The sequence below is a fragment of the Meriones unguiculatus genome, chromosome 11, assembly GCF_030254825.1.
Source record: "Meriones unguiculatus strain TT.TT164.6M chromosome 11, Bangor_MerUng_6.1, whole genome shotgun sequence".
In the NCBI taxonomy this organism is placed as follows: domain Eukaryota; kingdom Metazoa; phylum Chordata; class Mammalia; order Rodentia; family Muridae; genus Meriones; species Meriones unguiculatus.
This window is the reverse complement of record NC_083359.1, coordinates 108,832,752-108,976,930: the sequence shown is the minus strand read 5'-3', so window position 1 is coordinate 108,976,930 and position 144,179 is coordinate 108,832,752. Positions and strand designations below refer to the sequence as shown.

At 46.9% G+C, this 144,179-nt stretch overlaps 3 long non-coding RNA genes across 3 annotated transcripts; all 3 read right to left on the bottom strand.

Moving 5' to 3' along the window:
* Window positions 1-33,684: 33,684 nt before the first annotated feature.
* LOC132646427 (uncharacterized) lies at window positions 33,685-38,954 on the bottom strand. Its single transcript, XR_009584690.1, has 2 exons — window positions 35,447-38,954; window positions 33,685-34,182 (listed from the first exon to the last, which is right to left on the bottom strand). It is a non-coding gene; the product is annotated as an uncharacterized LOC132646427 (long non-coding RNA).
* A 22,516-nt stretch (window positions 38,955-61,470) lies between these two features.
* Window positions 61,471-119,973, bottom strand: LOC132646426 (uncharacterized). The gene is made up of 6 exons (XR_009584689.1): window positions 117,393-119,973; window positions 93,080-93,233; window positions 90,711-90,943; window positions 83,202-83,278; window positions 67,660-67,754; window positions 61,471-66,720 (listed from the first exon to the last, which is right to left on the bottom strand). It is a non-coding gene; the product is annotated as an uncharacterized LOC132646426 (long non-coding RNA).
* Window positions 67,768-80,409, bottom strand: LOC132646428 (uncharacterized). Its single transcript, XR_009584691.1, has 3 exons — window positions 76,531-80,409; window positions 75,857-76,293; window positions 67,768-72,134 (listed from the first exon to the last, which is right to left on the bottom strand). It is a non-coding gene; the product is annotated as an uncharacterized LOC132646428 (long non-coding RNA).
* Window positions 119,974-144,179: the final 24,206 nt, after the last annotated feature.

Sequence of the window (144,179 nt, the reverse complement as noted above, 5' to 3'; positions counted from 1 at the left end):
GACTCTCGGGCCACACTCCATAATGAAGAAGCCAGAGTGGTGGCTCTAGGCAGCAAGCTGGAGGCAGCAGCTGAAGCAGAGGCCTGGAGGGACACTGCTCCCTGGCTTGCTATACGGGGCTTGCTCAGCCTGCTTTCTTATACAACCTAGGACTACCAGCCCAGGGGTGGCTCCACCGACGGTTGGGCTGGGCCCTCCCAAGCCCCTCCCCCATCAGGCATTAATCAAGTAAATGACCCCATGGCCTCGCCTACAAGCCAGTCTGATGGAGGCGATTCCTCAGTTGACACTCCCTCTTCCCAGATGACTAGCTTGTGTCAAGTTGATAAAAAGTTATCTAGCACAGTATCTTTCCATTATGATTAAAACAAAACAAAATAAACAAAAAACAAAACAAACAGAAAACCGACTTTAAATAACAGATCACCTTCTGGGGAAATGTAATCCTAGCTTTTAATGAGTACAAAGCCCTCAAGACATTTGTTGCTGTTGTTATTGCTGTTCTGTTGCCTCTATGTGGTGTGAATCAATTAGCCATCATGGGCTAGTGACCGGCCAGGCACAGATAATTGCTCTGTTGCTGACATTAACACCTTCTCACGCTCTCAGGACGCTCATGAATCTTGCTGTCTCCGCAAAGCCCAAAGCGGAAGGACTGTACATTCTGGTTGTCCCCACATCTGCATCCCCCTACACAAACACAAGTATTGCCCTAAACACTGCATTTAATTAAAGGCCCTGTGCGGTGCTGTCATAGGGAAGACGGAAGACCCCCCCACCCTGCCCCTTTAAGGCACTTCTTTGTGGTGAGTAATGAACTTAAAGCCACAGCTAAAGGACAAAGGCTATGAGGAACACTTGATGCTGGTGACCCCGGAAGAGGGAATTACAAAGCACGGGTGGACCTCTGCTTTTATGAGTTAGCATGAAGTTACACTGAGGTCTGGAACCCTGGCGTTTTTTCTCTCCAAAAGGTTTGTTGTGCAACTGTTTCCTGCAGACAGCCAGGAGGGAGCAAGGAGCCTTTTCAACTCTAGAAACACAGGCAACTCACAAGGATCAGGAAACTTAGGAAACTCACAGGACTCATAAAGTGCTCGGTCAGTAAACATGACTCTGGAGTGTCGCTGTCCTGGGATTTGCAGTGTGTCTATAGGGCAGCTTTTGTGACTCATCCACCATGACCAGGTAAGTGACATTGATAACGCAGGAGCCCATGTCACCCAGTGACAGTTAGTAGCCGCAATAGCTCCTTCCCTGTGGGAGAGAGAGACTTAACTCCTACAAAGCCTGGTACTCTGCCTCTTCCCTCAAATCCAAACCAGCTTTTCAAGAGAGCTGTCCCCAACTACCAGATTCCAGAGGCTGAGGTCAGAAATCAGAGCTGGATGTAGCCGGCTGGGGAGAAGCCAGGAGAAGGCATTCTGGTTCATTTGCTGCATCTGAGGAGGCGAGCCAGCCTCAGCAGTGCTCTCAGGACATTTTAACTAAAAGAGGCTTTTCCTGGGACAGTCCTTTCTGGAAGGAGACCCCCCCACACACACACACAGACACACAACAACAAAAAAATCAAACAGGCAACAAATAATTTTACCATTATCAGGTAATACGTGTTAATTGCTCCGCTTATATACCAAGGCTGACATACCATTAGAGACCGGGTATGCATTGTAACTAGAGCATTAATAAATTTAAAATGCGCCTATTAGGATGACAGCTTTGGAGGTGCAAAGGAGTAAACAGTTATCACTTGGCAGCAGCCGCTCTCACCCCATCTGCCGAGACTGCGCATACATTTTCAGCTTCCTGAGCAATGATTAGGCCTGTCAGAACCTCTTTAACCTTCTAACTGCTGGTCCCCACTGGCCGTAATTAGAGACTAATGAATTCAGAAGATGCAGGCCGTGAGGAAAACTGCCTTGACAGTTTGTGTACAAATTAAGCCCCAATTACTTCAAGCATCTTTTGCATTGTGGATACAAGTCTCTGTTATTATTTTTGAATATGGTCATTTCAGGAGAATGAAGAACTTGGCTAATGTATTTTGTCATTTTTATGGCTCGTCATATAGAACAAACATACTGGGGTAGGTCATGAATTTGTGAAATAAACTATTGCAGATTATAAAAAGAAATTAATTTCATCTTGGGAATACCCTACCACCTTTTTTCATCCTCCTGTTGGACCTACTGATTAATATGGCTATTGTTATTCAGACGCTGTATTCTGTGGAAGGAGCCTGCCTACCCAGCAGGTTGTGTGGGTGTAGACCCAGAGGAAGGGGCGTGTGCAAAAAGGCATCTCGCTGTGGCTGATCCTGCTGCAAGACTGCCTTGAGTGTCAGAAGACACTGGCCTCACCTGCTAGCCTGCCCTCTACAGTCACGGCATGACGCCTATTGACACCAACAAGTGTGAGTTTTAAAGCATAACACCAAGGTTTTCTGTCACACTTGTTTAAAAATGATAGTGGAATATCACCCAATCTCGCCATGTTTTCTCTATCATGCTGTCCAGATAGTCACTGTTTGTCATTTAGGGACACCTTCCTGTTCTATACTGTATACATTCACTTAAGAACCCTGCCTATATGGTTTTAGAAAGCCAGTGGGGTGGGTGGGCATTCCTGCCTGGTGCTCATTGCCCTATGGCCATTGCTTTAGCTAAAAGATGCTGCTGCCGCAGCCATGGCTACTGCCTCCCAGAGCTGGTCTTGCCATCTGTGTTGGTCATACTGCTCCAGGCAGCTCAGAGATCGCTGTGCTGGCAGGAGAGAGGGGTTATCTTTGCTGACAGCAGTTGCCACTGCAGTTGTGCATGCAGGAAGACCGTCTTCACTCAGTTACTGGGCTTCTTCTCCCCTCTGTCTCCGTCACCGCAGATCCAGTCCTATCTAAAGTAGATAGATTGACACCCTCGCCTCAAAACACAAAAGCATGTCTTCATCTGAAATACAGGTGAAGATTCACTATCTGTGGCAAAGAAGCCTCTGCAAGTGTGCTCAGAAGAAGCACAGTGACAACAGGGCATATCCAGTTAGGTGCACTCCCATCACAGCATAGTTAGGAGGGCGTTAGAAGGATTAGCTAAGAGTGGAAAAGAGCACAGGATGTGGAAGCAAGGGCTCAGGGTGGATTAAGGAAGAGGCCACAAACCATGGAGGAGAGGTGGCCAGTAAGAGTTAGAAAGATTCAGGCATTCCCTCCTGCAAGATCCAGAAGGACCAGCCTTGCCAACACCTTGAGTTTAGGCTTCTAAGGTCCAGAAATCTAAGATAATATACATACATGTTGTTTTAACCCACTGAGTTTATGGTAGTTTGTTTCAGTAGCAATAGCAAACTACTATTTTTTTTCTAGAAACAAAGATTTGTGCTATTATTATTATTATTATTATTAATTTATTGCAATTCATCCTGCACAAAGTTTTACTTTGTATCTGGGATTGAAATAAGAAACTATTTGTAGCCCTTCCACATCCACTGCTACAAAAAGCACCGGAGAGGAGCAAGTTCAGGAAGAAGAATTTCATAGTGCCAGCAGTTTCTATCCGTCCTAGAAGGGAGAGAACCAAGGTTGGGGCTGGGGAGAATGCCTGCTTCAACCAAGTGTGGTCTTCTCCCCTCCTCAGTCACCTGAACCCCAAGAGTGTGGGCTGGTGACACTCACACTCAAGGTGGCCCTCTCTTTAGCCAGTCCTCTCTGGGAACAGGAAGACTTCAGGCCTCCTCCCTGCTCTAAAGAGCAGAAAGAGGCTGTATCCAACATAGGCAGGACAGTGCTGCAGAGTCCAGAACCCCTGTGTGAGGAGACATGGTGGGCTTCTTTCAGCACTAGACCCTGACTGACTGCTGAATCAGCAACCCAGGGGCTCCTGTCTAACCTCTGGAGCTGGTGCTGCAGGCCTGGGGCTGGAAATCTCAGCCCCAGCGATGAGACTACAGATTATCTCTAGCAAGATCAACAATCTTGCAAGATCAGGTGCAGCCTACACCCTCAACAGTGATCGAGTCTTCAGCCAGATGGGACCCTGGGGGTTACAATGTGTTCCTGACGGCTCTTCATCGCTCCTGCCCAATGCCCTTTCCCTCTCTTTTCCTTCTCCCTCCTACTTCCTCTTTTCCCCTCCTTTTCTTCCTCAGGTTTCTTCCCCTCTTTCTTTCCTCCCTCTCCTCTCCTACCATCTCTGTGTCCATCTCCATCTCCCTCAGTCTTTGTCACACACACACACACACACACACACACACACACACACACTTACGCCAAAATGATATCCTAAAACCGAGAGGGTAATTTTCAGAGTGTCGCTGCCTCCTGAGTACAGGCTGTCTAAAGACAAGCATTCTCTTTACCCAGTGTCACAGCCCCATCTCCACGCTGATGGAAAGCTTATCACAAAGACATCTCATCAGTGTTCTCCCAGGGCTGAGAACACAGCATCCATGGAGACATTCTGTTCTCATTTGCTTTCTACAATGGACTGGGCAGGTGAGAGGCAGGAAACAGAATAAAGACCCAAAAAAGAAACCGCTCAAGAAAAGATGATGAAAGTTATTGGTGTAATGTTCTTGTAGAATGCATACAATTTACCCTTGTTCATTCAAATGCTGATTTCTCTACCCCACTATCTGGTTTCAATTCAGACATTGCTTTGTGATGTTTATTCTAAGCATCGCCTGTCTCAAGTTTGTGTAAACATGCTACCATTTCTTCTCTGTATTTTCAGTAAAACAACCAGCCAATGCTGAGCAATGGAGAAAATAGGGTGGGACATCCTGGTCCGGAGGAAAGGAAAGAAGCAAATGGGGAGAGTATGAGAGAGCAGAGATCAGCAGGAGAAGACTTAGAACCATGAGGAGCGATGAACCTGACCTAAGACATGACTAAAAGCAGTGTAATGGGGAAAATATGAATAGGAGGAAACTATGCGGGCTTGGAGGTTTAGGATGGAGTAACTATTGCCCAGCATTATGCTCTATGTTAATTAAATAAATCCTAGACTCTGTGTGGTGATTTGGGTAGACAGCTGGTTTAGGAATAACCACTGTTTAACTAAAAGATAAATAAAAAATAAATATTAATCATCCACAACAGAAGTGATTAGACACAAAGGCACTCTGTATTTGGGTTTTGTAAATTAAACAAAGTTTCAACTGGTGCTAAAGTAGGAACCTGGCAAAGGTTCCTCAAACTCCATATGGAAGAGGATGTTTGAGAATGTAATGAAGAGACTCACCAACATTGAAAGCATCAGGAGCCTTGGTGTGCTCCATCCTCCTCCTCTCCCTTCTCCTCTCCTTCCTCGTCCTCTTTCTCTTCTTCTTCCTGTTTTCCTCTCATTCCCTCCTCCGCTTCCTCCTCTTTCCCTTACTTTGCCCTCACCTCCCTCACTTTCTAGCTGTGTCCATGGCTGACGAGGCCCCACCACCCTGCACCTCCCCTGCAGCTGTTTCACATTATCTGCTGAGCAGTGTGATCCCTACGGACACATCTGTCTTAGCAAACCGCCCTTCTATAAATGAAACTGGCCTTTACTGCCTGTGAGCCTCTGGCCTAGTCTTACGCTATTCTGTTCTGTCCCACGCAGCACCTCTGGGTGAGCAGCACTAATTCAAAGCTTTCTAATGTGCAGGAACCACAGCCTGGAGACCCTGGCTGGAGGCCGCCTTTGCTTTCTCTCTAGGTTGCAGATGGAGAGTAGATTAAGCCTCAGCTGACAAAGAGCAAAGGGGGTGTTTTGCTGGCCAGGATGGAATGAAGCACTGGACCACTCCTTACACAGCCTGTCTCCGTGAAGCTTGCTGCTGGAGTTTCCCTTCCATAGGGTCAACCTTTAAAAAGTAAGAGGAGGCATAGCACTGCCTGCAGGATGATAACATCCCCTGAAAGACACTGGCCTGTAACTGTTTACAGAGCCCTCTGACAAAATCCAAGCTAGGACTCTGCTCTCTCTATAAAAATTTAAAATCCCATTAATTGCCCATCTGGCCTGTTTCCTAATTTTGCATCTTTCCCTGGACTAACTCTTCAGAAACAAATCAGTGTTAGACAAAGGGATTCGTGATGAAGAATTGCTTTTTGTTCTGATTTCAGGACCAATTCCTGCTTACTGCGGCCCTCCAAAGAGAAGGCCCAGGGACTGCACCCAGAGACAGGCTGTTTAAGCATCCCTGGATGTGCAAATCAGGAATCTCTCCTTATGTGTGCATGTGGGTGTTCATTGTGTGTGTGTGTGTGTGTGTGTGTGTGTGTGTGTGCGTCCCTGTGAGTGTGAGTGTCCATGCGTGTGTGAGTGTGCACATATGGGCTTTAGGATTCATCTCACTTAACAGCTCTTTTTTATCACACTGCATTGAGTTCATTTTGCTTCAGCAAGTTGGTCCTCTGGCTGATCAAGCAAATGCATCTGGTTGGACAACTGCTCACACATGAGACAAAATACTATTTTCTTAAGACTCATCATTCCAGAAAATGTGATGCCCTCACTAGGTGACATATGTTTGCTCAGCCAGAACTGTGGAGAGCCTCAGGGCTGCCAGCTATTTCTCCTTCTGTTTCCATCTTTCCTCACACCCTCCTCATTTCAGTACCCATTCTGTAGGAACCTACAGAACTTAGCAAGAGAAGAACCATTGGTTTCCTAGCATAGATCAATTTCTGACAAGGTGTTGGGCATCAAACCCAGGGCCTTACACAGCCTAACATGCAGCCATTGCTCCAGCATCCTTCTTTCTTCATTTCCTGAGTAAAGTGTGATGTCTAGAGCTGAAGCAATCTCTTTCAGAATGGTAAACCAAAATCAAGAAAAGCAAGAGTTAATTAGCTCTGAGATTTCCAAACTATCCAGCCAACACTTGCAGGCCATTACCTCAGGTGTTGATTTTTATGACTGAAGTTTTTATTAGTCAAATGCTCTGCTGCTTCCATCCTCGATGAGATACATGAGATATTTGTTAAGATCTACAGCTCAGGGGTCCCGTGACATATCAGGGATGTGTGAAAAAGCCCGCCGAGACAGAGGCTGGCAGCGGGACTCCTTCTGTTGACTGGCCTGATTCTCTTAGCTTTGTTCATCTTCTGTCTCAAGAACTGAGACTCTGAGTACATATGAGGACAACTTTACCCACTAAAATTCTGTGCTTCAAACCTCTGGATAAGATTCCATAGGATAGCTCAGCCAGCTGTATTAGAGAGCCAGGCTCCCTCAGGCCAGTCTTAGCATTGTGACATCACACAGAGGACGTCCTGTTGACAGGACCATCTAGTCTGAACCTTAGCTGGCCTTGGTGTATCCCCCTGGTGTGGCCTGTCCTGCCAGGGATAGCCGGCAGTCAGCCCCAGGAATCCTCTTGTCTGTGCTTCCAGCCTCCTGGATAACAAAGGAATGCTGACTACCTGGCTTTAAAATGCTTTTATTGTTATTTTTTCTTCTTGTTTTTGCTTTTTGTTGTTGTTGTTTTATTTCATTTTATATGTATGAATGTGTTTCCTGTGTGTGTGTGTGTGTGTGTGTGTGTGTGTGTACCATGAACATGTCTGGTGCCTGTGGCAATCAGAAGAAGACACCAAACCTCCTGCAACTGGAGTTACAGATGGTTATGAGCCATCATGTGGGTGCTGGGAACCAAACCTAGGTCCTCTGCAATAGCAACAAGTGCCCTTAATCACTGAGACATCTGTCCAGCCCCAGTTTTACCTCTGGCTTTTAAAATGTGGGTTCTGGGGACCAAACTCAGGTCCTAGCATTTGCCAGGCAAACACTCTGCTGACTGAGACATCTCTCTGATCCCTGTACCTGAAGGATTCTAATCTCCTTCTTGTTATCTCCTCCAGCTGCAGCAACCCTGTATCTCTTCCTCCACTCTGGGTACCGCAGCTTCCCTTAGTGTCATGGAGTCTTCTCTGAACACCAGCCCCCAACTGAGCACAGATTCCATCACCTCTGCTTCTGAACAGATCCTCCTTTGCCAGGACCTGGAAAATGGCAAGTCTGTCACAAGTCCTTGTGATCATCCGTGCCCCTCTTCATTCAAGGTTTATACTTGAGGGTGCGGGTGTGGGGCTTCATGAAAAGCAAGTACCTTAGTAGACCTGTAAAGCACCAACAAGGGTCCTGGGCTGTACCTAAAGGAATCAAACCAGAGCCAGAGGGAACATGAAATCTCCTCCCTCCATCATGCTTGAAGGAGCCAGGGTGTATCCTGAAACACAAAAAAGATGTGTCTTCCTGGCTTTATTTCATCAATTGGCATTCCTCCTTCCCCTAGGTCTTACCATGGCCAAATTCATGAAACAGATGTTCACATTTAAAAAAATTCTCCCCTGAGTCAGTGTGGCTGTTTATCCAATTTCCACCCTGCCATCCAGACTTAGGCTCTGCCCTCTGTGAGGCGCCAACAAAGCGGAGTGTACAACTCTGGTCCAGGGAGGAGCTGGAGAGAAGAGAGGGAGGGGCCTGCAGTGGGAATCTGGGGACACTGCCCCTAACAGGATGTGGGGAAGAAGGCTCACCTTCCCACAATAGCCCCTGTTTCTCCCCACCCTGGACCTGGTGCTCCCATGAGCCCCTCTTCTCACAGTGGACACACAGCCTCTGGGCTGCCGCATTGCTCCATCTGTCCTGCACTGTCTCCCCAAAAGAAGAGGAGTGGTTCAAGCATCCCAAGGCTGTAAGCCCGAGGTGCTGTTCCATGCGGAGCGGCCACTTGCCCCGGCCCTCGCTGGGCTGTGGGTGAGCACCAACACCACCACAGCACCCCCACCTTGCTCCTCTTCAGACCACTGGGTTTGTCAGTCTCCACTCCTTGGCTCCAACATCATCGAAGCAATTGTCTGTGCGGGGAGGAATGAGGAGGGGAGAACCTTCTCTGTGCACTTTACTGCATCCCAGGGCCGAGCACTGGACGCTCCCATCACAGCAGCTGTGCAGAATGGCACCCAGGGACCTACCATCAGATTGTTTTTTCTTAAGCATGATCACCATGTATGTTCACAAATAAAAACATGAAATGTTCTGACAGCCAAGCAAAGCATGCAGAATTACTCTCCCTAAGCAAGAAAACACGAACATTATCTTGCCACTGTGCTTCGGAGGAAACTCCTTCATTCCCAGACTCTACTCCCACCCCACCCCCATCCCCAGGTCTGGTTGGGTTCATCCTAGGAGACCTGTTTCTGCACCAGGGAAAGACTCCATTTGTAGAAGGAGGGATACATGTTTTAAGGACTTTGGGGGGTGGGGTGAGGGTTGATGATAAAATCAGACTTTCCCAGAGAGGATGTCAGAGGCAGTGTGTTCAGAAGCAGCTGGAGAGAGGTTGATGGGAAATCAGCAGACGCCTCTCCACAGCCCCGTGAACCTCACTGCCTCCCAACCCTGGTCCTTTGAGTCTCAGCCTCCAGGTCTTCTGGCTTCTTCATCCTATTACCATCATATTGCTGTTCCGCTCACAGAGATCTTGAGACAAGCCAGACCTGCCTTTTCTTGGGCCACTCCAGTGTGCACCTCCTCCCATTCCCAGCCTGTGATGGTCTTCAGGCCTGTGTCCACCCATTGCTGGCCACATCTTCCTCCGTGCTGGACTCTGGGGCTCTGTCTGATGCCGGCAGCTGGGTTCCTTGCGGCCACATGGCCTCTTGGTCTTTAGCATGAATGAAGCCCTGACTCTTATTATACAGGAGCCCCCAATAATGGCTTCCATAGGGGCACATCCTGTAGCAAACAAGTGCAATGGAGTGCTCTCCACAGGGGGAGCCCAACAGAGACATGGATTTTTTGTAGACTGACCCCCCCCCTGGGGTCTCCAGGAAGACGGCTTCCTTCTATCTCTGACACTGGCATCTCTTTCTGACTAATTGGCAGGGCGAGATATTTTGCTAAGCAGGGTTAGGCTGAAGGAGCCTTTAATTTTATTTCAAATTGTAAAATACCTTCGTGTTTGAAAACTTAAAGGGGCTTATACAGAATTATTGTGAGACTCTTGCCTGGTGTTCCTTCAAGCCATGGAGCCCAGTTCTCTCTCACTCTCTGTCTCTCTGTCTTGCCTTTCAACCCCTCCACTTCCAAGCCACAAGATGAATATTTGATCTACCATATATTTCTCTCTTGACTCTGACACTAAACAATAGAAGCAATCAAACATTTACAGGCCTAACCCTCCAAAACCAAACCCACGATTCAAATGAAACTTTTCTTTTTCAGGATGGTTTGTCTGGGTCCAGGGACAGAAAGCTGGGTAACAGTGTGTGCTTGTCAAACGCGTTTTCCTCACCATCACATTAGAAGAGGGAACGTGGCCCCAGGCTTACCTCTACCTTAGAGGCCAAGTAGCTAAAAGAATATGTTGTCACAGAATTTATACCTGTTTTACTCGCGTGACGTATTTGAGTAGTCCGGATTCTACACCTCCCAGGCCTATCCAGCCTCTCCTCGTCACCGCACAGCATTTCAGCTACAACACCCACTCTTGAAAGCCACACGACTGAATTTTAAAAGTCACAAAATCGTCTCACTGTTTTAAGTAAATTTACATTTTCACGTTGGGCAGCCTTCACTGCTATCCCTTGCATTCATTCATACATTCTGTTACCAACAAATTAGGCATACATAAATCAATTGGCTAATTTATGGAATAACATTTTTGTCTATGATATCATGGACTGGCCAATCTATAGAACCTACCAGAAGGCTGATAATTCATTCAGGGAGGCATTATGTCTCCCAGTCTTGAGTTTGAAATGTGTAATGTGGAAAGCAGACTGTGTTTCCACATAGAACCTCTCTGCTTCAGGACTCCTGACATTTGCTCTAAGACTATTCAGTGGATTGAATGAGGTAGAGCCAAAGTCCACTTGGAAATGTTCCCCACATCTTAGGAAAACCCTGACAGTGACAGCTGGGCTGCGGTTTATCCTATGCCTTCTCTCATCACACATATGCGCTGACGTCAACCTATGTAACGAACAAAGCACTCCAGCTGCAGGGACATAGCTGTGAGACACTGGGGCAAAAGTGACAGTGTTTTTCATCAAATGTGGGGAATCCCTTCATTTTAGACAAATTTCCTGAAACATCTAAACCAGAAAACCCACTGGTCCCCAAGTCCTTAAAGTCCTCTCAGCACAGAATCACAGGACAAAGTTCCCCAAGTGCTTTCCGTGTCTGGAAAACATTTCAGGGCCATCCCACTAAGTTCCAGAAGAACGCTGGGGAAAGTAACCAACTTCATTTGAAAGTTTAAAACAAAAAAAAAAAAACAAAAAACCACGAATAGAATAGACTAGAATAGAATAAGCTGAAATCAGTGCTAGAAAGAAATTTGCTTCCATTTGCTGTTATTAACAAAGTAAAACATATCCTTTTTAAGGATTCATTCATTTTTAAATTTTATGTCTCTGAATGTTTTCTGTCTGTGTGTATGTCTATGCACCTTGCATGTGCAGTGACCAAAAAGGCCACAAGGGGGCGTTGGATCCCCTGGAACTGGGATCTAATAGAAACAGTTGTGAGCCAGCATGTGGGTGCTGGGAGCCGAATCCAGGTCCTCTGCAAAAGCAGCAAGTGCTCTTAACCATTGAGCCATCTCTCCAGTCCCAATATAACTCTTAAATACCGTAGCTTGTGAGAGGAAACGCTTAATGTCTTCATTGGGAGGACAGCCATGCCGGAGAAAGGTGAGTTTCTCCTCACCACCTCTTTGCCTTTAAATATTATTTTTATGATTTCTTGGCATAGGAAAAGACTCTTTAAAAACTGTGACCCAGTGTCAGAGAGAAAACAGATGGATCTTTTAAGCTAATGGCTGTCGTTGAAAACTCCTTTAGTGATGTTCAACTACAAAAAGGGGGAAAAAAAAAGGAAGGAAGAATGAACTTGGAAATAAACGACCTTCAGGGAAGAAGACTATTCATGCTAATTAGTAGCTCTCTTCCTATAGGCATTAGGCCATGCCTCGAAGAACAATGGGCGCATTGTGGTAAACATCTAGACCAGCCTCAAGTACAGTTCTCAAAATTTTAGAGAACTCAAGCTGGGGAGTTTTTCATAAGCCTGTGACTTGCTGCTCCGGGTGCACTGAACAATGCTGTCTCTCCTAATGGCTTTTAGCTTTTGCCACTGCCAACTTTTATATTTAAAATCCATACAATTATGGACAATTTGTGAGCATTACGAGGCTTTTCTTTTTTGCACCAAGTCTTACTGATTCAAGCTAGCTTTTAGCCTTAGCAAATCAAATGCATTTTGCTTACAACACTAGATTTGTTCTCACATATTCCACTTCATTCTTATCATTAGTATTCCTTATTATGCATATTTAATTTAAGAATGCATTTTCTCCATTAAAAAATTAGAATAAGCTGAAAGATGTTCCGGAAGGGGAAGCATTTGCTACAGTTTGCTGTTATTAACTGTGTAAGCCCTGACGGGTTCTTCCTGAAGTTACCAGCATGAGACAGGTTAAGAACCAGAAAATAGAATAAGCCAAGAATTTTTTCTTGAAAATCACATAATGATAGCATATACAGGTGTCGAGTTCAAATAAAATAATGGTTAAAAAACAGAACTTCTGTTCTGTGTGAATGGAGAAGGGACATAAATTTGTTTGAGTTCTTCAGCCAATTATCATGAATTAGGTTTCTCTAAAATCCCATTCAGGCCTTGTGTGGTGGCACACTGCTATAATCTCAGCCCTTGGTGAGGGATCAAGGATCAGTTCAAAGTCATCCTTGGCTACACAGCAAGTTCAAGGCCCTCCTGGGCTACGTGAGACCATTTCACAAGTATGCGAAGCATAGCAGCTGGTCCAGCACTGCAGCTTGAGGAAACAAAACCAGGGAAGAGAGGTGTGCACTTAGGTTCTCTGCGTGCACAGGAGCTTCAGAGACAATCCCCCAAACGTCTGCACTTTAGGGACCCCCTCCCTTCCAAGACTTAGCTTCACACTGAAGCCCTTTAACAAAAGAGCCAGATTTGAGGAAAGAGCGAGAGAGAGAATGAAAGTAAGCAGCCAGTTCAAACGTCTTTCCCAACTTTTCAACCATTGACTGGAAATGACCAGCCAAGAAACAATCATGTCTTCAATACAGCGCCTTGCAAGTTTGCCTCTGCCGCTCATGGTTACTAACTTAACTAGTTGTTTGGAAATCAATAGACCAGACAAAAGAACAAAGGACTCAGGTGCTGCCCTTATGTGAGCAGGGTGGAGAGTCTCCTCTTCCTTGCCACCTCACAAGGTGGCTCTGCGAAGCCCCCACACCTATGTGACTCTAGCCTGCAGGACACAGCAGGACGCAGAGAGCACAGCCCAATTGTTAACACCGATCTCGCCTCTGTATTCTCATTGGCTTACGACCTTCAGATCTATAAAGTCATCAGCTCAGTTTGTCCCTGTTATGAAAGCTAAACAGCCCCGGATCTTTCTGACATGCTGCATAAGAGGTGCCTCCCTGTAGGCCCACGAGCTCATCTTACTGTGGATACAAAACCTTCACCCCCACTGCCTGGATCAGAATTCAGGTGCCTCTGCTCCCCATCTCACTGAAGCTGCACCTACTCACTGTCTGCCTCAGTTTTCTCTGAAGAATGGGGGCAGTTCCTCCCCTGCCTCAGCCCCTGGGCATGGTCACACCTTAGAGCAGCATCATTCGTGCATTTCCGGATCCTGTGCTTTAGACGTCCCTAGGAGACTTCTCCCCACCCAGCAATGGCCTCCCCAGCATTTGGGTGGTCTCCATTTCTTCCTGAGCTTAAAAATAAAAAGAACAGTGTCCCATCTGGACTCAGGTCAGCCCCTCGAGCTCTCTGCGCAGCATATTCACCGGTCAGACACCATCATCTTACTCTTTCTGGGCCCTGAAACTCTCAAAGAAACAAGAATACTCAGGGCCAATAAACATGGTGAAAATAAAGACATAAACAGACCAACTAATTAGCTGACTAATTACTCTCTCAAAGCTATGTTTTTCTTAGTTCTGCTACAACCCTGATCAAAAACGAAACATCAAAAATGAGGAAAGGTGTTCTTTTCTGTCATCTTGGCAGTCAACCAAGGGCACAGTGTGCGGAGTGCTGGTACCAGCATTTGTTCAGTGCTCCTTAGCAAAACTGTGCACTTCTTCTGTCCACTCATTATTACGTCGAGTGACCTACTCTCTCAGATATTCTTTTTCGTTTTAACTTAAACAGAATCAGATGACCTTCTTTCCCTTTCTTTTCTTCAGCCCCTCCCAAGTCCCTCCCCTCCAACTCCTTCTATGTCCCCCCTACCTTTAAACTGATAGCATCTTCTCCACTCATTATTATTGCTAATATGTATTATATCTTACATATATGTGGAGAGAGATAAAGATATCTGTCTCTGCATAAATGTATAAACATGACCCGCTGAACCCCTTCTTGTTGCCTCTGTGTGTATGATTTCAGAGCTGACCACCTTTCACTGGGTACCAGTCAAGGTGCTCATCCCTGGGGGAGGCTGACTTCCTTCTCAGCAGCTGTCCATTGCCGTAGTTCCTTGACTGTGGGTCGGACTCAGATTTTCTCCCTTCTGCTTCAGGGATCTTCTAGAAATCTAGATAACAGAATGGTAAACTCATACCAGCAGCCTGTGGCAAAATTCTGAGATTCTTAGTCAAAATAACAGAAATAAATCCCATTTGTTGTCTGTCGACTGTTTTGTGTTGTTTGTTGGTGTTGTTTGTTTGTTGTTAGTGTTGTTGTAATGGTTACCCAGCATATTGTTTTTAAATGAAGAAATATGTGTCTCTGTGACGTAGCACTCACATGAGGGTCGGGGGCATCTCCTGGGAGTCAGTTCTTCCTGGGGATTGAACTTCGGTTTCCACATTTCCCACTGAGCAGCCCTGCTGGTCCACTTCATACTATTTTTAACAATCTGTTTTAGGGTGAATGTTTCACTCCTGTGCGCCATGTAGATGGATTTTACAGCAAAGATAAAAGCCCGTGAATTGATGCCTCTTGGCCCTCTAGTGAGGACTACGTCTGATTAATCCTGGTGCCATCATGTCATGTATTCCACCCTCTTCTCTAAGAAAGCCATAGCTGCCGCAGTACAGTCATCTAAGACTGATGACAGGACAACGGCATTACTAGCAAATGCATTTGGCATAGCCCTCAGCTATGGACCCATCCTGACATTCCACTTAGCCGGCTCATGAAATTCCCCTCAGCTAGGCTACACTTTCTGCCAGTGGATGGCCAAGGGCCTTCAGTGCAGATATTATATGCAGAATAATATGCCACTTAGCGAGGGAGGCTCTGGGCGGCTCCACGGGGAAGGGTCTATAACACTGTGGCACTTGTCCCCCATCAGCTGGAGAGACGCCAGACACTTGCCCAAACCAGACAAAGACCCATCTGTCGTCAGACCTAAGAGCCTCTCTTTCCTCTTCTCTGCCCCAAAAGTCTACTCAGGCACAGGACTGAATAAAGACGGCGTCAGCAGTCAGCAGTAGCTTGCTACAGGAGCAGGTGAGCATGGGCGCTCCCTAAGGTCTGGAACCTTCTGCCCTTATTTGAGCTTTTCTGCTTCTGCTGAATTCTTCACGTCTCCATTAGATTCTATAGACTACCAGCCCAAAGCTGCTCACCCCAGCTCTAGTGCAGGCCGAGCCATGTTGCACACAAGCCCTGAATCCCCTCTCTATTCTTGATCTCATGACACAGGCATTTCCCTTCAGCAACGCTCCTGAACTTGAGACTCTTCAACACACACATGCACATGTGCACACACATACACACACTAACACCCATACACTTACACACAAACACAGGCAACATGTACACATGCACACACACATACTAACACACATATTACACACACAGGCAATACACACACATACTAACACACATACACTTACACAAACATACAGGCAATACACACACACACACACACACACACACACACACTTGTGGGTGAACATGCCAAAACCCACGGAAGCAATTAAAGACGACACAAGATCAGGAAGGACAAATGAGCATGAGCCAATGCATGGTATTTGTGTAGCTCTCATACATCAGAGAATACAATAACACAATAGAAGGAAAATAAGATTTACTATCTTTCCCAGTGTCTAGTGTATACATTACTCACTGCAACTATTCAAAGTGAACCATTTGTTTTTGTCAAGAGTGAACGTCAGTGAAATTGTCAGCAGGGGCAAGGCAGAATGTATTCAAAACTCCCCAGATTTCACAGTATCCCCTGATTCTGTGATACATTCTTGGTTGTCAGTTTGACATTCCTGTGAAAAGGGAACCTCAACTGAAGAATTATCTCCCTTGTATGGGCCTGTGGTCATGTCTACGGGGCATTTCCTTGATCGATGATTGACACAGGAGGGCCCAAACCACTGTAGTCTTGGGCTGTATGAAAAGAGTAATTGAGCAAGCCATGGGGAGCAAGCTAGCAAGCAGTTCCTCCATAGTCTGCTTCAGTTCCTGCCTTGCGTTCCCTCCTGTGTCCCTGCCCTGGTGTCCTTGTATGATAGACAGAAGCCTAAGCTGAAACAAACTCTTTTTCATAACGGCAGAAAGTAAAGGAGGGCATCTCCCATTTCTCCCTCCCTTGGTCATCAGTGACCACTGACTTGAAGCTATGAGTTAGTCTGTGTTTTCTGGATTCCTATATAAGTGTAATTGCTCTGCATGTGCCTCTTTAATCCCTTCTGGTTCTTTTCACTTAGCAAGATAACATTGTTTAACTCCTTAAGTTCTTTATATATTCTGGATATTAGCCCTCTGTCAGATATAGGGTTGGTGAAGATCCTTTCCTAATCTGTAGGCTAACAAATCAAGTAATCCAATTAAAAAATGGGGTACAGACCTAAACAGAAAATTATCAATAGAGGAACATCGAATGGCAGAGAAACACTTAAAGAAATGCTCAACATCCTTAGTCATCAGGGAAATGCAAATCAAAATGACCCTGAGATTTCACCTTACACACATCAGAATGGCTAAGATCAAAAACCCAAGTGACAACATATGCTGGAAAAGATGTGGAGAAAGGGGAACCCTCCTCCATTGCTGGTGGGAATGTAAACTTGGACAACCACTTTGGAAATCAATCTGGTACTTTCAGACAATTAGGAATAGTGCTACCTCAAGACCCAGCTATACCACTCCTAGGCATATATCTAAAATATGCTCAAGTACACAACAGGGACATTTGCTCAACCATGTTTGTAGCAGCTTTATTTGTAATAGCCAGAAACTGGAAAGAATTCATATGTCCCTCAATTGAGGAATGGATACAAAAGTTGTGGTACAATTACACAATGGAATACTACTCAGCAATTACAAACAAGGAAATTATGACATTTGCAGGCAAATGATGGGATCTAGAAAAGATCATCTTGAGTGAAGTATCCCAGAAGCAGAAAGACAACACATGGTATATACTCACTTACAAGTGGATATTAGACATATAATACAGGATAAACGTACTAAAATCTGTACACCTAAAGAAGCTAATCAAGGAGGAGGACTCTGGGTAAGATGTTCAATCCTCATTCAGAAAGGCAAACAGGATGGACATCAGAAGAGGGAGAAAACAGGGAACAGGACAAAAGCCTACCACAGAGGGCCTCTGAAAGGCTTTACCCAACAGGGTATCAAAAGATATGGTGAAACTCATAGCCAAACTTTGGGCAGAGTGCAGGGAATCTTATGAAAGAAGGGGGAGATAGAAAGTCCTGGAGGGGACAGGAGCTCCACAAGGAATGCAAAAGAACCAAAAAATTTGGGCCCAGGGGTCTTTTGTCAGACTGATACTCCAAATAAGGACCATGCATGGAGATAACCTAGAACCCCTGCACAGATACAGCCCATGGCAACTCAGTGTCCGAGAGGGTTTCCTAGTAATGGGAACAGGGACTGTCTCTGACACGAACTCAGGGGCTGGCTCTTTGATCACCTCCACCTGAGGGGGAAACAGCCTTATCAAGCCACAGAGAAAGACAATGAAGCCAGTCCTGATGAGACCTGATAGACTAGGGTCAGATGGAAGGAGAGGAGGACCTCCCCTATCAGTGGACTGGGGGAGGGGCATAGGAGAAGAAGAGGGAGGGAGAGTGAGATTAGGAGGGAATGGGGGAGGGGCTACAGCTGGGATACAAAGTGAAAAAACTGTAATTAATAAAAATTAAAATTTTTAAAAAGATAACTGTGATTATTCCACATTGATGGGTGTATTAACAAGTCAAGGTTTTGTTCTTACTCCTTTTCATGGCTGAGTAATACTCTGTTGTGCTGATGGGCGGTAATTCATTAGTCACTTGTTGGCAGGTGTTTGGGGTATTTTCCCTTGGGGAGTGTTTCAGTTAAGCCACCATGATAGTTTTGCATAAGACTTCATTTCTTTGAGGTAAGTGGAATGGATAGTGTGGTAGGAAGTCAGCATTTTCCTGTGTCAGAGTAATAGCATCTTTTTATCACCGTGCTCCTTTTCTCCAGTGGTGTGAGGGCACCATGGCTGTGCCACCTCCTCACCAAAGCTTGGGTCCATGTGTTTTTAGAGGGACACGGTGCCATCTCAGGGAGCTTATTGCCTCTTCTCACGTGTTTGTTGTCGCCCTCCCTTTGTGGAGTCTGTTCAAACCTTTTGCCCTTTATTCCAAATTGAGGTATGGTCTTGTTAACACTAGGGCTTTTCATGCATTGAGCATACAGCTCTTTCCATAACCACAGGTACCACAGAACGGACACTCTGCAGCTGGCATTCTTGTGGATGGAGACCTTTGTTAGAGGGACGAGAGCAGCACATTTTGATAAAGTCTGATCCTCATCTTCTTTCATGATGGCTTAAGATTCCACATCTTACTAAGAAAACTTGACTGTCTCACCATCTCCCAATTTTTCTCTTATGCTTTCTTCTAGAAATTTTAATAGTTTCAGCTTTTACATTTAGGTCTAAAATTACTTTAAAAGCGTAGTAATAATATTGCCAAGTTAGCAAGAATCGTTCTAGTCAAGTACCGCTGTGACACTGACCCTTGGTCTCTCAAAGTCTGAGCTCCCAGCTCTGGCCTGGTTTCCTTTGGTCTGAGAGGACAAGAAAGGAGATGAGAGTCTGGCTAAACACACTGTGTGAGCACTTGGGAGCCTTTTGCACTTCAGATTTCATTTTCCATAGCTTTGTATGGAGAAATGAATGCTCTGGAGTATTGTGAAAACTTTCCCATCACATTTTTAAGACAATCCTTTAAAATGAGGCAGGGAATCACATCTACTTAGCTCTGAGCCGTCTGTTTCGGTTGTTAGCAGTGCTGTCCTGAGTGAACGTGGTGAGGCTTGAGTTCTCTGATATTTGTTGGGGACGGACTATGGCTTGTGGCTATATCTAACCAGACTGGAACATTCTTAAAGAATGCTGCCATTGGCAGGCCTCCCAGGCTTACAGAAGCAGATCTTGGGGGTTACTGCTCATGGTGGGTTTTGTTTTTGTTTTCACACAGAATCTCCTGTGTCCTGGGCCACGCTGAAACTCTTGGCTCCGTGGCCAAAGATGACCTTGGACTCCTGATCTCCCTGCCTGCACTTCCACGTGCTGGGGGCACAGCCACACTTCACTGTATGCACCCATACTGTTTACATGGGGATGGGTCATCACCAATCAGCTCTCAGGCCACAGACACCGAGGGGACCAATGGGTGAGTTCTGTGACAAAGACGTGAAGAGAGAAGCAATGAATCATGACTGGTCAGCTCTTGTGGACTGGAGTTTGCACCTCTGAGGGGCATCATCAGCCACATGATTCATCTCACTTGTTAGCTTGATAAAATCTAGGGTCTCCTGGTGACAGGCTCTGGGCATGCCTGTGTGGAACTATCTTGACAGGTTAACTGAAGCTGGAGGTCACCATGGCTATGGGTGGCACCATTTCCCAGGCTGACATCCCAGACTGTGTGAAGAGGAAGAAGAAGCATGCATTGCTCTCTGCTTCCTGAGTGTGTGGACAGGATGTGACCAGCTGGTTCAAGCTCTGGCTCCTTGACTCCTCCATACTCTTCAATAATGGACTGTACCCTGAACTGTGACCCAAAATGGGCCCTTCTCGCCTTTGTCAGAATATTTCACCATGGTAACAAGAAAAGAAGTGATGACTGGTTGGAAACTTGAGAGGTCTGTGAGGAAAGCCGAGCAGGAGCCACCATGGAGTGGAGGACAGAGGCCGAGGAAGCTGTGCGGGCAGGCTGAGAAGCCTTGCTGGGGTGACTGCTGATGCCGACCTGGGTTGCATGGAGCTGTTTCCCCAGCAGTTAGTCACTCCTGCTGGCTTGCAAAGAGATCAGCATTCTTTGCTCGCTGTCTTGAATCTCTGTCAGTGCGTACATGCAGGGACTACCACAATTCTCAGCTGTGACAGGAAGTTTTCTTTCCTACTCAATTAAAACATTTTTTTCTCTTGGTTGACTTCATAAAACTCATCTATAAAAGGTAAAGTCATAGCTGGACCCAGCATTCAGGATGCTGTGAGTTCAAGGCCAGCCTGGTTTGCAAAGCGAGTCAAGGACAAGCCAGGGCTACACAGAGAAAACCTGTTTCAAAAATAAATAAATAACTAAAAAAGGAAAGAAAAAAAGGTAAAGTCATTATAATTTTAACTACTCAGCATAAAACATTTGGGAATTTATAGATAACTCACATTAAATTAATATGTCTCATGAGGGACTATCATCTTTCTATAACACTGTACTTTGATTGTTATGGACATAACAGAACACCGAGTTTCATTTGGTTTTTAAAAAATTATCTCTCAGTAAAATTTTTCAATTGGTTTTTATGTGGCTTTTGTAGAACTTTCATTAAATTTATACCTCTGTCTGGTAGGCAGAATATTCTTCTTCATTATGCTTTTAACAGATCATTTCTGGCATGCAGTAAACTTCCCATATATTTATCTTGTAACTAACCATATCTCTAAACTTTCTAATTACTTAGAAAGAGTTTGTTTGTTCTCTTTAAGGAGGCAATCATATTATTGGTAAATAACAAGAATTTTTTTCTTCTCCAATAATAATACCTATGTTGTTTGTTTTTTGGGTTTTTTTTTTCCTGCCCCTTTTACTGTAGTAGCTCTGGAATAATGGTAAACGAGTAGTTATGGCAACATCCATTGACCTTCCTCCTAACTTTAGTGAGAAGGCTTCTGTGATTTCACGCTGGAGTGTGATATTGGCTGTGGGCTTCAGAGAGAAATCTTAACTTGCCTCAAGGTAAAGAGTTTGTATCCCTAGGTTACAAAGAGCTTCTAAAATTGATGGCTGATGTTCAGTTTACACACTTTTGTCTTGATTAGCTCTCCCCAGACATCCCTTGTTCGACTGTGAGGAAGATATACCAGCTTTCAGCCTGAAGCTCTTTTTCTTTTTGTCAGTGGTGTTTTGTTTTGACATGCTATGCCATGCATGTATACATGTGTGTGTGTGCAAACACGTGTGAAGGTTCATGTGAATGTGGAATGCAGAGGGTCATCTCTGAGTATTCCTCAGGAGGCATCTACCTTGGTTTTATGAGATGGGATCTATCACTAGGATGTGGAGCCCAATTCAACTAGCTGGGCTTTTCTTTTCTTCTTTTTAATAATTTGTGTGTGGAGGCGGTGGGGGGGGCTATTTACCTGCATGTACAAACCTGACAGCAGCAGAGGCCAGAAGAGGCAGTGAGGCTGCCCAGGACTGGAGTTCCACTCAGATGTGAGTCACCATATGGGTGGTAGGAGTCAACTCTAGGACCTTGGGAAGAACAGCCAGTGCCCTTAACCCCAGAGTCATCTTTCCTGAGAGTGCCTGGGGTCCAAATGAGGTATTCACAGGTTTGAAGCAAGAACTTGACCAACTGATAAATCTCTCCAGCCCCTGATGCTTGCCCTAACTAGACCATAAGCTCTCTCTGGAGAGACAACTGCTTCCACAGAGATAGGGCCTCTGCATGGCCCTCTACCTAGGACACAAAACCTTCTACTTTGGGTCACTTGGGCCACCTACCATCTGATGATGTTTTATGTTCCCTCAAAGCCATGCTGTTCTTGCCTATCTTGCTGTCATCACAGCAGTGGGACGTATGTACACTCTGGCTTGGCTAAGGAAAACACAGCACCTAACAATACATATCCAAATGGGATGTAGAACAGATAAAAGGCTGATGTCATGCTGAAGGACAGGTGGGGTTTCTTGGGAAACTGTAGGTGAAATCATGAACGAGAAGGTAAGGAGAATCCGCTAAGTCCTGGACTTGGGGACTCCTGTGTATTTGACCTTAGCTGGTCAGGAGGACAGTCTCACACTGACTTAGGGCCATGGGAGTTGCTTCTCTTTCATCACTGGGATCCAGTCATTGGTTGGTTTGTTTTGTTTTGTTTTTGAGGCGAGACTGGATGGAACCAGAATTTGCTATAAAATCCGGGATGGAGTTGAATTTATTTTATACTTGTTTATCTATCTATCTATCCATCCATTCATCTATCTATTCATCCATCTATCTATCAATAATCTATCTTCTATTTATTATCTATCTTCTATCTACTATCATCTACCTAACTTTGATCTATGTACCTATCTACCTATTATCTATCTAAAATCTATCTTCTATCATCTGTCATTTATCTTCTATCATCTACCTTCTATTTATCTTCTAGATACTATTTATCATCTGTCTATTTCTTATCTATCTGTCTATCTATCTGTCTATCTGTCTGTCTGTCTGTCTATCTGTGTGTGGATATGCACATGTGCAGGTTAGAAGTAGTATTCTCTTCTCTCCTACCATTTGTATCCCAGGGATCAGACTCATGTTTACAGTCTCTACAGCACATGCTTTTACCTACTGAGCCATCTGGACAGGGTGTCCTTGAACCAATGATCCTCCTGCCTCTACCTCCAGGTGCTAGGATTGCATACATGCACCAATATACCTCATTAATGCAGTGCTGGAGATTGAACCCAGGGCCTCATTCATATTGGCAGGCACGTTACCAAACGAGCCATCTCCTCGGCGCAATCTACCTGTAAACCTCACAGCACCTACATCCCTCTGGGCCTCTGTAAGCACCAGCATTACCAGCTCCTTCATGTGACTCCTCCTCTACACAAACCTCTTTTCTGGCCATTGTTATCCTGACTATCAAGCCAGACTGGGGTTCCCTCGACCCTCCTCACACTGGCCTTCTTCTAAGGCCTCTCTCCGAACTTTTCCCCTTCTCCTCTGCAGCCCTGCAGCCCTGACCCCATTCTTCCTGTGCAGATCCCCTGCTGTAGCCTCTGCTCTGAGGGTTTGCTCATGAGCTGCTCTTTTCCTGACCTCTTGGCTTTTCCACATACTGCCCACATTTCTCCTTCCTTAAAAATAAAACTTGTCTGTGCTGATCTTGACCTTGTCAAACATTTCTGAGTATATTCATCAACTGAGATCTTCTTTCTGGAAAAGTTCTGTTAAATCACTTTTGTGCTGAAAACCAAGAATCCTTGCTCACCCTTGAGATGGGGACTGTCTCCTCCAGTCCTTCTGTCTTGAAACTCTACCAGCTCTGTCCTCTCTTCCCATTGCCCTTTGCAGTATGGTCCAATCTTTCTATTGGCAAATCTGTCCTCCCTCCCCCACTAGAAACCTTAAATTTATCTTTGAAATTGCCTCGGAAATCCCCTATTCACTGAACCCCTTTCCTGGCCCCACTACTACCTGACCCTGTTAACGTCTCCTTTTTTCCACATTCCTGTGTAGACTTCCATCCTAGCATCTTCAGACCTGTTTATTCAGGCCTGTCTGTTTCCATGTAGTTATTCCTAAGCTTAGGGCACTCTTTCTCTCATTGCTTTACCCAAATGATACTTTCCTAGCACAAAGATCAGTAAAACTGTCTTTGCCTCCTCACAAGAAACAAACACAGAGACATGCCGACAGACAGACAGACACACAGGACAACCAGCAAGTACATGACTGCCTTAGTCATATTTGTCTTAGAGCCACAGAAAGCAGACAGATGCCCGTGGCTGATGCTAACAGTTTACTGAAGACCTTAAAGTTTAGCAGTGATAATGAGCAGCCAGCCGGCCCTCCAAAGGAAGCCTCCTAGGACCCATGTTCTCTCTTGTCTGTGTCACCACTTTCAGTCAAGTTCACTTCCAGATCATTCCTCTGACAGCCCAAGATAGTTGGCAAAGGGCAGAACAGCTCATGCACACTCTGCCGGCAAGCTTCTATAGTTCCTGTCAGGCAGGCCCCACCCACCCCTGAACTCAGCCCCTTGCTTGAAAACGCAACCAACAGATGTGTGGGAAGAGAGGACTTCTGAAGGCATGGCCTTGGCCACATGGCAGAGTCCGGGGAGGAGATGTGTTCTTTCCTCTGACCCAGAATCCACCATTCATTAAATCCCAGTGGAGCCAAGATGGTTCCTGACCTTTCCAGAACCTCAAGCACCCAAGAAGTGCACACACGAAAAGACCCCTGTGGTCTGTGGTCGCAGCCTCACCACATGCAAGGTGGGACACCTACGTGGTTCTTCTCAAGAATTCTGAGGTTCGAATACCCCTTCTTAAAATGAGAGTCCGGGCATGGAGATGTCTCATCATTGAAATGCTTGTTGTGCAAGCATGACAGTCTGATTTTCACACTCTAGAACACACATTTTAAAAGCCAGGTTTGGTTGTGGCCACATGTAATCTCACCTCTGGGGAGATACAGACAAATGGGACCCTAGGGCTCACTGGCCGGCTAGCTTACCCTATTCTGCAAGCCGTAGGCCAGTGAAAAGACCAGGACTCAGAAACCAGGGTGAATGTTTCCCGAGGAGCCAAAGTTGAGGCTGGCCTCTAGCCTCCACATGTATGCGTATACATTTGTGCATGTGCAAATGTGACATACACACACACACACACACACACAATGAGATTAAGTTTCTTACAAATCATGTGATGTAAAATGCCTCACTCAGTCCATGCCACATAAGGACCCTAGCTTCCTGTTCTAGAGGGCTACTCAGTGCATGTGCTATGCTACCAGAAGAAATGGGTCCCTTCTGTAGGTTTATTGTAGAGGAGTCGCCCAGTGGGCTTCTCTTCAGTGATGCCTGAGACTCCTTCTGCAACCCTGACTCAATGCTTGTCTTCTCTCCAAGACATGCTTAATAAACAGATTCAGCACTGGCAGTGTGACCCACCCCCACTGAGCTCAGGTTGGGCCCATGCTCCCAGCTGGCCTGCCCTTGCCTGGATTCACTCCTGACTCCCCGCCAGGCCCCACGCCACCTTCCCCAGTCACTCCAGGCCCATCACCAGCCCTTCCAAGCATCCTCATCCCTTAACAGAGGCAACTGAGACACCATCAGCACTGAGAGAAGAGAGAGACAAATGGTTTCCTCCTTCAACCCTGGATTTAAAATGACTGACTCTTATCTTCTAAGAGACAAGGAAGTAGAGGGGAAATGGAAGAAAGAAGAACTAGAAAGCCAGGAAGGTCAGAAAGCAGGAGGTAGAGTCCAGAGTGTTCTGAACTCAGGGCAGAAGCCGGGGAACAGTCCCTGCCTGAACACAAAGTAAGCAAGGTACTCATCAGAAGCAGGTGAGGCTATGGCTCCCCAGGCAGGCACTGCACTCACCTCAGGATATTATTGTCCCTCTCTTTGCTCTTCAGAGCAACCATTGAACCAGCTTCTCTTCAATCTTTGAGAAAACCAGCTACCGGCATCCCCAAAATGTCCTTTCCTCCTTGTAACTGTCCCCTGATTATGTTAGTCGAGTTTATTTGAGCCCGTTGGGAGACTCCCAACACTGGGAGGCATGGATTTTCTTTTTCTTTTTCTTTTGTTTTGATGAAATGCTCAACATTGAAGGTGGTCTAACAATCTACACTTGGGAAGACTGATTTGCCTAGCTTTATTTATTTATTTTGTTTTTGAGTTCTTTGTTTTTTGCAAATGCATCAATTTAGCAGGGTTAATTTTTACATAGCATTTTTTTCCACCCGATGTTGAGATGGCTCAAAAGGTTCAGGCATTTGCCCTGCATGCCTGGTGGTCTTAGTGTGACCCCCAAAACCCATATAAAGGCTTGGAAGGAGAGAATCGTTTTCAAAAGATGTCTCCTGGACACATGTGCAGTGTCACCTGAAGCCACTCCATGCATACATAAACAACAACACTAAAGCATTAAAATGCTAGCAGAATTTTCAAAAATAAATGGCAGTCCTTCCTGAACACAAGCCTCTGTGCTCACGCCATGCTGGGGTATGGCCTGTCCATTTCTCCTCTACTTCCTATGTCTTAGCACTCCACAGTCGTAGGAGACCCTCTCAGGACTCTGCTTGAAGCCTTGTGCGCTCTTCACCGAGGCCTGTGTTGGGTCATTTCTCATGCTACTAACACACAATACGGACCATGTGGCTTAAACTGCAGAAATCCTTTTCTTCCTGGTTCATGGATACGGGGGCTAGAGAGCCAAGGTCTAGTTCCCAGCCCGTTTGGCCTCTGCCTGGCTTACAGCCAACTGCTTTTGCCTCGTGTCCTTGCACAGTGAAGGACAGAGATGGCAAGTGCTGAAGGAGCTGGGTCCTGCCATGATTCCAACCTCAGGACGGCCGCTCGCCAGGCTGCTCACACCTGTCACTGCGTGGGTCAGAGCTCCAGCATGACCGGCAGAGGACTCACTTCAGTCCGAGGCACTAAAAACCAAATACGCAGCAGATTTGATTTGAACCGAAGTCACTTGCCCAGTGTCAGAAAGGAATGATGTTTTACTGGGTTGCGTCCTCTGCCGCTCGCACTGCTGGAGCCTGGGGAGGGTCCACTGAAGTTCTGTGTGTGTTCTCACTTGTGACTGTTCAAATGTGCACGTGCACATGCAGGTTAGGGGCTGACAGGCATCTTCCTCAGTTTCTCTCTAGCTTCTCTTTTGAGGCACAGCACACACTTCACTGGCCCATCAGTTCCGGAGAGTACACTTAGGATTCAGTAGTTACGGTCACTAACTGAAACTTCTCTGAGAACAATTGTGAAAGAAAAATAAAGAAAACACGGTGCCTTGGGAAGTGCTAAATTCTAGTTCTCATTCCATCAGAGAAGCACAGAAAACATGGAGCCTTGTAATGAAAAATATTTTCTTCTTCATTCTCTATTTCTTCCTTTCCTACTCTGTCACACACACACACACACACACACACACACACACACATACACACATGCACGCACGCACGCACGCACGCGCGCACACACAGACACACACACACGTCTATACTACCAAATTGTTTCATACTTTCTTTTCTTCTCACTCCTTCCTCACTCCTCTCCTCATCATTCTTTCTTTCCTTCATGGTCTCATATAAATCAACAATTTTGCTCTAAGAGCTATAGATTAATTGAATTTCCACAATCTTTACTCTTCGTGCACATATAAAAACCTAAATGCTGAGGACAAGCATATAGGCTCAAGACTTTGGAGGAGGAAGGTCAGGAGTACAAGGTCATCCTACAATGCAAGTTTGAGGCTAGCCTGGGCTACATAACACCTGTGTGTGGGGTAGGGTAGGGTGTGAGAGAGAGAGAGAGCGAGCCAAGAATAAACTTTCAATCTCAAACAAAACATCACAAACATTTGTAGCTCAACTGCTTCTTGTTGTATGACTTTGAACAGACTACTTAAGTTCTTCAAGGCTCCGTTTCTTTACTCTAACATGGGCCTAACAGCAGTGACTTCCTCAGGAGCCTGTCTCCAGGGAAAAATGAACAAACGCATATAAAGCGCCTGCAGGGGAACTAGCTTCTAGTGTTATATCAGTTCTTACATTGGTCTTCTGCTCATGTTGGTTGCCTAACCTGCACCTAGACCTGGGAGCAGGAGCCACTTGGTGCCAATTCACGGGGCTCCTCACAGGTACAGGTGGATTTGGGGTGGGGATGGATACAGGTGAGGATTTTGGGCATTGTGAGCCGGGTCCTGCTGGACACACAGGGCCCCTGTCTTTCAGGAAGCTTGTGTGACATCAGTCTCTGCTCTGATAACTAGTGGCTGTCCCTTTGTGCATCTAGGACCCCTTCACATTGGGTTTAGGAGTCCTTGTGACAGGAGAATAAAGAACTCTCCAGGAAGCTTTCTTCCCGAGGAAATGAGCTTATAGGAAGGATGGCCTGTGATAACCCACACCCTCTGTTATCACCCAGGCAGTCTCATCCCCTTCTTTCCACGTTGCAACCAGGAGAAGAGCCAACCCCACCCCAGCCCTTTCCATCATCACTGCTTTTGCAATAGCCAAAAAAGGCCAGGCTGTAGTTAGAGCCACTCAGTGCAGAGCAGCAGGTCATCAACTGAGACAGCAAGCTGGCAGCCAAGCCAGAAAGGTCTGTCCAGATACAGCTCCTGGTTCGCATCTCCCAGCAATGCTGTTGTCATTGTCCAGTCCCTTTTGAAGAATGCCCATGTTCAGATGACCCAGTACCTAGCAGGAAATTCACTCTTATAAGCCTGGTTCTGCTCAGGGACATTGTCACAAGCACACCACAGATGGCACAACTGACCACCCAGGGCTGGGCACTGGATACTTGGGGCCTAGCACAAGGCACAGTGACTTCTCAGAACAGGTGAGGACTCTGCCAAAGGCTGTGCCATGTTGAGGCAAGATTCAAGTACTTGTTCTTCTGTCTACAGTGACAAGCCCCACTCCCTCCAAGTTCTGTATATTTGACATCCTTTATTTGATTTGGTTTCCTCTACTGCGGGGTACCAATGGTATCAAATGTGATGATAACACTCAGAGGCAATCGGTCTTTTTCTGAGAGCCCGCTCTGTCCCAGTTGGTGGGCCAAATGGGTTGTATAGAGCATACAGATTGTATCAGTCAGTCTCAGTCTGTTTCTGCGGCTATAGCTGGAACCACAGACTGAGTAATTTACAAACCATAAGGGTTTGTTCCAATCACAGGTGCTGAACTTGAAGGTCATGGGACTACAGCCAGAGACAGTCTTCTTGTCAAGTACACAGTACAGGACACCACGGTGACACCATCTCCAGCACCTCATAGACTTCTAGGAACCAAACACTTGCCACCTCCACACACCAACACACCATGACATCCAGGTGTGCTGTATCCCATGTACTCGCCCACAGCGAATTTTCTATAAGGGCCCTACGATTGTCCTTGCTGGAAGAGGAGGAAACCAATGCTCTAGGAGGTTAAGTGAGAACTACAAGCAGACACGGGGCAGGATGGCTCAGGCCACCGGGAGAGCCTGGCTCTCAGGGGTTCTTCACTAAGAACATGATGTCCAAATCCGCAGAGGGTCTGAGCCACTTGCTTAGCCATCAGTGCTCACTGTCCCAAGCCTAAAGAGGTCGGTCACAGCAGCCAATCAGCTGTGCCCACGGGCCAGCATCTGCACACAGACACAAAGGCGTCTTCTAAGCAGAGGCGAGCTTTGGGAGCCCAGTTGGAAATGACTAACAGGGTTGTTTTCCTTCTGCGGCAGGAGCTGGAATGTACAACTAGTTAGCACCAGTTCTACTGGCGGCCCCGGCTACATAATGCAGGCTACAGCATTTGGCAGGGCCTCTTAAATTTGGCACACTCCGTGCTCCTCCTGGACCCACGAGATAACATAACCAAATGTTTTCTGATGCTGCAAGAAATGAGTATTTTGCAGGTAGAAGGAAATGCAAACATCCCCTCACCTTCCAATCCCAGGGGCAAAATACCTCACTCTCTCTTGACCCTCTCAGAGGTTAGATGTGAGCAGGAGCCCAGATAAATGGTCACAATGCGAACAGAGTCGTGGAAATAAATGCATCTCTGATCTATGTGGGCTGGTGATGCCAAATACACCATCTGCACCATTTCTCAGGATGAGTACAATTGTGCTTCCCTGCATGTCCCGGGCAATGAGAGCGCGGCCATGTTCTTCTTTTTTTCTGAGTATGGCATGCATCATTTGATGCTCTTGGATTTTTTTCAGGCACAGACAATGGGCGGCAGTTGTGTTTTCCTAGGTTAGGCTGAGTTGGAACAGAGAAGCAGAAGTCCACAGGACATAATAGGATGTATGTGTAGGACCTGAGAAGGTAACGGGGCTGCTTGAAGCTGCAGCTCTGCCCCCTCTTCCTGCTCAGCTATTGAGGTGCACCTCAGCCAAGGCATCATTAGCTTCTGATGGTGTCGGGGGCCATGTTAGCTCCTATGTTAGCATGCAGGGGCAGGTCAAATACAGGGCTCACCTTAAAGGGACACTTGGCACGCTTGGCATGAATTATGGATAACTTCTTAGACAAAGAAACAAAACTCGGGTCTATAATCAGGATCATTTTCAGTGTGTCACAGGATACAAGAGACCGTACCGACAGACTAAGGATCATCCAGCTGCAGTTTTCAAAACAAAAGGAAGCTTCTGGGTCAAACATTGAAAATTATTTTCAGCAAGGAGCTGGATGGTGAATATTTTTTGTTTTATTTTAATTTTGTTTTTCTGGCCACTAGAAGTCTTCATACTTTACCTCTGCCAAGGTGACCAGAAAGTCAGGGACGATGTTAAGAGCCACAGAGTTTGACTGCACTTCAGTGACCTTTCATTATTGCAAGAATAAGTGGGCCCCAGCCCTCTGGCTGCAGCTTGCTAATTGCTGGTCTGCCTGAGTCTTGTCTCACTGAGATCTGCTTGGGGAGAAAACATTGTGTGTGACGGCGACCACCACCCTCCGAGGAGAGGAAAGGGGTGTTCTCCGCTTCACCGCCTTTGCTTTTGATCAGTACTGTAGAGAAAGGTTTCCTTCAATCACGTAGCACAGAAATTATTTTTATCAGTTTTTCAATGTAATCTACATACTTAACATTGAATCAGATCAAAATCTTGTGGGAAATTTATAATCTAGGCAGAAGTGTTCCTAGAGGTGAGATTGACCAGATATAGTCAAAATCATAAATTGATCTGATTACATTTTATTTTTCCCCTGGGATCAGAAAAGTAAATTATTACATTATCTTGTATCATTGCATTTTATGGTCTGATATTGAAAATGAGAAATGTGCGCACACACACACACATTACTTTATAAGCTATTTTGTTTTCTTAGCTTAAGGAAAACAAGTCAAATGTGGATATGCATTCTTTGATATTCTTTTTCCGGCTAAGAGTCTAAAATGTGCTTACTGTTCATTGAAGGGCAAATGCTCCCTCACAGAATATATGGCATACAAGCTTTGAGCCCTAAATAACAGAACCGTGTGGAAGGGAAAAAGAAGAAAGCAGAGTCTCTGTGATAAGAGCCAGGCAGAGAGGAAGCACAGTGGTCAGAGGGGACAAATAGACCAAAGAGGGTGTTCCATGAGAGTCCAGCAGGAGCCACAGGGAGGGGGACATTTGAGCTGGCCATGGAAGAGTGATGAGGATTTCTCTGTGAAGATAAAGAACACACGGAGGTCCTTTAGGAAGCGCTGAGCGTACACTGTACGGGGTTGCATTTTGCACACATGTGTTTGTGGTGTGCATGCATGTGTCTGTGTGTGTTTGGGGGTGCACATGTGGAACATCTTCCCTGATCACACTCTACATTACACATGGAGGCAGGTCCTGTTGTCTGAGCCCAGCACCCTCCTCTTCAGCTAGCCCAGTCACCCCTCTTGTTCCAGGGGTCCCCTGTCTGCATCCAGGGTGCTGGGATGAGAGGTGAGCTGCCATGCCACACAACATTTGCATGGGTGCGGGAGACCCTCATGCCTGTGTGGCTGAGCCCTCTCCCCAGCCTGAGGGGAGATCCGGCCCGAGTCCCCCTCAGTAGAGCAGTGGCTAGCTGTGGGTCAAGCCGACAGGGGCCTGTCTAAGGAAAGCGACCACAGAACCAGCTGCTTGTTGACTTTATTCCTCGTCATAAAGTAACGCACCACTCTCCTCTCGTAGAATACTTTTTCCTGCTCTGTTTTCATTACTGTTCTCTTCATTTCAGTCTTGCTCCCACCAAGCCAAGCCCAGAAACCAGAATCTTCCGTCCACACATAGAAGACCTGAATTGTTTCCCATCTTGGCACTTTAAGTTGAGAACAAGACTCAGAAGATGCCCCAGTCATCGATGTTGATAAATACCATCTGTGGCAGAGGCTCTCTCTTCAGTTCAGCTTTTCTCCTTAAATGGCTCTCTCTCACCTGCTGGGTGGGATAAGCAAACTCGGGGAAGCTGAGGAAAGCAGACAGCACTTTGGATGTGGGTTGAAGCACAAGTTGACGTTACCGAGATCAAGTCGCCGCCCACAATCTCTGAGTTGTGTCATGGAGATACAGGTCAGCACACCCCAGCAAAGACATCCTCACACCTGTAAGCTATGGCGTCTGGCTCCACGCGAGGCAGCCAGTGTAGAACGGCTGCAGGAGCGCAACGTTTAAATCCCTTTACAAGTCAGGACAAAGGCGGCCATACTGCTGAACTAAAACATTCAAAAAAAGATGAAGTCTTTTGCACACCCTGTGGAGCAAGGTAGGGTTTTTATTAATGCAAGTTCTAAATGTGGGTTAACCCTCCGGCGAGCCAGTTTCCCAAAGCACTGGATTGTGCTCAGGTCCCTTTCAAAGCAGCACACCCCTGCCATTATTCTGAATATCAATTGAACCCATTCCAAGTCAGGACACAAAACAAGATTTAAGGCAACTACAGCTGTCAGCCCTTACATCTGAATAACTCATGGGAGATTCAAATATACAGACAAAATGCTGTAAATTGGTCTTCTCGGCGAGCGTGGCTCCCTCTCTCAGGCCTTTTAAAAAGTGGTTTTGTTATTTTAGGATGAAAGAAAGTCTTGGCCACAAGTTGACCATATTCTTGAGGACAAATCTGATCAGAAATCAGACCTACATTTTTGACTCGTGTCCTAGGACAACCTTCAAGGGCATTGGCCTTGGGAGAGGAGCATGTAAGAACGTGTCTCTGCTTTATTTTGTATTTCTGTTTCAATGACTGTTTATCGTAAGAATCAAGGAGCTGGCTAATCAAGTGATATATAGCTGTTGTTCACGATAACTTCGAGAGCTGAAGGAAGCAACCACCAGGAGCCATAGCATGTGTCAAAACAGCCAATTGTTTGTCTCAATGCATCTTCCTTTATCTTCCAAATGTAGTTTGGCAACAGAAAAAGAAACATCTCCCCCACAAGAACCCATATGAAATATTGTCTTCTCATCCAACTTCAGTTTTGTTCTGTTTTCCGTTTGTTTGTTTTTTTAATGGTTGCTGTATATTTGAGCTATACCTCTTTGTTTTAAAGGGCTCAGAGAAATGAGCTACTTTCACATCTAAGGAGATAAATGGTGCTATGAGGGGTATTAAAAATTTAAAGCCCACTTTACTAAGTATATTGTCAGCTGAGCACACTGAATCTTGCATAGTGCACGCACACTTACGCTGTCACCACACGAGCGATGGTGCTGGTATACTCTCCTTGCTCTTTGGCACGCCATTTAATTGTATTGTGCCAAACTGGCAGGATCGTGCAGTATGTTAGTGTAAAGGCCCCACAGTTTAGGGATGTCTAGAAGTGTTAACTATACACTGTCTAATTACACAACCTTCCTGTCCCAGAATGTGATTTCAGAAAGCGTCTCTGACATATGGGGAGAGGGTAGAACAGCTGGTCATTACGGTTTCCTCAAGACTATTTAGCAACACACTTGAATGTAATTAAAGGGAGACGCTGAACACAGCACTTGTGGTACAATGTATTTTTAATTTCTATGGCATGTGGTAAAAGTAAATAGATGGAAGCATTCAAGTTTCCCCACTCAGCATCCAACTTGTCAAAGATGCCGCACGCGCTTGGCTGACTGCAAGCAGGTCCTGGAGTGAGTAACAGGCATCCATGCGCGGTGCTCAGGAGGTTGCATTGTGGCCATGCTCAGAAGAAGCGTCCAGTGTCCAAGTGGATCTCACAGACAGAGATGAAGTGAAAGCACTCATTCATTCATTCACTCATTCATTCAGGCGGGCACCCATTTATCCATCAGACAGACGTGTCATTGCGTGGTGAAGGTCCCCTCTTGCCCTGGTGCAGCTCACTGACTCACTGAAGGCTGTGATAGGAGTGGCAGGAGAGAATGTCAGGTCCATACTGGGGCTGTCTCTCGACAGGAGGTGATGGGATTTGTGAGTATTTTGGTGTGAGGTCTAGAGAGCGATCCTGGCAGAAGGACTGCCAAAGTGGAGGCCTGCAAAGGAAAGAGAACACTGATGAGAGTGTAGGCTTAACAGCAGGCAACATTCGGAACGTTTTGGCGCTGGGGTAAAATGGCCTCCATTAGCACCTTAAATCCTCAGTCAGTCTGTGTCCTGTTGTCCCTTACACTTGAGGAGCTGTCTTGTGTCTATGGAATAGAATACTGAACCACTGATACACGTGAGAGCGTGGGGGACTCTCAGAGGCAGCATGCTGAGTGCCAGAAGCCATGCTGGGTGAGGGGTGTTCTGACTCTACACCCTGAGGGAATATTCTGGTGGGAGACAATTAAAAAAAAAAAAAGAAAAAGAAAGAAAAAGTGGAGTATCACTCCAGACAGCCAGACTTTATTATAATCACAGTCCAACAGGCTCATGAGGTAATGTTAATATTCCCATTTCACAGTAAGGAAGCTGAGGCTCAGAAAGCTGAGCAGCTTTTCCAGTCGCGAAGCATAGGCTCACAAATACAAAGCTAGGGGGTCAGAGGACTAAGTCAGGCCCACGTGGCAGAGCGTGTTTTCCCCCACTACGTAGGGCTAATGCCTCCTCGGAGTCATGTGGGGGGGCATGCAGCGTCACGGAGGAGAGGGAATCACGAACTACGACTACAAGCAAAGTCTAAGCAGATCCCGGGCCACAGCTGGGTGTCTGGGAATGCTCAGCCTCTTCCCAGCCTCCTCTGAAAACCTTGTACTGTACTCACGTCAGGGCACAGCGTTTATAGCAGAAAAAATAATAACAAAAATAAAGAAGAAGGAATTTGAAACAACCTATTTTACTCTCTACACAGACATGGAGAAAATGTTTAAACTTCAGCAACTAAGAAATTAAGGAAAAACACTCCAGGGTAACAAGGAGCTCAGCTCTGCTCTGTTCTCCTTAGCGTGAGTGACTCCACTGGCACCCGCTGTTCCTGCCCATCCAGCCTCATGGCCACCATCGGGGGATGAGACCTGCTGGTTCCTTCACTGGTGCTTATGGACGGCTCTCCACGCTGGAGAGGGCATCACTGACAGAAGGCCTGGTTTTCTCTAACAGGAAGAGCAGGGCTGGAGAGAGAAACCCCCACAGTCCTCCCCATGCCCTGCTGTGGGGCTGGACAAGCACTCTGGATGTAGCCTTTTGGCCAAAGAACAGAAGAACACTAACTGACCCACGTGAGCCTTGAACCCCTGACCTCATTAGCATTGTTTTCTCCCCACCTCGGCTAACCAACAGCCCAATTCCGAACATTGACTCAAAGAGGGAAGTCACCTCTTCACCTGGGGCCAGGCAAAGCCCAGCCGGCTGGGCTTTAAGAGCGTGTGGCTGCAGCGAGATAACCAGGACACGTTCATTCACAAGTTTCCCAAGACACTACCCTTCCTTTCGTCTTTGCCGAATGAAAAACTGCAGTCCATATGGCTCCCGGTCTGAAAGGCGATGGAGGTGTGGGGGTGCACGGGGGTCCGTCTCCCTCAGTGTCAGTCATGGCTGCCATCCATCCCTGGCCCCCTCTTTGGATCCAGTTCATACCACGGCCTTGATGAGGAGGTTCTGATTATGAGCAGAACACGTCTGACTGAAGACTGTGGCTGGGGAATTTCCAGACTGGGCTTTTCAAGGAAAAGACTCCAGGGAGCTCTGTGTTTATGTGCGCCTCATATGTGTGCTTCTTAGGTCCACAGCTTCCAGCAGTGTGACAAAGCAGTCTGAGAGAAACAGCTTTAGGGAGAAGGGGCTTCCTCTGGCTCGCAGTTCGTGGGAACAGTCCACCCTGGCGAGGAAGTCAAGGCAGCAGAAAACAGCTCATCACGTTGCGCCCGCAAACCGGCAGCAGACAGCAGCATGTGCCTGCTGCTGCGGGGGTCCTTGTCTTCACCTGCGATAGGCCAGGACCCCAGCCAGGGAACAGTGCCACAGTCAGTAGGTGGGTCCCTTCACGTCAATCAACACAGTGAGTATAACCTCCCACAGGCTTGCCCGGAAGTCCATCTTCCAGGTAGGGCTAGATTCTATCAAGTTGATAACACTTGCCATCACAATATGCATATATAATCGTTTAGGATTCATGTGTACGTGTGTGTATGCATGTGTAATTACATCTAATTAATTTTTTTATAGATTTGGGTTATTCCAGTAATATCCTGAGATGTAGTGGCCGCGTCAGTCATGTCAGTCAGAACACGATGCTAATAAGACCAAAGATGGTGGTTCAATCCCTGGACTAGTAGCAAGGTTTTTCTCTAGTCATGGGCCTTCGTCTTGGCTGAAGTCAACAAGGTCCCACACCAGATGATTGACATGGTGATGACAAGGAAAAGTCCAGTTTGGACAGTTCGCTGAAGAGGCACCCTCAGTGTGTGTGTGGGTGTGTGGATGTGGGGGTAAAATGACTAAGCCCAGTGGCAACAGGGCACTTTGTGTCGGTCGCGCTTGCTAAGGCAGCGTTCTTTACTGAAAGAACGACAAGACAGTTCTCAGAAACCAGAACTGACCCCTCCAAAAGTGCTCTTCAGTTCCTGGCTGTATTTTAGAGGAGTTCTCCTGTGGAGTTCGCTGTTGACCCTAAGATTTTAGCAACTCCGCTCTACTCTTCCCAATGCAGAGCAATATGGAGCTTCCCCTCAGCTCCCACCAACTAGGCACAGGCTTCAAAGCCGGGGGAAAGCCTGGCTCATGACTGGATTTGATGTGCCTGACAGTGCCCCTCCATCTCATTCTCCTCTCTTTCCAGGATCAGAGAAGACTGCGTAGCTAAGCACCTTGAAATCCGCTCTGTCCAGGATGGGTAGTCCAGGCTAACACAATAGGAACAGAACACTCCAAGATCATCTCATTGTTTATACTCAGCCCCCTAGAATCAGTGGCAACAAGCTTACAGGCAAGCCTGGGCCTCTTATTGAGAACTTGACCATGGAAGGGGTCATCCTGGGGCTGGAGGCTGTTTATGAGGGGTAGAGAGGCCAGAGCTCCATATCACCATCTCCAGACCTTAGAGACCACAAGGAATCAGCCTTTGTTGCGTTAGTTCTTTCCAGAGTCTGCCTGGCTGGCTCAGATGGGAAGAAAGTGCTTAGCCATCTTGGGTGTTTATATAGGTACCTGAGTCCCGGAACCTAAGTGCTCCCTATGATGACACAGGCAGTCCACTTAGCTGAGGGTCTCCCTTTCATAGGCCCTTTTACCCGTGGCCAGCTAAGGTTTGGAAATGTTAAGTAGAAACTTGCAGAAGGACACAATCCTATGTTTCACATTGCATGCTGAGTTGGGTGATCCAACCCTTTTCCAGCTGGCTCACTCCCACCGGGGATGGGCATGCTCCCTTTGCCCACAGATATAACTGAGATTATCTTCTCCTTAGTCACCTGGCAGCCATTTTGGTTATCAAAGAGAGAGAGTGCGCGAGAGAGGCAGAAACAGAGGCAGAGACAGAGAGAGACAGAGAGAGACAGAGAGAGAGAGAGAGAAGATATCATAAAGCATGAGTTCATGTCACCTTTATTTTACTGAACATTGTCCCCAATGTGTAAGAGTGGGGATGCTGGCAACTTGGAAACACAGAAGAGAAGCCATAAAGTGCATTCTTTGTTTTCAGAGATGGATGTACTTGACAGCAAGAGTAGAAGAAAACCATAAACTGTAGTTGCTGACATCCATGTAAGAGAGGATTGTCCATCTGTGAAACCAATAAGAAAAAGAACTCTATGCTAGTTTTGTGTAACAACAAAAAATACAGACATGATGCAGCCAACACAGGGTCTCAGTCAGGACAGATGATGCACTAAGTCTGTGTGTGCATGCTTAGGAAAAGACATAATGCAGATTAAATTCTAGTCTCAGAATAGCCTCCCATAGACGGAGCACACCTCCTGTATTGACTACATAACTGGACTGTGCCTCAGTTTCCCTCAACATCAGCCTGAAGTAAAGTAAGGACTTGACAGTTTCTATCACCGTAGTTTTTGGATTCTCCTGCTTTCCACCTACATTTGTATAACATCCCCTCACTTGGCTTAAACTTAGACCCCTCCCCCCCCCAGACTGTGATGCCTTCATATGATTCAGCCTTGGGCTTTCCCCCTGCTTGCTCCTTCTCCATTTACTTCAGCTATTGGTTGTCAGGTTAACAATGCATGCTATAAGGAGCCCACATGAGTTTCAATGCCATTTGGCCTTATAGCCAAGGATAGAATTAAGTTGTGTGTGAAATCCCATGGCAACCCAAGAATGAAGACATTCTATAATAAATCCACTCCTACAGTAGAGCTGGGAGAGGCCAAATTCTATACTCATCCTGAAAAGGTCCAATCCTTCAGTGGATCATGGACTCAGGAAGAAATTATCCAAGGACTGGGGTTGCAGCTTACTAGGGAGGCATAGTGACAGCTCACTCAGGAAAAGTGCTTGGCTCACAAGCATGAAGAGCTGAGTCTGGAACCCTAGAACCCAGACTGTAACCTCAGCTACGGTGAAGAGGGAGGCGGAGACATGTGGGTCTCCAGAGCCCACTGGACATCTAGACTTAGTCTTCTCGGTAAAGTCGCAGCTAATTAAAGGCCCTGTCTCAAAAACAGTAGAACCGGCTCAAGGACCTACATCCAAAGTTGTCCTCTGATTTCCACATGCATAACACTATGTTACGTGTGTACCTGCTCACACATGTGCACACACAAAAATGCACCTCCCACATGCTCATGCAAATGCAAACACACACGCACATACACAGACATTTCAGTGGCATAAGGCAATACTCTATAACTTTACTATAACTTCCTGTTTAGTTCAGTACCAGGAGGGTCAGGGTCGACCACTACTGAGGTGGCACATGCGCTGGTGCAGACGCTCGACTGACAGTGTTGGAGTCCTTGCTGCAGCGTGAGAGAGGGCAAAACAGAGCGCCCACGTCCAGGCGCATCTCAGGCTTGTCCACGACTCCGGGTGTTAGCCCTCGGCCTGAGGGAGTCCTCCTGATTGCACTGCATCACTTTAGACCTGTGTGGCAAGCCCAAGTGTGTCCTGAGGTTTGTTCGGAGAGGGATGTGTTTTGGAGGGTGGGCGGGACTTTTGGCATGTTGCCAAGGCTGGGCTCTCAGCTCAGGAGTACAGTCTTCACAATGAAGCTCACTTGGGTCAGACCACAAGGAGGGGAGTGACATTTTCCAGTGAAATTCCTTCAAAGAGGCAACTGATAACTCATGATCTTGCACAAATACCGTCAAGTTTCTCAGTACAGAGCATTTCCAGGTTGGTAGACAGACGGCTGGGTGTGGGTTTTAGCCTGTCTTTAGGTCCTTGCATGTAACATGGTATTGCTGCTTCTTCAGGTGGTGATTCCAGCAGGGAAGCACCACGCCTGAATGTCTCCCTCAGCCAGTGTCCAACGGGAACTCACTGGGTGTTCACTGTGAAAACAGAAATTGGGTTTTCTTTAAGGAGTCGTTACTTTTAGTGCAAAAAGCCAATACAAGCCACACCAAAGCCTTACTAATCCCCAGGTACTTTTGTGCACATGACCTCAGGGCTGCAGAGAAGAGAGATGGGTATCAGGAGAGAGTCAGAAAAGCTTCACACAGCCATACACACGCACACTCATGCTCATGCATGTACTCGCCAACAGGCTATTTTATGTAGAACTGGTAGGTAGGTAAACATTGGATAGAGCCACAAAAAGGTCTAAATGACAAATAGACACACTCACTCACATTCACACACACACACTCACACACACACATACATATCCTGAGCAACATCTTTATAATAAAGTGTGACAGGCAGCAAGGCTTTGCCGGGTGAGAGAAGAGACGTGTCAGAGCAGTTGGGCCTTGTAGAAGGTAGCCAGCCTTGGCAGGTAGAGCACCTTAAAGTTGATATGGGTAGAAAGTATAAAGACGCATAGTAATTTACAATCATGCCAGAATGATACCAGCAGAAAGGAGGCAGCCATGACCAGGCACCTTCGTCTAGATCAGAGCGATCGACCCTGAGAAAGTCAGCTGACCAAAAGGTGGCCAAGTGTCCCGGGGCTCGTCAGGGAGACTCTGGTCTTAAACATCAAGCTTCCGAGACTATCGTACTATGGATCTGCAACACCTCCCAAAGCCGCACTAAGTAAAATCTTGGCTCCCAGCTTGGCACTACTAGGGTGTTGGAGACCTCAAAGGGCAGGGCCTGGCGGGGCTTGTCTGGTGGCTGGGGTGTTAAAGCAGAGCCGGGGGAGCCAGTGGAGCCTGGTCTGTAGTGCTGAGGCAGTGTTCTGAGTGATGGGGCTCAGTGGCCAGTTTCCCTTGTGACTGAACACGCCACCCTGGAGTGCAGAGCGCTGGCGAGTGTCCTGGGGCCTTTCCTTCTCCCCAAGCTCTTTGTAGCCAATGACTCTTGGCTGGGGAGGTCTGAGCCCTCTGCGCCCTGTCTCAGCTTGGAGTAACTATTAAGGTACATGCTGCTCCAGTACAACCTGAGGCATGGCCTGCAACCACTGTGGAGATTGCCTCCCCGCCCCTCTGCCTCCTCTCCATCCCTCCACAGGTGTTGTCTCTGACAGAGATATTCCAAGGAGCCACTCCAACCTGCTCCATCTCAAAAGAGATTTCCTCAGGAACAGACTCCAGGGTGTCGCTGTCAGGAGCAGTCTAAGGAGCAAAATTCTACAAGAGATTGGAGGTTGGGTCGTCTGCTGGTCAGCTGGCAACAAAGAACCCAATAAGGTATTAAGCTCCATTCGGACAAACTCCAGGGGGCTTTGGTGATCCAGTGGCTAAGATGTTCAGTGTGATGAATAGAGGAGTGAGGCCAGTCACATGAGATGAACTGGGTTAGAAAATTTCAGGTGTCTGGGAGCCCTAGGGAGCATAGGGACTGTAGGAATGATGGAACTAAATGGCCATTCCTCAGCTGCTCTGAAGGAAGCTGCTGGGAGGCCAGGTCACTAGTCACCAATGTTAGGTAGGATGCCCAATGACCGGCCTGGAAAAGTTTTTAAATTTTTCATCCCTTATACCCAAAGATCAGAAAAATCTAAGAATTAGGCCCTGCGGTTGGTTCTAAAGGTTGAGGGTTTCAGAGCAGGTTGGTGAGTCCTAGCGAGTCCTCTGCACAGGCAGCACAGAAGGGCTTGAGTGCTGAGCCCTGAGATGTACACATGCTGTACTCGCCTGATAACCGCACAGACCCTTCCGACTTGGGGGCATGGGATGCACCCCTTTCTCTATATGTCTGCCTGGACAACATCCAGGCCAATTCCAGTCTAGCTCAGCTGTGTCTGCTGAGGGACTGGTGGCCAAGAAGGCATAGGGTGAAGGGGCTTCAGGGCCTAGCCTGTGGTACCAGCAGGAACAACTGGAATTTGAGAGAATTTGATCCCAGTGGCTTAGGAGAGCTGGGACGGCGTTACACACTATTCAGTGATGAGGGATCTGGTATCCAATGAGGCCTGGGAGACAGAGATAACCCCTGCTGGAAGGCTCTCGGGCCTTGAGATGACCCACACTAAGTGACGCGATGATACTCAAACACTGTGGCACTGACAGATGATTCAATTAAACAGCTCTAAGCTGTGTGTGTTAGAGTGATTGTGCCAGGTATGGTGAGTCCTGGGACACACCACCAGAGCCCACTTCAGGAATGCATTTACTCCCCCAGCTGTCTGGCATACTGCCAGCTGACAAAGCTCAGCCAACTGTTCTCTGTGGAAATTGTCCTTGGCCAGACAGAGGTGCCTTCCCCTTGGCCCCACTCTCTTTGAGGGGTAAGCAACCAAGTAAGAGAATGAAGGCTGCAGGAAATCAGGTGAGTCCTACAAAGATCTCATTTGGGGATGGAGAGAGAGTTCAATGATCAATAGTGTCCACTGTTCATAAAGAGGACCCAAGACCTGCTCTTAACATTCAAACCAAGCAGTTCATAACTGCCTGCAACTCCAGCTCCAGAGAATCCATACCTTCTTCTGGTCTCTTACCTACACTTGCATGCACATAATACACACCCACACACACCATTAAAACATAAAAACTATGCCTTCAAACGATCTTATTTCCATGCCTGCTAAATTACACACACCTTCCCATGGCCCTATCATATGGGACTGAATAAAACGCTCTAGATTCCTGTGTCCTTTTCCTTAAATAATTCTCTGCAGAGCTTTGTAGCTTCTCTAACCTGTGCCCTCAGGGGTCATTTAAATTGGCCATCAAATCTTATTCTAAAGAACTCTCCCTGACAGAGGTTTGCTAGGACAAGCGGTTACCCTTGAACAGGAAGCATTGAGTGGATGCGGAGCTGGTGTTCTGAGCTCAGGCAGGCATTCTTCCTTCCCCGGGTGAAGGCTGTTTACATACTGCCCAAGAAGTAAGAAAACATCTCTTCTATGCTCTGCGGCCTTGAAGGCATCGCTGGTGTGCTTTTGCGTCTTCACTGGCATCTTTCTCTCAGCCTGCTCAATGGCACCATCTGAAAGGAGGGTTGTCTTCTCTCTTTCCATTATTCGCCACAGAACAGTGTCAGCTGGTGCATCTATCCAGGGACAGACTCAGGGAAACTTGGGAGAGAGCTGTTGCCTGCTGCAGCAGAAAACCATGCTTACCCGTGAGCCTTCCATCATCAGGCCAAGACACTTGAGCTGGAGGCTGAAGGATTCAGCTCAGAAATATGTAAGTACTGGTTATTTAGAATGAGCTTCCGGAACACCCCAAAATAAAAGAAGCCCTGTATCTTAGTTTCATTTATTGCTGCTGTGATAATACACCCAGTCAAATGTAACACACAGTTCTAGGTGTATTTGCCCATCATTGTGGGGGAAGTCAAGGCAGGAACTTGAAGCAGCTAGCCTCATTACATCCACAGTCAAGAGGAGAAAGCAATGAATGCATGTATGTTTGCTAGTGCTTAGCTCTCTTTCTCCCTTCTTCTGCAATCTAGATTCCCCTGTGTAGGGAATGGTGACACCTACAGTGGGCCATCTGCACGCTGATCAAGATAATTTTGCATAGATGTGCCCACAGGCCAGCCTAATGCAGATAACTTTTCATTGATACTCCCTTCTCAGATGATCCTAGGATGCACCAACTTGACAATTAACACTAGCCATCACATCCTGAAATTACCAAGGGCAGCCATGTAGATGCTTATACCAAACAAGCACAGCTTGGTTTTGGCAGTGACTCCCTCAGTTCTCTTGAGTAAAGGTGTTCCTCTGTAGGAAGCAAACTCAAGTTCAAATGCACACCCACATTGGCTCTTCCAGGCCCAGAAGCAGCAGCTTCCCTGGATGCACAGCAGTGAGCACTCTAGACTTTCACCTCAACGGCCATGCCCAGCACGTAGCCTTCCACGGCATGGTGGGAACTGGCACCAAGCAGGGTGCTGAAGGGCTCGTCTTGATTATCATATTGTGTTGCTCCTGACAATAGAGCACAATTTCTCCCAGCTACTGAGCTCATGCAGATCAAGGCAAGATCTCTTCGCTTCTGTCTTTTCCTCCTCTGTCACAGCAAGCAGATTCTCCTGAGACTGGAAACATTTGTTTTCTCAGCCCACTAACTCCAACTACAGTACATTTCCTTCTTATCATCGTTATTTAGTCTGTAATTATTCCAGTCTACTAACTCCAGCCGAGGTTGGGGAGAGCCGTGTCTACAGCGCATAAATCACTGACTTTGGGTCCCTCGTTGTCATTAATGAGCCCAGGACATGGGAGTCCCCAAAGGATCAGCTCCCTCAAATTCCATGTACATTGATTTTACAACCCAGAGAGGACAAAGGAGGCTAGGCTGCGGGCAAGGTCTTTGCCATGAAGATCAGAAGTTTCGTTTAAGCCCGTGGTGATTGCAGCTTCGATTTATTTGCTTGTCCTAGCAGGGCTCACGGCAAGCTAATTGGGCAAAGTGTTATAAGACGGGCATCCACAATACTAAAGAAATGAAATTCTAATGGAGCACAAACCCACCCATTCCTGGAATGCTCTGGCACCGAGTACCCCTTACACTGATGCTCACCTCTGTTGGAACTTACAGGGACTCCACCTACAAGGCACACTCTGGAAACACCCCATCCTCAAACACATTCCATTTTATTCACATTCTAGAGCTGCCTTTCATTGGCCCCTGAAGAGCAATTGTTGGTGACACATATGTGTGTGTGGGGGGGGGGGGGGCGATGCCCTGGTTTGCAGAGCACATTGATTGAGGCTGCCAGCTACATTGTCCAATTTTATGTGCCCTGAAGAAGCACTGAACTGCAGAACACTGGTCACCACATCAGGGGTGGGGCGGGAGTCAAGGTAGAAAGTTGCACCAAAGCCCTGGCCACGCAGAAAACGGGACAAGAGCTGTGTGACCACCTCAAAGCTCAGAGTGATTCGCCATGCAGAAAACTGCATTTCCATTTTCTCCTGGTCTCATAAGAAACCCCGTGCATTGGAAATTAGGCTGCTGCAGACATGAGGATTCGTGGCAAAGCGACCCTCTGAAGGCTGGGCTGTGACTTAGCTTTGACTTGGCAATCCATATGAGGGGAAGGCAGCCTGCAGTGCCCCTGCCTGGCTTTGTGGAAGTCATTTACATGCGCTCTTTAGAAGTGCCCCTCTCTCACCAGCCCTTGGGGATGTCACAGATGGCAAACAGGGAAGGTCCCTGAACCCCAACATCTGGCCAAATGGTTCCACGTAAGGAAGGAGAATTCAATCTTTTACAGGAGTCGGTTAAATGCCCATCCTAGCTCTTCATCCCCTTTGCTTTAGGAACAATTATCTTGACGTTTTAGACAGATCTGGAAGATATTCAATATCTAAGAATAGCTGGCTCAGGGTCACATTCTAGCACAGATAGCTACATATTTGAAGCTACTGAGTAAGAAGAGAGACTTCAGGAGAAGATGAAAGGAAAGCCGACAGGGAGGCAAGCGAGGCAACGAAACAGTCAAGTCACTGTTTTATTTTATCCCCCATTTTATATCCTTCTCAAATGAAGATTTTTTTAAAAAAAATTCATTGAGTCTATTGATAAGAACCAGTTAAAAAAGAAAAAGGCTCCCATCAGAGGCTCAAATAAGTAACAAAGCTAACAGAGGCTCAGGGACAACCCTCTCAGAATCGCACAGCTTGCTCTTCCACATATAGTATCTTGAAAAATCTTTACTACCTTCAAAGATACAGCCCTTGGCACTCAGCACCAGGCCTCCAAGTTTAGAATGAGGACCTCCATATTTATGTTCCCCAGATGGTGGGATTTATAAACGCACCGTGGGGTGCTATTGAAATTAATAATTTAATTCATTTCAGCGATGGCACTGCAATTGCAGTCATTATAGCAGTGGCGGTTAGCGGAGCCTCTCGGTCCTGGGATGTAGCTGAAGGGTAATTCTCTGTCATCTGATTTCAAATGCCGTCGATCCCTCTTGAATAGGGAATCGCCAAAAGTTTTTGGAAGGAAAACGAAGCCCGCATCCACGTTAGCTAGATGAAGGTGGCTTCGATTTATGTGATTTCAGAAGTTTGAAATCCGCTCTCTGAGGAACACCGGAGCGATATGGGTTTGCTTTGCTTGGAAAGGGAAAAGATAAGAAAAGAGTCCCAACCCCCATGTCCAAATGAGTTCATCTCTCACTCTCCGTCTCTGAAGATTCTGTGTCTAAATAATGGAGAGTGAACCACACTGTTATCTTGTATTCCCTCTTGTCTGCTCACCAAGGGAATATCCTGGCAGTCGAGCTAAATGACTTCTAAGTCCCTTCCAAGAGATGCTCAGAGATTCTTGGAGTCTGTGGTTGTGGGAGTTGGGGAGGGGACCTAGTGACAAAATTTCCTCAAGGGAAGTGCGTGTTTCTCTCAGCCTAATGATCTGAAGCCTAAGTGTGCAAGAGGGAAAATGACTGGGCAACTGGCACACCTACCCACGGCCAATGCAGAGGAACTCTCGAAGCCCCTCCCCAGGGGGCTGTAACTGCCTCAGATTTATACACACCACTTATTCTCTGGGACGCCTGGACCCTTTTCCGTATTTCCCTCTTACTCCTCTAACTTTCCATTAATCACAGAGGGGAGGCAGGCCTGGTGCCCGACTTCCTCTCAATAGCTGAAGAAGCCCTGGTGAGTGACTGAGCCTGAAAGAGGCTGGAGGTGGATTCTGTGCTACCTTGTGTTTGTTCCATGTGCCTGGGTCCCAGGCCCTATACCACATCTGTCCAACCCCCGCTTGTTGACATCACCTCAGAGAACAGAGTTGCAAGCATGGGACTGACATTGGATTTGAGGGAATGACAGCAAGAACGCGTCCTGCTGTGCTTTTAGGGACGGCTGTAAACACGTTTGTTGTAGACAGCTAAGTAGGTGTGCCCTGGCCATGTTCTCAGTGACTGGGGTGAACATCACATACAAGAAGCCAAAGGCTCTCCCTTCGTCCCACAGACCAGGGGTCAGTTACTTCATTTCCTGATCTCCATACAGCTGGTCCCCATTCAGTGGTGCGTCTCATTCCCTGAACTCCATTCAGGTCCCTAGATGACGTGTCTGGCTCAGCCCTGGTACCCACAGGAGTTGCTTAACAAGCAAGCACGACTAAATTGTCCTTGTGATCTAGAGCAACATAGAACTAGCATCAAGAGCTGATGTTATGGGGGCCAAGACCCAAAACAAACAGAAAACAGCAGCTGAGTGGCAGTATTCACCTGTGACCCAGTGCTGGGGACGCATGCACAGGAGGATGCCCGGGACTTGCTGATTGGTGAGCTCCAGGATCAAGGAGGGACTGCCTTGAAAAAACAAGATGGTGAGTGGTAAGACACCAACGCTGACCTCTGAGCTCTATCGGCATTCTTGTATATACACATCCATGAACACACACAGGATGCGTGTCTCTGGGGGTGGGACTGCTAAGCTGCTCTTTCCCCTCATTACTCATGTCAGCCATTGATGTCAGGGACCCTTGACCATACCTCGGAGTGGTCAGCACAACAGGCAGAAGAGGGAGCCTTGGGAGGGAGTCCGGGGAGTCAGGCCCTAACTCCCATACTTTACAGACTCAGAAGGGAATGCCTAGCTGCCTCTGGTCTCAGATGGCTCCTTCAGGGTGGCGTTGGGAAAGAAGAGCGGGTCTGATGGTGGAGTAGTGGGTGCTTAAACACCCGAGCCAACTTCTGTACAGTAAAGGCCCTCGGCAAGCTATTTTACTCTTGCCCTTAATTTTCCAATTCTAATAAGAGAACAATACATCCTCTAACAAAGAACCCAGGCAGGCTCTCCATTGGTGCGGCTGCTTCACTTCACAGAGTACCTGGCTCAGAGTAGGCAGTCACACACTGGTCTGTTACTTTCCTATAGACTGGAGCTGGAGCGACTCCTCGTCAAGGTGCTATTTGAAGGCTCGAAGGAGACCATCGCAATAGACCTCTGAAAACAAGGTGGGGGGATGGCTCAGCAGCCGCTCCAACATGAGGACCCCAGTTCAGATCCCCAGAACGCACAACTGTCAGGTGTGAATGGCGGCCACCTGTAATCTCAGCCTCAGGAGGTGGGGGGGGGGTCCCACAGAGAGCTGACTGGGAGACTAGCCATAGCAGCAAGCTCTGAATCCGGCTGAGAGACCCTCCCTTAACGAGTAATGTGGGAGAGCAGAAGGATGGTCTTCAACAGCAGCCTCTGGTGGTTGTGTGCACGGTCCATACACATGTGCGCACACACACACACACATCACACCACCTAACATGCACACACACAGAAGGAGGTAAAAGCGCTCTGAAAACTGCAAAATGATGAAGATTTGTAAAGCGTCCAATGGGAACAAGATGGGTAGAGCTTCCAGGTGATGGAAGATGACGGGATGGACCTGGTTTAGAACTATGCCCTGGTTCAACTCAAGAGTTGGACTTTAGAACCCAAATGCAATGAAAACGAGGAGACAGGTCCAGCTTCCTACCACTGTGCTCTGTCTCTGGTGGCAGTTGCTCACTGGTGACTGGGAAGATGGACGCTGGCTGAGTCATACTTTCGGCCTCCTGCTGAGCGTGCCAGGCACAGGAAAGAATCCTGGATGTGGGTTCCTTCCCAGCTGTGCCTCATGGATTGCCTTTCCACACGGGCTTTACAAGGCTCTGGAGACAAACGTGTTTATGAAAATCTTCGCTTCTTTCTCAGTCACTGGCCATAGTTATGGTGAAAAGGCCTCAGAACTCATGCAGGCTGAGGAATATTATACATCTAGACTGCACAATATTTGGTAACCCAGAGTTACCAAACTTAGACAGTAAGGCCTTCCCCCTTGTCCAGGCCTGTGAAGTCACAGTTACAGGTAGAAGGCTGATGTCTGGAAACAAGAGTTCGAGAAAAGGTTGTCCTTGATACGCTGTACTGGGACCATGGTTGAGCCAGAGCAGAAAAAGGTTGGTGGGAAGCAAGGCATCAGGGCCTCTTCGGGATCGGTTTGTTTATCCCTCCACCAGTGTGGCGGAACCAGGATGCCACTGCGGGGGCAGAGATCGTCTGTGTCCTTCTGATATGCAGAACACACACCAGAACATGTCCCTGGGGAGGGCCAGAGAGGTTCTGCACTGCCCCAGGTGTGCCAGCGAGTAGGGAGAAGACAGGGGCAGCTCCTTTGTTAAAGAGAGCCCTACAAGTCAACCCGCACCATCCTCCCTCCTCCTCAGATCGTCACAGACCGGAACAGTTGGTAAGCTATTGAAAGAGCTGGCATCTGCAAAGTGGTGAGCGTTTCCTAAACTCACTCTCCGAGCGTGGCCCTGGCTCAGAGAGCAGAGCGCAAGCAGAGCTGTAGAAATCCTATCGGCCGGCAGGGCACCGGCCTCGCATCCTTTCCAGCCCCCTGCACGCCCGCACACTTGCGCGCACACATGCTTATTCTTCTATTTATTTCCCTCCACTATTCATATTCATTGGCATCATCCTTTCCTCCCACTGATCATCCGCCCCTTTGTCTTCTCGCCACACCATTCAATTCAAGACAATCGCGTCTTATCCGCTGCGTGCCAGGCACCGAGCTTAGAGTCATCTGTTCTCGGAGTCATCTTGGAGCCGAGTCATCTTGGATTCTGCCCTCCCGTGCGCAGCCTCTAACTGATCACAAAGCGCTCTCCACTCTGCCTCTGAAATAGCACCTAAATACCACCCTGTGTCTTCCCTGACTGCCCTGCTTGTCTCCCTTCCAGAGGACCGTGCAGCCTTAGGTCTGCCAGCCTCCAGCATTGATTCACATCCAAAGTGGGTCACACGCAGGTCTGATCACAAACCGGTAATGCAGAGCCCTCCGTCGTTTGGAATCATCTGTAGGTCAGAGCTCCCGGCAGCACACAGCAGACAGAAGGGCCCCATGAAGTCCAGCCGCTGGCTTCCTTTCTAATTCTGAGTTTCTAGGACCCCTGCCTTCTCCGTTCTCAAGAAGGCTGGCTCTAGCTTACTATGGAAACTTAGATCTGCCCCAGAACAAGGCCCACTATGGACATCAGGCATGTACAGACATACGGATGGGTACATGGAAGAACAGATGCATTAGAAAGCCCTACCCACACACACACACTGAGCACGTTTGCCTTTCATGGGGTCAGTCACAAGGTCAACCACAACCTCAGAACAGAAAATGAGAAAATTCCAGAAGTAAACAGTTTGGAAGTTTTAAACGGTACCATTTTCTGAGTAGGGTGACGGACTCTTAGGCCGTCAATCATCCTTTGTCCAGTGACTCCACCCTGAGCCACCTTCCCTTTAGTCACTCTGTAGCCAGCTCAGGCATTAGATCTGTGCATCACAGTTCGTTCAGCCCAGTAACTCTTATTTTAACTAATCATGGTCCTGACGTACAAAACCAGCATTGGACAATCAGATGACACAAAGGGAAGCCAAAAGAAAAAATAAACAAAAACAAGTCTTATTGAGTTATCACTGTTCATCTTTTGCCATGACTAATTGTAAATCAATTAGTCTCAGAATACCTGCAAGGTCCAGCTCAGGGGGAAAAGTTTGCTTTTAATGGTGGTTGTGGTGTATTGCCACAAACTTTCCTGTATTGTCTTTATGATACAATCCTGAGAGTTTGGACCCATCAGCAGGGCTGGGCTGCTCCTGGGGACTCAGTGGAGGCGGGCTGCTTCTCTGTTTCTCGGGGATGCCTGCATTTCTGTATCTCTCCATCTCCAGGTGTATCATGCTAGTCTCCATCATCGCATGGCCTGTTTCTCACGTTGACCCTGTTGAATCTCCGTCCTAAGGACTCTTGTCTTGTGGTGACGTCTTTGGGCCCCTCTGTACTATCCAAGCTGCCCTTCCCATCCCACAACCTTCAGTCACATCTGTAAGGTCCTCATTGCCATGGAAGGTACCTGCACACAGAGATGGAGACTGAGCTGTGGCATCTTTGGGCAGCCATTTTTCAACCTCCTACTTTTTGCATAAGGGAATGGCAAGTGTCCTAACAGTAAAAATGCCAGATAAAATCTTAAACAGGTGGGCTCACACTCTGACTGGAAAAGCAAGGAGCAGGAGCTTCACAGTGGAGTCATGCTGGGCTGGGGTGACAGTTCCGGCCTTCTACAGGGATGGAGGGGACTGGAGGAGGCCAACCTTTCTGAGCAGAGGGCAGAGCACCACAGAGTTCGGAGGGACGGGGCGGCCTGGAGACAGGCATGACTGAGGCAGGATGTGGAGTGCCAAGCTGACAAGGTTCCTCTGGATTCTGTGTGGAAAGCTGGAGCAGCCTGGATGTGACACGGTTACGCTCGGAGCGACCCTGTCCACACATCCTGTGATGATGGAAGCGTCTTCTCTTTCCCCGGGAGACCATGGGCCTTATGGCAATTAGCTCCAATGTGACTGACTGAATGAGAAACAGAACTGGGCAGGGGGTGTACGTGTGTGTATATATGTGTGTAATGTCTGTACTTGTGTGTGTGCATGCATGGACTATGCGTGAGTGTGAGTACACACCTGCCATGATGCTCATGTGGAGCTCACAGACAACCTCGCTATCAGCCTCTTTTCCCATCCTGTTTAAGCCCGGGCTCCCTCTTGTTCATCACTGCATAACCAGACTAGCAAGCCCTAGTGTTCCTGGGAATTCCCCTGTCTCTGCCTCCCATTTCCCTGTAGGAACACTGAAATTGCAGATACACACTACCAAGCCGGGCTTTTTGTGGTCTCTGGGGATTTGAGCATGTTTGCACAGCAGGCTCTTTATCCACTGAGACATCTCAGCTCCAGAGAAACTGCCCTTTAATGGATTTACATTTATATCTAGCTGTGCGGCTTCGGCAGCCTCACTCTAGAAGGACCATCTGGACAGTGGGCTGAAGGTGACATAGAAGAGTCGGAGATAAAGCAAGGACCCCCAGGGCATCGGCCTGGATGAATGGTTGTCACAATCTGAGCAAAAGATGGGCAGAAGTAATAATGGACAGGTTAGCAAGAAAAGCTGAAGTCGGTGTCAGGGGGGAAAGCCTGACTGATAGCCTCGACGGAGACTAGGGCAGGAGTTAGTCTCTTCCTTGGATGGTGGAATGCTGCTGTCTGGCAAGAAGAAGGTTCAGAGTTTGCAGCATCATTTTGACTTAACAGGTCTTATGTTGAGGTAGCTGTAAAATGACCCCATTGCAAAGGACTGTGGAACCCAGGAGAAGGAGAGGAAATGCTGGTGATGTGAGTTTGAAGACTCCCAGAACCCACATGGTGCTGGGTTGTGGCTGGTGTGGTGTTGCTCAAGAGCAAGCAGCACCGAAAAACAGACCGGATCACAGGAGACTGCATGGAAGACCAGAAAGGACCGAGGACCAGACACCAGAGAAGGAGAGGTGACGGTTGTACACTCCCAGGGAGAAGTCACTCCCGGGAAAGCATCGCTCTCTCTTAGGGATGCCGACTCTGTTATCGATCAGCTACTGCTGGGCTGCCTTGGACCTGGGATGGTGCCTTGGCAAACCACGCTTTGCGGCGTGGGCTCAGTGAGAAGGGGGGAGAGGAGGGGCTGTGGGGAAATATAGACAATGCTGGACCCTGGACATTAACTCTTTTAAGTATTGGAGTGCACAGCTGTGTGGGGTGGGGGGCATTCACTCGCCTGCACATGGACAGGAGCCTGGACCACGGGGAGCTGAACTCACTGGACAGAGTAGAGAGATGTGGAGAAGATACTTTGGTTTTCCATAAGATAAAAGCAAACAACTTATATAGAGGTTCAATTCTTTTAAATTGCACTTAAAAATTATTGTGTGTGCACAGCAGTGGAGTTTAGTGCAAGGTATGAGCTACAACAAAGATTTCCTCTGTTCAGGTCATTTGCAGATCTAACGGGAGGGTCTGGGGTTTCCGTCAGAACCTCTGGTCTACCAGGGCCTGACGGAGGGAGCTGCCGACTGAGGCCACATCCGAGTGTCTGAGAACCAGTCTATTGCTCAACTGATTCGCTGGTCAGAACCGAGTCCTGTCCACACAGATTTGTAGGGGTCATAACGTGGAGGAAGGTACCAGAGATTAAAAAATGTCCTCTTTGCCACAGCAGCCTCCCACCCAGTTACTATACCCGGTTCCCAACACAGGCACAGACACACACACACATGCACACTCACACATACACAGCATCTTCACCATCACATCAGGACCTCAGGGGGTGGATCCCATCTCCCTCACCTCCCTCACCTCCCTCACCTCCCTCACTTCCCTCACCTCCCTCACCTCCCTCACCTCCCTCACCTCCCCCTGAACTCTCAGTCCCCAGCTTAGAGTCATCCCTAAGAGGAGTCCTCAGGCAGGGACGGGAAGCTCCCTGGAGGAGGCAGTAGAGAGAGCAAGAGAAGAATGTGGGAGAAAGAGACAGACTTCTCAGAGGTACCATGGGAAGCACGGTGTCTTGGAGCCTGGGCCTTTGTCACTCATCTTCCTGCCACAGGTTCGAGTCCAGGGTCTCACACAGTTAAGGGCCTCACACAGTTAAGGATCTCCACTCAGTAAACGAAGCTCCGCCTTCTCCCTCTGCTGACCATGCCCTGTGCTTTACAGAACCTTTCAGTTTCACGAAGTCCCATTTATTAACTGTAGATCTTAGAGCCTGAGCTGTTGGTGTTCTGCCCAGGATAAAGAAATTGTGGAACACTTACGCAATGGAATACTACTCAGCCATTAAAAACAAGGAAGTCATGGAATTTGCAGGCAAATTGGTGGAACTAGAAAAGATCATTTTGAGTGAGGTAACCCAGACCCAGAAAGACCTCACAGTATATACTCACTTATATGTGGGGTTTAGCCATAGAGCACAGAATAAACATACGGGGATGCGATGCATAGACCCCACGAAGATAAGTAACAAGGAGGACCCTAGGGACTCATAAATCTCACTCAGAAGGGAAACTAGAATAGTCAGAGGTGATGGTGGAAGACTGGGAACAGGACCATCCGAGCCAATCAACCAGGGCCCGGAGGGGCCTCTGGAGTCAGAAGCACCAAACAGGGACAGCACAAAGTCTTGAGCTGAGTCCTCAACTTATAAATGCTCGGTAAGCATCTTGGGCCTCATGTGGGCCCAATAGTCAGGGGAGTGGGAGATGTCTCTGACATGGACCTACTTTTTTATCACTTCCCCCTGATGGGACTTCCTTACCAGACTTCCTTACCAGGGAGGAAGAGGAACTCAGTCCTCATGTGAATAGATGAGCTGGGGTGTGTGGGAAGGGGGGATCCCCTATTCTGAGGACTAGGGGGAGGGAAGGGGAAAGAGAGAAAGGAGGGTTGGACTGAGAGGAGAGGAGGGAAGGACCTATGACAGAGATGTAAATTGAACTAATTAGTAAAAATAAATAAATAGATGCTGGTTGGTGGGAAGAGCCATTCCAGACAAATATTTTGTTGGCCTCTAAGAGGAGTGGGGGGAAGAAGGAAAAGTAAGAGTGGGGAGGGAAGGGGGGTCAGAAAGCCAGCATTCAGCGTCCTTCACAAACCACACCGCAGCCATGTACTCAGGCAAATGCTGGGGCTGACAATCTGTTGGATGTTTATATGGCTCTCCCAGAATCTTTATGGTCTTAATTGGTGCTCTGAACGGTGGCAGACAGGCCCTGGTTATTAGGTCAGCACCGAAGGGGGGAGGGCAGAGGACCAGTAAGTGGCAAAGACAACATGGAGTCCTGTGTCCCCACGGAAGAGATGGATTCTGAGATGGCCTGGATTCACTTCTATTAGAACCAAAAATCTATCCTATAGGGGAAAATTAACTTCTACCCAGAAGAGAGTATTTATTTGTTGCTTTACATTTCCAGTGGGGAACATACACCCCAGAGACCAGAGATGCCTGAAGTTCCCAGAGAACAGGCTGGGCCGGGTCAAGCCTCTTCTAAATCCCTCACACAGCCTCAGAGGGCTCCCAGCTCCTTCCTGGGGTGTCCTGGGAAATGGGTTGAGTGGATAAAGGCCCAGTAGAGTGGAGACTATCCCCACATTCAACCAGCACACACACACACACACAACACACACACTTCTGAATAATATTTCATTTGAAGAAAGTTTTTCTAAAGCACAATTCATTTCTTTCAGACATGTAGTTGAGAACAGAGGGTTTCTTTTCTTGTTTTGTTTTTCAGTTTAAGAACTGTTTGGAAATGGAAAGAGGCCTGTGTGAGGAACCAGCGCGGGTGTAGGAGACATTCCAGAGAAGGTGGACATCCCTGAAATTCGAATGATGCTGTTCTTCTCCTGAGGACCTTGTTAAATCAAAGCTCGAGAGATTCCACGTCGGACTCTCACTCAGAAGGTGTAGGTGGAGCCCCCAATTCACATTTATTCTTTTCTTTCCTTTTGCGTGTGCGTGTGTGTGCATGTGTGTTCTCTATGAGGTCAGAGGGCGGCTTGTGGCAGTTGGTTGTCTCCTTCTACAACGTGGGACTCGGGTCATCAAGCTCTGCTGACAGCAGACACCTTTACCTGCTGAGCAATCTCTGTGGCCCAAGAATTTGCATTTCTAATTATCTCTCTGGTCATTTTTTTGCTACTGGCCCCGGGCTCCACACCTTGAGAAGGACAGAGTGGGGTCTGGACTGCCGAGTGGGAGTTCAGGTCCTTATGAGGCCCTCGGGGTCCTTCACACTGGACTTCTGCTGCCAACCAGGAAGGGCTCCTCTCAAGCAGGCTTATTCAGCCAGAGGACAGAATAGCCGCATGTTTAGGACGTGGAGAAGCACAGAAAATGCTCAGCAATAAGGCTGACCTCCGTGAGAGCGACGCGTGGCAGGAGAGCGCAGTGTAAACTGTTTTCTTTGCTGTCTGAAGCCTGCGCTGCCTGATGGCTCCACAGTGTGCAGACATGGTGGCTGGTGACGGGAAGGGACTGAGCGCCTGTGTTTACAGAGGTGTCACAGCCGCTCATCCACTTAACAGTCATTTATAAACACTAGAGCTTGGGGGAGAACAAACTCTGGGCTCTCTTTCCTTGTACACGTACGTATAAATGCCCACTATATGCCAGGTACTAGGAAAAAGAGATGCGCTTGTCACCTTCAGCCAGGGATGAAACAGGAAGAGAGAGCAGAGCTATTGGAGGGTTATGGGAAATTCTTCGAGAAGGAGAGATGTGTGCACAGATGGGAACTCTCTTGTTCATGCTGTGACTTTGGGACACCTAGGGCGAGAAGTCCAGAAGTCAGAGGTGTAGAGGAACCCAGCTGGGAGCTGTGGGCAGAGCTGCTCTGACTGTGGCTGTGAATGATTTCTCCATGAAAATTGATCAAGTGGGAGGCAAGGAACATGGATGGTCATGGGCTGGGTGAAGGAGGGGGTTACAGTAAGGAAGATTGAGGCAGACGCTGGTCCAGTAGAAATGTAGAGAAGACAGTGAATGGAGACACTGAAGACACTTGGGTGCTTCTGTCCTAAACAACGATGCTTTATTCACCTGAAACAAGATCTCTCCTGTGATTCAGTCAATACGCCCTGTGGGAAAGAGACAGTATGCCAGCTCACTCACGGCCGGGCTTATGCTTCCTGGCTAGAATCCGGCCTCCCCTGGGGTTTTCAGGTATTGAAGTGTCTCGCAGCAAAGAGGAGGCTATTCTTCACAGACAGCCCAAACCCTGACTCATGTGCCTAAGCGTTTTCTCCTGGGACCATCGGTCTTCAGGCTCCTCGTGGGACACTATCTGGTGGAGCACGTGAAAGAGGAAGCCAGCTTCCTTCATTGAACTGATGGCTAGCAGGCCTGGTAGAGACTCACGCACACCCCGTGTGTGCACATGCATGAACACACGTGCATGCATTCACACACTCAGCATACACTGGTGCACATACATGCAGGCACAAGCACATTCACACATCAAATGCACACAGGTGTGTTCTCCAGGACTCATGTGCACATGAGCATACTCACATACCCGTGACATTTACACTCATGAGTACTTATGTGCACTCACTTGCATTCACTCACATACACTGACATCCTTACACACTCATGCACACACACTTACGAGCACACATTCACTTCTCTCCTTCATTTCTTCACCCCCTTTTCTTCCTGTAGGGTAAATCTCAAATACAGCTGTCATGATCTTTTACAGACTTGAGTAAAAACCACTGCTCAGTCCCTGAGTGGACTCCTTCACTCACACCAACACCTCAGTGGCTTTGGCGTGTTGTTCCCGCACTCTGTGAGCCCATCCCATAGTGAGATTCTGTCTCAAAGCAAGCCCATTGGGCTAGAGATGGTGTTCAAGACATCAGTTTGCGTGTTGAAGAAGAAAACATTCATTTCGCACAGAGTGTAGACTGAGGCTGTAAACAGACGGTCCTTGAAGCAGCCCCAGGAGCCATGAAGGTGGAAGGCTGCTCAAGAGCAGAGGGGAGCAAGCTTGGGGCGCTGTGCCCCGGACTCATGTTAAATGTGCTCTCAAAACAACAAAGCCAGAAGAAGCAGAGATTCCATTCACATGACAGCCTGAAAAGGGAGAAACATAGGGATAAAAGATGGGTCAGTCCTTCTTAGGGCTCGGGTGCAAGGTTCTAAAGGAGCATCGTCCCAGGGCATTGTGGGGATTAGTTAAACTATACATTCCAACTGGGCCATCCTCACACAACGGCACAGACTTTTCAGAAGCGTAGGACTCTGCACCCAAAAGAGTCCTTTTTACTATATATTTAAAACTAAATTAACATTGGATGTTGGTCTCTACTAGGTCTGACTTTGAAGGATACTGCTGAAAAAAAAATCTATTTGTCACTTTATGGCCACACACACACACAAACACACACACACACACACACACACACACACACACACACACACGGTGGGGGGCGTGGAGAGAAACTTCTTTTTATATAACTTCCATGCAGTTACTTATTTGCTTGCAGTCTTACTCCGGGGGATTGGTTGGCCTTGTCAGGATACAGTGGATGGTGGCTGTTAACACTTTTTTCCTAGGCGCCTCAAACATCTACTTGTTTGTCAAGAGGACACCCCCTGAGACAGAAGCACATTCACCCCCCCACACACACTGCAGAGGAGTAAAGAGCTAATTCATGTTCCACTCTGTGGGGAATGTGTGACTTAGAAACTGAATCCAGGCAGGTGCTTAGGCAGACACGATTTAAAAAAAAATGGCGGCACATGCCTCCTGGGTCTTGAGACCGTTGCTGGAATCTTCCACCCCGGTTTCCATGTTCGCTTCGGCTTCAGGCATGCCCACTCGGTTGCCTCACAGCCTTTGCTCCTGGGCGATGAACACCCTGCTCACCAAACATCATGCTGATGTATTTTTCCCTCCATTGTACGTCACGTATTTACTAATTCTTTTCCTGTATTCAGCATTTGACCCCACTGATGGGGATTATGGTATTAACTCTCTACCCAGCACACATTCCTTACAGCCTCCCACTAAATACTGTAAGCCTGCTACAGAGAGGAATAAAAGTGAAAGCACGCCGTCTGGCCTTAAGCTGAACACACAGAGGGTCATGATCCAATTGGAAGGGAAGCAGAATTTTTAAAAAGAAAGAGGTTTGACCAAATTTTAATCCATGTCATTTTCATTTCTCTTTCCCTGTGGATTTGGGTGATTTTATTTACACTGTCAGCTTGAGCCTAGGGATTGGAAATCAGGCTTTTATGGAGATTATTAAAAGTACCTACAGTACACTAAAGGTTGGACTAGCCGATAGATGCTTCTAAAAATATGAGTGTGAGTGCTCTGGTATCAGACAGCCCCGGCAAACACGCCAGCCTCCTCAGAAGGTTACTCTTGAAAGTGGGGCGTGTGGAACCCAGGCGCAGGCTGTTAGGGTATCTCTGATAGGTAGCAAATGACTGGGGATAGAGGTAAATTAGCATTACTCAGATGAGAAGGTAGCTTTTTATACCATTAATGCCAGTGCTGTGTAATCCTTCGGGCCTTCTTCCCAAAGTGAGGGTACAGAGAAGGGGGGAGGTAGAGTGAAAGCCTCCAGGATTTACTGGTGGGTGGGGTGGCCGCACTGTCCAGAGAGCCTCCAGCCCAGGCTCCATTTGGTCTAGACCTCCCAGACTCCCTAAGGAACACTCAGTTGACGGTGTCTTGCAGAGGCTTGGGAAGATTAAAGGTCTCCACGTCCATCACATCCTTAAAGAGCTCAACAGAGGAAAGTGAAGTGGTTCACGGCATCTCGACATGTCAGGTTCACACATGCTCTGATGAGGCTCAGAGTCCTGGACGGTAGTTGGTGCTGAGGGCCATGTGACCTTGTAAACGTACACACTGTGACTCAGCCTGCTGGTATTGTGGTTCAGCAGCTGACCGTTTTCTTAACGTACAAGAACCTAAGCACAAACTAGTAAATGGGTACCTCTGTAGGATCCCTGGGGTGTTAGAGGGATCTGATGTAGTTTCATCATGGATCTCAACGAGACTTTCAGTTATGGGGCCCAGCGACACCCTTGTGCCTGAATCAGAGCTCTGTAAGGGCCACATGGAAACACCCAACCAAAGGTTCATTTCACTCACCACCCTCCAGTCTGGAGACTTGGACAAACATATCTGGTTGACAGATGAGGCCCCATCTCTGACACAGCCTGAACCTCTGAGTGTGGAGGTCAGTGTCTCCCTGTGTGTCAGGGCCGGAGGGATGGAGCTGACTGGCTGGTGCACACTTGATGCCTTTCCTGTGTAAACCTCAGCTCCGAGTCTCTCATCCCCGCATCCCCCATCCTTGCTTGCTCATCTTCTCTCTTCAGATCTAAGGATTATTTTTCCTGACAGCCTTACCCACTCACCTGCAAAACCAGCCACTGTGGCTAAGATGGCCAGGGTCCTCAAGTTCTGGGCCTGGCTCCTGCTCTGTGTATGCATCTGGGAAACTCACTAGGCTCACAACCTGCCTGCCTCCTGCATGTCAGCAAGCCTTCGCTTCTAACTGGCTCTCACTGGGTGTCCCAGCCCAGGTACACAAGTCCCCTGCTGCCAGCAGCAAAATGTGTCCTTCAGGGCGATGACGTGGGTACTGCTGTCATGCCAGCCACGGTGCTGCTAGCTGTCCGCAAGCACAGAGCTGTGTGTCACTCGGTATCAGGTTTCGTGTGTTTTCCTTGCCAGGTCTGCCCAGCAATTCCATGAATCCGATATAATAAATATGAGTTCCCGCTGCAGCACAATGGTCCTAATATAATAAGGACAAGTGGTCTGGTCCATATGGCAGGAATAAATGGCGGGGCCTAAATCATTTCCACAGTACACAATCCACACCCCGCCCCCATCCATCCGGGTAACCTCCTCTACAGACCAGGGTCAAGCCCACGGCCTGACTCTTCTATAGAAACCAGTAATTCTGACAAGCTGATAAAGTTACTGGTGGGGTTAACAACAATTCTTTTCCTTTCCAACTCTAACTTGTCATTTTCCTGACCTCCGTTCTCATGTGCCTCCCCCACTGTTTCCCTGTGTCTCATCAGTCTAGAAAACTCTGCCATGTATGTCCCCTCTTCTGTAGAACTTCACCTCCCTCTGCCCCTCCCACACCCAGAACGTGGATGGGGCTAGGTGCTCGTGGTGTGGCACTCAGGATGTAAGTCTACTCCATAATTTGCACATACATATGTGTATGTATTTCCCAGCCTAAATGATGGACAAGGCCAACCACAGTGAGAACGCCAGTGACCGGATAATTCACTTTTCTGCGAGTAGTAAGAGCTCCTCAGCTTTCAGCATTAGTCTTAATCCAAATGATGTTAATCAAAGCTAGCAGTGCAGTCTGTTATAAAACACAGCTTCCAAATCCACATGTGGAAAGCTCGTCTGGGGGTGTGGTGGTCTCGGTCAGACGGCTTGCCTTCCCGTACCTGACAGCTCTGCAGCAGGCTCCCTCCGTCCTGTGGCTCTAACACCCTGGAAGCCTCTGTTGGGGTAAGAGAAGAATGCGCAGCTGACTACGCCGCCTTCAGTACTTTTGGCATGGAGGAGGTGATGGCTGTTGCCTCTGCTCACCCCACTGGTCAGAGCTTGGTATGTGCAGCCTGGAGGCAGGGCTATCCTGCGTGGCCCACGGAGATTTAAACAACTTTACTGTTGAAAGTTGAACCCCATAGTGTGTTCTGTGGACGTCGAAAGTCTGTGTGGTTCTCCTCTCACAGTGCCTACTCTCCCACCCTGGCAAGGGGGCATGGTGGCAAGAGCTCCCATCACATCATCACCTGTGGGTAAACATCCAGAACTTGGGGTGCTGTGGGACCAGAGGTTAAAAAGATCTCAGTCCCTACTTCAACTTTCTCACTATGGTAATCACTATGGTAACCAATATAGTGTGATAGGGAAAGGAGTAGAGAACCAGATCAACCAAAATTGGAAACTACAGCACCCAGCCTTGTGGACCCTGTGACACTAGGGCCCCTGGGGACCAGCCCAGGAAGCCAGTGCTCCCAGCCTCCCAGGAGACCGTGCATTTATCCTCCTCTCACCCTCATCTTGGCCCATAAGTAGGTTTCAAGGTTCTAGGAGCCTGACTCAGACCTGAGGGTGGGAATTGGAAACTGTTTTAACCCAGGGACAAGCAAGCCCTTTGGAGTCCAGGCTCTCAGGCACTTCAGAAGCCCAGTAGTGAAAGCATAGATGCGTGTCCATCCTCCTCTCGCTGTCAGTCAGGCCCGTGTGCCATCAGCCAGTCCTGAGATCCTCGCTGGAGGTCCTTAGCAGGTGGGCTCTTTCCCCTAACACTCAGCATCACACTTAATGTTGAAAAATTCGTTTTCTTCAAATTTGGGAAAGAAAAAGTTACCTCTGATGCTACCTCTATTTATACCTGGAGTGGAGGGCAAAAGGAGGAAGATGAGGAAGGAACAAATACACATAGGAGAGAGAAAACAACCTTTTAACAGAAGCAGGATGTTTATTTACATTGAACAGTCCAAGGATTTTACCGCTCTGTGCAAGTTCAGAAGAAAGTGTTTTCCAAAGATCAGTTGCTTTCCTCTACATTAACAGAAAATAGGTAGAAACAGTTTAAAGCCTACCCAGAAAAAAGGAGAGCTGTGTCCTGCTACTGTTCGGAACACTCATATACTCAGCTGTGTTTTGTCTTCCCCTTTGTTTGTTTGTTTGTTTTATTTAATCACTTTTCAGCCTGATCCCAGAACCCTCACTCCTATCCTCCCAGCCCCGCCCTCAAGCCCCCACCCTCTCCTTCTTCTCAGAGAAGGGTGGGGAGAGCCTAAGGGGTGCCAACCCAGTCTGGCCCCTCAACTCACAGAAGGACTAAGCGCATCCTGTGCCACTGAGGCCAGACAAGAAACCCCAGCTCTGGGAAGGGATTCAGGGGCAGACAACAGTCGGAGCTAGCCCTCCTCCAATTGTTAGCGGACCCAGATGATGACCGTACTGCGAGTCTGTTACTATGTGTAGGGGTCTAGGATCAGCCCGTGCAAGCTCTTTGGTTGGTGGTTCAGTCTCTGTGAGGCCCCATGGGCCCAGGTCAGTTTACTCTATAGGTCTTCCTGTGCTGTCCTTGACCCCTCCTGCTCCTTCAATCCTTCCTCCCAGTCTTCCACAAGACTCCCTGAGCTCGGCTATTGTTTGGCTGTGGGTGTCCCATCTGTTTCCATCAGCTGCTGGATGAGGCCTCTCAGAGGACAGTTGTGCTAGGCTCCTGTCTGTGAGCTAGCAGAGTACCCTTGTTGGCTCTCTCCCACGAGGTGGGTCTCAAATTGGCCCAGTCATCGATTTGCCGTTTCCTCAATCTCTGCTCCATTTTCATCCCAACATTTCTTGTAGGCTCGACAAACTCTGGGTCGAAGGTTGTGTGGGTGGGTTGGCATCCTTCTCCCTCCACTGGAAGTCCCACCTGGCTACAGGAGGTGGCAACTTCAGGCTATATTCCTGCTGCTTGGAATCTCAGCCAGGGTCGCCTCATAGACTGCTGGGGGCCTCCCCTGTCCAGAGATGCTCCCCCTGATTTCTGTTCTCTCTCTCCCTTCTTCTCTCTCCCTCCCTCCCTGTCTCTGTCCCTCTCCTTCTCCCCCTTCTCTCCCCTTCTTTCCCCCTACCCCTGCTCGCCTCAATGTCTTCACCTCCATATCTTTATTGCAATATAACACACGAGGGTATGCAAGATAAAAAGTGAGACAGTCATACCTCTCAGATGAGTGGGGTCTGCCCTTTCATTCACTCCATCAAGAGTTTTGCTGAATATGTGCTGTTTAAATTCTTTTCAGTTCTCTATCTTATTGCATGAGTACAAAACAAATTTATCTTTCCTAATTCTGTGAGGCCCTTGGAGTCTCTGAACTCCATTCTACTTCTACTTGAAAACGCAATAATGTGTATGTGATTCCCTAATACGGAATAATAGTACTAAAGTTTGTTCTCTGACCTGTTCTCTATACCAGCTCCACGAACTAACTACAAACTAGTGGGAATGTTCATAACAAATACTGAACACTGTAAAACACAGATGCCCACTTTTTTCATTCTCTGGCAAGAGTTTCAATTGTTTCTGGACTACAAAATTGATGTAGTTAGGATAAGGTAACAGTAAAGTGATACAATTTGATTATGTCCAGACCCCACTTCTGGTACCAATTTCTGTATTAGAGTAAAAAATGCCAATAGTTATGGAAACAATCTCCCTGACTTCACACAGGGGTTGGTTTCTTCTTTGTGTCATCGGTTAATGCAGTTACAGAAGCTCTCTTTGGGGACTTTCCTTGGAGGCCCTTTTGCAGGCTCATCTTGGAGAGGCACTTCTTAATTCAGGAAGCTAAACTGAGTCCATCTTCTGGAACAAGCTTGGTGTGGAAGGAGAAAGCAGACATCTGGTGTGTGCCACTGAAGATCTGGGTTTAGTGAATGGGCCCTGGAGCCACCCATCCTTAGTGCACCCGGAGTGATTTGAACTTTCCTGAATCTCAGTTTATCCATCCTCTAACTATGGAATACGATGTGACATGTAACTGTCTGAGGCATAAGTAAATCATGATGATGTGGGTGGGTAGAGACTTTGTCAGGACGCAGCATCCACGTTTACTGATAACTTTTTGCAGGAAGTTTGTATAAAATCATAAGAAAGGAATTCAAAGATGACCAAATGATGAAATAAGATAACCAGAAAAATCAGCCATTCCATTGAAACATCTGGCGTTTCAGTGTAGGCATTTCTCTAAGTACTGCTGTTACAGACTCCACACAAGCAGCTGCCATCCCTAAATTTTGCACAAGCAGGTGACAGCAGATGACCAGGCTGGCTCATACCTAACAGGTGTGTGTGTGTGTGTGTGTGTGTGTGTGTGTGAGTGTGTGTTTATACCATTGTGAGCTACTGCATATTTCACATTAACGTGGGATGTACTTACTCTCCTGAATTTATGACCCTTTGAGGGCTTTATTCATGGAACAACACTTCTCAGTCTGTGGGTAGTGAATAACACCAGGCTGAAAAGAAAGTGTTATTCAATACTTAGCATCAAAATAAGATTTTTTTTTTAGTGCTAAAACAAATTATATTCTTGAAGCTAAGTTTTGGAGAAAAAGAAGCCTCGATTTCAAAAGCCCCATTTACATAAGTGAAGTGATACATGATGCTATCAAAGTGCAGAGACTTAAGCAGCATAAAATCACTTCCCCATTGGGAAGAGAAGATCTGCCATCGAGCCGAGAGAACAACTTCACTGATGGCCCATAGCCCTGTCCCTGTTCTCCACACTTCAACTCCCTTCCTCTCCGGTGGACACCCTGGGAATCTCAATACCCAACTTCTAGAGAAGCCATGTTCACACTGACTCTTCAGCAAGAGGCGCCTTTGAAGGTAAGGTAGGGTCTTTAGGCAGAGGTCCAGTAGAGGTGGATGCAGTAGAGAACCCGGCTTCCTAACACCTATGTGCGATACACATGGGGTCCAGTAGTCCAAAATGTTCCTACAGCAGAATGTCATGGTAGAGAAGAGAAACTATGGGATCTGGGGTAGAATAAAATGCACACAGAGCATATGGCTTCTACAGAGGCAAATGGCCAGGACCACACTCAGGAGTGTGCACAAATCTCAAAAGCCAAGATGAAGAAGCTGCTCCATAGCCAGCACTGCAGAGAAAGACCTATCCTATAACAAAGGCCACAACCACCGTGAGGAAATGCAAGCCCATCCAGCTGACAACTGGGGAAAGAGAAGATCATTGGGGGAAGAGTGAGCATTCAGCTTTAACGCTGTTGTCAAGAAGAGCAGGATCTGGCTACAGGCATTATGTATGAGTACTAACTGATCCCTCCACCCCCTGTCAGTGATGGATATGGGGTTGCAGCAAGATGAGAAGCAACATCAACAAATAAGATAGCCTATAATCGCTGCACACAGGAGGCTGAGAGTTCCAAGCCAGCCTGGGCTACACAGTGTGACTTTGGTAAGATGGATGGATGGATGGATGGATGGATGGATGGATGGATGGATGAATGGGTGGATGGATGTTTGGATGGATGGATGGATGGATGGATGGATGGATGGATGGATGGGGGGATAGATGCATACACACATACATATATACATAAATACATACATACATACATTTGTAATAGATATAATGCATGAATAGACAGATAGATTGATTGATTGAATGACTGATTATAGACAGGATATGTAGATAGAAATGATGGATTAATAGATGTAATAGATTATGCCTACATAGATATTGGAAAACAGTTGATAGGTGAGAAGAGAAGAGAGAGAGAGAGAGAGAGAGAGAGAGAGAGAGAGAGAGAGAGGTGATAGATAAATAGATGATAGGTGATAAACAGATATAGAGAGAGACGGATGGATGGCTATGAGAAGATAAGATTTTCTCCACTTACTCAGCACATCATTTTTAACTCCAGCATGTAGTCATGGTGCAAAGTCACTAGGCAAAAACAGAGAGACCCTGCCCTTGCTTTAAATTATGAACGTTGGGTTGGATAGAAATACACCTACTGTCACATAACCACTATAGATTTATCATTCCTTCTGTTACTAAATGGCATGATTTTTCTTTTCATGTCATGAGCCCAATTGGGGGAAAGCCATGGAGCCATGCATGTTTCTAAAAACTGATATTTTAAAGCCATGCACACTGTTTTCCTAGTGATGTATATTTGGCATTTTGAGTTATAGCAAATCAAGACATTCACGGGGAAAGATCCGCATGCTAGTGTGAAGCACTTTGCTCACACTACCTGACAACCCAGAATGGCTGGGCATGGTTTCTGCTTCACAGATGCAGGGAGGGAAACTCTGGTGAATGTCGAAGTCAGCTCCTCTGAGACCACTAAGGCTTGGAGCAAGACATGCAGACATGTCCCTAGTCCAACCTTCCTTGCTTCCCTCCCTCTGTTTCAGCGCATCTTCCAGGCTCTGGTATGGCCACATAGTCCACAGCCACACAGGGTGGATGTCAACTGTCCCCTGAAAATGGGTCTAGAAACATTTCTTCAGAATGCCAGCTTCTGGCTTTAGGTGACCCCAGTGAGAACCATCAGTACAGGCTTTTCGTCTCCCAGATATGAGCCTGGATCTCTCTCTTGTTAGTTCCCAGTCTGAGGCATTCTGTGATTTTGGTGACATATTCTTTTTAATTAGCAGCTCCATGAAGAAAAGCTCTAGGTGCTTCCTGGGTGGTTCGCCCTCTTGAGGTCGAGGTCTGAGGGGACATTGTCTTTCCAAATCAAGATCTTCCCAGATCTTCCGATTCTGAGCTGCCTGTCCAGGCATTGTGCATTCAGGCACCACTCTGTTTCCCTAGATTCTGCACATTTGACAAGACTCACATACCCTGACCACGTGGAACATGACAGCCAGCCAGAGCATCCTGGGGGAAACAGGGATCTAGAAAGATGCTGTTTAAGACGCTTTCAAGGTCTCACTTGTGTGCGGAGTCTAGAGACTGAACTCACAGAAGTGAGAGGAGAGGAGAACAATGCCAGCTAGAGGCTGGGACCAGGTGAGGTCACCTGGCAACAATGGTTATGTTTAAGAGGGAGAAGTAGCCGGCTAGGGAGATGGCGTGGTGGATGAGGGCACATCTCCTCAGGGAGAGACCTGGTCTCAAGGCAATGAGGCTGAAGGCGATAGACAGAGAAGTCTGACAGCAGGTATGGTGAGACTGCAACAAAGTAGTAAAAGAGAGAATTTTAACATGGAAGTGTGTTGTATACCTTGATTTGATCATTTCAAACAGAATCCCTATATCAAAATATCACACTGTAGCCCTGTAAATACATACAGTTACTCCATGCCATTAAAACAAAACTGTTTTCCGACTCTAGGCATCACATCCCATACAGCGTGAAGCATGTGGTGGCCAATAAAGACGGGTTTTCTGGAGTCATAGAAAAGGCTAAAAATGGACCAATTTTTTGGACATAAGGAAAAGCAGGCACAAGGCCAGTGGAAATGGAGAAGTAAGCCAGAAAGAAACGGAAGCTTCTCCATTCTTCCTTACTGGCTCCTTCCTACACGCAGAGCCAACCCTGCCAGCATTTTGTCAGCCAGCATCCTTTGTAATCCTCCAAATTCTCAGGCCAGAGAAAATGGAGACTCACAAAGACGCAGTGAGGACAGCACCTGGAATGGCCTTGTGAGTCATTATCGTGAATTAAATGGCATCGGCCTATTTTTCTCGCTGTTGAGTAATGACACTTGGTTGACAAAAACCAGTACTTCATCTTCAGAATGCTCAGAATATCTCCTCGCCCAGTGTGCTGGTCCTGTGGGCGGCTTGCGCCCCTGAATAAGCTAAGAACTGGCCAGCTGCTAGCATGAGCATCCTGCCCTTCAGAAGGAGAGGTGGATTAAGCCAGGCTTCTGGCCTCAGATGGACAGTCTTCACCACGGCCTTTAAGCGCTCCGTGCTGCATTTCCTCTTCTCTTGTTTATAAATGAGGATAATTCCAGCCATCCAGCTGCACTGCCAGCTTAAAAGAGGCTGGTGTGTATATTCAAGCAATCCATGGTGGCACCCAGCGGGCATTCCCAAGCGTCACCATGACTGGGTGGAGACAAGATTGTTCTACTACGTTGGCCACTCCTGGCATGAGCTTACCCAGGTAGCACTGCCATCCTCACCGCTGGCCTTGCTTAGCTCCCATAGAGAGCAGCGGGTTTTCCCAGCTTCTGCCACCAATTCCTCTCTTCCTCCTACAAGAGCACAGAGAGCACTTGGGAATGTCTGCAAACCTGCCCAGGATTTTCCCCTTGGTGGGGACACCGCCCTCTCCCTTCCACCCAGTTCTTCCCCCAGTTTCCTTTTTCTGGGCCAGACCTGGATAAACTAGCTGCTTCCTTCCTTTGGACCGTCTGGAGAGCTAAGTGCTACACACTTGAAAGCTTGAAACCTTGTCATTTCCACCTTGAACCTGTGGCTGACCTCACCAGACAGCCTGGGAAATGAATTAGTGTCCCAGAGCAGAGGCAGAATGTGAGCTGAGCGGTGACCTGGCTCTCCAGGGCAGCATCGCAAACTGTCAAACGGTACTTAAAGCTCCCTTTCCAACCCCTTTAATTATGTTGAAAACTATGTCATATTGTTTTTGAAAAAGTTAATGAAACAGTAGGTAAAGGTGAACGGAGGAACATAATTTACTTAGATTCTTTTGCAAGCTTTTGATAAGGTCCCTCATAAAAGGCCATTAAGGAAAACAGATGACCAGAGGACTCTGGGCAGAAGTCTTTTGGCTTTATTAAAAACTGGTTACAGTGTTCTAGAAGGAAGAATCATTGGTGCTGGCTGCTTCTTGGAGGGGAGAGGTTAATCACAAGCTGTCTCCACTGCTGGTATTTAGACTAGAGATGCTAGCATGATTTACAAAGCAAGCTTGGTCAGAAACACAAAATCATTTTCAGGGTTCAAACCTTCCCCAGTGTTCTAAGGGTGACTGTCCATCAACAGGGGGTAGATTCCCTGGAGGAAAAGCTGGGCCTGCACAAAAGGTCAAGCTGCCAAAGATGGGGAGACGGCTCCAAGAAGCTTTCTGAGAAAGATGGAATTGCTTCCGTGGCCCTGGGTGGCAGGCCTGAGGCCAAAGCCTGCAGAGGGATCTCGCAGCGCCCTTCCCAGCCTTGCTCCAGATGGCGGCTTTAAGGCCATGAAAAATCAGAAATGAGTGGCATGGTAGAAAGCGTCTCTGAGATACAGAGACACATTCCAGAACGGGAAAACAATCGTGTTCATAAGAAGGAATGCAATGGGGACTTGTATGCTAAGTACATGCTCTGTTGAGTTGTGTCTGACCCCACAGCAGGAAGTAAGCAATAGGAGAGAGCGGCTGGTGCAGACAGATGGGAGCAGCATCTTAGCCTACCCAAGATCGAGCTCTCCATCAAGAAACTCAGCTCCAGAGACAACCCATTTGGTAAGGTTCTTGACTTGTAAGCATTGGGATCTAAGATTGAAGTCTGATCCCCAGAACTCACAGAAAAGCCAGGATTGATGGCAGGGCTGGGGGGATATGTCTGCCTGCTTGAAGGAGGAACAACAGCTGAGATCATTCTCTGGCCTCGATATACACATTATTTACACACACACACACACACACACACACACACACACACATACACACACACACACATGCATAAGCCACAGAATTTAAGTCTGTTAGCATGCTTGTTCTCATAACTACCTCCATTCCCCTAGCCTGTCTTCCTTACAAAGTAAAACAGGAGTTATACGAATACCTACCTAGATGCTCATGAGGCTTCCCCCATGAGCCTTCCCCCAGACAGGGCCCTCATTACTCTTCACAGCCCTGCTCAGAGAACCCTACCTGCACTTCTTCAAGATCAAGACATCCTAGACACAGAAGATGTACTGCAAACAACAGAGAAGTTAGTCCTCATCTCGGCAGGACAAAACTGCTTTTCTTTTGCCCAGTCAGGTGCTGAGCAGCCCTGTCCACACATGAGCCACTCCTCACCCTATAGGAAGACTTCCTGTGGAAGACAGAACATTGAAGGAGATGCGAGAAACAGCCCTCTCAAAGAGCCCCAACAGAGACCAGGAAAGATTAGCTGTTCACTTGACAAGACATGGAGTCTATAATAGAGAAGGATTGCCTTTCCACCAATGGGACTGAAACAATTGGTTTCTCCCTTTCCCTCCTGTCCCTTCCCCCTCCTTCCTATGGGAGAGGTTAATCACACAAGCTGTCTCCACTGCTGGTATTTAGACTAGAGATGCTAGCATGATTTACAAAGCAAGCTTGGTCAGAAACACAAAATCATTTTCAGGGTTCAAACCTTCCTATGGAAGGAAGGGGAAGGGGCAGGAGGGAAAGGGAGAAGAAAGGGAAGGGAAGGAAAGGAAAGGGGTTGTAGGTCAGAGGTCATCATAAACTATTCCTCTGTGTGTTTGTGAGGGGTGTTATGGAAGAGAGAGGACCTAGATAGATATTATATCCACAGATAAATTCAAAAGGGTCATAGACATGAAAGTAAATAGAAATCCTCAAGTTACACGCTTTCTAGAAGATAATACAGAAATAAAGATCAGCACCATTGGTGCAGAAAAAAAGCTAGGTGACAAGGCCAGCGTCCATGATCTTTCAGAAGCACAAAACTAAGAAAGGCTCCACGGCCCCTTTGAAATTGTTAAACATGTTTCTCAAAATCTGGCCATGATGAATCCAAGCATGTGGGACAGATGGAATTCTCACAAACTCCCAGTTGGATTGCAGCACAGTGCCTTTTGTGAATTTCTGGCAATGGTAAGAAAACATGGAGCCCAGGACTCAGGAAACTCATGCCTAGATATGTACCTAAAGGAGATAAACACATACCACATAAATGTCCCACAGAAATGTCTGTCACACTTCAGAAGGAACCTTACATGCCCTTCGACAAGTGAACAGATAAGCAATGGAGTATCAGTCAGCAATGAAAAAGGAGCAAACCCCACACATTCAACAGCACGGATACATCCCAAGGCAGTCTGCTAGGTGAGAGAAAACAGATCTGACAGGTTCTGCGATGGGTGAGTCTTTCCATAGAGTATTCTGGAAAAGACCCACAAAACAGATCCCCACATCCAGAGACTGGAGATTAGCAGTGTTATGGGATTCGCTTAAATCCAACATGACTCAAACACCGGGTCAATGCAGATGACAAACATGTATGGTAATCAAGACGCCACTGGTGGACCAGGGCCACAGAACAGACTCAGGAGCTGAACTGCAACCCTGAAGGATGTTGCACAGCATATTTAAAGGAGGAAACCATAAAGCGAGGAGGAGCAGGGTGGGCTGTAGCATTGTCCTGTCATAATCTGACATAAGAGGTTGAGCAAGGGAGTTTCCATCAATCAGGAGAGGAGCTGGTTCCTGGGCCTGGGAACATGAACTAGTTTGACCCTGCCAGCAAGATGGAGAAGTTGTCCCTGAGATGATTGGACTCAGACAACTGTCTCCTTACAAGTTGTCCTTAAGATGTCTAGACTCGGACAACTGTCTCCTTACAACAGAAGCTGTTCAGCTATTGGGAAGTCCCCAGCTCCCCTAGGGCCTGGGACCTTGAATTTAGTTTCTTCCTGTGATTAAATGGGGTCTGAAAAAGAAATGGTAGTGCTTAGAATAAGTTTCTTTTGCTTGTTCCCAATGATTATATTATTTTTAATTAAGCCAATAAGACAAACAAACAAACCAAAAATCACCCACAGCCAGACAGAAACGAGGCTACCGTGACGAGAGCTTGTGTGAACGCGTGTGTTCCTGTGAGGAAACCTCTTCTGTGAGTCACACACAGTGGTGAGTTCCTTTTCAAGAAATCCAGCCACGCTCCGGGCCAGTTGCTCTCCTTCAGTAATTTATCTCAAGTGATGCTGGACCCCTGACCTTCTCGTTAGCTCAGACAACAGTGCTTGGGCTGTCCCTCCTGGACAGCAGGCCTCCAGCTGTGAGGATCTGCTGGTGTTCTTAAAGATCGCCCTCAGCCTTGAACCACTCATGCTAATCACATTACCGCAGGTGACACTAATGACCAACTGTGTCTTCAAACCTTCCTCAAGTTCCCATATGAGAAATCTGCATTTCAAGACACAAGACACCTTGTGGAGCTGAGGACCCTGGAGGCTCAGCATCTGGAACCACAGCTGCTTTCATCTTCAAAGGGAAAGTTTCAGACCACACCAAAACCTGCCAGGGAGGATTCCTTGGTTAGATGTGTATGTCTCTGACTGTGGGAGGGACATGATATGTAGAAAATACCTCAGGAGGAATGACAGTGGAGGGGTGTGAGCACCCTGCACTAGGAGGATGGTCCCTCAAATAAAAGCATCCTAGGAGATGTGTGTGAGCAGAAGCTGCACACTGCCTGAAGGTTCCCGAAGGATCCAGCCTGTGCCATGGCTGGGAGGCAGCAGTCTGAAGAAGGTGGGGCCTAATGGAAGAAAGTTGAGCCAGTGGAGTGTGTCCTTCTCATTGCTCTCTGTGCTTCCTGCCACCATGAAATGAGCCGTCCAGGCCACCATCACGTCCTGCTTCTCCACAGAGCCAAAGGCAATGGGGTCAACTGACTGCAGTAAAACCTCTGAAACAAAAACAAACCATTATCCTTACATGTAAATTACCTTAAGTATGTTTTTCACAGTGACAGAGAGCTGGCTAAAAAGCCAAAACTTTTCCACTGTCCCTCTATCTCCTTTTCTCCCCTCTCTCCCCTCTATTTCCTTCTCTCCCTCTCTCCATCTCTTTTCTTTTTTCTCTCCCTCTTCCTCTTTCCTCTGTCTCCATTTCTTTTATTTCCACTCTCTCCTCTCTTTCTCTCTCTCTACCTTTCTCACTTCTTCTCCCTCTCTCATTTTCCCCTCTCTCTCCATCTCTATTTTCCCTCTCTCTCCCTCTCCCATTCTCATTCTCCCTCTTTCCATCTGCTCTCTGTTCTTTTCCTCTCTTTGCCTCTCTCTCTCCCTCTTTCTTTCCCTCTCTCTCCCTCTTGCAGTCTCATTCTCTCTCTCCACAAATCTGCACTGTAGCATCTGAGTCTAAAACCACCTGGAAATTCAGAGTAGGTGGATGGATCACGTAGAATGACTGGTGGCTGGAGCCTTGTGGTCCCAGCCAGAAGCAGGCCTAAATCCAAAGGCCAGCCTTCCATTTTTCAGCAGATATACACATTAAATCTTTCCCCAGGTACATAAGTGAGAAAAAAAATATTCAAAACAAAACAACCAGCCCCTAATGTGGGCCACAGTTCAATACTAGAGAGGTGTGTGTGTGTGTGTCTGTGTGTGTGTGTGTGTGTGTGTGTGTGTGTGTGTGTGTGTAGCTCATCCACCATAGATATCAGCTGTCACAAACAATCCCAATTCAAGGCACCTTTGCTGGCCTTTAAGCTCAGAACCTAGAGGTTCAATTGTAGCTGTGTAACAGGTAGTTAGTTGAACTAGATAATGAGTACAGAAGAGAAGGAGAGGGTCAGGGAAGTAGGAGAAATGCATCATGGGAGGAGAGGAAGGAGAAAAGAGAGAGAAAAAGAAAGAAGGCAGAAAGAAAGGAAGGCGGGAGAGAAGATGGAAGGAGACAAAGGCAGGAAGAGGGAGTGGAGAAAGGAGAAAGAGAAGGACAGAAAGAGTGAAAGAAAAGAAATGGAAAAGGAAGACTGGAAGGGAGAGAGGGACAGAGGGAGGCCACGTAGACCCACTAAAAGCCAGAGGTATTGGAGTGGGGCTGGGTGCTCCAGGCTGGCCTGATCATCTGGAGGCTCATGGTTTCAAGGCCAGGCTGCTCTCTGAAATCAGCGCTGCCCTTTGTCCCTCCTCCACAGACCCATCTCCATGAGACACCGTGGTGCCAAGCCAGCAGCTGAGGCAGGAAGAGGGAGGCTGAAGCTGCTGGCTGGGTGGCTGGGCCTGGCCCCCCTGCTCCTCGCCTGCCAGAGCCAGAGCAGCCAGGTCAGGGTGGTGGGGAGCGGCTGGCAGGGCTGGGCTCTCACAGGCTGTCTTTCCTATGGCCAGGCCTGCTTTCCTGAAGCCGGGAGGGGCTGGGCAGCCAGCAGCAGAGAGTGAGAACTTCCCCTTGCCAGAGCCAGCTGCTGGCTGCCATCTGGGCAGGGGCAGTGCCAGTTTTCCAAATCTGCCTTCCCTTTGGAGAGCGGGGGAACTCTGTGCTGGGGAGATAGCTTCTCCTCATCCCGAGGCTCTCTGTTAAAAACCCTACCCAAGCGGCCTCAGAGAGAGGACAGGCTGAGAAATGCCAAGGGCTGGGCTCACTTCAGGCCTTTCTATCCAAACAAAATCTTTATTCTCCCTCCACATCCTTTGGTTCTCTCACTCTACTTGGTGGTCACATCTTTATTTTTTAATCACACATACAAATAAAATGATGAAATGCCAACAGCTTGTGTGTCCATCCTAAATGGCATCTAGAGATGGATTCCCCAGTGTGAACTAACGATTCCCTGAGAACAGCAAGGCAGCCTTTAAAATGTGCTTCCACCATGGACAATCTGGACCTCATGGACAATGGGCTACCTCTCACTCCTTCATTAGATGCTCAGTGGTCGTCTTCTTCAGTGTGTGTGTGTGTGTGTGTGTGTGTGTGTGTGATCATGTATGGGCATTTAGGTATGTATACTCATGTGTGTGCATGCATAGGTGTGTGCTCATACTGTAATAATATATAAATTACATGATATGCAACAGGTTGTGGTATTGGAAAGTTTATTATGGAAAAGGTGAGGCATAGACAGTGGGAGAGCTTAGAAAAGAGGAGAGCATACAGAGTGGGGAGGGAAACAGACAGAGAATTAGAGGGACAGACAAAGAGAATGAGAGAGAGATGGGAAGGAAGGGCCCTCAGGGAAGGGAGAGAAACTGAGGCAGAGAGAGTGTGAAGTGATGGGCCTGTCCTTTGTATCTGATGCACACACACCTGGTGGAGGTAGGTGATGACATCAGGTTGCTAAGCAACCTAGGAGTGGGCTAGTGCTTTGGCGTGTGCATTAACACATAAATGTGTGTTTGAGTATGTATGTACATATGAATGTGTATACCAGAGGTCAACATCCAGTGTCTTCATTGTTGTTCTCCACCTTGTGTTTTGAGACAGGGTCTCCAGGAACCTGGAGTTTGCTAGTTGGCCAGGAAACCCTAGGGATCCTCCTGCCCTTACCCACTAGCAACAGGATTACAAACCTGCACTATTGTGCCAAGAAATGCATGTGGGTGCTCAGGATTCAAACTCAGACCCCCTCCCCATGTTGTGTGGCCAGCACACCACCAGCTGAGCCATGCCCAGCCCCATGTTAAGCACATGCTAAGATCGAGCCCAAGGCTTCGGTAGAGGGTAAGGAACTGAGACCTGGCACTGTCTTCAGAGGTCAGCCTACAGGGTGAATGGCAGCCTGTCCGTGGGGCCATGTGTAAGCTGGAAGCAAGCGCCTCTGGTACCCACTGTCAACCATGTGCAGTGGCCTTAGGTGAGCTGGCCTGAGAACGCATGATTTCTACTCTGCTCCCAACACGGTACCAGGAGGCAGGAAGAGCTGGCCCATGGAATTAAAGAGAGCAACCCAAACTTCAGGGAGCTATGTCCAGGTGAGTGACATGCTTCATGACCTGCCCATCATGGGCCCCTCCAGTTTACAGTGCGATGCCTGGATCTGAGTGTCTGCTTCCCTTTCCCTTCTGTGTTCTCCTTTTACCTAAAGGTATCTTCTGAATGGCATGCCAAGCCAGCCTAGTGTCTCACAATTGCAAAGGTTTCATAAAGCCTTCCCTATGCACGCAGGCAGAGACCCCAGTGTCACAGAAATGCTTGGGGGCTTCAGCACGGCCTCCCCACCTTAGCTGGCAGTTCCATCCTGAATCAACCCTACCATGGATGAACCTCATGGGAAAGTTAGGAGAGGGTGTGGGAGCTAGGCAGGACCTTGAGGCTGAGAACAGCATTTGGTGTGCCAGTTCTGGGAGTCCAACGGTTGATCTGCTTTGGGAAAAGCAAGCCCTGACTGCTTGCCACACTGACCAAGCTCTCACAGGAAAAGCTTCTTGCTGTTTAACCATGTTTCCTAAATTATTTCATAAAGAAAACTGCAGAGCACCTATATCTGATTATTACCAACGTGAATGACCCTCCCATTTGAACTGAACTGGGTACGGAAGCCATCCCCTAGTTTTATAACCTAGTGGTCAGTAGCTTGTTGAAGCTGGGCTAGTGTGTGGCACAAGGAGACCAGAATTCTGGGTATCAAAACACTTTAGTCAGGGTTAACACCACACACAAAATTCCTAAGGGACAATAGGAACTCACTAGAGAAGGGAAAGGAAGACCAGAACATGCCGTGATGGTTACACCAACCACACATGTGACTGCTGGAGACAACACCAGCTTTAGGTCCTGGCCCCACTGCATGGTTTTGTCAGGTTAAAGGTCTCTCCAAGCCTCTAGCTTCTCATCCGTAGGAAGCACTAGAATCATTGACACGAGGTTCTTGTAAGCAATGTGAGTCATCACAGAGTCTTCTGCCTTCAAGCCGCAAGTGCTTCCTAAAGCTGACTGGGTCCTGCCACCAGGAGCCCCTGCTCTGTGCTTAGGTCACCCATGAGAGGCAAAAGGAACCATCATTGAGGCACTGATGTTCTTCAATGTCAATATTGTCATTTCCATTCCAGGGACATGTGTCTCTTTAACAATGTCTGTTTTCCAGGCATCTTTCAATGCTCATTCACCTCATCCATACAATAACCCTGCAAGATACAAGCATCATTATCCCCACTTTATAGGCAGGAAAGTTAAGACTCCCATCAATATCGAGGAAATGGCAGAACCGAGGTTCAGTTTACACAGTGGGTGCCAGGGCGTAAGTGGCCACTTGCTGTGCCAGTGGTCTGTGTATGGTAATGATGCACTGTAAAAGGCTTTGCACGAACACTGCAGATGGTCCTGTTCTGCAGCTCGGAGTACTCCCCATCCCTCTAACAAACCTTGAGCTCTGAGACTGGATGAGCTAGCCACTGTGGCTGGCTGAATTTTCTAAAAGTCCTCAGGCACGGATTCATCACCCAAGTCCACATCCTCCAAGCTCACCAAGAAGTGGCTCCAGCCAGACCTGGGCCGAGACCATCAGAAGGTGTTTCCTGCCCCTGAAACCAGCAGGTAAGAGATGAGGTATGTTATACATAATACAGAGAGCTGCACCATTGCTGGTCACTTACAGAAATGCCAAAGCCTGGGCGACAGTTCTGACAGAGCCTCATGATCATGGGAATGGAAAGAACTTGTGTGTCACAGCTTGGAGAATGGACACTCACTCCTGCTACAAGCCAAACCCTGAATGACAATAGAGGGACCTGGGTGATTGTCACTGACAGGACAGTGAAAACAGGTCTGCTCAGGGGGCCTGAAACTCACACCCTAAACTCTACAGCAGAGACACTTGCTCGGCCATGTTTATTGCTGCTCTATTCATAATAGGCAGGAAGCAGAACCAGCCTAGGTGTCCATCAACAGGAGGACGGGTAAGGAAATGTGACACATATACACAGTGGAATTTCACTTGGCTGTTAAGAAAAGCGAAATTATGAAAATCCAAGAAAGTGAAATTTATTACATACAATACTAGAAAGTATTACATTGTGAGATGACCCCATCTCAGAAAGACAAATACCTTGTGTCTTCCTCAGAATGTACTAAATCACAATGCCTGTGCACGTGTAAACATAGGTTCTAAGAGGGGACTGGACTGTGGCGCTGGACCACAGACCACAAGAGAGGATCAAGAGGTTGAAGGGAAAAGGTCCTGTGTGACATGAAAGTGGAAAGGGGGCTGCTGGGGGTGACAGGACACAAGGAGGAAGGCACAGGGAAGAAGAGGGAGAGACAAACAGCAAGGAAAGAATGTCACTTGAAAAACGCCATAATGAAACCTCTTCTAAAAAGCAGAATATAATAATGAAGAAAAGCGAAAGCCCTAAGCTCTGAGCTAGAGTCAGCTGCTGGTTGGAAGAGAAGAAATCCTAGATAAAGAAAAGTCAAGGTACAAGCAGCCCACAGGAGAAGGGGGTATTTGGACTCAAGGTTCTGCAGACACAGTCTGCCAAGGGGAAGGTAGAGTTGTGAGGGCTTCCTCCATTGCTGTCTGTACAGCACAATAGTAGTAGTGCCTGACTCACTGTCCCCTTCTCAGTTTGGCTCAGGCCCCAAGCCCATGGGATTGTGCCACTTGCTGCCAGGCATTCCCCTTTCAGTTAATCCTCCCTGGTAATGTTCCCACGGACACATGGGACACAATGTTCCCAGCGCTGTGCCTCAGTATACCCCACTCAAGCTGACAGTGGAAATGAGTCTTCCTGGGTATGGATGCTGCAACCACTGTGACTCCCCAAGGGGAAGTTGGTACCCCAGTTGCATTGTAACCAAGGCCCCATAGCACCTTAACTTTTCTTGGCCTCAGTCTCATCCTAGAACCTCTGTACCATTATCACTGAAAGGAAAATAAATGAGAGGGACACTGAAAGGCAAAAGAAGGAAGATGAGGCAGAGACCAAACAAACTGTGAGCACCAGAGTGGACAAAAGAACAAACGTGAAGAAAGTTGGAAGCCAGAGAACGCTGCTGGGGCCAGGTGGTGGCCTCCAAGCTGCTGTCTTTCCATGGATCTACAGTTTCCATTGCTACCTAATCCCAAGACAAACTAAGACTGCTCACTCCTCAGACCTTTGCTGATAATCCCTGGGCCTTTAGCAAGTGTAGAACAAGCCGGAGACAAGCAGGAGAGATCCCTGCGGCAGCTAAAGGGGTTAGAAAAGGAAGCCATAAAGCTCAATGCTTTGCCTCTGGCTGAAGCTGGAAGCTTCCTTTGCCCTTCACAAAGGCTCAGCAGAGTCTCTGAGAACTGTGCCGCCGGCATTCGTGGCGCGGCTTTGGTGGCAGGAGGATGAGTCTGAGGAGGTACCTGACACATCACTGCAGGCCTTCTCAGCTGCAAACTGAGGTCGGCCTAGTATATTGGAGCAGAGAGGACATCAGGGAATCAGGGTCTACACAACCAGATCCTACCAATAAGGACACCCATGGAAAGCACAGGCGTACACCCTCAAATTTTTCCATTTTCATATGAACTACCAGGATTCCAGATGGTCCAAAATAGGAGCGTTTTTTAGAACAGAACAAGAGCAGTCACTGTAGACACAACCCTTTCCACCCACAAGCCCACTGGCAGCCTCCCATCAGCCTCTATGCATAACAGGCTCACGTGAGGATCCCCCTCCCTCCACCAGAAGACTACACTGTTGATTTTTCAGAAAATAAAACAACCTATGAGTTTTATCTCTTTATCTCCTCAGCCCAGAGTGGGGAAAAAGGACACAATCTGTCCTCCCAGTGGGATGTCCCCCTGATTAGATGTCATGAAACAGAGTTGTCCTTTAGTTAAGAATTGCTGGAATACCTCCGACCCATGGTTACTGGAAAGAAGAAAAAAAGAAACCCTAACTACAGATAAACTCCCCAGGGCTTCAGATCCGTTTAGCAATAAGCTGTGTTGTGAAGGAAACCTGGCCCCAAAAGATAGTTTGAATGCAAAATAAAGATAGTTCAGAGGCTTTGAAGCAAGTGCTGGGCTCCTGGGGAAGCACCAGGACCATATTTTTGGAGGGTCATTATATTTCCTGCTTCAGACATCATTTGGGTCTCACTGCTCTTTTATGCAACACCTATTTTTAGTCATTACAGGTGCCGTGTCCTGCCAGGCAGGGGCCCCAGCAGGGCTGGCCTGGACAGGAGGGGTGAGGGTTGACTGCCCAGAGAGGCAGGAAGCTACTCAGGCTTGGGGTAGGCAAGCTCAGTGCCAGAGGTGGAAGTGGGGCTGCCTCTGGGGAGGACTGTGGGAGCAAACTTGTTCAGGGAGCAAGAGTCTGAAGATGAGGAGCAGGGGCATTGTCAGGAAGGGGCTGGGACACAGACGGCACAAGTGAGTGCAGACAGATTCTTTGAGCTCTTCTGTCCATCCTGCCACAGGGGACTGGAGCTCAAAGTAAGCAGAGTTATAAAATGTGTGAGATTGAAGACAGAGACAAGGATGGAGATGATAGAGCTGGGTGCAGAGATGGAGGCGGAGAAGAGGTGGAGGTGGATGGAGGTGAAGGTGGAGATGAAGATGGAGACTGAGATGGAGGTGGATGGAGGTGGAGAATGGAAATAGAGGCAGAGATGGAGATGGAGATGGAGGGGGAGGGGGAGTGAGAGAGAGAGACAGACAGACAGACATAGAGGCCCTTGGCTCAACAGGAACTCAGAGGCAGGAAGGCACAATTTTGGTCTTTCTAGATTACTGGCTGTTGTGTTCTGTAGCATTTCCATTTGTCTCCCCCACAAAATCAGTTACTTCTCTGTCAGTCACTAGCACCTTGTAGGCTGGCTCTGTTTTGAGGGCACGTGATAGAACCCAAATTGCAGCTTTGAGAAGGTCACACGCTGAGGCAAAGGGTTCTTGTATGAAGAAAACTGAGTCACACATAAAATGAGTTTCAGCAACACATCAAAATTTAGAAATCCGTGTGCTGATGAGATTGACTTAGGGCTCTGGGGGATGGGTGGGTAAGTGGGGGCTTCTCCGAAATAGGCTCTCTGTGCAACTCAGGCCTACCCTGGACTCAAGGACCTTTCGTTTCAGCCTTTCAGTTGCTAGCACAGCAGGCCTGAGCTGCCATGGCCACTTTAAGAAGCAAACATTCAACTAAGTACCCCTCGGGAGACTGATAGCAGATTTGTGGAACTGAAATACATCAGAACTTTCCTCACTTTACAAAGATACACAAAATCCCTACACTGTTCTTAGAGCTCATATGCAGGTGTGAGTACAGGCAGACACACATGGACACAGCCACACCACAACCTCCCATGGAGGCAAACACAGGAAGGCACACAACCACAACTCAGACACGGGGCTGCAGGTTCCACCGGTGAGATCACAGCCGCTGCTGTCACCAACGGCCCATGCAGACTGTTCATTAGTATTAAAATCATGTTACTGCTGAGGCACAGAAAAGTCAAATTTATAACACGTTAGACATTTTTAGTAGGAAATGCAAATATGCAGCCAAGAAAGCTGGGCCTTTGAAACCATCACCTCCGAAAAAGTAACCCAGCGCACACCTTTCAGAGAAGTGTTGTATAAACTGAAGCGAGGTCCAAGATCATCTTATCAAAGTCTGAACAGAAGTGACAAGAAACAGGACAACCCAACTCAGACAACGGGAGACACAAACAGCCAGTGAAGTACGTGAAACAGATAAGTTCAGCATGGTAGCCTGCATTTTACACACATTTTATACTTGGCCCTTCAGCCCAAGGTGATTCAGGCACTTCCTTGGGACAGACCTGTGGTTGGCCCAGACTGAAAGGCCCCTGGCAGGGCCACCAGCACCCAGATAGTTATGTAGTACCACTGGGGACAGTTGTCTTTTGAGTTTCCGCTCTGGGCTGGGCTTTGGTGAGCACCAGGAACTCAACCTTGAGCAAGGGATAGTCCTTGTCCTCAAGAAACTTGAGACTGCTGGGGAGACAACCTGAAAACAGAGCTAAAGAGTGCAGAGACTGCAGAAGCACAACGGGGAGGTGGCTGCTCGGGAGGCCCCTGCACCTGCCTCATCACAACGCTCTCTTCACTCTCTAAAAATAGGGTGCTTCCCTGTGTCGCTGGCTCACCACCTAACCCTTTAAGGGCCAGACCCGTGTGTGCCCAGACCCTGACATGGAGTAGGCTGTTGAATCAGCCCTTTCACCCAAATACTCAGTGAGAAGGCTCTGGAGGCAGCTTCAACACCAGGACTGTGGAGGAAACAGCCAAGGCGGGAGACAGCAGGTTACAGCCCTGTCTGCCTTGGACAGCGTAAACCTGGAGGAGCTTAGGACAAAGAAGCAGCCTCTAGGCTGACAGGACACAATGAGAGACTGAGTTCCAGGAAGAGCTGACGGGGCTGGGAGGTGGCTCTCATGCTTTCTGTACAGATGTGAAGGCTAAGCTTGGGTCTGCAGCACTGAGACGCTAGTGGACATGGAGACCCGCCTATAACCCCAGTGCGCAGGAGGTGGAGGCAGGAATCCAAGACAGAAGTTAGCTGGATCACTGCGCTGAGTGGTGGGAGGCTCTGGTTTGACTACAGATGGAGCGTGATCACGGAAGACACCTGGCATCAACCTCTGGCCCTCACACAAGTGTGCACACATATGTGCCTGCACACGCATACATGTTTATGCATACATGTGTACACGAACATTCACCATACACAGAAAAATAAAAAAGACCCAGAACAGCTGGATCTCCTTACTCGGTGGGAGAGGCTGAAGCAGAGATGGAGAGCTAAGTCCCGTCTAGTCACAGAGGGCATGCCCACCTCAACAAGCCTTCCGGATCACCCTCGTCAGCCGCAAGTAAGTGGGGACGGTGCCAGGTTTGGTAATGAGAAAGTCGCCAGGACAGAGTCACGGCAAGTCAAAGAGGCAAGTTGTAAGCAAAAAGACCAGTTAAATTAGGAGCCAGATGCTGGAAAGAACCAGCCCCAAATGGGGCAGGGGCAGAGGCAGCTCTAGAGGAGCAGAACAAATGACAAACCTGACACAGTCTTCCCCAGGCCAGCCTGAGAGGCACACAAAATAGTTAAAAACCTGACTGAAGGAAAAAAGAGGCAAAGAGGATCTCAAGCCTGCAGCCGTGCCACCTGCTGAGTGTGCCTGCTCAGCAGTGTCGGTCCCAAAGGCTTCACACCACACTCACACCTCGGAGGGCGCCCCTCCCCTAGGCAGCGATGAAGACATCTAGGCAGCCAGAGAAACACTCAGGAGCAGCAAGTGAGGGGTGGGGGAGAGGATGCTCCGGAGCCCAGCATCTGTGGCAAGCAGCTGTCAAGCAATCTCCGTGTGTTCCTGCAGCTGTCAGCGTGAGAGTGATGGAAGATGGGACAGAAGGAAGCAAAGAACTTGAACTTGCTGCAGCAGAGTGTAGGCATCAGGCGGGTAGGTGGGCTCTGCCCTGACGGACGCTGACCCTTCAGTCTCCACGTCTTTCAAGAAACATCATCTTGGCTTTAAGTCACCAGCATGATGTTCAGGTATGGCGGTGACACCTGTACCCAGCACCTGGAGCACAGTGTGTGTGCAGGTGTGGTGGTGACACCCATACCCCAGTGCCTACGGTCCTGTAGCCGGAGAATCAGAAGTCCCAGCCCAGCTTAGGCCACACCTCTCACAAAACAAAAGCTGAAGTAAAGGGGAAGAATTACTGAGAACTTCATGAGTACTTCACTGTCAAATATGCGTAGACATGACCCAGGGCAGGTGGTTCAACAGAAATCAGGAATTACGGCTTCCAATGTCCACAGGCTGTGGGACAAGGCTTGGCTTCTGTCCCCCCCGTCGTCCAGCCGCCCACCAAGTGTCACGCAGCACACGAGTGAGATAGGCCTTTTAAAGACTTGTTTATGTCACCGTGTGTGTGGGTGTTCTGCCTCACATGCTCCACACGCACCGCATGCATCAATGCACCACGTGCAGCACACGTACGCATGCACACAGTGTGTACAGAGGCTAGAAGAGGAACCACTGGAGCCAGAGTAACAGACAGTTGTGAGCTGCCCAGGGGCAGTGGGATCCAAACCTGCATCCTCTGCAAGAGCAGAAAGTGATCTTAACTGACGAGCCTTCTCTCCAGCCCCAACTTTAGTTTTGAAGCGACTGTAAGAGACACAGAAAGCAAAAACATGAGTGTGTGCCAGGCCTTCAGCCCAGGGAGCATTTTCACAACTGTCATCCCGGTACAACAGGGCTAAGATTCAGCCGTCTGCACAGGACAGGCGTTTCAAATGGTCGGCTCCTGGCTCTTCTGATTAGCAAGTTCCCTTGGAAGCAGGTGCTAAATATAACACTTTGAAGATCACACCTGTTCACACCAAACTGGCAAGGTCAAGTGTCTGGCTCCTAGACTCACCCTGGTGAACATGCACTGAGGCCTAGACCTCTCCAGGGCCGACCTTGCAGATAAAGAGGATGGTATCAGGAAGGTCTAAAGCAGTTCAAAATCGTGAGAACAATAGCCCAACAGTGGGAACAGAGAGTAGGTAGAATTTGTGGGTAAATTAAAGGCCAGGAGCTGGGAGGAGGAGAAGGGGGCTAACCATGTCACACATGGTATGATAGAGCTGACCTCAAACATCCACGTAAGAAACCTGAGGGGACCCAGGGACTCCACTCCGTCACCATCACGATAGCTTCTGGAAAGGAATGTACGGGCAGCCATGCTTGCATCGAGGAAGCCGCTGGCCCTTTAAGTGGGGGTTAATAATCCTTCAAGGTTTTGTTTGTTTCACATAAGGCTCTCCCGAGAAAAATTCAAGGAACCAGCCAAAATTGCAGTCATTCTTCTAGGTGACCTTTGCTCGTTATAATCTCATTATAATGCTAAATTTTCTACCCTGGAGATGTTCCTGTCTGCCATCTTTAAACATGTGACATATGTGAAAGCCTGTTCTCAAACTGAGCATGCTCAATAATGTGTCTGCCTCTATATATGGTGATAGAACTTTCCAAAATGAATATGCATGAGTGTCCACGAAGAAAGCCAGTGGCTTAGATACTCGCCGCTTTGGGAGTGATCCCCAGTGACCCCCTTACCTACAGAGCAACACAAACTTCACATCTCATCGCCTGGTTCTATGCACTGGCTTTGCTCTTCCCGAGAAGCCAACACACTGTACCACACTGCAGGCTCATGCTGAAGAGGCTCCCTGGCTTGAAGAGGTAGCCACATCACAGTATGTCACGTTGGGTTTGTCCTCCTTGGGACAAAACGTATCCCAACAGCAGTAGCCTGACCTGAAATCTAGACTCTCTTTCTCGTCTCCGGTGTGCATCCTCCCTCAGCCCTACCCCGGGAAGCTGGGAGAATATCTCCAGTGGTAGGGCGTTCCAGCAAGGTCTAAATGTACCTTCCTCACCAGACTCAGCCCCTGCTGCCCATTGCCAGGTGAGCCTTACACGGTCCCTATTAAAGTGCAAGCTGTAGTAGCTAGTTTTTCCATATCTCGCCATTGCTAGCCCTGTGAGCAACCCAGAGGGGTTTAGTTTAGCTTATAGCTTCAGACATTTGCTCACACCGATGGCAACACTGGGCTCTCTGCTCCCCTGGTGAGATGGCAACACGTGGACAAAGAGAGTATTCACCCCATGACAGACAGGAAGAGGTCACAGGCAAGATGAACAAACTCAAGGCCTCAGTCCCAGTGACCCACTTGCCGTGGCTAAGTCCCACTGCCGAGAGCTCCCAGAGCCTCCCATTGTATGGCTTTTCCTCAGGAGATGGGGACAAATGTCTCTCACACAAGACAGGCCAAAGAAACCATCCCACCCAAGCTTAGATCAGAGGAACAGCCTGTTTCTTGGATTTCTTACAGGAATGTAAGTGTGTGTTGGGAGGGGGTTACCTATAGGAGCAGAGCTGACTAAAAGACCGGAGCGTCACCAGCAAGCCCCCAGAACAGATGATTTCTCACATACAGCCTACCTGGAAATGCCTCACACAGGACCTGCAAACAGCTCTGCGGGCAGGAGACCCTCCCCTCCCCAGCAACGGTCCCTGCTTTTATGACTTTGGGGATGGCCTTTGTGAATCCTGTATGTTTTGAGAGCTTCCTAAGACTTGTCATGTGTGTTTACTTCCTGAGTCTTACCAAGTCTCCTTTGGAAAAAAGTAGCTTCAATTTTTAGGAGACAGCAAAATATTACCAGCTAGGGACCAAGTCCATAACACACAATGGGGAATTTTTTTCTTTCTTTTTTTTATTTTTGGACACGTCTCTAAAACTTCAGTACTCAACCTGGGCACTCGGGAGGCAGAGCCAGAAAGATCTCTGTGAGTTTAAGGCCTGGTAGTCTATATAGTGAGCTCCAGGACAGTCAGAGCTACACAGCGAGACCATATCTTAAAAATAAAAAAGGAAAAACAAACAAACAAACCCCTTAAGTACTCCAAGGAGAGGCAATATTTCATGTCCTGATCAGGTTTTGAACCTGTGATGGGACTGATAATGTCCTATTTAGAAGACATGCAAGGTTTAGACTCAAAATGCATAAGCCTCATCAATTGTTTGAAACCGATATAAATGAGGCTAGACCCAGGGCAGTGCCAGAACCCTCCTTCAACGAATAGCTTCCTAAATCTTTAAAGTAGCTTGTTAATTTTTTTTGAGAATTCCATACAATGTATTCTGATCATATGCACACCCTCCCTTCTTCAATCCTCCCAGATCCAGCCCCAGTTCTCTACATAGCTAACTTCCTGTTCTCTCCCTCTGTTTTTTAAGCCCACAAAGTCCAATTTGTGTTGCCCAAATAGGAGTGGGGTCTGCCATGAGTGGATCACCTGCTAGGGGTCACAGTTTAAGGAAAACTTCTCCTTCCCCGGAAGCTACCAACAGCACACAGAGACCCCCATCTGCTCAGCGCACACAGAGCGAGAGGCCTCAAGCGCTCAGCTAGAAATGGGACACATTTATCACCCCCTCCCCACAAAGTTCACGGAACCTTCCAGAAAGAGAGGGCGGAAAGAGTGTAAGCACCAGATGTGATGGATGTCTACCAGGAAACAGTGCTCTCCAAACACAGCAGGGCGGCTGCTCATATGAACCAACCGAAGCTGTGACACCATGCATAAGACCCGCTTATAAGTGGGCGTCTGCCATGAGTGTCTTTCTGTTTTGGGGTTCCCTCACTCAGGAGGATCTTTCCTAGTTCTGTCCATTTGCCTGCAAATTTCATGATTTCCTTGATTTTAAAAGCTGAATAGTATTCCATTGTGTAAATGTACCACAATTTCTGTATCCATTCCTTCGTTTCTAGGTTGTTTCCTGATTCTGGCTATTACAAATAAAACTACTAAGAACACAGACAAATGTCCTTGTTGAATGATGGGGCGTGTATGGTATACACTCACTTATAAGTAGATATTAGGCATATTATATAGGATAGCCATACTAAAATCTACAGACCTAAAGAAGCTAAACACTAAAGAGAACCCTAGGGAGGATGCTTCAGTCTCATTCAGAATAGCAAACAAGATACACACCAGAAGCGGTGGAAGAGAGGGAACAGAATGGGAGCCTATTATAGAGGGTCTTCTGAAAGGCTCCACCTAACAGGGGATAGAAACAGATGCTGAGACTCACAGCCAAACTTTGGGAAGAGTGCAGGAAGTCTTGTGGAAGAAAGGGAGTTGGGGGACAGAAGGACCTGGAAGGGACAGGAGCTCCACAAGGAGACAACAATGCTAAAAATTCTGAACCCAAGTGGTCCTGCAGAGACTAATGCACCAACCAAGGACCATGCATGGAAAGGACCTAGGCCCCCTGCTCAGATGTAGCCTATAGGCAGCTCAGTCTCTATGTGGATTCCTGAGTAAGAGAAACAGGGGCTGCCTCTGTCGTGAAATCACTTGCCCCTAGTGATACAGCCTTGCCAGACCACAGAAGAAGAGGATTCAGGCAATCCTGATGAGTCTTGATAAGCTATGGGCAGATGGCAGAGGAAGAGAACTCCCTCTTTCAGTGGACTAGTGGAAGGAGATAGGGGAGAATGGGGGGGACTAGGGGGAGTTGAGGGAGGGGCTTCAATTGGGATATATAAGGAATAAATTGTTAAAAAAAAGAAAAGAGGAAGTGGGCATGAAGTCCCATTCAGATTGCACTAAACCTCACTGGTCATGTTCAGGGATGCCTACCCACCGCTGCTCTCAGATAGAGCCCCACTCTCTGAGGGAAGTGTCCTGGCTGTCACTGGGAGGCATCGTGAGGTTCCTGGGTACCATCGTCAAAAGGGAGTTGTCTTCTTCCTCCTTGCCAGCCCCGGTCTCTGGCCTGCATGGACACTGCAGAACCCTTCTTGTCCTTTCCTGGGAGACTCTCGTTTGTTTTGTGGCCCTTTCTCCTTTCTCTGTACAATGATCTAGGTGGTTGGACAGTATGCAGTTGGCTCAGTGTCCTCTGAAGTGAAGGAGTAGCTACATATCTGTCAACTTGCATGGCCTTGGGGAAGGGATTTAAGTGGCATTTGGTGACAGAAAGGGAGATCCCATACCCCTATGCCAAAGAATCCGGTGACAATGCCCCTCCAGTTTTTATGTCATTGCTGAGTCACACAGCCACATTCTACTTTTTACTTCCTATAAATGGGGCATAAATCAAATAAAAGCAGGCCGTCCACCGATGAATTGGTTTAACTACCAGATTTCTATTTTTTTTTTAAATCGTATTAAAATTAAGAACAGCTGCGGGCAGGAAAGGACCAGGATGATCCTTTGTAGATTCTCTGTTCTGTCTCTTCAGCTTGTGAATCTCTCCCCTGCAGGTGAGGAGAGCCTGGAGGGTCAGGGGTGTTTTCCAGACACACCCACCTCCCCCTCCTGTAGGCATTCAGAGGTGATTGCCAAATATGTTCTTGTTCTATCTTTCGTTCTGGATTCTCATTGTAGAGGTGCCTTGAATTATGGCTCCAGAGGGTCTGCAGGGGGAGCAAGAAGGTCCAGGGACCAGGCTGGCTCAGTCCATTCTACGTAAGCCCCGCCAGAGGGTGTCCAGCCAGCCTCTGCACCATGCGCGTGCATTCACTGGGGCCCTCAGCTCTTGTCTGCTCCGAATGTTCCCTAACTTGGCACCCACTTAGAGACATCACCTGTGTCACCTACCAACATCAGCTGAAGAAAAGCTAAGAACTGGAGGCAGCTTAGCAGAAATTTAGCTAAGACTAGGGGGGCCTTTGCATGAAGGTGTTACTGAAAAGACTGCTGAGAACAGTGGTGGGACAGGAACTACCTACATTGGCAGCTGTGATGAAGAAGGTCATGAAAGAATGAGTCACCGTTCATATCCCAGGAAGAACACTCTCGGGACCCAGCTCTTCTTATTCAGATACTCATTGCTGGATCTTGAGGAAGCGCTATTCCTAATTTTCTGAGAAAGTACCAGATTGATTTCCAAAGTGGTTGTACAAGGTTACATTTGCACCAGCAATGGAGGAGGGTTCCCCTTTCTCCACATCTTCTCCAGCATGTGTTGTCACTTGAGTTTTTGATCTTTAGAGAGGCCCTAGACCACCTGCTCAAATGTAAACCATAAGCAGCTCAGTCTATGTGGGTTTCCTAGTAAGGGGAACAAGAGCTGTCTCTGACATGGACTCAGTGGCTGGCTCTCTGATCACCTGCCCCTGAGGAGGGAGCAGCTTTACCAGGCCACAGAGGAAGACAATGCATCCAGTCCTGATGAAATCTAATAGGCTAGAGTCAGATGTAAAGGGAGGAGGACCTCCCTTATCAATGGACTAGGGGAAGGGTATAGGGAAGAGGGAGGAAGGGTGGGACAGGGAGGAGATGAGGGAGGGGACCACAGCTGGGACACAAAGTAAATAAATTATAGTAAATAATAAATAAATAAAGAATTCTCAAAAAAAGATACTCATTGCTTAGGATCAGTTGAGTAAGCATAAATTCTGTTCTAAATCATGCCCTTAACTTGTGTTTCTCTCTCTCTCTCTCTCTCTCTCTCTCTCTGTGTGTGTGTGTGTGTGTGTGTGTGTGTGTGTGTGTGTGGCATTTATGGAGGCCAGCAGTGTTGGATTCCCTGGAGCTAGAGTTACTAGTGGTGAGAGCCAACCAACATGCTAGCTGGAAGCCAAACTTGGGTCCTCTGGACGTCAGTGAGTGCTCTTGGTCACTGAGATGTACCTCCTACCTGTTTCTCCTTTTCACTTGATCCCTAGACAATAACAAATTTTGAAATCCAATGTCAGTTGAAGAACACAGTTTGTATGAGTGTGGATACAAGATAGGAAACTAGGAAAGAGACCGCAGGGGGAAAAGAGGCGTTGACTGCTGGAGGACAGCAGGACGAGAAAGCAGAGAGGAGGCTGAGGACAGGCATGAGGGACAGGAATATATCTGAGAGATTTTCCCCTCCTGTGATTCTCTCTCTAACCATATCTCCACACTGTAACACATACTCTCTGTCCTCTGTCTTTTTTATCAAGACTACAGTACATCTAATTCATAGTAGATTGTCTACTCTTGCAAAAAAAAAAAAAAAAGTCACAAACTCCATGGAACAACAGAGAAATAACATCCTTCAACTTTTTGTGTTAACCTGAAAAATATTAATAAGCAATTTAATAAACTCACATTGCTTGGGCTTTAAATTTGAGAGCCAAAGTATAAAATGTCAGTCCAAAAAATTTACAAATATTTAACATCTCAAATAAAATATATATAATTGGTCTTTTTTTTCATTAAAGTTGTTAGTTCAAATTATTACATTCTATTTTCAACACTTTGGTTATTTAATCTTATTTTCTTTTATCACTATGTTAAGAATTCTTAGAACAAAACTGTTGTGACCTAGTTTAATTCCTTTTTATTTCTATAAATAAATTCTGGATATAAAATTATTAATTACTTTTCTGTATGTATATACCAAGGTTAGTTAGTTAGGCTGTTAGCAAAATCTGACAAAAGATTTTCAATGACCGCATCTTCCAAGGGTATGTTTCTTGGCATCTTTAGCTAAATTTAATGTATTTTATATCCTGTTGACTCTTTGGCTTGGAAGGGATTTTTGCTTTGGGGGGTATTGTTTAGTTGGTGTTTTCCCCAGAAGTTCCAACTGTTGCTGTCATTCTTGACCAGAGAAAGGGGTTATCTCATGGCTGCTTTCCATAAGCCGTGCATGTTTTTTGCAAAACAGTTTAATGGCCCAGCGCCTAGCCACAAGGCCAGCTGTCATCATCTTGGCCCTTACCATGAGAAGAAAAGAATGGAAAACAAGATCACTCGGTGAATTGTCTGTCATCTTCTTTGGTGCTCCTCTTTGGTTTTCAGAAGAAGAGAAACTGGGGAAGGCTTTCCTTGTCCTTTGTCTATTCAATACATCATCAAAACACTTGTGGAGAGAGACACCGCAGCTTCAGGGTTACCTCACAGTCTAGCTCACATATTCACTAACTAATTCACTAACTGAATCGCTTTACTCATGGCATGTGTGTTTGTGTGTTCATGTGTGTCATTGCAGGTGGATGTCACACCACATGGGCACCGTGGAGGTCAGAGGACAACTCAGCTGCCTTTTCTCACCTCCACCTCGTCTGAGACAAGGTCTCTTGCTGATCCCCACTGGGTGCCATGGGCAATCTGGCCCAAGAGCTTCTGGAGATCTGTCTCCGCCTCCTGTCTCTCTGTAAGCACACTGGGATTACAGGCTCCTGTGCAGGGCTTTTCGCAGATTCTGGGGATCCAAACGCAGGGTCTCACACAAGCACGGCCTCCTCCTTATTAAATGGCTTCATTCATTCAACAAATGTTCCATCCTGCCAAAGATCATCAAACACCACCCTCTGTGAATCACGAAAGAGCACAGACATACTGTGAGGGAAAGACACAAACATAAGATGAAAAGACCTAGAACCCCCCAAGAGGGTACACCCAGGGCCTGGCCACAGCAAGTGTGACAGGGATGCCAGCTGCACAGCTTCAGGTGTCTCTACTCCATCAGCGTATCCACGCGGCCACACAATCATGGCTCAGCCTGAGAAATGTGTGTGTCTCAACTAGCAAGCAAGCCATTAGCTTCCACCTAAGTACACCTAAGGAAGGACATTTCCACCAGTCACTTCCTGTCCTTCTCCCCCAAAGCTAGAGAGTATTTGAGAACAAAAACTCTGAAATAGATGACCCAGAGTTTTTGTTTGTTTGTTTGTTTTTTAATTGGCATACAATTTACACACAGTTAAGTGCATAAAGATTTTCAACATTCAATTCGATGGGCCTTGGCAATTATAACAGTGGCGAGACAAAGACAAAGATGGAAACCATCTCCATTGGCCCAGAAAGCTCCCTTCTGCCTCTTTCCAGGATCTGGCTTCTGTGAGTTCATTATGAGCTGCCCTAGAACCTCACAGAAGTGGATTCACACCACACAGAGCATTCTTACTGCCCTGCTCTGGTGTTCCCTCATCTACCAGAGGTCTCTTCTCTTGCTGAGTAGCACTCCCTGGCACAGGAAGACAATCACCTGCTTAGCTGTTCTCCTGTCAGGGAAAAGTGGGGCTGCCTTCAATCTTTGTTAAGACTGGAACATCTATAGTCATTTCCATGGAAGTCATTTTGTAAACACACGTCTTTCCTTTCTTGAGTAGTTTCTTAGAATTTTATGTTGTTGGACCACAGAGTGGATTGGCAAGGGTGTTTTGTTTTGTTGTTTTGTTTTTTTAATACAAGGTTTCTCTTTGTAGCCAGACCAGGCTGGCCTCAAACTCACAGAGCTCAGCCTGCCTCTGCCTCCCAAGTGCTGGATCACAGGCGTGTGCCATGCTGCCTCCACTGTTCCTTTCTGTCGCCTAGCTGCACCCCAGACCAAGCCCTGCGCTGTTATTGTTCCTCTTACAGATTTATTTACTTACTTTCTTGTTTGTCTCTTGAGCTAGAAGCCGTGCGTGCACTCAGGTTTGCCCTTGAGCTCACTCACAAGGTGACCTTGAACCTCTGATTCTCTGTTTTCCTCCCGAGTGCCGAGGTCATAGGCAGAACCACCTGGTTTATGGAGTGCTAAGGATCAAACCCGGGACTCGGGTGTTCTACCCACTGGGCCAGATCCCTGATCCTCCTTGTACTGATTTGTACACTGTATTTATAAAGCTGCGGCTTTGTCAAATAATAGGCGGAGTAACTATTGATACACAGAGCTGTGATTTTTTATTTAAATACCAGCTGCTTACCACAGCCAACTAACCATCAAACAGAGGATCAGGTAGACCGTGCTGACGGGAGCACTCCCACTTCCTGTAACTTGCTGTCCTGTGTCACCCTCCCTCGGATGAGGATGTTGGAGTCTGACCCTCTCAGCCAAGTGACAGATGGAGAAATTGTTTGCAATGGAGATGAGACTATTTTACAGACTTCCTACAAATGGGGCTGAATTTTCATCTGCCAGTGAGGCACTGATCGAGGGGGACTCTCAGCAGGATATCCTGTAGGGGCTCCTCGGGAGAGCTCTTGGTTTTGGTCAACAGTCAGTGGACAGATGATAAGGGTGCTCTCCTCTAAGGGCAGTGAGAGCACCCTGGAACAAATACGCCCCGGTCCTTCCAGCCTTCCAAAGGCCGCACAGCAGAAGGGAGCTGGGGTCAGAATCCAGGAAGTCTGTGTTCCAGACCTGCTTCTGGCCCTGATTCCTTAGGTCACTGCCTGTTGGTGATATCACTTTTCAGTGCCTCAGTCACCCATCTGTACAACAGAAAGAATTAGTCCTATTCCCACCAACTGGGTTGTGAGTGCACATGGGGGACACACTTGCCAGCAAAAGGGAGGACCGAGCACAGTTTGTCAGATGGGCTATCTTCTGTTCCCATCCCTCACATACGACTTCATGTAACAATCGCTGCCGACGTTTATTAGACAACTGTGTGGGTGCGGGTCAGGTAGATGTGTGCACAGGCATGAATTACCTCCTTCAGCACTAATCATCGTCTGAGAGTGGGTGCTGGGAAGGCCGTCCAGACAGCAGCAGATCACAGCAGCAGAGAGGCCGGAGACATCCTGTGCCAGCAGGGCCTGTCCTCTGACCAGCAGATGCTTTCAGAAACCAAGGCTCTCGGGAGCCTGAGAGGCACAGGAAGCAACCTCCATCACAAGCAGATCAAAGCAGAAAACCAGGAAGGCTTCCCAAGAGCTGCACCACCTCCCTCACATCCACACACATACACATCACAAACACACACAAGAGGCCAGATGCAGGGTTGCTGGCTCTGCAGGAGCCCAAGCTGTGTCTTCTCACTTGTCCCTTGCACTAACCCTTGGAGTAGGTGTCACTTTAAGCTCCAAGGTGGCAAAGGGAGACACAGAAAGGACCTTGTCCAAGAGGAGAAGGGGATGGAGATAGGGTGATTTTCTGAAACTTAGCTGTTGTTTTACACACTAGTCAATATGGCTTCTTTTGAAGAGCGGAAGGTGTTATTTTGTTATTTTGTTTTTTGTTTTTTGTTTTGAGACAGGGCTTCTCTGTATAGCTCTGGCTGTCCTGCCCTTGCTTTGTAGCCCAGGCTGGCCTCAAAATCACAGAGACCCACCCGCCTCTGCCTCCCTGAGTGCTGGGAGTACAGGTGTGGGCCACTGCACCCAGATCAATAGGGCTCTTACCCCAGTTTTGTTTCTGTTTCCCTAAAGGTGCACCTGCACCCTACCAGGTTACACAATACCAAGTAGTGTGTAACATGTGCATACTGCAGGTTGTGTTTATATAGTTACAGTTACGCACACACACACACACACAACAGTAATAACAGAAAAAGACGCCATGAACTTGAGATGGATTTAGAGCAGGATAAAAGAGGGGCTAAAGCAGGAGTACATGGGAGGGGTTGGAGGGAGGGAAAGGAAAGGGTAAATGGTGTAATTATATTTTAACCCCAAAATGTATTTTAATCATTCTAACCAGCATATTGTTTAACGTAGCATCCCAAGAAAGGGTTTTTGGTTAAAAAAAAAAAAAATAGCCATGAGAGCAGAGGTGATGGTGTGGGGAGAGATGCAAGAAGAGCTGCTTCCCATTTCTGCTAGGCCACTCAAGCCATGTGAGCCTTAGAAGCTTCCTGGCCTCTCGGAGCCTCCCTCTTCCGACTTAGACACAAGGTGAGGTATGGCTGCGCCACTGGGCATCTTGGAAGCACCCTGAGGTTCCGTGAGGACACACGGAGGGTGAGTGTGTGCAGAGCCGTTCTCAGAGGAGCGCAGGGTGTGTGCTCCATCACTCTGGGATTCAGGCTCCCCACACAGGAGGGACTGCAGGTGGCACTGGGGGAGGGGGCTGTGTGCCCGCTCTGTGCTGCAAAGCTCCTCTAAGTCCCAGGCTTCGTTCTGAGGCTCTCAGAAAACACAAGCTAGATCCAAGGCGCCTGTTCCAGCCTCACTTCTGTTTATCCCACCATCAGGAGGGTGTCATTTAGCCAGAACCATCATTCACAGTCACACCAAATGGCCCATGGAAGAAAAGTTGGTTACGCTCAAAGAACAGATGACAAGTGACAGGCCCCGCTCCTGATTCCCTACAATAACAGAAGACACCAGCAACTGCCGTGTGGTCCAGCACCAGACACGCTTTTCCTTCCAAGCCCTCACTATCTGCTGTATCTGCTCCTTCCCAGGGAAGGGAAGAACAGCCCTTTGTCCCCAGGGCACCTGGTCACCCCTCCCCCAATATCATGTAGAAAGCCACACATGGCAGATCCCCAAATCTGAGTCCTGATGCTCAATTTCTTCTTCTTTTGCAAACAAAAGTAACTCAATCGACCCCCCTTAACAGTATGTGTTTACCTGTTTGCAGCACAAACACGCCTGACATATGAACTGGTGTATTGTAGTAACTGAACTGATTTAGTCATTCCCCAATGTGCACAGATATCAAAGCACTGCACTGTACATTATTAATACATACATGTTTTTTTGTTATTTTAAAACAAAAATATTTTGTAAAAAAGTCACTTTATCTTTTTTTTTTTTTGCACCTGGCATTCACACCGTGAACAGAGCAAACAGGGAAAGGAATAGTTTTAAGACCAAGAAAGAGAAGAGGAGAAAAGATGGCAGAAGCAAAGATGCTCCAAGTATCAGTGGATACAGCTGAAGCCCCCTTGCCGGGTGGACCATGTCTCCATCCCTGTATTTGGCTAAGGAAAGACACCATAAGCCTTCTCCAACGAACAACTGACTCTTGATCAGAGGGATAGGGATCGGCTCAAGTTCCAGTCAAAGAGATGAGGAAACTTGGGACTTCTCCAAGCCTTCTCTGGGGCAATTGTTTAGTTCTAATTTTATAGTGAAGAACCAGTGTGTGATCATTACTTAACCTTTATAAAACGGGACCCTGATAAAAGGCTGAGAGGCATCCATTTTTGAAAATGCATAATTCAGCTTGCCACTGTCCCAGGGACTAAAGAGATAAAGATAGCCCTGAGGAGCCTCCTGGAGAGAGACCCATCAAGAAATAGTTGCAATTTGGTTGTGCTCTGCATTGTGAGAAAGCCATGCCAAGGAGAGAGGGGGAAGTCAAGGCAGATGTCAAAGCTTGCTCCCTTGACCAGGAGCTCTGAGCCAATGGAAAGGCAGGAAACTTGTTCTCAGCAAGCACACCCAGCAGCCCAGAATCTCAACCCCTGAGAGCAGAGAGTGTGGGCCTGCCAACCTCAGCTGAGTCCCTGAAGCATTTGTTATTTTTATGGGTCCCTGAATGCTTCCCTTGAATATTAATTTTCTTCAATTCTTTAAGTATATATTAGTTATTACATATTTTTGATTAATATTTGATGGCCGCTTAGGCTGCCAAGAGAGCCCATAAATTTTCCCAGTGGAATCTGATGCTAGGTAAGTGTGGGAGAACCCTTATGTGGAGCAGAGACATTAATCATTTTAAGTCTCTGACTCCACACCTTAATACCCAAAGATATATTGCTAAGAAGCCCATAACACGTCATTAAAAATGAATGTCTTGTGGCAGTTTTCATGACTGCAGAATTCAGGGCAGGGGGTGGGGTGGGAATTCTGAAACTTCAGGACCCAGAGAGTTCACAAATTCCTTTTTGGACACCTTTTTAATGGATTCCCTATTCTTGTAGAATCAGATACATGATTTCAGGGCCTGGAAAAAATACTAAAGAGCTTTCAAAATTTTATGATCTATTTTGACATAGCTACAGCAAAATTTCCTGCCAAAGCATAGAGCCCTATGTGGCAAAATAAAGCCTGTCCTGCCTTTCTCTGCCCTCCTCAGCACCCTTATCTCCTATGTGAGCCTTGACCTCTATCTTGACCTTCTATTTGAACCTCTATCTGTGTTTAAAAACAACAATTATTATTGAGACACTATGAGGGGTCCTTTAAGTTTAGTAACTCATGAGGTCATGGAGTCTGTTTGTCAACCTTGTAAGTACTGTTGTTACCTGCCTTCTGCAGATAGATGGACAGGTAGATACATACATACATACACGAGGATACACTTACAGGTTAGAAAATAGAGAAGTGGCTAGACTGTATGAGAAGAATAGATCATAGACATCTGCTCACTGTAGAGTGCTTCGTTCTGCAGGAGGCACGGTTGCAGAGAGGCAGAGCAGCAGTTGGAAGGCATCTTCTTGTCTAGCAGCCCAGAGGACCTTGCTTTGCCTTAGGACATTTATGCAGCCTGAGTCACTTGTGATGCTGCCGTGGAGGTGGGAGAAGGTGGCCGAAGGCAGCCTTAAGGAAAACTTAATCAAAACTCAGGCCCCTCCGTGTAGGGAGGTAGGAAGACTGGTAAAGTTCTGGCATTTCACATGTGAGGACCTGAATTTGACCTTTGTGTGGTAGCACAGGCTTGAGCAACAGAGATGGGGGCAGGAAGTCCCCGGCACTCACCAGCCCACAGCCCAGCCTACTTGATAAATTCGGAGCCAATACAAAAGCCTGCCTTTAAAAAAGTGAACAAATGACACTTCAGGTGGATCTCTGACCCCACACACACACACACACACACACACACACAGTATGCCCCCACACACCTGAAAAACATGTACGTACTCATAAACATTTTTTGAAAGAAATCAGAAGGCCTTCTATTCCTATTTCCTAAATGTACGAGAGGTGGGCAAATGACAGCAGGATGAGAGCGAAAAACACAGGGTAAAGAAAATGGCACCACTGAGTCCTGGCTTGCAGCCTCTCTCCTGAGCCTCCCCATGAGGCAGGACACCCCTCCCTGCCTGAGAGCCCAGACATTTTGGAGCTGTGGCTGGACTTGCTCTTTACCTCTCAGTCTCTGAGCTAGAAGCAGAGCTCAGACTAGAGCAGTGCGCACCGCTCGCTGTCCCCTGCAATGACCTGCTCTCCAAGGTCAGCCTCATGTAGGGAACCAGGGCCGGACTGATTGGCACACTCTGACTGTGTCCTGGAGCCGCTGGTTTGTTCCATCGAGTAGACGAGGAGCTGCTTATTGCTTAGCAGACTCTGACTGAACCAAAAACCGTGTGGAGTGGATAGTGTCCGTCTCCTAGAATCCCAGGGTCTAGTAGGAGTCAGCACCACAAAAGACAAAGAAGTCTCAGTGGATAAAATGCTTGCCATGCAAGCTTGGGGGCCAGGGTTTGCATCCCGGAAGCCCACCAAACCCCAGGCAGATTAGCTGACTACCTACAATCCAAGCACAGACAGATGACCCCCAGGCAAGCTAGCTAGCTGGACCAGCAGGAATCGGTGACCTCTGGTTTCAGCAAGAGATCCTGCCTCACTAGATAAAGTGGAAAACAACCAGGAAACACACATCAACATCGGGCCTCCATGGCCAGATACAGCCTCACACACATGTGTACACACATACATGGGTGCATGTATGCGCACATACATTCCCATACAACACACATACACTCATGCACACAATTCTAAGGGCCACAAAGGGAACCTTCCTCCTGACTCTGGGCTACTGCGCTACCACCACCCCACCCCCCCAGACGCCCTAAGAGGCATTCTTACCCTGAGTGTTCTGCTCCTGCACTGACGTGATGTGGCCCAGAGTTTCAGTCAAAGCTCTCCAGTGCCACTTTGGCCCCCTCTTACTTCGGTCTGTGGCTCTGTTCCCCAGGATCCTGGTTTATGAGTGTGAACCAGAAGCGTGGACATCAGTGTGGCATGTAGCCTGGGGGGCCATAGCAGTGACACGGTGGATCCTCCTCATACTGCGTCTCTGCTCGCAGAGCCGTCTGTCCTTCTATCTCTGTCTTTCTCGCTTACTGCCCTTATCCCGTTCTGTGGGAATTATTTAAAATGCTGGTTTTAAAAGAGAAACTATTTTCCCCCAGGGGACAGTTGGCAGTGTCTAGAAGCAGTTTTGGTTGTCACCACTGCAGGGTGCTACGGCGTGTGCTGGGTAGAGGTCGGCATCCAGCCGCATGTCTACTGTGTACAGCACAGCCCCACAGCAAAGACACAGGCAGCTACAATGTCAGTTGGGCCACAGTCAAGAAGCCCAGTGTAGACCAGGATGGGCTCATTTCTGTCACTCTCCTGTCCTCTGCTGTCACATCTAGTTGATCAGGACGTTTGTCCCCTCAAAGCATTGTTCTGAACCCAGAGTCCTCTCCTCACAGGGCTTCTGGCAGCCTCTTCTGGGTGGTGGATGCTGAAATGCAAAATGAATTTGACTGGGCTGTCCTCATACCTGATGCTTGGGTGTTGGTAGTGTTTACCTAAATAACAAACAGCGCAAACACTCAGAAGAGGAAGTTACTGCAAACAACCAGCCACTCTGAGATGAAGAAGGAAATGAGAGAGAAAACGAGAAAGGAAAGCAAAGAAAATGAAATAGAGGAAGAAAGGCTGGTACAAACATTCGTAGAATGAAAAAGAGGACTAGGAACTAGAAAATAAAGTTCAAAGTAAAGTACCGCAGGATGGGGAGATGGCTCAGTCACTAAAGTGCTTGCCATGCAAACACGCGTGATCACTAATACACCTGAAGTTAAAAACGCAGGCACAGCAGCAAACGACCTAGAATCCCAGCTCTGAAGAAGAGACAGGCATGTCCCTCAGTCTTGCTGGCCAGCTAGTGTAGCTGAATCAGCAAGCCCCAGTTCACCGAGAGATCTTGTCTCAAAAAAATAAAATAGTGGCTAAGGAAGACATTCAGCATTGACCTCTGACCTCGCATGTACATGCATACTCACTCACCTGCATGAACACCCACACACAGAGAACGTAAATGCACTAATATTGACTCCTGTGCAGAAAGCAGAGCGACCCTGCAGCACTGTCTTGTGAGTTCTGAAGGAGCCCTTCAGAGCTGCAGAGATCACCCGAGCTCACTGCAGGCAGAAGGGAACTCTCTGCCATGATGCCTTGTCGTTCTGTCTGACAGTTCAGCTGACCCAGCTTTCTGTGAGAATTTCCCACTTTCATCCAGTCACTACTCAGAGCATCATACTAGTTAACTCTGCAACAAATGGCCAACAATAGAGGCATTTAGCTAAAGCAAAATACCAAATAACGCCTCTTGTTGATAGAGTCTCGATGGATAAATCCTGAGTGTTTTTATAGCTTAGATCTTAGAAAAGATTTTGGCAGTCCCTCAGTATTGCAGGGTCTGTGCCACTGGAGTGACATGCCACATGTCTGTTTTGAATTTTTCCCTAAGAAATGTAAAAGTGTTAGCAAAAAATTCTCGCGTACGCAAAAGACATGCCTTGGAAAACAGCAAGCCTTCCTATTGAGTTATCAAAGTGATCAATTTGCTAGAGAAAAACCCTCTTTGAAGGCACATACAATTCTGGCACCCTGCGTGTTGGGAGGTTTTATTTTATTTTTTCCTCCTACAGCATTGCCAACCACAAGCTCAGTACAGTCTGTGTCTCAGATATGGGCCTACATCTCCACCAGCCGAGCAGGCCCTGTCTGAGCTACAGAGTGTGTTCGCAGTGTGGCTTTCTGTGCTCAGCTCCCACAGCAACCAGACCTGCAACCCTGCTCCACTGAAATTACTTTTTTTCTTTAACACATTCCTGTTTGCAGGGTCCATCTGTTATGCCTTTTCATCGGTGGCATGTTTGTGACCCCCTGCAAATTTCCACAAAAGAGCCTTCTTTGTCCATTGTAGAATGCAATGGTGTCTACCTCTTCCATGCAAGAGAGCTGTCTAGACGCAGTCCCGGGCCCAGGAGAGAGAAGGTGGAGGCGGGAGGAGGCTGTCCTCCCTCTCAGCTTCCTTCTCGGGTCCTATCCTCTCTGCAGGACACACATACGGAAGCCACTGAGCCACATCATGTGGTCACTTTCTGGACATTCTAGTGGGTTTTGCTAAAACCAGGGCAGAGGAACACGTGGAGTCAGTGTTTGCAGAATCACAACACATTCTGAGAAAATACCTGCCAAAAGGCCATAGAGCCACCACACTCTTCAGCCCTGACGCAGAGAGCTCAGTGCAGCGTGCCTCATGCCCCTTTAAGTTCCGGGTGCCCGGCTCTGTCAAGGCTATGAGGGCTCCGTGTGTCCTACAACCACAAGGCCAAGGCACCTTCCATCAGCGTTGCTCCCGAGGGAAAGAGAGCCGTCCCCCAATTTCACCCGGCTCAACGGCTCGGTGCTTGCTGACCACTTGAGTTTTCAGATGATGTATCAATGAGGCATTTAAACAGAGCAGTTCACACACAGAAATTCTGTCTGCTTTGTAAAAGATTATCCTTTTATAAACATTCTGCAGAAAACATAAAAGCAAACAGGGAAGAGCACACAGGACAGGAAAGACGTTAGCAGGGAGATTAATGCCGAATGGGCTGAAGTGAATGGCCCCGCTAAAGCCAGATCCAGATACTTTGGCTGCAGTGAGACATAAATAATGGGAATGACACATCATTTATTCGGGATAATGAGTTGATCCAAAGTGGAGGCCTAGGACGAGAGATTAAAGATTAAATATCCATCTCCTGATGAACATCAGTAGCCAACTTTAACCTTTTCCTTCCAAAAGTACAATTTTACTTGAATAATTTGATGTGCAGTGTTATAGTACAATCCTTAAAATCAGGGGCGAATTCCACTTGAATCACTCTCTTAGCTAGTAGAAAATAGTGTTTTCCTTCAAGGCAGGAGGTGGAATCTTATTTGTAGGCTAAAGCCTCTAAAAACTGAAGCTTAATAAAATGAGTTTTGCCCTCATCATACTGCATTTGAAAAGTCGAGGGTTGCAAGTTCTTCAAAATTGAAAGGCTCCCTACAAGAAGAAGACTCATTGAGACTAGGGAAGTAAACAGAAACGACAAGGTTTAGGAAGCAAATAATTCACAAGTCTCAGGAAGCTCCTAAAACTTACACGGTTCACAAGCCCTGTCTGCCCCCACCGAAGGTCCTAACAGTAGCAACTGCTGGTGGGCAGAGGCTCTTCTGTAGAGCTGCCTACAAACTGTTCAGGGAGCTCAAGGAACTCTCTCCCAGGCTGGGGTGGGATTTCAGTGATACCAGCTGCCTCTGAGTCTCCCATGATCCTGTAAATTACCTTATAAACTCACTGGTTCACTAGCTAGACTTAGGTGGATTTGCTTCTTTAATCTCTTCTAGATTCCCTATCTGGGGTATATAGATACTTGTCCATGTCTCCCCAAGAAAAGTCACATAACATCTCCATCAAGGATTTTCCTCACATCTCTTCCTTTATTTGTTTGGAGCAATAAAGTTTCTCAAAAGACACGAAGGAGCAAGGCTGGCACTTCCTAATAAGAGACCCACAGAGAAGCGGTGAATTTTACAAGGTGAAACGAGATGAGCAGTAGGATTCCTGTGCAAACTCTTCACAGTGAGGAAACTGAGGCCCCGAGCCAGGGCATGCCCAGTACAGCATCATCACTAGTTAGAACAGACCTGGGACAGGCCCCTGTGGCCTCTTTCTATAACCATTATTCTTTCCATCACACCTGCTGCCTCTTTACCCATTAAGTTAGAAATAATGACCAAAGCATGTCCTCAAAGAGCCAGCACCAACATCTGAAATTAAAAGCCTGGATCCATGGAAAGACCAAGACAGCCAACTGAAAGCTCTGCGTGAAGATGGCTGGAAAGAGGAGAATGAGAAGAGGTGGAGAACAGGAAGAAAGCAGAAAGATGTAAAAGGAGGTAAGTCTTCAAGATGCACACAAGGCCAGGAGCCCGGTCCCACGACCTAAGCAGCATCAGTGCTCCCTTTGCTCCCAGTGGGCGAGAGGACTCAAGGGAAGAAGGAATGTTATGGCTTATTTATTTCTTGAAACTGAGAGGCTGCTCACTGCTCATAACCCCAAACCAGGACAGTGTTTTGGTGGCTATATATAATAACAGAGCAGGAGCACAAGGTCTCAACAAGGCATTAAAAATACAAGCAAATGCAGAAAGCCAGTCCACCAACCTGGCCCAAGATCGTCACAGATGAGTCCCAGACCACTCACCTTCAGAGAGCAAAGCCAGAGTTGGTTGGCATTCCACATGATACTGGCTCGGTGGTTTCAGTCTCTGCTCCAGGGAGCATGTAGCTCTGGGCCAAGCCAATGTGACTGTACCATGGACAGACTGTGCCATTCCATCCCCTGCCCTGTTCTCCCTCCTACCCTATCCTGCACCCAAGGATGAGAAGCTGGGGAAGTGCATCCTTTATCACTTTGCAGGTATTTGCACGACAGTGCCCCGGCCTTTGCTGCCCTTTAGAGGAAGAAAAGAATTTGTGCTTGAGAGCAAGACGTTCCAGACCCCTTAGCCACACCATGATGGCAGAATGCCCATCCTTTCTGGCTTGTCCTCTTAGTAAGTCAACTAAAGTTGATCATCTTGTCAGAGGCAAAAATAATTGACTCACTTCCTAGATAAGAACAGTATTACAGGAAACAGCCACCTTCTTGGCAGATAAAAAAATGTGATTATTGCTTAAGTTGTATTTGCATTCAGATGGAAGAAGCCAGAGGAGAGCAAGGTAGTTGTAAGACATGCAGCTGTCACTTGGGAAAGGAAGAGACAGATAGACAGAAAGCTTCAAAGGGGGAAGGCAGCACAGATCAGAAGACCAGCCACTTGCTCAAGCCTTTTGGTCATCTGAGTGAGTATTAAGGACTCAAGAACGAAAGAGAACCACTCAGTCTTTAATTAAAAGAGTACACCACGAAGGAAGATCCATAAATGTCATAAATGTGTATTATGTTTTTTTATCAAGAGATATCAAGTGACCTGGTGCAAGCATGCTATTTCGTCACACCTTTCCTGATGCTAGCAGTAAGGAGTCACTAACAATGTTGTGACCAGGTGAGTGCAAAAGTTCCTCCATCTTGTGTTCTGCCTGAAGCACTTAGGTTTAATTAGATGTGTAAGGGCCATCGCCTTCACCACCCTGCTGGTTAAAGAAGGTGACAAATTAACTTTAGAACACCTCATACTCTGTTGAGGTCTTCTTGGGGGGAGCACCCCAGAGATGGATGTGATACGTGGGTGACCCAATACTAAGGCCTGCTTCTGGATCAGTCCTGCATTTGCTTCCACAAGATGTCAACCCACAACCTTGACAGTCTCCTACCAGATGTCCTCAGGTGTCCCCTGCATGACTGCCCTAAGGTGACTCACCTGACCCAAGCCTGACCTGACAGGTGTCCCATTGGTGACACCAGATGACGTATTGTTCACAGGTGGGATGGGATCAGGCGTGCAGCGGCAGCAGTGGTGACCTAAGATAGGACTGGCTGTCTGGGCACAATCTTTGAGCAGGGGAACCTCAGCTCAACAAGCTGAGCTTTTAGCTTTGAACCAAGCACTGTGTGGGGAAAGACAAGGCTATCACCATATACACTGACAGCAGAGATGCTCCTGTCCATGCCCATGTCCATGGGGCTCTACACAGGGAAAGAGGATTGCTGAGCTCATCTGGAAAAGAGATTTTAAAAATGGGAAAGAAATTTTAGTTCTATTAGAAGCTATCAGGTTATCCAAGAGGGTGGCCATTATCCATTGTAAAGGACACCAAAAAGGGATTCTCCCAGAAGCCAAAGGCACAAAAATAGTGACTTAGCTGCCTAGGAAGTGGCCCTTGAACCAGTGGGGCCTCTTCAAGACTTGGCAGCCCTGCTGGAACCCGGCTTCTTAGGCCACCCAGAAAATACCCCAGTGTGAAACTGAATGGGCTAACCAAGAACTAACTGCACAGGACAGGCAACAGGCAAGGATGGTCGGTGCTGCCAGGTGGCTGACCCTTCCTTCCCAGAAGTCTGGGAAGGCAATTGCAGAGCTCTACCAAGCCACCCACACAGGGGCCACAGAAACTGCTGCACCCTCAGACCCAGGGATTACACTCCAAATTTGGAAAGCCTGATTAAAGACACCATTTTTAGATACACAACCTGTGCTAGGGTAAATCCCAAAGGGGGAAGGAGGATCCCACAGGTCTGGATTTGAGGGAATGGGCCCGGGAACATTGGGAGTTGAGCTTTACTAAAAGCAAGCCTACTGGTTTGTTGTTATTTGAAGGCACCTTCTCGGGGTGGTTGGAAGCCACGCTAGCCTAGCAGAGACTGATCAAGAGTTCCTAAAAAACTTCTTCAGTAAATAATTCTTAGCTTTGGATTGCCCCTGGCTTTGGAGCCAGACAACAGTCTGACCTTCACAGCCAAAGTGTCTCAAAATCTGACAAAGGTATTAAACATTAATTGGAAATTACATTGTGTATATAAGCCACAATGCTAAAGTCAGGTAGAAAAGATGGATACAACTCCTAAGGAGAGTGACAAAATTGGTCTGGAAACTGGCAAAAAATTGGGCCAAACTTTTCACTTTTCCTCTTTGTCATGCTCCTTACTGGGAGATGCTTACTCCCTTTGAACTTATGTTTGGGAGACCACTTCCCAAGCTCCCCAAACTACGAGCAATTCCCTAGGCACAAATGTCTAATCACTCCCTTCTCAAGTCCTTGCAGGCTTTGCAGGAAGCTTATGAGACCATTGACTAGACTGTGAAAAGAATCCTCCATCTCCACCTCCAAAGTCCCCATGAGTTCCAGCCAGGAGACTTCCCTGCTCCGACCTTGGAACCTGTTTGGAAGGGACCCTACCCAGTCATTCTCACCACCCCAAATGCTGTCAAGGTAGCTGGGGAGAGAACCACTGACTATGATGATGGATGGACCGGGGGCCCATTAAATATAAGACTGGTCAGAGTTTGCTAACCTGGGATAAACAATATCCACCAGCCCCAAACCTGGACGTGGGGACTCTGCTCCCTTACGTCCCTTCCAAGGTAGAATAACGTGGGTCTAGGGGCGGTGTTGGAGTCAGAACACAGGATGAGAAAATCAGCTAGGAAAAGGGCAAGGATTTACAGTTTCATGCTTGTTCTGCCAAGCAAAGTGTCTACCTCACGTCCTCCAGCTTCCTGGCTTGCTTGTGCTAACAGTTTGACTAAATGTGTCTCCTCTGACACACAACCCTACACCCTATGTCTACTGGTTCTATATTACCCCCACATATGTGCCCATAATGAAGAAGAGGGGTGAGCCCACACTGACCCTGGACAGGAATAACCAGTGCAACTGCCCTGGGCACCTCAGCCTTGATTGCTGGGAACCAAAGCTTCAGGGAACTCAGTTCTCAGACACACTCAAACCTAGGCCATTTGGGGAATTCCATCTTCAGGCTGGAGAGCTAAGTTGACTCCTTCATAGAGATAGTCCTACAGACCTGAAGGGGGCTGGACCCCCTTTTATGAAACAGGGAGGACTTTGCATGGCCTTAGGAGAAACTTGCCACTTCTATGGCAACCAATCAGTGGTAATCACGAAAAATCCTGCCACAGTCAAAGAACACCTCAACGAAACAGAAGGAGACATAGGTCAGACAGTTGGTATCAGTCTGTGTTTATCTAGTCACCATGGCTGACACCTTACTTGCAACACAATTAGGTTATTATTAGTTGATTCTTTCCTGATGGAGCTACCAGTAGGACCCTGGCATCCTCACCTGCGTAGCTACCAGTGGGACCCCGGCATCCTCACCTGCATAGCCAACTACATCAGAAAGAGATAAACTCAGTTAAGCTTCTAGTCCTTCAGACCAACTATGCCACTGTAGAATAGGTGAGGTCAGTGATTTTACACATTCCCACAGAAACGGTGGGAAGCATGGCGCAACCAGACAGGGCAGAGGCTCCTCTGTCTTACATCCTTGCTGAGGCCATTTTGGGTGTAACTAGAACTTGGTTGCCTTGATGGAAACTTCCACGGGAAATCATCCCACACTATTCTAGGAACCCGAGATCATGGTGTCCCAGCTAACTCTTCTTAGCGTCTGTTAAACTGCTTGCTTCCACAAAACTTCCCCCTGAAACTGCTGAATGAGATACCAGGGTGCTGTTTTTGCCTTTAAAATTTTCTTACCCTAAACACATGATGCTCTACTTGGGTCCCAGGTACCTGAGTATAGTTTTGGCCAGCTGAAATAAAGACTTTCAGTTGACTACATAGCCTGTCAGTGTGGTCATCTCTGGGGGCTCCCCATACCAATGTGACTTGGGCCAGGGATGACATCACAGAGCGAGAAAGATGCTATGACACAGACTTATTAAACTCTCCCACGCCATGCTTCCCAGATGTTTCCCCTGTGACCAGAACCCATTATCAAGCCTGGTTAGGAAGAGTCTTCAGCTATAAACTTGGACAACTATCTTCATCTTCCCATGGACTGGGTTGGTGGCCCTAGGTGCTATAAGAAGGCAGGCTGAGCAAGCTCGGCTGCAGTGTCCCAACATGGCTTCTGCTCCAGTTCCTGCCTTGAGTTCCTGCTTTGCCTTCCCTCAGTGATGGAGTGTGACCTGAGAGCTATAAGCCAAAATAAATCCTTTTCTCTCCAGGTTGCTTTTGGTCATAGTGTTCTATCACAGTCATAGAAACCTAACTATGCCAGAGGATGCACAGTGGGGAAAATTATATGAAATGGCTATGCTGGGCTGTGAAGATCTGTCTCTGTGCTTTTCCTCCACATGGAGATAACCCCATCTTCACATGCACGCCCCCAGAAGGCACCCCCTGGTCTCTTAGCCCAGAGGATCGACCCTGCTTGCTGTATCTTCTCAGAATTTTCTTCTCAGGTTCAGAGTTACCGCCACAGTTTGTAGTTGACTATGTATTTGTCTGACCACGTGATACCCCCACACACACGAGAGTGTAAACTCTCCAGGAACAGGCTCTCGGCACTTTGTTCCCTACTCTCATTTCAGCACGTAGCACGGCATCAAGTACACTGGGAGTTGTCCTCTGATCTCCACACACACACTCAAGTACGCAAATCCTAAATTAATAAACAAAAGTCTTAAAGATACAAAGAATCATTAAGGGAAGTCATGAGTGAATGAATAAAATGTAGTGTATATAAGCCTAAATTCCAGATAATAAGCACAGATAGGAGGCTAGGGTCTATCTCCAGCAGAGGAAATGACTGAGGGACTGAGAGACTTTGGATCCTGAGTAGAAAGGCCACGGTTGAGATATCTCCAGGCCCTGCGGGAGAACTGGACTAATGGAGGCAGCCAGGAGAAAGGGGTTCGTAGACGCACATTTGATTTCAGGTTTCAGTAACCAATCTCAGAAGAGACTACATATTTGAGAGGTCATGGAAGTCCTGGTACAGCACCAGGGTTGACTAGTATTGTCTGAGGAACTGAAGAGGCAAACAGCCTCAGGAGCCACAGCAGAGCACAGCAACAGTACTGACCTACACTTAACCATAAAAGTTAGCTGTCTTCTGCAAGAAAGAGACACCACGATTGAAATCCATGGCCTCTGTGTGATATAACTTGTTCCAAATGCCTGCTGGCCCTATGCTATCTGCTTCTGTAACCCTTACATCTTCCCTTCCTGTTTTTTATATCAAGTGAGTAAATCTAGAAAAGCAGCTCCAGGAACTGAAGAGCGGTGCCTGCTGCTCTTTCAGTTCACCTAAATTTGTTTCCCAGCACCCACATGGGCTGCTCAAAACTACCTGTAACCGCAGGGGGATCTGATGTTCTTGTCTGGCCTTTGTAAACATCCTGCACACACACACACACACACACACACACACACACACACACACACACACATTTGCATGTAAATAAAAATAAATCTTTTTTTTTTTAAGAAAAGTTTTTTTTTTCTCTACCTGCATCTTACAGTAGCAGACCCTATTGGCCAGCGTAGCAACATATGCCTACAGTGTGACAGTGTCACAAACGTTATGAGGGTCAACAAGCATTTCTGCTTGGATTTAACGTCGATTCCACAGGAGGACGCACACACCTAGGACTCTGTAAATCTGGCCACAAGCCCATGGCTGGGGAGTTCATAGGCCCCAGGGGTGACTCTGCTACTACAGTTATTCTAAACAGACACAGATTCAAACTGTTCTCTTAACTTGTATCTGCATACTCATAGATCAGCACCCCTCCTGGGCCTCATCAGAAAGGTTTCTTTGTGCCCCGGAGGGTAGCTAAGGCAAAACTCACAACTGGTCAAAGCACATAGCATAAGTGTCTGTGGAGTGTTCATCCATCAAGAAAGAGAGGGATAGAAAGATTGTGAGAGCCAGAGCCTGGGAGGGATGGAGCAGATTGAAGCCGTGCCTTCTGGACAGGACAGGAGCACTGCATCCATGAACTCATAGCAGCTGTGGTTGCCTGCACTAGATCAAGTCCCCTGGCAGGGCCGACCTGTCTGGCCTCAGTGGATGAGGATATGTTCAGTCCTGGTGTGACTTGATGTGTGGGGGAGGGGTGGTACAGGGGAGGGATGATACAGGGGAGTCCTCTTTTCTGGGAGGAAAGAGAGAGGGGAAGGGGACAGGAAGTAGAGAGGAGACTGGATGAGAGGAAGGAGCAGCACACTTGGGATGTAAAATAAATAAACTTAAAATAAAAATTATAAAATGAATATTTAAAATTTAAGAAAATTAAGAAAAAAAAAGAGTTGTGAATTGACTGTAATGGCTAAACTTGGTTGTCAGAGTCACACACCCAGGAATTTTGAATCTGTATTAAGGAATTGCCTCCATCAGGTTGCCCTATGGGACACTGGCTGTGGGACATCCTCTTGCTGACTAACTGATGTAGGAGTCCAGCCTACCACACCTGGAAAGGTGGGCCTGGCCTGCACAAGAGAGGTGGCTAGATGTGAATCTGCGAACACCAGTCTTTCCTCCTCACGTCGCTTCTGGTCACGGTGTTTACCACAGCACAGAAAGCAAACTAACACAAGGGTGAAGCTGTGGCAGCAATTCTAACAAAACCTCTCCACATGCCTCATTCCATGCAGTGACAGCGCCCAGAGTGAGGGGCAGAATGGTGAGACTGAAGGGGTGCCTGAGAGGCTGACGGGCTATGGAAACTGGAGGTTGGTGATGTCTTCACTTCATGGCTCTCTGTGTCTCTATCTCACCTCTCCTATCTGGAAAAAGCCTCCTCTTGTTGGTCACAGCTGTTCTGCAAAGAGGATCTGAACTTGGCTCTTCGAGGCTCTCTCTGCACTGTCATCTTTCAGTCTCCATTTCTGCCATAAATACACTTATCTTCTTTTCAATATTAGGTCTGTATTCAAACTTCTGAGGGAAGCACGGCCAGCCCACTGTAATCAGAAGCCCAAAGAGCCCTGGGAGAGGAAGTCTTTTGCAGAAATCTAATGTGACCTTGAATCTCTCAGTATGTGGTCTACAAATCAAGGACGAGGATCATTTTCCAAATTCTGTGGCTTTGAGTCTTTCCAGGAGTGTCCTCACCTGGCCACAAAACCATGCAAAAGGCCACCAAGTTACCCCGGATGCCATCTTTCCCCACCCTGTGTCACAGATGCCACTAAAGCAGCAACATCAGGAAGGTGTGAGCTCACCCCCTCTCTACGGCCTGAAAATGGATCCTGTGTGAGCTGCTAAGCTCTCTGAGTTTGGGTTTCCTCATCTGTAAAATGAGACTCCTCACAGAGAAAGGAGACTTAGAAAGAGCCTGGCTCCGACCAAGCACACGCACACACACACACACACACACACACACACACACACAACTCCTCCCCTAGGAGGTCCGTTTTCTCTGGGTCAAGCCTGTAGAGTCACCTTCATGCACAGAGAGGACATTAGAATAATGCTGTGTGGATGGAGCCACGAAAAAACCCAGGAAATAAATGACTAGAGCTGCCAGCAAAAGCAATTGTTGTTTCTCCCCTGCCAAGCCTGATTTTCCCAGAGATACAGCGTGTCTTTGGATAAGTCGGCGACTGCTCGATCCAGATAAAGTCTCTCAGGCAGGCAACGTGTTTATAGTCAAATGCTCACTTCCACTTCAAGTTTCCAGTCCCCTGCTGGTCCTTTCTGCAAACTTAATTAATTAGCTGTGGCGAACATTTGTTCAACCTCATGCAGCAATGAGACTGAAGAAGACAGGATCTCATAAATTAAAACATTTCAAAATATTGTCTTCTCCCAAGAAAACATTCCTTTTTGTTAAATTAACACTCCATTTGGATAACTTTAAGGTTTCAAAAGAAAACAAACAAGGATGCTCCAGCTGATGCTGTTTGTCTTTAACTGTTTCTCCCATTGTTCTGTGACTCCATTCCTCCTGTCCTCAGCATCTTTAACTGTTTCTCCCATTGTTCTACGACTCCATCCCTCCCGTCCTCAGCATCTCAGCCCCTTAGTAGAGAGAGCACAGGTCCTCCATCCACCCACTTGATGATACTCAGGCAGGCATACCATGAAGCCCTAGAGTCAAAAAAATGCTTGTCATGCCCCAGGGAACATGGAGGAAGAGGAAGAGGGAGGAAGAGCTGCCCAGAGAGGTTGCACTCAGGAACCAACTGTGTGCTGTGACTGAATGCATGAGATCTAAGCAAGAACGAGCCAAACAAAATCCCAGCATGGATGGAGGACGAAGTGTGAATTCTCACCCCTAACTAAACAGCTATTGACAACCATTAACTTTAGGGGGTGGGAGGAAGTTTTCTTCAAGGATATAGTCCTGAAAGACAGCCTATGCCCAAGTACATGGCCTCCAACCAAAGTAAATACTGGCAGCATTAAGTGGAATTAGTAGCTTTTATAAAGGGAGCACATAAAATTAGGAAGAAAGAGTGGGCATAGAAGAGGAACTGGAGAGGAATGAATAGGGAGTGTTTTTGATCACATTAGTTATGTGTATGAAATTCTCAAGAAATAAAAATAAAATAAATATTTGTTGTGTGCCCCTCAGTCACAGATTAAGTTCTGCCAGGACCACAGGCAGAACTGTTGTGTTGGGGAATGTGAAACTTCCCTGCCATCTTGATGGTAGTGAGGTCAGCAACACACTTCCCTCTGCTTCTCTTGCAGGATGTAACCACACAGGCTACAAAATAACAGGAAGAGAGGCTGGGAAATGGACTTCCAGCAAATGCCATCTCATCCCTACAGTCTAGTTCAAGGGGTTCAGATCCTGCATTCTGATCCTGCTACAGTTTGGATACTTTAACATACTTCAAAGGTCTGGGTGTTCAACGATTCTTCCTTCTGAGGACACCTTCAGGAGGGAATAAACCCTTTAAGATGTGGAGCCTGCAACTGGGAGATGGCTCCGTGGGTAAAGATGACTCACTTGTACTACAAATGTCAGGACTTGCATTCAAAACCCGCAGCACATTGGTGCAAAGCCACACATAGCTGTGTGTGCCTAATGCCCCTGTGACGTAAAGGATGGAGCCAGGAGGTGTGCTGAGGCCTGTTGGCAGCTGGAGTAGCTCCAGATTCAGCGAGAGACCCTTACCCTGATGAATAAGGCGGAGAGTGACAGAGCAGGACACCTGATGTCCTTCTCTGGCCTCCATGATATATATCCATGCACACAAATGTGCCTATATCACACACAGGAATGGGGCCTGCTCAGGGGCCTTGGGAATACCCGAAATGAAACTGTGGTCGAACCTCTCTTTCTTTCTCCTGTGTTTATTTCTGACTATGAGGTAACCAGCCAGCTGTGATGTTTTGCCAACCACCAGCCCAAAACAAGTGGGTCAACTGAGTCTCTCTTAGGGTGGCTGTGGTTGATGGATTCATTGTCAGGTGTCTCAGCATCTTTCTTCTGGCTACATTAATGTCTCCTCATCCTTCATAGGTGATGATAATGATTCTCAGATTCAAAACTCGATTACAAACACAGTTGTAGCATCACTGGCCAAAGCATCAACACGGAAGGATGCCAGGGATTTGAGAGTGAAGGAAGTAAGCCTGGGTCACTGATCAGGGACCTGTTAACTCAAGAGAAACATGAGGCCATGAGTCTCCAGAGTTCTGTCAGCAGGGAGACTGACCACAAACAACAGAAAGGGGATAGAGAAGGACATCAAGATGGCTCAGCAAGTAAAGGTGCTTGCCGCCAGCTGTTACCACCTGCTTTCTCCAGAACCAACGGGATAGAAGAGGAGAGAAGAGCCCTTCAAACTGTCCTCTGACTGTCCACACTGCACCACAGCATGCCCTTGCCCACAAACATACACACAAACAACCACAATAAACAAATGCCAAACAATTAAGAGCATCTGGCTACAACAGTAGAAAAGGCCTGTCTTAGCTGTACACAAACAATAGCCACTTACAGAAAAGAACCTCCACTTGCATTTAACCGTAACAGTCGTGGTAATTAACATAACACCTGATATTTTAGAAAAGTTTTGCTTTAATCTTTGACTTCTGTTAGTTAATATGCCACAGTGAGCATCTACATATCCACGTTTTTATTCAAATGTAAAGACATGACATTCTCTGTACCTATGGCTACAGTGTAACCTGTCTTTCTGCTTCCACCTCTCTAGACATACAATACATAACATATATGTGATATCTATGTCAAAATATGAACAAAAATTTAAATGTACAGTCAGCCTTCTGCACCCATAGATTCTAGATCTGTAAATTAAGCCACGTGTGGATTGAGATTATTGCAGAAAAAAAAAAAAAAAAAACGTATATGCACAGGAGGTTTTCTATCCATTGTTCTTGTCTGCAGTGTGACAACTGTGTAGTGTCATGTAGTATCATTATTGTAAGCAATTTCTGCCACCCTGGAGGCTGAGGCCGAAGGATTGTTTCAAAACCAGGCAGGGTTACGCAGTAAGTTCTCACCAGCCTGGGCTTCAGTGTGGGATCTTGTCTCAAAAATCAAACAGTAACTAAGGAAGATTTGAATTGTATAAGAGAATATAACTGCAGTTAAGTATGTCATTTTATGTATGGGAATCATCCTCAGAACTTGGCAAGGAGTATGGTTCTAGAACCAGTTCCTAAAAATACATGTGTGTGTGTACACATGTATGCGTATTTACATATATATCTTTATGCAGAAGCGTGCGTTCTAAGTGTCTATCATATCATAGAGACAAACAAGTGAGGAGAAAGAAAACTAGTTAGCAAGAGCTCTTGGCCAAAGCAGTACAGACTTTTCTGGGGATAGCTATATATCGAACTAAAATAATATTTCCAGTGTCGCTTACACGTAGGAGAGGCCACCTACAGCATGGCTGACACACGGGGTAGGCAGAGTTATGGGATGGAGTACCCAGGGAGGCGCGTCACACAAGGCAGCCCTCCCTCTGCCTGGCTGCTCCTCACTATCTGGAGCATAGACGCTGTGTTTGAGAAGGATCAGTTTGGCTTGTGATGCTGACAAGACAAATCCATGCTAAAGCTGAGCAAACGTGTGAAGAGAGGTTTCTCTCTTCCTACCCAAACACAGCCCTCAGTTCTGGGTGCCTCACTCCATGCCTCTCGCATTATGGGAAAAACATAACCTCTCTTTTTTAGTCTTCTGTTTAGGGACCTTCATTTGGAGCAGTGAAACATCATTCTTAATTGGTACAAGAGGAACATTGATCCTTACCCTGCAGGCATTTGTACTCCACTGACAGAACAAGGAAGGCGTTTGTGTTTGACCTGCTTAAGCAGCACGGACTTGTATGTGACTGGCTTGTACAGGTGATCAATCTGTAATGCTCTGAAGCTTGAAAAAGACAGGTGAGTGACCTGAGTCTTAGCAAAACATTTTGAGGGCATGAGGTGCTGATCTTGTCCTAAACCAGAGAAATGTTTATAACTAGAAATCAAGGAAGCGGGTTTGGGAGAAAAAAAAAAGACATCAGGGAGAATTCAGTGACAAAACCAGGATATTGTGCACAAGCCATGGCAAAGTTGAGAAGGGCTGGCGTAAATGCAGAGAGCAGGTGATGGCAGCTTGGAGAATCAGGATGTGGACCTGCAGGCTGTGACACCCTGTCTATCATCAGCTACTCAGATCTTCTGTTGGCTCCTTGGCTACTGCTCCATCCTTTCACGTTTCAAATTAGCTTTAACTATTAGTCAGCACAGCCAATCCCAGGCTGTGGTGGTTGATTGTAACCCTCACCTTGACTGGATTGAAAAGGGCCTGGAGATTAGGGAAGCACACTTCAGGACTGTCTGTGTCTCACAGAGAGGGAAGGACCTGCCCTGAGTATGGGTGGTACCATCCTATAGACTGAGGACCATGGTGGAAAGAAAGGAGGGAAGAGAGACACCGTGGGGAACAGACATTTCCCTCTGCTTCCTGGTTTCTCGGAGATGGAGGCCTCCGGGACCACTTGGAGATGGGGGAGGGCTCTGGGACCACTAAAAGATGGGGGACCTATTTGGCATGTCTAGTAGGATGTTCCCTGGTCTCTGGTAGAACAAATCCAATCACACATCCTTCCATGGAACACATATTCAACAAATATCTTTTCAATTAAAAGTGCATTGAATTTATCGGATGCTGCGGGTTAGGCCAGCAAAAATGCCAACAAATTAGACTAATTACTTGATTAAAAAGCTGACTGAGTTACAGATGATGAGTTCATGAATGCATACTTCAGGGAGGCTGCTCACCCATCTTTCATGTCCATAATACTGATCGTGCTGAGTGTTTCAGACGCTCCAAGCCAATGAAGTTTGTATGAATCACAGGAAGTAAAGGAAATCTCATTGATGTGTAGAATTTATTATGGTTTAACGACCACAGACTGAGGTTCAGTTAAATCATAGACATAGACAAATTTGCCTTGGATTGTCAGACAACTGCCTGTGTCATTGTTCATAAGGCATCAATTCTTTCTTTTCTAGTTCATCTTATTACTTCATCTGGACAGGTGCTTTGCCTATGTCTGTATAGCATGTCTGTGAGTGCCATGAAAACCACAGAGAGCCCTGGATCTTCTGGAACTAAAACTACAGACAGTTGTGCGTTGCCAAGTGGGTGCTGGGAATTGAACCCAGATCGTCTGGAAGAGCAGCCAGTGCTCTTAAGCTCTGAGCATCTCTCCAGCCCCAGCAAGCACATCTTGTTGAAAATGGAAATGTGCGGGGTAGAACCAGCTGTGCCCATCCAGAATTCCCAATGAATTCTGGGAACTCACACTGTCCCTTTCATTTATCAGACCCAAACAGCACCGCTGGAATTGCTCCTTTGAGTCAAAAGTCACAGTTCCTTTAGGAGATGCAAGCAGAGTCCATATTTAAAGATGAGTTGGAGCAGGAACCATAACCTGCAGTTCCCACGTAGTAACTGGCCCCTTTGGAAGAGTCACCCAAACAAGGTGACGAAGGACTCGGTGCGTGCATATCCTGAGGGACATGTCCACTAAAGCAGCTACGGCATGGCTTTGTTTTAACAGGTCAGAGGATACATAAGAGAAAACTCTGGATAATGTGTTTTTAAAATTTTCCTTTCATCTTGACATCACTAAATGATTGGGAGTGCTCTCCATTACGCTCCTTAATGACAATATCCTTTTCTCTTACAAATACCTTTGAAGTCTCCTACCGCCTATTACAAGTATTTGGATACTTCCCCAGCCGGAGTGGGCAGCAGGCCAACACAAGCCACCAGGTGCCAATATTACACCTGACAAATCAGCCACACAACTGGAAAAGGGTGGGCCCGTCCTCTGTCACAGCTTCATTTCCTCTCGTTTTCCCACGAACAGGAAGTCGTTGGAATGGGGAGAAAAAAAAAGCTTCCCTTAAAGACCCAGATGACCAGTGAACAAAGTTAACTCCTTGCTGCCAAAAAATTGAGAGGTGGCTTCAAACACAGCCGAGGCCTTATCTGCATCAGCTTGCTTCACCCTGCTGACTCCTGCATTCGAGGATGATGTAATTGCTTTAACACCCAGTGCCCATGGGGCAGATGAGGGGCCCTGGATGCCTCGAGACAGGTGACAGGAGAGGCCAGTCTACTGTGGCCCTTGTACAAACCAAGAGAATCTGAAGTTTGTACACTGTCTGCCCAGAACCTACTGATGGAAAGAATCTGATCAGAAACGGAGACTCTAACGAAACTGCAGCACATTCTTGAGGGCTTGGTACGGCTAAACGCCTAGACTACCGCCTAAAGGAGCCGCTCAGCCTGAGCAGGGTCCAGGAAAGCATGATAACAAGAATGTTTTTCAGCAGAACAGATACGTACTCACTCCTATGTTGGTGCTACATCACAAGACACCTGCTATGCCGCACATCTGCAATGCGAGGCTATTAAAACTCGCTTTGTATGCATGTATGTGTTTTGAAAACTATTACCCAAAACGGAAGTTGGGAGAAGGTGTGTTGAGTGGGAAGGTAAATCTAGGAGGAGTGAGGAGGAAGAGAAATGAGATATGATCAAATGCAGCATACGCATGTACGGAATTTTCAGATGATTAATTAAAATATCGTAATTTAAAAATTTTAACTATTACTGAAAAAGTATATAATGTGGACTGTCCTAGAACTTTCCATTTTGCCTAGCAACACAGCTGGCATCTGTCCTGGGTGATCTACAGACAGTGTCTTCATTAACTGAAATATCCAACCAACTCCTGGTGGTAGAACCAGCAGCCCCAGCCTTTTCTGTCACCCTTCTTTTACCATAAACAGGGTTAAACCTATTATTCAAATGTCCCCTAGTCACATACATTTCTTCTGGGAATTGATTTTTATATGTTTTGCTCATTTTAAAAAGCAAGCTACTCCTATCTGTCTACATAACTTGTATGTACTCTTTGAATAATGGATCTGAACCCTTTTCTAAAATGTATAATTCAAACCTTTTGTCTCAGTTTGCCTCTTCTCTTCTAATTTTCTAATGATTTTTTTTAAGGCTGTCGTGTCTGTTGGGTTTTCCTTACTGACCTCTGGCTTTGCCATCTTGCTTACAAAGAACTTCTAGCTCAAGATTACAAGTTTAAAGGTTAATGCAGTTTCTTATTGTACTTACATAGATGTGAGTTTCATGCTCAGAGCCTTGTTCCATCTGGAATTTACTTCTGTGTATAGTGCAAGTCCAGATGGAGAGACAGTTGTCCCAGCACCAGGCACGTGCTGAGCCACAGATCTGAAATGCCTCCACACTCTGCACTCACAGCAGCACTCCTCTGCAGTCCTGGGTCTGCTTCTGGGCTCTAATCTTCTTGACCGCTTTCTCTGCTGCCCCTGAGCACGCGGCACCATTTAAGACGTTCTGATTGCTTTGAGGACCATTATGCTGTGTCTGGGCTTGTGCAAAAGAAGCTGGGTTTTGTTGCTCTTTCACGGGTCTTCCCTTCACAGGAACGATACCACGGGCTAATCCAGTTCACTAAAGCTTGGAAGTAGGATGGCATTTCAGCTTATGGGAAAGCCAACGGAAACTTTTACATCTTACAGGTATCTGATTAAAGCTCAATTCACATTCCATAAAATAAAGTAGTATTTATATTTTCCTATGCTTTAAAAACTAATTCACTTAAAGCAGCCATGGTGGGGGCCCTGTCCCCAAGTGGATATCTGTAGCATAACTCCTACACACGAGGCTCGGGGAACGTTCTGGAAGAGAGGCAGAATGACTGCGGAAGCCAGACATCTAACAATCAGGCTAGGTTTTCCTGGCCATGCCCGGGATGCCGCACTCAGGAACTCCCAACAATTCTGCAGCCTACATAAGACCATCCTCATATTCGGGCCAGTATGGAAAGGCCAGCCATTTTAGAGTGACCAAAATGCTTAATTAGTGTGGGAAGTGAGAGTCCTTTCAGGGAAGAATGTGGGGAGGGGTGTGTACGGTGGCCTGGGAGGAGAGGAAGGGTTTCGATCAGGACGTAAAGCCAGGGCTGTCTTCAGCCAGGGGTGTTGACAGGAAAACACTGTTGTGCCCGACTCAGTGGTAACACGAAGGTGACCCTGGGGCCTCTTTAGGTGATTCATCCCCTTGTCACATTTTAAAGCCCCCAAGTTAAAATAAAGCACCCTAAAGGCCCCTGGGCACCTGTATGCCTGTGGAGAAGAGATTTCTAAGGCCCAGCATCAACTCGCTTTTGATTTTTCCCTTGAGTTTATTTCTGTCACCGTGAAGCAGGTAACACATTTCAGCTTTTGAGCCATAAAGTGATCTTTTTTTAAGGAAAAAAAATAGCTCTCACAGCTTTAATCTTATATTTCCATGCGTATTGAGTTAAATGTTGTAAAACTATCAATTCTGTCAAAACCTGGCAAAGAGAAAACAAGACACCATGCAATCTTAATGTCCAAACTGACTGGTGATTATCAGGAATTAAATGCACAGGAATTCCAAATCTTTTTTGATTTGAGATGTCTAGATAACTTTTGTTTTTCCATAATTGTATGAGGTTTCTACATAGTATTTAAGAATCAATTATATTGCAATTGATGTAATTAACTCTAATAATCCATTAAAAGTCGGTAGGAGGGCTATTCAAGTCAACAGAAAAGAAGGAGTAGATTATGAAGGTGTTATTAACCTATACAGAATTTTACCAGACATTTTCTTTTCTTACATAATAAATACACAGTGGTTCGGAAGGCTGTCATTATAATTTAGTGTGAACAATAGTCTATCACTTCTTTCCTATGCAACCCTTAACTAATTCCATGCACCATGCACAAGTAAAATGAAGCCTTTTCTAATCGGGGTGCAGTTGAATCAATCATCTATTACTCCATGATGAACGGTGGGGTCCCTGCTCAGCTAAGTGGAAGGGACGCCGGGCCCAGCAGAAATGTCAGGCCCACCTTCTCTTTGAATTGACAACTTTTTGCTTATGATGCACTGTCTGCATTTAGCAAGCAATCAAAGAGAAAGTTTGAGACAAGACAAAGTCCTGCTTACACTTGACAGGGACTAGCTTGCCACTGACAGCACAGCCATGCTTCCGAGCCAGCTGTGGAGCCTACTGCTCCTTTGAGCCAAGCATAGTCCACGCTACCGACCCCTGGGACCTCCCACTCCCAGCTGAGGGGGTTCTCTTGGCTCCAGCTATCAACCAGACTGACACCTTAAACAGCCATCCTCGGCAGATCTCTATATCACTGGGTCTCCAGAGCTCAGGGCGTGTTCAGGGCCACAGCCCATTCCCTCCAGCTTCCATCATTCCTGGCAAAACGGGATGGGAAAAGAAGTCAGGAGGTCGGTGTTTTAAAATATAGGTCACAGTTGAGCCTGGTGGCGTGGCCCAACAATCCCAGAGGCTCGAGAGGCTGAGACAGGGCATAGTGAGCTCTTCCCGGCTACAGAACAGAACAATTTTAAGGCCAGTTTGAGTTTGATAGAAAGGCCCTATCTCAAATTTTTTAAAAAAATTAAATATGTAGCTAACTACTGGAATAACTGCCTACATGTGTGGTGCCCTAAGTTTGAGCCCCAGTCCTCAAAATAATTAACTAATGGATTAATTAATTGGAGGGCACCAATCAGACTGACCTTCTCTGAAGGGAATCTCACCATTTTCTCTTCCCCGTATGGCTTGTCTAGCTTGAAAAAGAGCAAAAATGTTGTTTTAATTTTCTAATATCTGCATGGAAGAACACCTTGTTGCTTACCTCAGCCTCTTACCTACTGCCTTCCCTAGAAGTACAGACCAGGTGGCTTCAGCTGGGCTTCTGTAGGTGTCACAAAGGGCAGCTGTCCCTGGCAATGGTGTAGAGCCCCCAGGACACATGGAGAAGACAGTGCACCTGGATGGGTGTGTGAGGGAGTGTAGGGTAAAAAGAGAGAGCACCATTCCTTTGTAAACAGGATGGGGAAGTCCCTGAATCAGAGCCCTGATCGCAACAAGCTGTATTCACTTAGAATTAAATCAAAAGGGATGTGAAACACGATTTGTAAAGCACAGAGCTCATCACAGCAGATTTAGCATTGGCTAGAGTCAGAGAGTTTTCAAAGTCAGGGAACAGGGACAAAACACGGCCCTCAAACCTTGCTGCCCGTGGAGGCATCTGGGGAGTTGTTTCAAGCTACACTACTCGTCCCCTGAGTGACTCTGATTGGAACTCCAGGCTGAGAGACACTTGGATAAGGGTTTGGCTGGAGATAGATTCCCATCCATTCACAGATAGTTGAAGCACTCAGAAGCCTTGGAGGATAGAAATAATTACAAGATATGGCTCAGGTGTTGAGCAACTCCAGCGGCAGGAAGATAAAAACGAAAGTCGTGTGCGGAAACAGGACCCACAGCTCACAGTAACAGTCCTGGTTTCCCTTTGAGCTAGGAGCGAGACAGATCCAGCACTCCCTAGAGTGAAACTCTGCTTCCCATCGCTTTGGGTTAAAGTGCCTGTGTGAATGCTTTCTGTTGCCAAAGTGTGAACCCCATGCCTAGGCCCTAGCACTATCGTGGGTCACAGAAGTCCTGGAGTCTGGAGAGATTGTGGACCTGTCCAAGAATCAAGTATACTAGGGGCTTCCAGTCAGACGTGGAAGGAACGAAGACCCCTTTTCATTCCAGAGAGTGTCCAGTTTACACAGCACAGGTAAGGCCTGGACGAGAAAACTTCAGATGTGGACAGCTGTGAGAAGAGCAGAAGAATTAACCTCTGAGGGTTTTACTTCGAGTCTCCTCCCCAAGGCCAGGCCCCAGAGCATACCCAAAGAGCACTGCCTGGGAGCAGGTGGGAAATGCCACTTTCTCTCTCTCTTTTCTGAAACTCCACAGTCCCTTTGTGGGTCCCAAAAACCCTGACAAAAGAGGCCTGGTCCAAGAGTCAGAAGGCCTACCTTGTCATCCTGCCCTGCCAGTAATGAGCTACAAAATGGTGCCACATGCATTTCCAAAGCAGAAGGCTCAGGAGACTGGCCCCTCCCTGTTTGCCTCACAGGGTTGGCATGGGGGCCACATGGGAACCTTTGAAAAAATAGAAAACTATCTCTGAAATTCAAGAAATGAATTTGACACCTCCAAGTAAAATTCTGACCTCTGGATTATGTGGTCTGGTCGTGGGCCTTGTCAGGCCACTCACCAGAGAACATTCTGTCTGCCGCTTTGCTTCGAAAGCATGGGCTGGTCTCTTGACAAGTGACCACCGCTGTGTCCATAAAGCCTTGTAGTCGAGGCTGTTGTGCCTGCTGCATCCCCTCTGGCTTTGGCAGAGGTGACCTCTCCGGGCCTACGGAAACCGAAAGCACTGTTGCTCTGCCCAGCAGTCTCTTGCCCCTGGCCTCAGCTTGCTCACACATGTCTGGAGGTACCCACGTCATCTGACCCCAACCCCACTCATGTGACATCTTTGTTCGCTGCTAAATTCACTTGAGAGGGGAAAAAAATACCTCAACCAGGAAATGGAGCTTGTGCCGTTATTTCATCCTCCCCTCACGTGGTGCTGGAATATCGCTTTAAAGAACATTCTTGCGGCGTTTCCAGTTCTTTCCTTTAGTCCTGCCGCGGGAGGAGCCGGTCTGAGGGGAAACTGCTCCCCAGCAGAGCCATTCTTCAAAGGGGACTTCTTCGGGCAGGAAGAGGGAATGTCTGATATTGTGGCTGAATAAACAGACCCATCACGCTCAGCCAGATTGGAAAGCCAGGCCCTCCGAGCCCGCCAGCCCTCACCTCGTGCTGCCACAGCTCTCTCTGTGATGTCCTTCTCTCTATTCTCCCACTATGCTGTCCTTTTCGCCAAATGCCTTAACATTTGGAGTGTGGGATCATTGCTTTCTTGTGTTTATGGTTGTGAGCCTAGCCTTTAACAGCTGAGCCATCTCTCCTGCCCAGATCTTTGCTTCCTTAACTATTTTTCGGCCAACCTAACAGCACTGGCTCTGCACATCTCAACCAGAACCACAGTGGTTTGCAGTGTCCGCTGCCGCAGCCCACAGTCATCAAGCTTCTTCTGTGGTTTTGAAGGGAGATCAGCCTGGTAAACTGATGTGCACCCAAGCTCCATGCTCAAGGAGGCTGAGGCAGACGGTCACCAAGAGGTCAAGGCCGTCCGGTGCTACCCGGTGAATTCTAAGCCAGCCTGGATATGTAAGGAGACTCTATCTATAAAACTAATCAGCTCAAACAGGTGATTCATAACACAGTGGGTCAGGCTGGGGCAGCTCATTGCACTGATAGGACCGCAAGCTTTACAGGGTTCCAAAGAGCTCACGGTCAGAAACAACAAACAATAACAACCACACTCTCGAAGATAACTGTCGCCTCTGTCCCCTGAAACGGTGCAATGCTTCACAATCTAGAGTAGAACTGCTCAAAGATAAGCAACCTAAACCTTTATTATCATCAGTTTTTCCGTTGACAAGATGGTCATAAGCAAAATTCCAAGCCACGGGTCACAGGAGGGCTCAGGCTTAGAAACCGGAATTTCTCTTTTCCGTACTGGAAAATTTGGGATTTTCTTTTAACATTAAATAAGCACCAAAAGACGCGGCGGCTCTTCGGAAAACCCGGATATTAACCCATTGCTTTTGTCATGTGTGCATCAACACATTCTGGACACAAAATGCTTCATGGGTTTCCCACCTCAAAATTCCTGTCCCATCAGAATTTGTTTCCAAAAAAACCAAAAGTTATGTTTGCTCTAAGCACTCCACTATCTATTTATTATAGTTCTTTGTGGGAAATATACCGAGAGACACACAAGTTTGGGAGGGTTAGAAAACACTCCAGGGCCTAAGCTTCAAATGAGAGTTCATTTCTGAAAGTTAATTCATTCCTTCCACAAGTGCCTATTGGTAGATGTGTTATTCTGCTTCCTGATTGGCCCCCTGCCCTTTTCTAGCAGAAGCAATAGTTAAGCAGAAAGTCACATCCATGTTTGGATAATTGGGATGTCTGAGAGTCAAAGCAGTTTAAATTGTCTCTCAACCATGGACGTTTGAGTAATCATTTAGTGGCCCCCACTCTGCCGTCAGCGTTATTGATGTCTTCCGTGGATGGTGGCTCCTGGCTGTAACCACCTCAAGAGGGACACTGAGGAAAGAGGCTTACTATGAGTTCAAGGCAAGCCTGTCCTAGAGTAAGACTGTAATAGCCTATTTGTTCTCCTTAGGATGATCAACACCTTCAGAGTGTTTGTTTATTAGCAGTATTGCTAGTGAGTATTGTAAAAAGAAAAAAAAAAATCACAAAGATCATTCCATTGTGTTCCCTGTCACTAACCCAGACCAACAGCCAAATGTGCAAATTAGTGCACAAACTTTACCATTCTATAAAGCTATGCGGTGTCTATTCTTGGTGAAAGAATTTTTAAAATATCCTAAGCTGGCCACTTAGGTGCCGACTGACAAATCCCCGGATACTTACAAAATATCTCATCAACAAATAGATTTTTCATTTTTTAACTGATTTCTGTATAGGCAGCATCATCAGTTTCCTGTCAAACGAAGAATAAAGGTCAGAGACTATTTTTATCTCCAATGGTCTCCTCTCCGCTCAGCATGGATCAAGCTCCCCTTGTGCAACCGTGGACGCAAACATCCCTTAGACACGGAGAGAGGGACAAGGTGGGAGGCATGGCTTGGGTCACCTTTGGCCAGGCTTTGTTTGTTCTACAGATAAAAAGAAAAAAAGAAAACCTTTGGACTTCTTTATCCAACCAGTCACTTTGCATCCACAGTAAACTCCCTCAAAACTTTCTGTTCCCGTCAGACCCTTGAGAAAACAAAACGAAAAAAATAAAGCATGATTAAAATCTACTTTCTTTGGTCAACATCCTAGTGTTGAGCAATTTCTTGACATCTAAAAGGGACTGTCCTGGAGCCTGGCTGGGGATGAACTCTATATTGATCCAGTGGCTGGGCCAGTAGCAAGCAGAGGAAGAAAGCTAAGGTCGCCCGCAGACCCTGGATCTCTGTCGTGTCCCACCCCCCCGGCCCCACTCCATCACCAGGACCTCATCCACACTTTCATCTTGAAAAGAGTAATCTCTGTACATTTAGAACATATGCCTCTTCCAACAATGGAAAGTCAAATATTTTCATTTAGAAATTGCATACTTATTAGCCTGTCCTGAATATAGAAACTAGTGTCACTTGAACGCTACACCTGGGTCCAGGTGTGAGCTATTACATGTAACCAATAAACATGGAGCATTATTGAATGTCAATTAAAAAGAACAAAATTTAAAGTGAAATTATAACTAAATTGGCTTAACATCATCTTCCTCACAGCAATCAATCAGCTTGGATTCTCTATGAGGTGGACCTTACTTCTGGGTCCACTACATGAAAAACGTGGGTTTCTCTCACCCTCCCCGTCAATCACTGCTTCGTCCTCAGGAACGTCCTAGGAGAGATCTGCTCTTGATCTTGCTGAGTGTCTGTGAACAAGGATCGATCATTATATTCATATTTTAAGTACAAGCACAATTATGAGAAGAAGGTTTGTTTCGCTCTACCATCAGGAGTGCTGAGATGACTTGGGATTTGAACCACAAAGGGTTGCCTGGTAGCTCTGGCCTCAGAGCTCTTCACCAAATGTGTGTGACAGGCCCACGTTCTGTAAATAGACGAATTTTAGAGAGCAAAGAATGGTAAGAAGGGGAAAGTGGAGGGTGGCTCTCGGCTGAAGGGCTTTTATGAGGCTCATATCGGGTGTCTACGGGAGGCTTTTGTTTCCTTAAGAAGTGGGGAGGGAGAGGAGATACTGACAGCCAGAAGTCTTCCTGACAGACGCAAGCCATAACTCTGTCACCAGTGAAAGCCTAGACTAACTCCCCCAGGTCGGCATGGAAATCCCTAGACTCTGTAGCTTTACGTTGAGGGGTTAGAAGAGAGTGGGTCAGGTATTGAGAATCTGCTCCAGAAATATGTATACATGCTTCTAGACGTCACATACATAGATGTGTGCACTTATGTGCGTACTGTGTGTGAGCAGAAGGCCACTGCCGTTCATCTGGGCAAAGCAGGCACCAAAAGTGTGACAGAGCCCACATCAAAGACTGGAGAGATGGTTCAGCAGCTTGGAGTGTGCACTGCTCTTACCTCCAGAGGACCAGTTCCTGGTGGACACTTAAGGTACCTCGGCACTGCCTATACCTCCAGCTCCAGAGGCACCCCTGAATTCACATACACACACCCCACACACAGGCACACACACATAATTAAACATAAAATACAAAGGGACTGAAGAGTTGGCTCTGTGGTGAAGAGAACCTATTGTTCCTGCAAAGGGCCCTGGTTTGGTTTCTATCACCCACACGACGGCTCACAACCCTCTGTAACTTCAGAAGCTGATGTCTTCTGGCATCTACCTTTTCTAGGCACCATGTGGTACACACACAAATTGCTCACAAAATACTCATACACATAAAATTAAATAAAATCTTTTTTAAAATTAAATTAAATATGTTTAATGGCAAATGAGCATTGACTAGCAGAGTGAAGAATTATCTATAATTAAAGTCAAGCAAATTTCCAGTGAAAAGAGATTTTTTTTTCAGATGAGCAAAGTTGTATTCAAAATGGAAGGTCTTCACACTGGTAAATCATATCCAGGTCTACAGGATTCCCAGATATAAGGAAAGAACGGATCCTGGCACACTAGCCAGGAAGCTAAAGTTAGTGGATTCACAGAGAACAATTGATGTAATGGGTCAGAATTCAGCCTTGCTTGAAACATCCTGGAAAACATGGCAAATCATGTTGTCCATTTAAACGACCCCATAATGTGCTTTTGTGCTACAGAAGACGACATTCAAGTAGGCACAGGGTTGACACGGGTCCCAGGAATTCTACCTTTTCAGACATTGACCTTTGTTCCTGAAATGTCAAGGTATCTCTTATGTCATCATGAGCCTGTTCTTCCAGCCCCTCAGAGTGCCACCATCGAATGGCCACGAACGGTGCCAAAAGTGATAAGACCTGGGAATTGCTGAGTGCTACCAATCCTTCTGTCAACAAGGCTGACCTGAAATCTCCTTTTGCATAAAGGACCTCGCTCCATCTCCTTCCTTTAACTGTGCAGAGGAGAGGCACACCAAAGCAACGTGTTCGTCAATTGCTCTCCAAAGCTGGGTTCTCAGGGGGGGAGCAGATGCTGCCTCTCTTAATTATCACACACTGTCTGAACTCAACACTTCGGTTGTCCCAAGTTGTTCTAAACCCCACAATACACAGAGCTAGGGAGAATGGAAGCCCAGCAAGAGCAAACTCTGACTTTTTAGCTTCTTCAATAGTCCCTATTCTGAGTCAAAGAAGCTAGTTTGAACTCCCATGCATAGCAGGGATGAAACAATGTTCTGTCAAGCCACAAGGAATGTTGGAGTGAGGCCAGAGAATGAATCAGTGCAGCAAGGTGGTCATTCAGCGATGGTCAGATGCATACTGATGTCTTCTTCTTGCTACCGAGAAAATGAGAAATGATAAGAACAGTTGTTCTGTCTGCTTCAGGAGCAAACACTCTTGATACTATTGATAGTTATTGCTCAGAAGTTAGTCATGAAGACTGTCTTGTCGAATTCAAGCTAAGTCTTCCTCTCCATGAGTGCCAACGTTGTACCAAGCATGGCGCCTGCCGGACGAGACTCCCTGTTGGCACCTCTCACTAAGATGGTCACATCAAGTATTTCTCTCTTTCCACGAACAAATCATTCTCCTGTACTAATGAAGAATCTATTCTTCCAAGCCTCGGAATGTAGATTCTCCAGTGGAACCTTTTACACATGGGAGACAGAAGAAATGATTGCATGGCTTTCAAGATGATATTTTAGAATCTTTGCAACATCCACTCAAACGTCTTAAAACAGTGGCTCTAGGGGAAGCTGGACACAACGTAAAAAATCTGATGGCCAAACACTAAAGAAACTTGAATGTGGAGAGAGAGTCCGGATTAGCTCCTGGCCAGAGACACAAATGGAGAAATGCTCAGGCTGCTCTAGCCTCCGTTAAGCCACCATCTTAACGATGACCACATGAGACTCCAAGTAAGAGCAGCCTATCTGAGCCACCAGCCCAAGAACTGTAAATAACACCACAGCCTATCTTTCGTCAGAACACTTAGAGTTCTTTATTAACAGCAATGCTGGCTATCTGGAACAGTTTTCTGTATTTATTAAGTACATGGGCTGGTAAAAATGCAGCTTAGAAAAAAAAAAGGGATCAGTATGCATGTCTAATGAACTCTATCAGATACATTATGTAGGTATATCAGCAGCAGTAAAGACCATTGGGAAACTTGACAAGTCAGTGGATAATTGTGGCCAAGAGGAAATCTGCTACGGAGAAAGTAACTTTTTTTTTTTGAGTGGAATTTTCCAAACTCACCAACCATCTCAACAATATTCATTAGCTGATTGCCCAGTGCTCAGTTCTCCTTCACACAAAGCAGAACTCGTGACTATGTTAGCCAAGGTTCTAGGTGCAAAGTGGACAAAACATATCAAGCCAAGGAAAAGCATCAATAAGCAAAGGAAATAGGTTTCAGGGAGCCCAATCTGCTCATTTATTTTGTACAACAGACTGTGGTCCAGGTAGCACTGTAAAAAAACCAAATATAGCCGGAGATAAGTGTGGGTGGGAGTGGAAAATAGAGGCTAAACGCCGGGCACAGGCAGCTGTGACATCACACAGCCCCTGTGATTGCGCTGATACGGCCACCCCTTTATTATGACAAGCCTAATTATGACACGATCCATATCTCTCATGTCTTTGATGGTTGTAAATAAGTCTGAGTCATTCCACCATCATTCTTACCAGAGACACAATAGTTCTAGCCTTTGGGGGTAGTGAAGAAAGTAAACGCCAAGAGGATGGGTTTGATCCTTTGTGCCTTTTTGAGGTGAAATAAAACCATAACCTGCCCCTCCTGCCCTGGGTATCAGGTTTTCTATAACTGAGCATGTCTTCCAGGTGCTCAAATGTCACACCCCCTCACTGAGAGAATTTTTTCCACTCTTTTACAGTCCAAACCCACAAAGCCCGAAGAGGAATTCCATGTCTTACCAGAGTACAAGGTTGTGTTCGGAACCAGCTGAACACAATATTGATGCATTTTTAACCAACTTTATAAACAACTTAACAACACAGTTTAAAACAAACCAAAAGTATGGTTGACAGTTTCTACAGATCCAGGAAGACAGAGCATCTACAAACCCTCCATCCTTCTTCTGTGTGTGTAGACAGAACCCAGGACTCCACAGCATTCTCACTATGAGCAGGATGGGGAGGAAGGTGCCTTTGCTGGATGGGGATTAGGGGGAATGACTGGGATCCAAGAAGAGGTGACACAGAGATCTAAGTTATGCACACAGGAACCATTTTCTTGGTTTCTTTTGATTCTGCTATGTTAATGAACTCAATTCAATCAATCTGTCGTGTCCGGTCACAAAAACCTCATTAGATTTGTTCTTGAAGAGTTTTCAAGAAACTGTGGGTTATGGAGGGCTAACCAGTTGGATGTCTCACCAGAAGGACCAAGAGCAATGATGCAGGACCCTCTTTTGTAGAGAGAGAGGAAGTATCCTCATCACGTTAAAATCCTCCCAGGCTGGAGGAGTGCCTCAGTAGTTTAGAGCACTGGTTGAGCTTCCAGAGGCCCCGGGTTCAATTTTCACACCTACAAGGCAGCTCACAACCATCTGTAACATCCTCTTCTGGCCTCTTCAGGCACTGCATGCACATAGCACATGGACATACATCCTTACACATAAAACAGAAATCAATAAAATCTCAAATATTTTATTTAAAAATCAAATAAATGTACAGCCCCACCAGCAGTTCCCCTTTCTCCATGTCCTCTCCAGCATGTGTTGTCACTTGAGTTTTTGATCTTGGCCATTCTGATGGGTGTAAGGTGAAATCTCAGGGTTGTTTTGATTTGCATTTCCTTGATGACTAAAGAGGTTGAACATTTCTTTAAGTGTTCCTCTGCCATTCAATATTCCTCTATTGAGAATTCTCTGTTTAGCTCTGTACCCCATTTTTAATTAGATTACTTGATTTTTTTTGCTGTTTAACTTCTTGAGTTCTTTATATATACTGGATATTAGCCCTCTATCAGCCCTCTTTATAGGGTTGGTGAAGATTCTTTCCCAATCTGTAGGCAGTCGTTTTGTTTTGATGATAGTGTCCTTTGCTCTACAGAAGCTTTTCAGTTTCATGAGGTCCCACTTATTGAATGTAAACTTACACAACCACTTTGGAAATCAATCTGGTGCTTTCTCAGACAATTAGGAATAGCTCTTCCTCAAGATCCAGCTATACCACTGCTCGGCCTATATCAAAAGACACTCAAGAATACAACAAGGACATCTGCTCAACCATGTTTGTAGCAGCTTTATTTGTAATAGCCAGAAGCTGGAAACAGCCCAAATGCCCCTCAGTTGAGGAATGGATACAGAAATTGTGGTACATCTACACAATGGAATATTACTCAGAAATAAAAAAAAAAAAAAAAACAAGGAAATCATGAAATTTGCAGGTAAATGGTGGGAACTGGAAAAGATCATCCTGAGTGAGGTATCCCAGAAGCAGAAAGACACACATGGTATATACTCACTCATAAGTGGATACTAGACATATAATATAGAATAAACATACTAAAATCTGTACAGCTAAGGAAGTTAATCAGGAAGGAGGACTCTGGCTAAGATGCTCAATCCCCATTCAGAAAGGCAAAGAGGATGGACATCAGAGGAGTGAGAAAACAGGGAACAGGACAGGAGCCTACCACAGAGGGCCTCTTAAAGGCTCTACCCTGCAGAGTATCGAGGCAGATGTTGAGACTCATAACCAAACTTTGGGCAGAGTACAGGGAATCTTATAAAAGAAGTAGGAGATAATAAGACCTGACAAGGACAGGAGCTGCACAAGGACAGCAACAGATCCAAAAAGTCTGGGCACAGGGGCCTTTTCTGAAACTGATACTGCAGCCAAGGACCACTCATGGAGATGGCCTGGAACCCCTGCACAGAGGTAGTCTATGACAGTTCAGTATCCAAGTGTCTTCATAGTAATGGGGACAGGAACTGTCTCTGACATGAACTGATTGGCCTGCCCTTTGATCACCTGCCCCTGATGGGGGAGCAGCCTTACCAGGCCACAGAAGAAGACAATGCAGCCAGTCCTGATGAGACTTAATAGACTAGGGTCAGAGGGAAGGGGAGGAGTACCTCCCTTTTCAGTGGACTGGAAGAGGGACACGAGTGGGGAAGAGGGAGGGTGGGATTGGGAGGGGAGAAGGGAGAGAGATACAGGGGGGGATACAAAGTGAATAAACCGTAATTAATAAAAATAAGAATAATTAAAAACAAAAAAATCAAATAAAATCACCCTGGCCTCCAAGGCCTGGGAGCATAGAAATTACGTTTCCCAGATTACGTTGCCAATGGGACCCTTGGAGTGATTTGTCACTGAAATCACAAGAATGGACATCTTAATGAGGAGATGCCTTGTGGGCACATCTGTGAGAGGACTGTCTTTGATTGACACAGGAAGACCCAAGCCCCTGGTGGGCACCACTATTCCCTAGCCAGGGCCCATGAACATTGTGGAGAGAAGATAGCTAGCCGAGAACAAGCACACAGGCAAGCAAGTGTGCCTACATTTGATTCTCTCTTCTGTTGGCTTAGATACAACGTGACTCGCTCCAAGTTTCTGCCTTCTCCTCTGTGGTGGACTGTAACCAGAAACAGCAACAGAAGTATGCTCCGTCCTCCCCAAAGCTTAAGTTTGCCAGGGTGTTTTATCACAGCCACAGAAATGAAACTAGGACAACCCCTAGACTCCGCATGACCTAGCAAAACCAAGGCTGCCCCCAGGATGCAGGCTTTGATCTTAAAGTTATGCCCTCTATTCCCATCTTACCTCATTCCTTCGGGGTCTTTGTGGAAGAGGAGGGGGAGTAAGAAGAGCACACACATGTTCACACGCTCCTAACTTCCTAGCCTGGTACTTCTACCCCGCTAAGGACTGTTTACCCCACTAAGCACTGTTCTCACAGCACTAAGTAAGTTACAAGGAGGGTAGACAGTGGTCTTCCTCCCTCGCTGTGGCCTGGTAGCTATCCTATGTGTCAGACTTTGATTTCCTGACTAAGTCTGACCACTATCTTTAGTACTCAAAGTTGTGTCCTGTGACAAAATCCTAAGCTGTGTGGCGCTGAGTTTGTATCCAAGATGTGAGCTGTTTGAGGAGGATACATTAGCTCGGGTATCTGGAAACCTATTATCAGGCAGTAGGAAAGTACCAAGCAAGATTTTACCTTTGTTATATTGAAAGTCATGTCACATGTCACCAGCTTATAGGTCATGTTTGGACAACACAGAAGAAGAATAAGAGGATCCCAGAAACTAACTAACTTGTTTCTAAGAAAAATAAAAACATTTGCCTCTATATCCCATTCCTGACACCAGTATCTGGGTTAGCCAGTGCATGTCATACTTGTTGTAACAAGCAATCCCCAAAGTTCCATGGCCTAACATGTGTATGTTTATATCTCTCTCAGAAAATGTCTGATGGAGCTTGTCCTCTAAGCATGGGCTGGGGCAATGCATATTCCTTCCACACATAGCTCTATATCATTTGGGGGGTCACCTAGGTTAATCCTTGCATTGTCTAGCAAGAAGACAAAAGGGTTGGGCAATAGGCAGTCCCTGACTAAGTAATTGATTCTCGGAAACAAATCAAGATATGGAAGGGAAGGATAATTCCTCACTGGGCAGCTAGCCATCTTCAACATGCTGCTCAGGTTCCTTCTTTTCTGTGTTGTTGCTGTGACGTTTCATTCCCAGTCACAGCACAGCTTCCTCATCTTTTCACCTCCTCCATCTCCCTCTTCCCTCTCCTTCTCTTCCTTTTTCCCCTCCTTCCTTGTGTTTTGTCTTTGTGCAAGGTCTCACTGTGATGTATTTTGAGTGAGAATGACCCTCATAGGCTCACACATTTGAATGCTTGGGCTATGGTTGGAGGAACTGCTTGGGAAGGCTTAGAAGGTGTGGCCATGTGAAGGGATCTTTCACTCTCTCTGCTTTATACTTTTGGGTCAGATGTAATCTCTGAGTTACTCTTCAGAGACATGCCTGCCTGCCTGCCTGTCCCCATGCTCTACGCTGTGATAGTCGTGAGCTCACCCTCTGGAACTGAAAGCCCCCAATTAAATGCTTTCTCCTGTAAGTTGCCCAGGCCATGGTTTTTGGGCACTGCAATAGACAAGTAGCTAAGCTGCCCGCTCCTCCATTTTGTTATTCACAATCATTAATCACAGCATTCCATTCTCTTCTCTAGGAAAGCCTTCTCTCAGCAGTTTCTAAGCCTGAGGTCAAGAAAGAAAAGACGAGGTTGTCACTTTGTCCAAAGCCAAAGAGGATGTCATTGCAGTCACTTTTCTCTTGACTCGGGAATCTTCTTATTTCCACTGTGTTTGAACCACATTGGGTAGAGCAGGTAAACTTCCTGGGAGACTGTGGGTGTGTTTTATATGCCCAAGTGTTTCATCCTCTATTTCTTTTACTTCATTCTGGATCTCGAGTGTTTTAAGGATGGAGTTGTTTCCTCCCTACCTGATTCTTTACTGGGCTGTGCTTGCTGGGTGAGCATATCAAAGTGGTCGAAAACCATTTCCTCAGGTTCATTAACACAGAGCCCTGTTTCACCCACTAATTCAACTCATATCCCTTTTTAGTATGCAAAAGAAATAAAAATTCTTTTTTAAAATGTATCTTGTATGTGTGAGGGTTTTGTCTTCATGAGTCTTCATGCTTGGTGCCCACAGCATCACAATGCTCTTAACGCCTAAACCATTGCTCTGGTCCCTAAAATTACATTTTTGAAAGTGTAACTTTGAGTGTTTTCTATCATGCCAATGCCACATTCTTCTATAAAAGGTCATCAACACAAGTGGCCACCTTGTCCCCACAACCTGCAGCATTCTGTGGTTATCACATGGGATCAGGGCAAAAGGAAATGGGCACAAGTCCAGTGCAGTGGCTTTCCAACGAAGGAGTTCACACCAGTCTGCCGCACAAGCCTGCTCTGCAGACAGGCACCCAGGCAAACCACGGTCTCACCGAGACACCTGGGTCCCGGCTTCACCGCAGTGTGATCAGCAGTAGCCAGGGCATGGCAGCAACTTATTTGTTCTTTGGTGGATAAAGGGATACAGAATTCTGGGCTGGAGATGGTTCGGTGGTTAAAGTCACTGGCTGCTCTACCGGAGGGCCTGGGTTTGCATCCTAACACCCACACGGACGGTCTGTAACTCCAGTTCTAGGGGGTCTGATACCCGCCTCTGGCCTCCAGGGGCTACTCACACTTACGCACACACAGGCAAGACACTGAAACACATAAAATAAAAATAGATAAATCTTGTTTTAAAAGTAGTCACGATGCATGTGTCCAGACATGTGAGTAGTCTGACTATGACCAGTTTCTATAAAATTTGTCTGAAATTAGCGTAATAAATATATGAGTGGGAGAGGTTAATGTAGGAAATAAAAAAAAAGTTATGAATCTGCACAGCTAGTAGTAGCAAGAATAATGATTGCTAGCATTTCTTGAGTACTTACTGTAAAGTAGGAGCTGTTCTAAATCTTCTATGTGGGTTCACTCGTGGAACCCTGGGGCGACACTGAGACCTCTCCTATCAGCATCCATTCTTATTCCTGTATTTGTTTTTGCAGATGATGAAAACAAGGACTTAATTTACAAAACATGCCACTAGAGAAACAGACTGGTGGAACAATGGAATCGAATAGAAAACCCAGAAATAAACCCACACAATTATAGACACCGGACTTTTGACAAAGATGCCAAAACCATACAATGGAAAAAAGATAGCATCTTCAACAAATGGTGCTGGTCTAACTGGATGTCTACATGTAGAAAATGTAAATAGATCCATACTTATCACCCTGAACAAAACTAAAGTCCAGGTGGATCAAAGACCTCAACATAAAACCAGACACACTAAAAGTAGGGAAGAGCCTTGAACTCATTGGCTCAGGAGACAACTTCCTGAACAGAACACACAGGCTCTAAGATCAATAAATGGGACCTCATGAAACTTAAAAGCTTCTGTAAAACAAAGGACACTGTTGTCAGAACAAAACGACAGCCTACAGATTGAGAAAGAATCTTTACCAACCCTATATCTGACAGAGGGCTAATATCCAGAATATATAAAGAACTCAAGAAGTTAAACAGCGACAAATCAAGTAATCCAATTTAAAAATGCAGTACATTTAGAATAATCAAATGGCAGAAAAAAACACTTAAAGAAATGCTCAACATCATTAGCTATCAGGGAAATGTAAATCAATACATGCAACTAGAAACCAGCAAGATATGAAATTATTGAAAATAAGAATGTTACAGACCCATTCGCCATGCACAAAAATAGAATGGGAGAGGCAGCCCCTGAGCTCACAGTCTGAGGTTTGCCTGCAGTCAGAAGCAAGAAGACTCCTGAAGGCCTAACCTGGTCTCTATCCTCAGTGAAAATGTCAGCACCGTAGATGACATTTTCTGATTTGGGGATGGCTTGCTCTCTCAGCCACCCCCAGACCAGGAGTGTGCATTTCTAAGGAGCTATTCTGTTCTGTTGAAAGTGGAGGATGCTTTCCTCTGAAATAAGGACTAAGAGAAAGCACATTTAGCCAGTTTATGCAAAACACAAAATGGCATCTGCCATCTGGAGGAACACACCAATGCCTTGAGCTGTCAGGCCCCTTTCAAGTGCTTGGCATCTAGAAGTCAACATTTTGTAAAAATCTGGACAGTCATGTGACTCCCAGCTTCCTTGCATGTTGTCCCCCATTCCTCCCTTCCATTTTCTGGCCATCTACTCTCCTGTCGTCTGTTCATCCAGTTTGAAAAGCTGGTGGTTAGATGATAGATAGATGGATGGGTGATAGATAACCTAACAATCAGTAGGAAGATGATAGACATATAAGCAATAGACAGATTTTACATATTATCAGTAATATAAAAATTTATGTGAGGTGACCCAAATATCAAAAGGTTTTTTAACACAATAAAAAATTAATTCTTCAGCTAGACATGGTAACACATGCCTATATATCTCTACATCCAGGACCCCTTTTCAGGAGAATTCTGAGTTCAAGGCCACTCTGATCTGCATAACAAGTTCCTGGCCAGCCTCAACTTCATGGTAAAACCCTGACTCAAAACCCCAAAGATTTAAAAAGAAAGAAAAAGGGACAGAGAGAGAGAGAGAGAGAGAGAGAGAGAGAGAGCCTTTTATGATGACTTTCTTATTAGGAGCAGCGGTTCTCAACTTTTCTAACGCTACAATCCTTTAATGCAATTCCTCATGCTGTGGCGACCCCTAACCATAAAATTATTTCCATTGTTACTTCATAACTGTAATTTTGCTATGTTATCAATTGTAACATAAATATCTGTATTTTCTGATAGTCTTGGGCCAGCCCGATGAAAAGGTTGTTTGACCCCTCCCCAAAAGGGATCATGTCCCACAGGCTGAGAACCACGGTATCAGAATGTGACATATAAGTATGTGTGTGCATACACTCACACATGCCTGCACATTGGCATGTAAATGCTGGTCTGTTCATGCTGTGGCATGCATGTGGGTAACAGAGGACAACCTTTGGGTATTGGTCCTCATTTTTCCACCTTTACCCCTGCGCACCCCATGTTACCTTAGCTGGCTCGGTGCTTCTGGAGACTCCTGCCTCCACCTCCCATTTCCCATAGATGTGTGAGTATTACAAATATTTGTGCTATTGTGACCCCAGACTTTATAGGGGTGCTAGGGATCCAAGCAGGGGTTGAGCAGTAAGCACTTTAGCCACAGTGCCATCTTCCCAGCCTCTGTACAAACAAGTAAACCTACCCTTCTATGACCCAAACCCTCTTGGGACTTGTTTTCCTCTGTCCTTCATTCCAGAGGACCACGTCTGAAATCACTACTCTTTCTGTGATAATCTCAGCCTTGCTTCCATTCCTAACTTCAAGACTCATGTCAGATGGGCTTACAAAGGACAGCTTGGGTCTTTCTTGCCCTGCTGCCAGACTTGGGAAGCGGAGATGGACACACGTCCAGCAGTTGACAGAAGTGAGAAGCTGGCCATGCTAACTTAAGAATTACAGGTAAATGGACAAGATGGAGATCAGAAAAACCGCTATGGTGACCTCTAAAGGAAGGTTGTCCAGCGCCATGGGCTGAGAAGAGACAAAAGATCCATCCAGAGTGAAGTTATCTACAAGCCAGGAATCGAGTTGTCTGGGGCACAGAAACAGAGAAGGAAGAACCATGGACAGGGCACAGGGTAAAATGTGCCCATCGGCTCTGCTCATTAGGTCACTGTCATCAAGGCCAAGTGAGAATGGCAAGGCAGTATGAAGACCTGAGATGTAGTTGGTCTCACCCATCCTTCCCTACAACCACTGTGTTCCAGGCTACAGATGCATGCGGAGCCTGCATGAGAAAGCTGTCCTCTGTAGAGCTAAACATCTCCTCTTGGTATTTTGGTTTGGGTCCTAAACGCTCCCCAAAGGCTTCCAGCTGAGAGTGCGCCTAGGATGTGACGGAGCCTAAAGAGAGTAAGTGAATCAGTCGGAAGGTGGGTCCTTTAAGAATGTATTAGGCTAAAAATCCTTTCTTCTTACCATTTACCTGCTTTCCTGGACACCTTGACAGCACATGGGCAGCTTTGCTCTTCCGTTATATTGCTTCTTCCCCCTACGTGTCCACAGTGATGAGGCCAAATGACCACATGAGTAGAACCTACAGGAACTATGTTTGGATCTAAACAAATGTTTTCTTTAGAAGCTGATTTCTATCAGGCATTTTGTCAACTAAAAGACAGCATCTGGTCCTAGACAGCCAAGTGGTTTCTATTTTCTCAGTGCGCATCCATCATCTTACTTTCTAACAAACATAATCCCGAGGTTACAGGGGGAAAAGAAGCTAAAGCTTGCTCAAGGAAGATCAAAAGCTGAAGGCTGGTCAATGAGTAACGTTTGTTTGTCTTAGGAGCTGAAAGTCCTATGAGGCCAGAAGGCAGTGCAAGTGTTTGAGCACAGCCCATGCTGGCTCCTGGAGGCTCAAGTCCAAGCTTGCTGCTGTCCTCCCAACTTTTGCTTGTTAGAAGCAGGGGGCAAGTGGGGGAAGCAGGCAGAGAAGCAGGGTGACACCATCAGGGCTGATCTGACGAAAGCAAACCACCCCCTTCTTTTCTTTACGAAGCCTAGCCACTTTTCTTCGGCCCCAACTCATTTACTTCCTGCAGGCCCTCCTGACAGTACCATCCAGGTACATCTACCCTTCATAGTTCATAAGAAATGCTGACACCCATCGCCAGAAAGCTGGCGTGTGGTCCTTCCAGAAACAGGCATGAACACGGAATCCGTCAAACAACACTTAAAACCTCAGCTCCACCACATACAGTGTGAGCAGAGACACAACTGACACAAAACTGTGGTAGGTCCTCAGTTTCCCCACCTGCAGAACGGGTGGTGCAAGAGGGCTGTGTTGGTGCAGCACTTAGTTGTGTCATCTTCTCTGTTGCTGGTGGCAGCAAGACTGTCTTCAGATGGTACCACGACCCTTTACGGTCCTATTCAAGTCCTGGTCCTGCCACTTGTGGACATTTGGCAACTTGCTGCAAATGTGCTGTGACAACGGACTTTGGTGCATTATTGAAGTGACATTCTCCAGCTCCGGGGCCCGGGAGCTCAGTGCTTCACAACCCCCCCCTTCGGGCCAGACCTTTGAGTGTCACTTACAGCAGTTTGGAAGTGATCTGCTCGCTCACCCTTCCAGCAGAGGACGTCACGACTGGTTAATGGAAAGTGACAAGAGGGATAGAATGAGTATGAGGGGGAAGGTTTGGGATGGAAAAAATAGAGCCTTGTTCTTTTGGGGAATGTAGAGCGTTAAGCACACCGCGTTAAATCGTGCGTGTCAAATAACGGACTAATTAAGAACCTTCACCCATTGTTGTGGGGTTTTTTCCCCCCCGCATCTCATTTTTGTTGTCCTTTCAAAGATGTATTTTCAAATTAGCTTCAAGTGCTGTAAATAAGTGCTAGCAGGAAAGAGAAAGGAGCTCTGCCTATCACAGAAGCAAGCGGCCAACACAAAATACTGGAGGGCCGGGGGAGAAGTTTTGTGATCATAGCTGTAACTTCTTGAATAATGGAATTTAATAGCATATAATAAACTGTGATCCGGGGGAACTCTGATTCATTCCCACTAATTGTTCTAGCCGGTGAAATGAAGGCAAAGTTTATCACGCCAACATGCTGTTAAGACCACGGAGCACCGCAGGGAACAGACAATTGTCTCCAGCTGCCTCCTCCTCCTCCCAGAGGGCACTTGGTCCTTGCCCTCTGCAACACCCGGCTGCGCCTCCAACTTTCAACGACAACCCCAGTTCTAGGACTTTAAAGTCACAGAAATGTAATTTTTTGCAATCAACAAACTATTGTATTTTGCAGAGAACAGAGGGGAGAGTAGACACAAAGCCGCCAATTAGGTTATAAAGAATAATAACTAATATGCTTTCACAGCGATGCCAAAAAGTACGAAAACCTATAATAAATTTAATTGGGCACATGATCATAAGCACTGTTTTCTACCTACAAACTTCTGCTATATTAAGCTAGACTCCAAATAGAGAAACACATTTTTATCATTGTGATTGAAAAGTATGCTTTTTCACTGTATTCTAATTTGGATCATTTTACCGATGTCAAAAAAACGGGAAGGTATAATTAGAAAAAAGAAATTACTTTCTCTGTTGTTAGTCATTGGTCATGTCTAAGCATTAAAATGAATGAAGGAATTACAGCAATTATCTGGATAATTCAGGTGCCCCCCCAAAGGTTGGAGGTTCCTGATAAAGACATATTGTCTTTGCCTGAATTAGTAAGATAATAATCTTAGTTTTCTGCTTTATTTTCTAATTGTGGGTCTGTCTATAGATGAAGAATCCTTTGTATTCACTTTTAAAAGTTTTTCCAGTTTTTCTGACAATTAAAGAGTATGTTGTTTTATGTACATAAGTCTCACAAACATCAGAAATAACAAATTCTACACAGCATTTTACCAAGTACCTACTGAGATGACCAAACAAAAGCAAGTGAAGTAGTATTTCCTTCCCTTTCCCCAAAACAAAGCCAAGAAACTTTGATAGAACCATTGTGGGGCTGAGGTAGGGTGAGCCGCTTCTGTAAATAGGGGATCTAGCAGGAAAATTAGCACTGGGCATGGCTATGGACAGCTAATAAAGGGAACATGGCTAAAAGAGATTAAGGTTCAAATTAAGGTCAGAAAAGAGACTGATGGAGGAGGCTGCCGTGTTCCGTCGCATGGCAGCTTAAGTGAGACAGTTGCCCCTGAATCAGGCTTAGGGTGAAAAATTACACTGTTGGGGTTAATAAAGAGGCTGGGCATTTGTTTGGACTGAGACTTCAATTAAAATGTTATTTGGGGCAGCCAGAGCTAATGTCATGCTTAGAGGTAAACCGAAGTGCCTTTTGAGAAGATGGAAAAAAAAAAAAAGCAAAGAGAGAGAGAAAGAAAAAGAAGAATTAAAAAGAGGGGGGGACCACCTAATCTGTCAAGGGCCTGAAGAACTGGCAGGAAGAATTGTGTTTGCTGGAGTGGAGCCCAGCGCAGCAGTGAGCGTTCTTAAGGGCTCTGTGACATCACCAGAGGCAGCTGAGGTCCTGTGAGGTTTCGATTGTTGTGTGGGGTGAGGAGAGCACTGTTCAGCTGAGCCTTCCCTGAGACAAAGGGAAAAATCTGGTTGATGGAATATGCCAAGTTTTTCTTTCCTTTTTTTTTTTAATGCCACAAAAGGGGTGGGGCCAAGAATTCTGGGTCCCTATCTCATGTTCCCACCCAGAGACAAAAACTGATGAATACAGTTAATTGAATTTCTCAGCCTATAACAATTTGCACAGTGTTAGGAAAACAAACAAAAAAAAATAGGAGGGTGGGTGGAAATCCCCCCTAAAGGCTTCCTTCCCTCAGCATTCTGCTCACATCTCAAAAAAAAAAAAAAAAAAAACAACTCTCAAAATGCTTTCACTGCCCAGTGCTGGGCATCTGGTCCAGAGAGCTCGCATCGTTTCCTTACTTGGATCAACATATAGTTTAAAGGGCAGGAAGCATGTAAGTCTTAAAACTACACAGCCAGCGCAGCAGAAATGCTTCGGTCCACAAAGTGGCTGCTGAACTAACATGAGGACCAACATTTGATCCCCAGACTCATGTGAAAACCAAGATGTGCTTGTAACCCCAACATTGCAAAGGTCCTTCTGGTTCATTGAACAGCCACCCCGCCAACTTGACGAGTTCTAGGCCAGTGAGATATCCCATCTCAAAACCCAAGAATGACAGCACCTGAGAAAGGATGTGCCAGGTTAACCTTTGGAGTCTGATTGTACACAGACGAATGCATGCACACACACACACACACACACACACACACACCACACCTAGGTATTGATAACATTAACAACACAAGGAAGAGAAAGATTCACACCGCGCTGATTGTTTCCTTAGCTAACTCTATTGGCAGCAGCACCAACATTCATCCCAAGTGCCTGCAGGCCGAGGAAGCTAAGCACAGGGCACAGAGCACGTGACATTGTGTTGGGACATCTTACACGGGTCATGGACATTAGCAAAGCATCACACGTAGAGATGTGGGTTAACCAAAGAGTGTGGCTAAGAGCCAACGTGAACTTGGGAAGGTGAACTTCCCCTGGTGTTTCTTGTACGATCTGAGTGACAGACTGACAGCTAAGGTACAAGGCCATGGAAGGCCCCCAGGCAGAGGAAAAGGCCATCACCTCAGCAGGCAGGTGGGGTGGAAGAACACAGCAGACATCGAGGAAGAGCCCGGATGTTACTCCTGTCCCTTTCTCTGCGTTTAGTTATTCCTACCTATTCCTACCAGAAATGGAGAATGGACCCAGTTTGGCTCAATCCTCCTTCTTCCCAAATCTTCACCTCCCAAATATTTTTCCAATTAAAGATATGTAATCTTCAGAATACTCTTTCATATGGGGAAGTAGGTGCGTGTGCACACATTCACGAGTATACGTGTATACGTGTATAATGTGTGTGCATATGGAGAGGCCAGAAGCTCACACCATGTCTTCCTCAACCATCCTCTGCATTACCTGTTGAAACCTGTCTGTCTCTCACTGACAGGCTAGACAGACTGACTGGCCAGCAAGCCCCAAGGATCCTCCTGTCTTCATCTCCCCAGCTCTGAGAATGAAGGTGCATGCAGGCGTACCCAGGTTTCACGCGGACGCTGGGGGGCTGACCTCCTTACGCTTTACCTGCTGAGCCTTCTAGCCCCTCATCTTTAGAACATTCTTAAGAAGATAACCGTGGCTCAAAATGAGAAGAGGTAGGAAGAATGCCACAAGCCAGCCACAGTGGCAGGGTACCAAATAGAAAAGGCTTTAAACACAGAACACCAACAATGAGATCATGGCACCCAGAACAGGAAGCCAGCGGGCTGAGAGGTCACACGATCTCCTTTGGTGCCACGTCTACACAAGTACAGGCAAAATCTGCCAGGTCCAGATTGGCTCCGTTAGTCATTAAAAACACGTATGCAGATCACAGAAAAAAAAAATCCTCCCCCTCGCTGCAAAACAGTTGATCATCAGTATAAATAGAAAAGCTGATGAGAACAGTGATTCTTTCAGGCATAAACATTTCATTCTGCAGCCAGGTGCAGTTTGGTTAAGAAAGCATAGGATTCTTCCGCTTCGCAGGTATGGATGTGACTGACCATTGACTGTATCTGGCTCTATGTAGGCCATGAGGTTAACTGCGTTTGCAGCATGAGTGTCAGCTGCAAACATGGTTAACACATGGCCTACGTGGAGCCAGACACAGCCAGGGAAACCAGTTTGAAACACAGAATTTTATATCTAGCTGATCCCTAACGGTAGCCTCTCTCTCCTTCAGGTCTATGTGAGCCAGCAGGGTTCTCAGACAAACACTGAGCAAATGCTTCTGTCCAGGAGATCCCAAATGCTTATGAGACGCTTTCTTAGACACCAGGCTCTGCGGCTTAGGATGTGTTGGAAATTTTAACTTCCTTCTAAGAGCCCAGACATGAGTATTAAGCATGACTGAACCTCTTAAACTCTGGTTCTCAGACAAACACTGAGCAAATGCTTCTGTCCAGGAGATCCCAAATGCTTATGAGACGCTTTCTTAGACACCAGGCTCTGCGGCAGGCAGGCGCTGGGAGCTGTGCTGGGAGCAGTCTTCCTCTCGGCATCCTCCAGGCACCCTCAGACCACTTCGCCCTGCCCCAGCTTCGCTTGTGCCCATTGCATTTGCACTGCCTGGTGTTAGAACAGAGCAATGATTATTTCTTGCCTTGTGGACTGAAATGCAAGTCCTATGAGGCAAGGATTTTGATGTCCTATTGTGTGATATCCCAACAGCAAACCCATAGGAAATAGTCAAGGAATATGGCTGAATGAACAAACAGCTTGTTTCATTTTTGATAAGCAATAGGCATGTGTAACCAGGGTTCCCATATTACACAGCTGTCCTAGTTTGCTTTCTACTGCTGTGGTAAACACTTTGACCAAAAGCAGCTTGGGAAGGAAAGGGTTTCTTTCACCTTACAGCTCACAGTCCACTGTGAAGGGAAGACAAGGTGGGAATTTAAGGCAGCTGCTGAAGCAGAGGCCATGAAGTCCACTGGCTTGCTCCCCACGGCTTCCTCAGCTTGCTTTCTCATACAACTAAGAACCACCTGCCCAGGGGTGGCACTGCCCACCCAAATCAATCCCCAAGCAAGGAAATATGCCCATTAGCCTGCCTATGGGCCAGTCTGATGGAGGCAATTCCTCAGTTGAGGTTTTCTCTTTCCAAAAGACTCGAGTGCATTAGCTTGACAAAAACTAACCGGACGATGATCTTCTCACACAAATAAATCTTAAATTGGACCTTGAAAAATGAAGAATTTATCTAAAGAAAGGATCGAATGGTTGTTGGCCAGCATCTTTGTTACTGTAACAAAATACCTGAGATAAGGCACTATATAAAGAAAGAGGTTCCGTTAGCTCATGGTCTTAGAGGCAGCAGTACATGCAAGCAAATTCCGTGGCCTGGGCTCTGGTGAGGGATTTCTATGAGGTTTCTCTCTCCCATTATAAGACTATCATGCCTCATTGGTGGGTGCTCAAGTCTATTCACCCTCCACAGACATATAATCAAAGTAGGGTCGGGTTTCACTCTTCTGGTACTGTTGACATCTGATTTCAGAGATTAAAGGCTTGGGTAAGCTCAGGAAGAGGACATATTTCAACCACAGCAGGCTGTTCCTCAAGAGAGGCCACACACATGTAGTTATATTCCAGGTATTAGAATAAAGAGGGTGGGGGAAACATGGAAATACAGAGAAAAAAAAGAACAAAGTTTCAGAAATCCAGAACAAGAAACAGATTATGTGGATGCTTAGGATGTGTTGGAAATTTTAGCTTCCTTCTAAGAGCCCAGCCATGAGTATTAAGCATGACTGAACCTCTTAAACTCTGGTTCTCAGACAAACACTGAAAACAAGAGTGTCAAAAATGATTATACCATTGGGTAGAAAAATGGCTGTAGTCATTTAGTGAGACAAGAAGAAAAAAGGAAAAAAACTTAGATTTATTGGACAAGTGCCAGAAGCACCCCAACAGTAATGGGCTAAACAGAGAAGCTGAAAATAAAACAAAGATTGTCCTCTGCTAGCTGGCTACAGAGAGTCAAATGCACCATGGAGATATAAGAGATAACAGAAGCCATGGCAGAATTTGTCTCACTGTTTCTTCCTTCTTAAA